The sequence below is a fragment of the Emydura macquarii genome, unplaced genomic scaffold (assembly GCF_026122565.2).
Source record: "Emydura macquarii macquarii isolate MOO-44397 ecotype Brisbane River unplaced genomic scaffold, CSIRO-AGI_Emac_v2 contig_2979, whole genome shotgun sequence".
Lineage (NCBI taxonomy): Eukaryota > Metazoa > Chordata > Testudines > Chelidae > Emydura > Emydura macquarii.
Genome location: NW_027133116.1, coordinates 1 through 112,367, shown reverse-complemented (window position 1 = coordinate 112,367; position 112,367 = coordinate 1). Strand labels below are relative to the sequence as shown.

The window sequence follows — 112,367 nt, the reverse complement described above, 5'->3', positions numbered from 1 at the left end:
ACTTATCTGTAAGGTCACTACTCTCCTCCTCCAAATCTCTCCTCACGACCCACCTCTGCCATGCTACCAGTAAGAAGTCAGTTCATATTGGCTACCTTCTGGGGCAGAAGAGGAGAGGTCACACTTCATTTAGCTATAATAAACAGGAAAAAAGTTGCACATGTAGATATTTATGTAAACACTGCAGCGCTTTGTCTTTATCCCTCTAAGGCCACCCTTTACAAGTCATAAGTCTCCTTGGACTGACTGTAACTTCCTCAGGGCAGGGACTACACCTTCATATATAATTGTATAGGGTGACACCCTCATCCCACTCAGGAGTTTTGGATGCTAATGCAATATAAATATTAAATAATAATAATAATAAAAAATAAAAACAATTAAATATAGTGAATTATAACTCTTTCTTCCATTTGTAATAATATTGACATATGATCCCATTGGGAAAGTGTTGGCCATTAGTGACACTTTCACCTTTTTTCTCCCTTTCCTGTTATTAGAGATGAGGTCCCGACAGCAGAACCCTATATTTGAGCATCCAAAAGTGTTGGAAAGGTTCTGATCCAGGGATGCACATTGCACTCAAAGTCCATCTCTACTTTTTTTTTTTTCCTTTTTATTGTTTTTTCTATGATGGGTTTTTGTAAACAGAGGAATTTGGGGTGTATTTATCGTTCAAAATATTACACATTATGGATTGTTCCTCCAAATAAAGAAAGAAAGAAGCAAATAAAAAGATAAAAGTGAAATGACAAGAAGATATTGGACCCTTTACCTGTAGATACCGGACAAGTAGCTTGGATGGATCTATTCCAGTCTGGGCTGGGCTGGTAAGACATTTGACTGCAGAAGTGAAGTTTGTTGTGTTGCAGCCACCAGGCCAATAGAACCCAATGGATCGTCTGGGTCAGGGAATAAGAAGGGGGTGATTTAGCCTGTGTGAAACCCACTACGTATTCAACCTGCTGCTAAAACAAAGAGCCCTCTGCATGGACAGGTGACGGGAGCTAGACGTGAACAGGTAGTGTCTATCTTATTTGGAATCGTAACTCTTAAGGGACTTCACAGTGAATTATCCCAGGCATAGAGAGAATTTTAACAAGTGATTCCTCAGGGATCTTGTCCTAAACTACCTTTCTCAAATAGTTTTGAGCTGAATATTAATAGGGAATCACAAAAGTTCCCAAACAGCAGAGGAATTATTGTGTATATGTATCAAAATGCAGCCTAAGCATTATAAACCTCTCTTCTCTATCCAGTGTTAACAGGAAATCTTATTACTTCAGGTCAAAGACATGATCATTTTCTTTTCTTTTCCAGGCACCAGCAGCTTCCACTGATTTATGGAAAGTCTCAGTACAGAGCGAAGGATGTTTCTTTACTCTGAGGGTTTAATTACCATCTGACTCTTGTTTACCCAGAACACTGGGGCCCTGTGCTGAACCAACTGAGAACACCTCAGTCCCTGATGGAATCCTACTGAAGTGGAGGTTGATGTTACATTCCCTACAGCTCTTCTAAGAATAAACTTCAGTCTCTGACATATCTCTCCATCTGCCAAGGCACATACGTGGGACACCAAGAAGTTTGACAAAGACCCAAAATGGGGAACACCTATTATTCGTGCAGACAATTTAAAATGCTTTAGGAATCATCTCTTTAATGTAAATTGCTCTTTTTATAACCTCAGATCATTTTTTGTTCTGTGGTAAATAATTTTCAACTGTAAAAATGAGGGGCCACCAAATTTGTGTGGAACTTAGGGAACAGCATGAATGAGAGGTATGGTCTCTGATTTGATTGTTAGTGATTTTTGTGATACGTGAGGATTCAAGGTCTGTTTCTCGTCCATCCCACCCCAGTAAGAGGTACTATAAAATTCCTCTCTTTCCCTAAACAAGGGGGGTTCTGTGCATTGTAGTATTCAAGATCACCTCATGTGTTCTTAGTTCCTGGTACTACAATACGCTGCCAAGTTAAAATGGTTAGGAAGTAAATCTGTGCTCATTCATGTAGAATATTGAATAATTACACAGGTGCCTTCAGCTAAACCACCTTGCCCTTACAGAAAAGTCCGGTGGAATGGAATATTACTGAACAGTTTTGAAACCAGCCTATAGAAATGTCTGCTCAATCTTCTACTAAATTGTTTGGTTTTCAGAATGGGTATAGTGGAGATCATTGTCTGTGGCTGTCGTGTTTCATGGTGCAGGGACAAGAAGCCTTCCCACAACTAGTGCAGTTGTTTAAGGCCCACGCACAGTAGCAGAGCACGTGCCCCCCTGCACTCTGTGAAGCATAAGAACTGCTTGCTCTTACTCCCCCCGAGGATCAAGGTGGCCAGAAGGCAAGGGGAAGGGAGAAGGCAGGCCTATGGCCCTGTCCTGCCTCTGCAGTGGCCCATGACACACCTGGAAAGCATTCTGATCACTGGCATGATGGATGGTGTGAAATGCACACCTCTCTATGCACAAGGCAGAGCATCAGGAAAGACCCCATCTGCCTAAGATCTCTGAAGCACTGCTGCTCTTGGGTCATGTGGATCTGCACTGCCAGTGACAGGGCTTGTGTCATACCTGCAACAATCTAGCCCTATAGATTTTTAGAATAATTTCTACAGAAACCAAATCACTGACCCCTATTAATATCTATGTAGCCAGGAGGGGTGGTCACCCTCTGAGAAGGACCCAGACGGGGAGCCGGAGCCAGACCCACCCTGGCTGGTAGAGCCCCAAAGGAAAAGCCCTGACTGGAAACAGGTGGGCGGGTCCAGGCCTTTAAAAGCCCCAGGGACACCACCTGACCGGAAGTGGGGGGGGGGGGGGAGGGGGAGGCGGAGCCAGGCCTTTAAAACCCAGGCCTGTGAGCCCAGTCAAGAGAGAATGGCTGAGGGAGAAGGGTGCTCCTCCTCCTCCTCCTCCTCCTCCTCCTCCTCCTCCTCCTCCTCCTGAGCTCCCAGCTAAGGCCAGGTCAGAGACCTACCCTGACAGGGAGTGGTTGGTCTTACCTACAGCCTGGGAACTGGAGGAGAGCCTCACTGGGGTCTCCATGGCCTGGGAGACAGAGGAGGGCCTGGAGGAGCTGCTCTCTGAGGATGAACCCATGGAGCTGCCAGAGCTGCCATCTGTGGATGAGGAGAGCCGCGTCGGTGACCCGAAGGAGGCAGGTACTGGGGGTTTCAGGGAGGAAGAAGCCCAGGGGCAGCCACAAGTTTGTGGCTGAGTCCGTGGCAACCCGGGCAGTGTGTTGCAGCAGGAGCCCCGCCGACCCTGGGGCAAACACCTTCTGCCACTGCAAGGGCCCTGGGCTGGGATGCAGTGGAGACGGGTGGGCCTGCGTCCTCCTCCCCTCTTCCTTAGCAGCCCCGAGAGAGCCTCACCCTCCATAGCGCTCCAGAGAGCAGGCCTGCTACTTGCCAGCCCTGCCGGAGGGCCCGGCCTGAGAGATTGCTTGCCTGGAAAAAGGGCTTGAGACTGCTCCGGGCAGGAGATAGCCGGGAAGGGTGGTCCCCCTCTGAGAAGGACCCAGAGGGAGGTTCCTGGACGCTGCCCCCTGCTTCCAGGGGCCCGTCCACAATCTACATGGTTGTTCCACATGGTTAGATCTCTGAAGCAAAGAAAAGATGACTGAGTCTGTACTTGGAAGTAAGAACATGAAGAAAATCCTAAATGGTACAGAAACTTGTATTTTGGAGGCGTTTCCTTAAGTAGGTATTGAACCATTTCACTAGGAACTGCTGGGGTTACTTTATCATAAGGCTCTGCCTCTAAGATGAAGCTTAAAGCTGAGGTTCTGAGTTATACTGTGCTTTGAAAGGCCTTAGTTGTTTCTCTGTGTGAAACTCTTTTCCCTGGGTTTGTAGTTTTCCCTATAGTCAAATCTCATTGCAAACATCAACAAAATTTGTATTTGACAGATCCAAGTCTGTCAGCACCAGCTTGCTGGAAGGGAGAATGGATCTCAGCTCTGATACAACAACATATCTCCGGTACCAAATTAAATTTCCCATTCTAAAACTTTCTCACATTCCTATGCAAACTAATCATTTGATTTTTAGCGTGAAAACAGAAAACTGCTTTCATCCAGAAATGAGTTGCTTATTTAGAGTATAGCAAAGACGCTTGTCCTTGAAAAGAGACAACACCCTTGAGAAAATGACCGCAAATGTTTCAGAGACAAGATTATTTTTGATAGGTATAAACTATTATGGAAGTTTCATTTGAAATTCATCAACATGAAGCAAACCAGTGTCGCCATTGTCAAGAAAACATGTGAAATGGTTAAGGCCAGGAGATAAAATAAAGCTTCTGAAGAAGGGCAAGCAAATGAATTAGTTTCAATGTATTGGTTTACTGTAATCAAGAGTTCCCACTATTATTAACACACAGTGTTTCTCATAGGACAGGATCTGTCATTCCATAAATATTGAAGACAAGAGTGAAAAAACTATGGCATTTGTTTTGAGGACATTGTGAAAGGCTGAGAGGAGCTATTCTCATATGCATTAGGTATTATCCTGCAGTAATTACATTTCATGAGTTCTTGTTAGGAAAAATATCTCTTCAGTCACTAGCTCTCTCTGGCCTGTTTTTGGTGTAAAATGTCCGTCCGCTCTATCCTGTTATATGTTGGATGCCCTGGACTTCTACTGGCATTGAGGCTGCTTAATCCATTGCAAAACTGGGCTCTACATTGCATGACAACTATTGACTGAGACAGTGGTTGAGAGACATTATGGGTTTTTTAACGTTTTCTTTATTTTTAATGTTACTTTTCAAATGATGTGTGTTTTTTATTTTTGTGATTCTTCTATACAATTTTCAATGGAATTTTTTAAAAATAAAAAATGGATAACAAATGAGACTTCATCCTTTTTTCTCTAGAAAAATGGAGTTGTCACTCAAATTGTTTACTATGAGATACTTGGGTAATAACACCAAAAAGCCAATATGTGAGGATGCTGGTTGAACTACATGGACATCCTGAAGAAATAATGAAAATAAACACAGTTGGCAGGAAGTTTCTTTTGGTGAATAAAATCAGAACATGATATAGATAGGCACATATACATCAAGACATATTAGAATCTGCTCCATCTTAACTGTGGGAATGAACTACTAGCCTGTGCTAACTGCTACATGGAGGTTTTACAGGAAAGAATTAAGTAAACACACATTATTAGAGCTGGGTGAAATTTTTCGGACAAAGTTTATTTACTAAAAAAGGCCATTTTGGGTGAGCCAAAACTATTCATGAATTTGACCTGATAGTTTTGGCTGGGGAAATGTTTTTCAGGGCCAGCAAACAGTGAGTGTGTGAGAGTGCCTAATATGTGGGAAACCCAGGTTTAAATCCCTACTCCAGAGCAGAGACAAACTTCCCCCTTCTCAGGTCAGCACCCCAATCACCAAGCATCATTTGTGGGGAGGAGAAGATTGCTCCCAGTCTCTTCTGTTGAAGTTGTTCCAATTTGTATAAATACTTAAATATTCATTGGGCCAAAAAAATAGCATGAGAATGACTCTATAGCTTGATAATTAAGGTACTCACCTAAGAGGTGAGAGATTCAGAGGAGGTATTTGAATCCAGATCTCTTACCTCCCAGGGGAGTACCTTAATCACCAGGCTATTGAGTCATCCTCACTTTTAGTATGGTCTCACTCCTTTTTAGCGTCTCTGGTTTTGGTTCAAGTGCTTAAGGGAGGCAAGGTCCTGCTTCTACTTCTTGGGTGTTCTGGTGCTAGTGATGGTCTGGGTCCCCTTGCTAGAGAGTGTCCCCCAATTAAAAGCAGTTTCTGACTCCTTTTCTTGCTTCTCATTCTGGCACTTTCAGTCCTCCAGCCTCCAGCTAGGATTACTGGTAGAGGGCCATTAAAGGACAATGGCTTTGCCTGTCGTAACCCCATTATCCCACTAGGGCAGAGCTGTTCAACGCTGATGACTCCTTGATGGCCCTGTTTTAGTTCCCCAGACATACCCTGCTTTCTGCCATAAAATGGAAGTTCTCTTCCAAACTGACAATTACAAGAATATATTTAACAGTGAGGATAAATAACCATTGTCACAGTCATGGAGTTTAAGGCCAGAAGGGACCACCACATCATCTAGTCTGACCTCCTGTATACCACAGGCCACCAACACCACCCAGCACCCGCAGACAAACCCAACAACTGAAATGAGACCAAAGTACTTCAGCTCACAAGAGACATCAAGGGTTGTGGTGGATTCTCCATCACTGGAAACTTTTAAATCAAGATAGACTGTAGTTCAAACAGGGATTAATTCAGGGATATGCAGGAGGTCAGACTAGATGATCACAATGGTTCCTTTTGACCTTAAAATCAAATGGAATTCATAAGTTTAAAAGACATATTCCCCAAACTGTCACAAAACCTATTCCACATTTTCAAAAGTACAGAGCATCCAGCAGTTCCCATTGACCTGAATAAGAGCAGCTGCTTAGTATATTCATGACCAGTTGTGTGTTATTGATTAAAAACTAAATGTGTATAGTATTGGCTCCTGGTAGAGTCAGGATATTTACTAAAATGCACCAGTGATCTTATTTCTCCCCTCCTTTCCCCTCTGCTGAGACCATCTCACTTTCCCCTAGTTCTTGTCCACGTGCTCATTGACTTGTTCTAACATGGAAGTGAACAAGAAATACTATTGGTGGGGCAAGGAGGGGAAAGTGAGTTCTGTACAAACGCCTTCCAGGCTCCCCTTTGAAATTCATCTTAGTTGTTATACATGGGATTAAGTTTCACATTATGTTTATTTCTCCCACTGCAGAGAAAGAGAGAACGTAGAGCAGAGATGGAAAACCAAAGTTCTGTGACAGAGAGACCCAGCAGAAGGAACTCTAATGACCCGAAGATGCAGCTCTTCCTCTTCTGGCTGTTTTCCATCATCTACACTGTCACTCTGGGGGGGAACATGCTCATATTGGCGCTAATCTGTCTGAATTCTCAACTCCACACCCCCATGTATTTCTTCCTGAGCCACCTCATTTGTGGACATCTGCTACACATCCAGCACTGTCCCCCAGATGCTGGTCAATCTCATGAGCCTGAAGAAAACCATCTCGTTTGCTGGATGTGGTGCTCAGATCTATATCTTCCTGGCCTTGGGCATTACCGAGTGTGTTCTGCTAGCAGTCATGGCATATGATCGGTATGTAGCAATATGTCACCCTCTGTCCTATATGCTCATCATGAACCGTAAGGTCTGTGTGGGGCTGGCTGCAGCTGCATGGACATGTGGTTTCCTCCTTGCCATGGTCCATACTGTTCAGACTTTGCAGATGCCCTTCTGTGGTCCAAATGAGACTAACCTCTTCTACTGTGATATCCAGGCACTGCTGAAACTGGTCTGTGCTGACATCCACTTCAACGAAGTCATGGTGTTCGTGATCGGCATCCTTATCCTCCTCTGTCCTTTCTCCTTGATCCTGACCTCTTACAGCCGCATTCTGGTGGCCATCTTGAGGATCTGCTCTGCTGAGGGACGGCACAAAGCCTTCTCCACCTGTGCCTCCCACCTGGCCGTGGTGGTGCTGTTTATGGCAGTGCCATGTTCATGTACATGAGACCTGGGTCTAGCCACTCAGCAGATCAGGACAAAATAGTTTCTCTGTTCTACAGTATCATCAGCCCCATCTTCAACCCCTTGATATACAGTTTGAGGAATAAGGACGTGAAAGGAGCCATGGCAAAAGTGCTGCAGAGGCGCAGACTTTCTTGGGGGATACAGACTCATTGTGGGTAGGAATTTGTTCCACTTCCCTAGAAGATGCCTGAGGATGAGGGGTGGGCTATTTCTGCTGTTTCATTCTGTAAACCAATAACTTTCCAAGGGCCACATATAGCACATGTTAGTCCTAAAACATGGACTATGGCCAGGCTCTCTGTTTGCCAATGTATGGTGAGGGCACGTCTGGCCCAGAGGCAGCTGATGCAGTCAGTGAACTAAAAACAACCACCACTGGGCTGCAGAGAATGATTTCTGAGGAGAGATGAAAAATACTTAATATGTTTAGCTAAACGCTGAACATAGATGTGGAGGCGATATAATAGCCACACGTAAGTATCTGAAGGGTGTCATCACCAGAGAGTGAGAAGAATGGGTCTGTGTGATGAGAGGTTGCACACATACACCTATTATGTTAGGAACAGTGGGATGAAATCAAGGGTTAAGATTTCTACCTAGTTCCTCATGTTTTGGGGAGCAAATTCTCTGGGAACGGTTACTCCAGTTTTAGTCAGTTACATGTCCCTCCCCCTGACTCTGCCTGCAGATCAGGGACCTGATCTGAGTATCTTAAACTGCAGGCACAGTATTGCGCACACTGTTATTTTCATCCACTGTGCGTAAGCAGATATAGCGTCCAGTGACCGATAATCTGAGCCCAATGGTAAATTTATATCTTACTGAGATTCTAACTAGGAGTAGTGGGCTGAAATGAAGACGGGGACTCATTTATGCTGAATAGCAGGGTTATTTGATTGACTGTAAGCTATTTTAAGCTGCTAAAGTAGATTCTCACACCAGCCTTCGTGTGAGACTTATAAAAAAACTAGACTGGACAAAGTACTAGGGAATGTAGCTGCGGTAAGCAATCCTACATCAGCTCTAAGTCTCCAGAGCGATTGACTGGATGTTCTAATTGGGCTTTTTCATCTCTTACCTCATGGTTCTGTTCATCAAGGAAGATACGTCTGATAGTTTTGTGCAGCTAATTTTTACTAAAACTGTTTTGTGAATATACATGCAATTTTTGTGGCAATCCATAGCACAAAGTCTGGATACCTTGTGTTATAGATGTCTGAACTGTAGAAAATTAGCTAAATACATCTGATAAATGTGCTATTAGTCTGTGGCTCTTGTTTTTATTAATTAATTAACCTACTTATTTGCTTCCAGTAGCACCCATAGTGTGTTAGACACGTTAGACAAATGCAAAAGAAGGTATAATCTCTTGTCCATAGAACTTACACTCAGAAAAGACAAAACAAACACAAAGGGTAGGGGAAAGGAATATGCCAGAAAAGAAATCTAGTAATTGGCCATATCTACATTAATTACACCTAAATTAACTAGAACCACTCCAGGAAAGTAGATGGGGCTGATGGAGAGAATTTTTCAATTTCCTTGTGTTGCTTGCTTTGTTTTTATTTTGTCTGGGGGAAGCAAACCTTTCCTGTCTCTCCATGTTACTTTCCAGCCTTCCATTTAACTTGTGCTGAAAGGGAACACATACAATTTTATTTTTGAGTAATCCATATTAGCTTAGCACTCACCCCAAAACATTAAATGGAAAATTTACATCTTTCCATGTGCCCAGGTGTGAATAAGTGTTGGGGATTTGTGATGGGGTCTGCAGAATGCAACCTGGACTGAGCTCTCTGTCCCAACAACCTGGGCTGCCCCTTACACTTTGATGCTGATGTCAACCTACAAAACTCTGGGAGGTATTGCACTTACACAACGATCCACAGGCAGGGGCTCTCCCAACTGAGCTACATGAATGCTTCTCTCAGCTATTTATTTATTTATTTATTTATTAATTCTCAGGATTTTTAAGGCAGCTGCAGGATTTTTGGGGTCCTGAGTCATGATTATTTAACCTGCTTGAGGTTGACAGGACTGATACTGCAGCTCCCCCTGGAGTGATGCATCCTCTCCTGCTGTCAGCATGGACCACTGCTTATGGGGACAGTCTGAAATGAGCCCCAGTACTGGAAGGGATATAGACAGACATCTCATAGGTATTTTTTCCTCTGTCCACACAAAAAACAAACTAGTCTGCAAACTGATCATGCTACCCTGTACTCAAGGGGAAATAAAAATGTTCACATTAACTAGACTGAAGGTGAAAATCAAGGGAGTAATGTGTAAATAGTTTTGTGACTTGAAATGAGTAAAAATGAAATGACCCCCTGAGGGCAGCAGAGGATTAGTAATGAAAAAGAGCTATTCTCATTTGCGGTGGGCACTTACTAACACCAGCTGATAAAGAATGAAAACAGGGTGGATGTAGTGTTATGCTACATTAGTGAGTCTGACTGTCAGACCCCCCACAATGAGCCTACATCTCCCCTGCCCTCCATTGGATGCAACGTGAGACCTACCTGGGTATGTGTAATTATGGAGATGACACACACCCTGGGATGGCTCAAGACAACAGTGGGTTTAAGGCATAATACTATACACAGACGTGGATTACTGTGGTTCTTTCCTACAGCCACTAGGTGGTAACAAAGGATAACACCGTTTTATAGTTAATAAGGGATGTCATTCCAATGTGCTTCAAAACCACACAGACACACACGACATACAGAAATAACATTAAAATACTGGTATTTATGTCACAAATTTAATCACTTGAAAGTTAGCAAATGCCATATTCGAGGTAGCCTGTGGAACCTTAATCTGCTCCCTCCTCTATATTTGTTATGGTACGGTCTTTAATTACATGATCACATATGATTTTTCCCCCACAGATTGCTGCTGTCTTCAGTGCCCAGGATGGATGGTGCTCAGGAAATGTTTCAGGGTTATATACTGAATGAGGCTGCTGACTACAGGATCCTGCCTCATTGACTACAGAAATTAGAAGAGACACATCAATAATCTTCTACTTTAAGTGGATTCGTACAATGGCAGCGCTCACGAGTTGTCTCCCTCTCAGCCTGCTCATCTTTCTGTTCCTCACAATATCCTTTTTTTTGCTTGTTCTGCAAAAATTCCAGAAGTATTTGAGGCAGTTCTGAGAGCCAGTGAAATTTTCATCCAAAACCTAGATTTCACATCAAGAACCTAAGATTAGGCTGGCATAAGTAGGGGTCCTTGCTCATTGGCAGACAGAGCACACAATTCTCAGATATTCTTTGTCTGGGTATGGATTGCCTACTGGTTTTGTAGATAACATGCACTGACTGGATCCTGTGTTCAGGCTGGCATTACTGAGTCAGGCTGAATACTCTCCTTCAAAGAAGGACCCAGGCATTTCTCGGCCTACATTGTTAAATGAGCAAGTTGTGCAGCTGGCTATAGTGGGATCTGCCATGTTATCAGTACTACTGCTGCTAAGTAGTGGGGGCAGATAAAGCACCGATTTGCCTGTGGAGTCTTGCTGCTGGATTGGGAACGCAATGGGGAAGAGACGACTTTTTTAACCAGCCCCTCCAAAGAAGCTGAATGAATTACTGGAAACTAGCCAACATCTAAAGAGCTTGGAAAGGGTGAAGAGGGCCTGGCAGCTACTGTCACAAAGACATCAGAGGTGACAGGGTAGCAGGCCACCAATTCCCTCCCTCCCCCACACACCCACCGCTAAAGGCGATGGGGAACACAGGGGCTGTTGCAGGTTGTTAGTCCCAACAGGGAAGGGCATCTGGTTTGGCCAGGCCTAAATGAAACCTGGAATTGGTAAAATGTTCCCATTTTCAGGCCATGGTATGAAATAACGTCCAAGATGGCAAACATGGGAGCAAACCCTAGATATTGACAGGAAATTGCCCTCAGCTCAGAGCGGGGGATGGGACTGACTGCTACAGCAGAACAGACTGGAGCAGTCCTAGGGAAGAAGGAGGCTGGCAGACCAGATAAGCAGGTGCAGCAAGAAATAATTCTTCACCCTGCAATGAGGCTGGCCAAGACTGACGTAGCTGGATGGACAGGCCCAGGGCTGCAGAGGCCTTCCCAGTGCATGGGGATGGGGACAGATGGTAGGAATGAATGGAAGGAAGTAGCCATGGATCCTCCTCGGTGGTGCCTCTGCCCTGCACTGAGGGCAGGAGTGACTGAGAAAGGCAGAAACAGCAAAGGCTGAGACATTTCCTGCAGCAGGGACGAGGGTGGGAACTGATCGGCTGATGGCTGATACAGGGGCAGTGAGAAAGAAGTCTGAGCTGTGCGTGGAGAGAGGAATGGCTGACGTGGAAGAACAGGCAGGGAGTGGATTTTGTGCTGGAGAGGGAATCGGTGTGGCTCAAGTGGGTAGATGGAGCAGAGTAGTGATAAAGAGGCTTTCACGCTGCAGTAAGGATAGACTCAGAATTTATACATAGGTCAAAGAAGCCTAACGCTCAGAGAACTCGAGCTGAATCATAAAGCTAAGTGCTCCTAACGTCTCTGTTCATTAGTGCTTTTAGTGTTCAGCTGTCCTCACTAACGTCTAATGGGATCTTCTCCCCAGTGCCGAGAACTGGCAGTGTGCACCTAACAAGCCACTCTGGGCGTAATTAGTGAGCCAGCACTTGAAGCTTTGCAGCCATTACTTAATAGAGCAAAGTTAGAGATAATTAGGAAATCAGTTGCAACGGGCCTTATTACAGGGAGTGGGTGGTTGTGTCTGTAGACATGACACAACTGTCCAGAGTAAAATAACTGTTGTAATTATTTCCATTGCCATCTATTATGCTTAATACAAGGTCTTTTTGTTTCCCCTTAAAAAAATCTCCATTTCACGCCTACTGAGACACCACAGATAAAAAGAAAGGTGGCTGAAATTAAGAATAGCGAATTATTTCAGTAAGTTAGAATGGAATATCAGGAGACTTGGCTCATGTTTTCATCCAAAAGGTTCTCTCTCCATGCTAGGACAACATTTTTCAGAGGGGATGGAAACCCATTGTTAAAATGCTTTCGTTTTTAAATAATAGAAGAGTATTCTTTACATATTAAGAAAGGCGTGATTGTTTCACGAATATGTTATTTTCATAGGTTTTAAGGTCCAAAAGGACTAATAGGTCATCTAGGCTATCTCCTGCACAACACCGGTCACAGAATTTAACCCAGCTGCTCCTATGTTGAGCCCAATACCTTGACTTTGACTAAAGCATATCTTCCAGAAAGACATCCAGTCTTGATTTGAAGATGTCAAGAGATAGGGAATCCGCCACTTCCTCTGGTAGTTTGTTCCAGTGGTTAGGCATGCGCGCCGTTAAACATTTGTTCCTTATTTCTAATTTGAATTTCTCTGTCTTTAACTTTCAGACATTGGCTCTTCTTCTGCCTTTCTCTACTAGATGAAAGAGCCCATCAGTAGCCAGGGTCTTTTGACACGCTAAACGGACTGAGCTCTTTATGTCTCTCAATAGAAGCCATTTGGTCCAGTTCTTGAATACTTTTTGTGACTCTTTTTTCACCTTTTCCAGTTTAGCTCTTCGACCTTTTACCGCCTTGCCGTCTTCCGACTGCCACTAGCTCTCTCATCTTCCAGATCCCGTGCAGCACCAGCTCCCCGAATCCTCCCTTCCCTCCCCTAGACCCCAGCTCTTCCAGGTCCCTGGTCCCTCAAAGCTCCAGCCCACCTAACTCTAAGGGCTTGTGTCCACATGGCATGGCAAAGTGCATTGTGGGGGAGTGATCTCTACAGCGCTCTAATGTGTTGTGCTGTGCTGCAACTGCCCGGTGTAGACTCCAAAAGGTACCTAGTTTGTGCTGCATCAGTGCAAATTACACAAAGAACAAAACATGTATTTTTAGTCTAAAGCAACTCAACAAATCAACCACAAGAAAAACTAAAAATAAGATCTCCAGGAGAGAAAGCACAATGTGGCCTGTGTGTGTTTCCATTACGCTTCAGTCTAGCAGCCACCCGGACAAAAATGGCCTGGTCCAAGCCCATTGGAGTCCATGAAAACTTCAGTGGGCTTTAGCACAAGCCTGGAATGACCGAAATGCAAAGGTGCAGCTCCCAGAAAACAAAGGCAAGGCAATTCCAATAGCTACACACTGCCACCCCTGGGACTGCCTGTCCAGAATCAGGGCCTGCAGCAGAGCCAATCTCTGCTAACCAGAGGCGTGGAGCTGGCCTGTAACAGGCTGCCTGATGGGCTACACTGCCTGATTGGCTGGAAGAGTCAGCAGAGCAGCTCTTAAGCCCAGTGGTAGTGGAATGGTAGTGTAGCTGTATTGAACAGGCACAAAGATGGGGTGTGCAGAACACGCCAAGCTAAAGAAACCTCTGGACATCTGCTGTGGCAATGCAGGGAGAGTTTTCCCAGAAGTATTGGCCTCTTACATCAGACATGGTTAGGAGACCCCTTGGGACAGGTCAGCTACATAGTAAGGACTAGAAACAGGTGAGAAAAAGCGAATGCTTCAAATCAGGGGTTCTCTAACTCTTTTTGCTGGGACCCCGTTTGGAAATATTCCAGGCTGTGATGTCCCCCCCAAAAGTAATATCCCCCCAATGCCATGCCATCCTTACCAGAATGCATGGGGGTGACAGCTTGTGACCCCCCAATAATAAACTCACGAACCCCTGAGGGGTCACGATCCCCAGTTTGAGAACCCGGCTCTACATTTTAATAGCAGGGATGGAAGATGCATAGCAGCAGCAGCAGCAGAGCGAGGCAGCGTGGGCAGGAGCCACAGAGAGAGCAGCAACCTATGCCAGGGGCTCTGGTGCAGGCCTCCCTACCCCGCAATCAAAGCTGAACTCACTCCATCTGGTCAGGTGGTAGAGCTCCAGGGGCAGCCCAGGCAGCACTGCCTGCCAGCATCCTTGGACTTCTCCGCCCCGGCCGCCCTCCCCCCACGCACCAAGCTGACTGCACGACTTGCAGCCGGTCCTCTTTCGAACCGCGCCGAGGGACCATCTTTGCACACTCGTGCTCCACAGCCTTCACTTCCTCGCCCTCGTCTCCCGCCCTGACACCAAATGGCGGGACCTGTTGCCACCTGTGGAGGGCAAGGACCCCGGTGGGCCAGTCTGTAGTCCACCCTGACCCCGCGGCCTGCCAGGGACATCAGTTGGTGGCTCCTTCACGTACTTGGAGCGGTTCACCCCTCGCCCCGACAACTGCCCCTTTTGCGGCATGAAGGAGACCCTGACGCACATTTATCTGGAGTGCACCAGGCTGCAGCCCCTCTTCCGGCTCCTCCAGAACCTCCTGCTGAGGTTCTGGCTGCACTTCTCCCAGCACCTGTTCGTCTACGCACACCCCATCCGTGGCCCCACGAAGTCGCGGGATCTCCTCATCAACCTCCTCCTGGCCCTGGCCAAAATGGCCATCTACAAGACCAGGGAGAGGAGGTTGGCCGGGGGGCGCTCTGCGACTATGGGGCCTACGTCCGCTCCTCTGTCCACTCACATATCTGGGCAGAGTTCCTCTGTGCAGCGTCCACTGGCTCCCTTGACACCTTCTGGGGGCAGTGGGTGCTGTCCGGGGCTCTCTGCTCAGTGTCCCGGTTCCCTCTGTTTGAACCTGTGACCCTCACGCCCCTTCCTGTTTTTTCATTAGTTGTCCCACGTAATCGGTTGTATCCCAGGCTCAGTGAATCCTCCCCTTTTGGCTGGGGGCAGGGCCTTTAGCAGTAGGTTGGGCTTCCCTGGACTGCAAATAGTCCTTGGACTTCTCCAACCCAGAATAGCTAACTAAGCGTGCTGGGGAGGAGGGAAGTGGCCAGAACACATCTGCCGTTCACAATGGCCAAAGGAGAACTGAGGTTGAGAATACTGTTGACACCTGGTGCGGGAGGGAGTCTGACATGGCAGAATTTGTTAATTGTTGGTTTTCCCAAATCCATTCTGTTTCCTTCCTCCTCCATACCCGGCCCTCGCCCCCGCAATCTAGTTTCTCTTTTGCTGTAACCCCTGAACTCAGCACATGCAAATGGGAAAGAATTGCCTATCAGAGCGCTCAGAGGGGTATATACAACACCCAATGTTTCTGGGCGGGGGCTCAAACCAGCATTAGTTAATTCTTTAAGGAAACGCTCAGAGAGCTGAACTTTTTGCTGTGGACCATATCTGGCAGAAGGGTTCCATGAATAAAAAAAGCAGACAGGGACATCGTACAGCTATGCATATGAACTTAATGGGACTTGGAGCTGTTTGTATCCTGCAGTGGTAGCACAGGGCCCTGTGTGTTTGGGTTTCAGCTGCTATTAACTTTTTCATTAGATGCTATCTCTTTGAGGTTTGTGGCCAACCGTATTTTACACTGAAAAGGTGGAAATAAGTGGTGGGAGAGAAACCGCTTTCTTCCTCGCTTGGGCACTTCTGGAGGGGAGTCTGTGTCTCTTGCTGATGAGCAGCCATATGCTGTGGTTTCTGCACCTGCAATCCGCACTTTCAGGGGTCTAATCGTCATATCATAAATTGAGGGGAATGTTTGGGTCTTGGGTTTTAAATGTTTGAGACAAATATCTCTGGATCTTTACAGCGCAGCTCCACAGATGTCTCCGTGCAGTGGGGTTTAGGGCTGGGGGCTGGGAAGGAGTGGGCTTAGGGTCTGTGGATCTGCAACTATTAAGAAGTAGTGGTTATTTAGTAAGTTCTATAGCTCCCTTTTGCAGGTATTAGCACACATACAAACTAGATAGATAATGGGGTCTATACCTTGCCCACCTCCAAAATGCAGTCACTTCTGGAGTAGAATATTGCAGACATCAGAATGGTTTCAGTAGCCCTGTAAACCAGCTTTACACTACAGGAAGTGTAAAAGAACACCAAACCCCATTACAGTGACAAGGCGCTTTAGGCGGAAGGTAATTATCCCATTTGGAATTCAGCCAGGACAGTGTGTCTTTAATCATCACAAATGGGCACAATTAGAGGGAGTGAGGTGAAAGTTTTCAGCCAGAACATTTTTCACCAAAAAGGCAGATTAGAGTTGACAAAAACACTTTGTAAATCTGTGTGGAATGTGCTGAATTGTTTTGGTAAGCAAGAAAAAAATAAAGAAACTTTTAAAAAACCTTTTTCTAAATGAAATGTTTTCATTTTTCAATTTGAAACCAATTTTTGTTTCAAATTTTACTCCTTTTCCAAAACTTTACAAAAAAAAAAATAGGTTTAAAAAAAAAAAAGCCCAAACATTGATTTTTTTCCACCTAGAATGGCCAGGGAATTGAAAAATCAGTTATTTGCCCAGTTCTCGTCATGCCCTCAGTTCTGCATTTCCTCTGAAAGATGGTGTGGGGCTCAGTACGGACACAGCGGAAAGAGCACCATGGTCTGAGCCTCCTACACTACTTACTGTGGAATCTATTTAAATGGTTTACCTGAAAAATAAAATTACATTGAAATTCTTTTGTTAAAAACATTGTTTCCATTGTAAAGTCAAAATATGTTAGAAGGAAGGAGCTATTAGTGTATCAGGTCACTGATGCACTGGGATGCCCTACATCCCTCTACATCATCATTGGTACCCACAAGTGTTATGCATACAGGCTCCTCTCCTGCATTTACTAGAAGTCCGTCTCATGATATCTGCCATCTTCACATGTGGCAGGCAACTTACCACAGTCACCAGCTACTCGAATGTCTATACCGCTACTGATCAAAGCCCCACAGCCTGTCTGTCACCCAGCTGTATCCCTCCCCTGCAGCAACCTTCTCGGTGTGTAAGAAATGGTTGGTCTCCACTATCTCGGATGGAAGACAGGTGCTTTCTAAGGGTGCGTGTCCAGTGGTGGGCTAATAGGAGCGGTAGGAAGACGGCGGCACCCCCAGTGGCATTCGGGGGTGTATGTGGTGAGGGTGCCTTCCACACACATTATGCAATTGACGAAAGGAGATGCACAACAGGAATTTTCACACAGGGCTGTATTGCACGCCTGCCCCACACTCACTTGGAAGCGGTGGCTCCTGTTCCGTGGGGCTGGGCCCAGCTCCCCACTCTGGGTGATGGGAGCCGCCGCTGCATGCGGAGTGTGGGGCAGGTGCACAATTCAGTCTTGCACCCTAGGACTCCCCCCGCACTGAGCTGCGATTAGGGTTGCCGTGCTGGGGTGCAGCGTGCTGATGCAGGTGGTTGGTGCCCTCAGCAGGGCCAGGGAGACGCAGCGGCAAAGGCGGAAGAGTGAATCCAGTGACTCCATAGGCAGGCTACATCCGCCACTGAGTCCACTGGATTACATGAGCTGCTTGCACTGGGACATACATCTGCCATTTGGCTGCTTGGCCAGTAGTCATACATCCTTCATCTGTGCAGTACATAGGGTAAGGCCCACCCAAACCACCCTCACTTGTCTGCTTCCTTGGTTAGACGGGGTTTAAACTCTGAGCAGAGATGGAGTCAAGCTTTTGTGGTCTAATGCTTATCCAGAGAAAAGGTTAATGACTTGTTCTACCCACTCCCCTTCTAGGCCAAATCCCCATTCCAGCCAAACTCCCCTGGTGCCTTCTCACTGAGCCTGGGGCTTGTTACTTTGTTCTCTTCCTTTCATGAATTTAATTGCATGGAGGATACAGCCATCTATTATTCCTGAATTATCTGTTGTTCATCACTCGTTTTAGGCTTTGTTTTACAGCAGATTTGAAGTTTTTCTACAGAAACAAACATGCTAGTGTGCGACATTCCCCAGTGTTACTAGTTAGTGCAGTAACAATCCTCTGACTTGTGTGACAGGGCCAGACCTGATGACTATAGGAGAGTATTGGAGGGTATCTATATTAGCTCCAGAATCAACTAATCCTTGTTCCCTGGGTGATCCAGCTGGGGTTACTCCAGGCCAATTAGGCCAGCTGAGGCCAATTAAGGAGCTTGTCCAGCAGTTAAAAGGAGTTGGGGGGGGGGGGGGGGGGTTGTGCTGCTCTTTAGTACAGCTTGGTGTGATTGCTGTGGTTATCACAACACCAAAGGTATGGGGGTTAAGGAGAAGCTTGTCTTGTCTTGGCTGGGCTGGGCTGGGCTAAGCTAAGCTAAGGGTCATGGGTACAGGGGCCTGAAGGAGGTCTCGGCTGCTCAAGACAATTGAGCTGAAGAGTTGAGGTGGGGTGACCTCACCCAAACAAGGGAGGATTATAGGGACAGAGAGACCCACAGTGAGGAAGGGGGAAAAACCCTTGCCCTGGTTCCATGAAGTAGACCATGAGTAGAGGGGCCCAGGCCAGGCAACTGAAGGAAGGTAATAGGGTCTGTGGGTTGGGGTGCAAGGTAGAGGGCGGGACTGGGCCTCCCTCCCCCCCCTCCTCCCCCAATCCTGCCTAGTCATACCACCGGCATAGCTGAAAAGAGCATAGCCCCTGTGGGGGGCAGAGCTGGCCTCCCTCGCCACACTTGTTGCTCAGTCTAACCTCCCTGGTTCTGTAGAATATTAACTAGGTTCTGTACAAACTCTATGGAACAGTGTTGCCTACTGGCTGGGGACACAGGAGTTGTGTGTTCTATTTCCTGCTTTGCCACTAGGGTGCTGTGTGACCTGGGACAAATCATGTCTTATCCCGTGCCTCAGTTTACCCATTTGTAAAGTGGGGAAATGAAACTGACCTGCTGGGAGAGCTATTAATAATACCACTCTCTTATCTCATGCTTTTATCATTTCCTATACATTTCAAATATCACCCTAGGACAAAAATGCAGCCAGTAAATGTGTGTGACACCCAAGACTTTTTGTTGGCTGTTTAATCTCCAGTATTCATCACAGATAATTGTCATTGTGTTTCTCAGCATTATCAGCTGCCTCACAGTATTGATTCAAAATTCATCCTCCTGTTAAATACCCTCTTCTCACAGAGGGGACACTTGCTCTGAGTTTTATTTAGTCTCTTGCCTGCCTGTTCCTTGGGACACGGCACAATCCATCTTAGAACAGAAGCATCAAATCCTGGTAACACTTTCAAAAAGGTTTTAATAAGAAAAAAAGCACAAATTCAAGATGAAGAAATTACATGAATTAAAAAAGCAGGGAAATTGCACAGTCTGAAAAATGGAAAATTATACAGAGGAAATTTGGCAAGCTTTTCCTAATTGCACTTGTATTTCCTGCAACTTTAGAAGCTGCTCTGAACAATATTATGTCAGCTTGCCAGAGCTGCGCGCTTCGCAGAGAAAGAAGCTGATCATACTGAGTTTGCTGCTTCATGTTGTACTTTATCTAAACTCAGTTATTCTTATATTGATGATCCAGGGATGCTGTGTTCATATTCTTCATCGTGTGGGTCATGCAGGGGTTGTCTTTCACCAGCCCAGAGCCACCACCACTTCTTAGCAAATGAAGACTCTAACCTGAAAATATTATATTAAAAATATGTAACATTTATATTGTATTATAATACTTATACAGTATCACAAGCAATTTATTCATCCTATATTTAGATGTACTCCTATAACAAGGCAGCATACTCTACAGTATGGATTATTCCCTCTTTATTTGTCTAACTGGGCCCATGACCTGTTTTGATTCATTACGTTTCTGTACATCCCAATAAACACTTGGTTTCAACACCCTACTAAGGTGTGCTGAGTGACAAAACTCACTCCACCACATCATGTATAAAACTCAAGCACTTAAAAGGAACTGAATGTTACAAATTGATCAGAACGTTAAGAGCTGAAGACGAGGAGCTGGCGCCAGGGGTGGGGGCTACTGGTGGATTGTGTAATGGAAGGACAGCACCAAGGAGAATTGGGGGACAGAACCTCACCATGTTTGGGCTGTGCATCAAGAAGCATTTCAGGGAAAGGAGGCTGAGAAAAGGGAGGCTGAGGCTCAGAGACAGTGCCTTTATCCTGCTAACACAAGCCTGTCCAAGCTTGTGATAAATTTGCAAAAACGATAAGGGCCGTTTGTCCACACACAGAGTGAGAACATCAGAACCAGGAGAATACAACACCACTGAGCAGTGAGGGCTTTGAAAATCCCAGTGGTTGGGCACCCACCCAAGTCTAGGTCTAGACAAACTGGATGCCCATAAATGAGAGCACATTTGCAAAGATCAAACACCATTCCAATTCTATTTGAAAACCAATCCTTGTCCGAGGACTTGTTTACACTATGGCTGCTAAGTGTAAACCAGGTCCAAGTTTCCAGAATTGGGGGCCTAAATCCTCAACAGAGCATCCAAAGGAGGTCCTGTGAAAATTCCCCTCTCCATCACTGTAATGGCCCTGTCTAGAGAGGAAACCCACGTAGAAGAGTGCGAAATTTCAGAGGAATCTGTCCCCATATAGTTATATAATTAATTACAGAGAGAAATCTTTTTAAAATCTGTTTTTTGTTTATCACTACCACCCCAAACTTGACATCCTTTCAAAACTTTTAATTTCAATACATTTCCCTGAAAAAACATGGCCCATAAATTACCCTCAGACAGTCTTCACCATACTAACATGAGTGGGAGGTAAGCCTACTATTCAGGCAGGATATGCCTGTGACAGTGCTTCTGGAACAGCAGCTGGATGAAACTGAATTTAACGCATGTTGTAAAAGGCTCATAAGGGGCATTATGACAGAAAAGAGGCCTGTGCTCACTGTTCTTAATATTTCTTACATTTATGAAATATTAAATCAACACACTGGACCAGATTTTTCAACAGAACTCATTTAGGCTCTGCAGTAGGTGCCAGATTTTCAAAAGTGCTCTACTTGTTAGCACTCTGCTATTCCAACTGGCTTGAGCAGAGGTTGCCATTGGTGCTGAATTGTGCGGTGAGAGCTGTGGGATGCTCAATGAGACTAAGGTGAGAAACACCAGAATTCTCATTTCCAATCCAAATATAGAGCTAAACTCTGCTTTCAGGGATTGATTGGTCAGTTATCATTCCATAGGAACAAATGCCAGAAAGACTCTCTTCTGTCACACAGAGCTTTCTGCTGGTCCCATGATTCTATCTTCTCATGTTACTACTACTTTGTTAGCACTCAACCTTATACTAAGTCCCCGTTAACCAGGCTCAATACAGCTTTTGAAGAACAAACCTGAGCAGGTAACACCGGCATCTTCACTATGCCTGCAGTTGTGCTGGCCCCATCCTCCAGAAGAACAGTTCCGAAGATTGGATTCGGATCCAGAGCATCTCACATCATCCAGCCAGATCTCTCCTGATCCTTCCCCGTAATGAGCAGAGACAGTTGCATTGATGGCGTGTCCACATCCCAATTCTTTGCAAACCACATTGGCGTCTGATGTGTCCCAGGAATCATCACAGACTGTCCCCCAGGTGCCATTGTAATAAATTTCCACTCTCCCAGAGCAGTGATCTGTCCCATTCACTAGCCTGGTCTGCCTGCTTTCTGTAGGAATAAATCTCAGTGGTTAATGTATCATAGTCCCTATTGCAAAAGAATAATATTTTGCAACATTTCAGAAATAAAATAGCTGAGCTGGCACTACTGATACCCTCAGTAATTACTGAATTTGCCAATTCAAATGTGAATATGTTACTATGTATCAGAAAAGTCCCCTCTCTTACATACTCTCCCCCCCACAGGGACTGTTCCTCATTCAGACAGAGGTGATTATAAATGAAGCTTTTTATTAGTCGTGCAGATAGAGTACTGCCAAACCCAATGCTCAAATATCACCAGTCCAACCCCAAACTCATGAGATTGGCTTAAAATCATGATATAAAAATAATAAATCACATTATCTTTTGCCTGTCTGCTGATTTAAATACAGCAGGTGGGTAAACCCAAGGGAGGGAGAAGAGCTATTTATGTTAAAGTGCAATATTGGTGCAAGAACAAATGGGTATAAAGTGTGCTACAGAGGCCCATTAATGCTTCACTATTCTGTGGCAGCAGCTCGTGTCAGGCTTGACATGCTCTGCACTTCACACCCTTCTGTCATGATATTTAGCCCGAAGGTGGCAGGTTTATATATCACTAGAAAACTAATAACTCACTGATCGTTAATATTCATGCTTGGCATATGTACAGTTAACCTACAAAGAATTACATAGATGTACTGGAATGTGTTTAAACCAGGGATGTTAGGGGAAGCTGATAAACAGATTTTTCCAAAGAAAAGGGGCAGATGATACCTGAAGCCAGAAATAGCCAAGGAAAGTGGGCTAGTATTTTGTATTGGAGCCTGAAGGAAGATCATTTGCATTGTTAAAATCACAAGTGGGAGAAATGCCAGAATGGAGTCTACACCCAGCAGGGGAAAGGAACTTTATCTGAGGATACGCTTCCGAAGCATATATTTCAAAGGTTTACTGGACTATAAGGAGAGGGGGCAAGAGCCCCTAGTTATCCGTCACCTGAAGAGTCAAAGAAACAAAGAGCTTTGGGCTCTGTTTGGATCCCGGCTAAGAACCGACAAGCCATGCTGGAAAAACAACTGAGTTGAGACTCTTGCTTTGAACAAAAGATTCTAGTTAGTTAAGTTGGGTTTTAGTCTTAGAAGCATGTTTGTACTTGTGTGTTTGTAACCATTTCTAGCTCTATTCTAGCTCTATTCTTTCTACTTTTAAAAGTTGTTCTTTGTTACGCAACTTCATTTTGTTTTAGTTCACAACCATCCCAGTGCAGTGTTTCAAAGCAAAGACCAAAATCCTCAGCCAAGCTAACAGGCTGATGCTGTGTACTGGCTCTTTAAAGGAGCAGCAAACTTGAGAAGTTTTGTGAGTGCGACAGTGAGGCAGGCTGAGCACTGCGGAAAGACATTTTGGGGGGAGAACTGGGGGATGGAAGGGTTGTTGAGATCTTCCTGCAAAGAGTTACTGGGCATTGAAAGCCAGGCTGTATCCTGCAGGCTTGTCTGCTGGCTGTTGGTTTCAGGGCTGAGCCACTGCAATGCAACATTTAAGCACCCCGAATAGCAAGGCAGGTGTTAACTGAACCTCTTATTGGTCAGGATGAACCCCAAAGCGTCACATTGGAATGAGTAATATTTAGGTGAGAAATAAGAAGGTTTCTTACCATCAGAGGTGGGAGGTTCTGGAACAGTCTCCCAATAACTGTTGTGGGGGCAAACAAACTAACTGTTGTAAGGTGATCCTGATAAGTTTATGAACAGAATGATATGATGGGGTTGCCTTCAACGTCCAGGTCTGGAATAGGTGACCCAGGAGGCCCCTTCCAGTCCTGTGGGCTTAGGTTCTTATGAGTTTTTCATCTTTGCTGGAAGCTGCACACCCTGATTTGTGGGTGACCATCTCAGGGTAAACATTGAACTTTTGATACACACAAGAAGTACAGCCTCTCTGTTCATGATCAGAGAAGAATTAATTTACCGTCTAAGTTGAATACTCCTCCGCAGTTGCCTCTCCCCTGCTGAGGCCCTAGACTCAATTGCCCCTCAGATCTACCTCCTTTTTCCACTGGGTTTCATACCCATCAAATTCTCCCTCTCTGCCATGCCATTTTCCCCTGCTCCCCACTCAGTCTGTCTCCTGCTCCCCTCCACCTCTACTTCATTCTCAGTCTGCCTCCTGTTCTCCGCTTTCCTTTGCTTCCGCAGAGTTTCCTCTCCTGTTCCCTAACGTGATCCCTCTATCTGATGCCCCAGCACTGCCAAGTTCTCCTTTGTCCTGACTGGACCTTTCATGGCGTCTAAGGGGCCCAACATCTTCCCTGAGGGGAACCTGGCTTCACTTTGTAAACAGTAAGGGTATGTCTACACTCCAAGCTAGAGGTGTAAATTTCAGCTAGAGTAGACATACCCGCTGTAGCTGGGAGGTGTGGCCTCCCTCGGAGATAGACGGCAAAGGAGAGCCAAACCCCCTTTGTGGGGAGGAGCCCGGGAGTACAGCGACACCTGACTGGAAGCAGGTGGGTGGGACAGGAAGTATGAGAGGCAGGCCTTCCCGCTCAGTCAGCTGCGTAAAAAGGACGTCTCTCCCTTGGTGCTAGGGCCTGAACTGGCACCCGACCGCTACCTGGAGGAGAAGCTGCCGGAGCTGCCCACTGTCCGGGGCCCTGAGGACCTGGAGGAGCTACCTGAGCCTGATGAACTGGAGGAGACCCTGGATCCTGTGACCTGGAGGAGCTGCTCTCTGTGGATGACCCCGATGAGTTCCTGGATCTGCTGTCAAGTGATGAGGTCGAGGGCTTCTGGAACTTCCCTTGGGCAGAGCACCCCGAGAAACTGGGGTGCAATGGAAGGGACCAGGTACTCTAGGGAGACGGTGGGAGGAAGTAGGCCAGGGTAGCTGACTACAGTCCGGCTGAGCTTGCACTCACACCTAGGCAGAGTGTTTTGGCTGGATCCCCGCTGACCCAGTGACGGGACACCCTGGGCTGGGACGCAGTGGAGACGGGTCGGCCTGCGTCCCCCTCCGCCCTTCTTACCCCGACCTAGGGATGATCGCCCGCTGAGGGCCAGAGCCTGTTCCCTGCCCCCTGCCACGCCCTGCCTAACGGCCAGTGCTTTGGGACTGCTTGCTCGACCCTCAGGGGGCTAGAGAGTGTTTTGCCTGCCTGCCTGCCCTGCCTGAGGGCTGGGCCGGGGGATATTGCCTCACTCTGCCAAGGGCTAGAGACTGCTTTCCTCACTGCCTGCCCGACCTGCGGAGGGATGAGCCTTGGACTATTGCCTCACCCTGCTGGGGCTAGAGGCTATTTCCCTGCTGCCTGCCTGCCCTTCTGAGGACTGGGCCTTAGACTATTTCCTCGCCTGGTGAGGGCTGGAGATGGTTCTCATTGACAGGCCCGCCCTGCCTAAGGGTCGGGCCTCAGAACTGCTTACTCGGCCAATGAAGGGCTCGAGACCAGTCCGATTTACTGGCCCGCCTTGCCTACGAGTCGGGACCTTGAATGGCTTGGGCATCCTACGAAAGGGCCAGAGACTACTTCCCCATTGTTTGGCTTGCCTGCCTAAGGACAGGGGCCTGAAACTGGGGCATACCCTGCTCAGGGCAAGAGACGGCCACCTTTGTTTGGGAGTCCCACAGGGCACAGGCACTGGGAGGTGTGGCCTCCCTCGGAGATCGACAGCCAAGGAGAGCCACCGGTGCTGCCCACAGCAGGAGATCCTTTACACCCAAGTGGAAGGTCTACACAGCTATTTTTAACCCCATAGCGCAAGCACAAGTCAGTTTCATTGGGCTTCGAGACTCTCTGCTGCAGATTCATTTGCAGTGTAGACATACGCTCTGGGGATTGGTTTTCACTGGATTGGTTTTCAGCATGAAATGCTTCCAATTCTTCTATGTCAAGTAGAGCTTGGCTGCTGGGAGGAATTTAAGCTATAATTTTGTACATACAAATACAACACATAATTTCTCATACACACAGTACTAGGTGTTATTCAATGTATTTTTCATCACTTCATTTCTACACTTCTCTTCTGAATGTCTCAGACTGGATATATTAAGAGTAAATTGGCAAAATTTAATGCAGAGTTTTTCTTCCTAAAAGGCTGTCTCCCTAGATATCTTGCCAACTCTCATGATTTTATTGAGATATTTGAGTTTTTGTTTTTTAAAGGCTCTCCTGAATTTCTACTTTCTGCCTTTGAAGTTTTGCTCTTATCCAAAATGGCCTCTATCCTGCGTTGTTGTCAAACGTACTGAGCCTACACTCTGCACTCTACAAGATGGTGTGGCAGGTGTTTTTTGCAGTGTAGACGAACCCTGAATCAGTCAAAACAGTCTACGGGTGAGAGACACACTAAACTCGTTTTTGCGTCTGACATGCCTTGGAACTCTGCTCTCAGGGAGCAAGACAGTTCTGTGTTGCCAACTATCACAATTTCCTCTTGCATCTTGTGATAATTGATATTTTTTTCTTAAAACCCCAGCTCCTGGAGGCAAATGATGACATTAGAGTTTCAGCCTTCATTTCAAAAAGAGAAAATGTCTAGCCCTCACGTTTACACAGAAAAGCCTGAAACTGTGAACTGACTGTACCCTAAAGGCTCAGAAAGGAGAATGCAAATATAAAGCACACATAAATCTATTTTATATTTATTAAATATATATATATCCGCTGCTCAGTGGAGAAGGTGAGTTGGTAACGAAAGACGACAGGAATGCAGAGATGCTCAATGCCTGCTTTGCTTCAGTCTTCTCACAAAAACTAACATATAACCAGACGACGAGTGAAGTTACCATAGACAATAAATGGGAAGGGATACAGATCCGGATAAGTAAAGAACACATCAGAGCTCTTCTGACGAATGTAAATGAATTCAAGTCAGCAGGTCCTGTGCTATTCCGCCAATGTTGAGGAAGGAATTAGCTGGATAAATTTTGGAGCCACTGGCAATATTATTTGCCAACTCATGGACGATAGGAGAGGTCCCGGAAGACTGGAGAAAAGCTAATGTAGTGCAAATCTTTGAAAAAGGAGAAGTCAGGGAACTATAGACCATTTAGCCTGACCTCAATACAAGGGAAGCTACTGGAGCAATGTATAAAACACTCAATTTACAAATATCTGGAAGATGAAGGGGTGATCACTGGCAGCCAGCATGGAGGTACTAGGAAAAAATCATGCAAACCAGCCTGATTTCCTTCTTCGACAGGGTTACTGGTCTGGTGGATAAGGGGAATGTGGTGGACATAATATACCCAGACATTAGCAAGGCTTTTGCCACAGTCCCACATTACATTCTGATAAGAAAGCTGGTGAAATAGGAGCTTGGTGGAACTCCCATTAAGTGGACACATAATTGGTTAAACAACTGCAAACAAAGAGTAACTATTGATGGAATGATGTCAGATTGGAAGCAGTGGGGTTTCACAGGGATCTGTTCTGGGTCCACTGTTATTTAACATCTTAATTAATGACCTGGATGTAGGAATAGAGGGCATACCGATATAATTTGCAGATGACACAATGCTAGATGGGATTACGAAGACTTCGGAGGATAGAGCTAAAATTCAAAGGGATCTTGATAAACTGGAGAACCGGGCTAGAGACAACAAAATGAAATTCAAAAAGATGGGTGCTGCACTTAGGGAAGAAAAACTAATACAGAATGGGGGATAAATGGCTAGACAGCAGCATTGCTGTGAAGGATCTGGGAGTTGTGGTGGTTCACACCTAAATATGTGTCAACAATGTGATGCTGTTGCAAAAAAACCAAATGTAATTTTAGGTTGCATTAAGAGAGGCATAGCATGCAAGTCGTGGGAGGTGATAGTACGACTCTACTCAGCGCTGGTTAGGCCTCTGCTGGAGTATTGTGTCCAGTTTTGTTTAGGCCGCCAATAAATACAAAGGATGTAGAGAAAGTGGAAAGGATCCAGAAGCAAACGACAAAGATGATCAAAGGGCTGGAATGCAAACCATATGAACAAAGCTGAAGAACTGGATATGTTTAGTTTGGAAAAGAGGAGATTAAGGGGGCACATGATAGCGATCTTCAAATACTTGAAAGACTGCCACAAAAAGATGGACAAAATTGTTCTCTCTTGCCACAGCCAGAAGGAAAAGAGTCAGTGGGTTCAAACTGCAGCATAGCAGATTTAGATTAAATTTTAGGAAAAACTTTCTAACTGTAAGAACAGTAGGACAATGGAACAGACTGCCTAGGGAGGATGGGGAAGGTCCCTTCACTGGAGGTTTTCAAAAGGAGGCTGGGTAGCCACCTGCCTTGGATGGTTAGACACAAGAAATTTGGCATCTTGGCAGGGGACTAGATTAGATGACCCTTGTCATCCCTTCTAACTCTACGATTCTAGGATTCTATGATTTTAAATATCATTGCTTTTAGCCAATTTCCTGATTTTTGGGGGCCTGACTCATGATTTTTGAACACTTGGGTATGGCAGTGCTGGAAAGGCTGGTTACCATTCCACAGGAATACATGTCAAAGGATTGTGTGACTAGCAAGGAGATTCTTCTCTTTTTATGGGTTTTCTGTTAGTTAAAACCCACCTCTTCTATTAACCCACTATTAGTTAGATTCAATAAAGCTTTCAAAGAACAGACCTGAGCAGAGAACTCCAGCATCTTCACGGTGCCCACAGTTATGCTTTCCCCATCCGCTGGAGGAACAGTTCCGAAGATTGGATTCGGATCCAGAGCAGCTCACATCATCCAGCCAGATCTCTCCTGATCCTTCCCCGTAATGAGCTGAGCCATGTGCACTGATGGCATGTCCACATCCCAATTCTTTGCAAACCACATTGGCATCTGATGTGTCCCAGGAATCATCACAGACTGTCCCCCAGGTGTCATTGTAATAAATCTCCACTCTCCCGGAACATCTATCTGCTCCATTCACCAGTCTGATCTGTTTGCTTCCTGTAGGGATAAATTCCAGATTAACTATCAAATTCCTATGACCTCTGACTAATGTGAATGAATTCAAAGCACAGAGGCCTGATGCTATTCAACCTAGGGTGCTAAAGGCATTAGCTGAAGAAATTTCAGAGCCACCGATGATAATATTTGCAAACTCATGGATGGCAGGACAGGTCCTGGAAGACTGGAGAAGGGCTAGTGTAGTGCCCATCTTTAAAAAGGGGAAAAGGGAGGATCTGGAGAACTATAGACCTATCAGCCTTACCTTGGTGCCTGGGAAGCTACCAGAGCAATGTACAAAACATTCCGTTTGCAAATACCTGGAGGATGAAGAGGTAAGACTCTTCAGACTCTCCTGACTGCCTAAGGAGGTTGGGGAAGCTCCTTTACTGGAGGTTCTCACAAGGAGTCTAGATAGCCGTCTGTCTTGGATGGTTTACACCTAACAAATCCTGCATCTTGGCAGGTGGCTAGACTAGATGACCCTTCCTAAGCCTATGGTTCTATGATTCTATGGTTTTAAATTTCATTATTTTTAGCCAATTTCCTGGTTTTTGGGGCCTGACTCATGATTTTTGAACACGGGTTTGGCAGTTGTGGAAAGGTTGGTTATCAAAGGGTTGGTTGAAAAGGCTGTAGAAAAGAAATATGATCATGTTTGCAGTAATATATCATCTCTGAGGATTGTAATAAAACCTGTACAAAATATGTCATGTAAGATATGCATGGAAAAGTTATAATTTGCTAAGTATGATTATCCTCCTTGTATGCATATATCAACATTATATCTGAAGTTATGAATATTGGCTTTGTATTTGTATCTCAAACATGTGTTGTGCTCTTGGGTGACACCCAAAGGCCTTATCTATACGAGCACTAATGCTGGCAAAAGCATTGTCGCTCAGGGGTTTTGCCGGCATAAGCGCTTGTGTAGACAGCGCTATGTCAGCGGAAGATGCTCTCCTGTTGACATAGCGACTGCCGCTCATTTAGGTGGTTTTATTATGTTGGCAGGAGAGTGCTCTCCCATCAATATAACGTGGCTACACAAGCACTTTTACAGAAGCACAGCTGTACCGATACCGTTGTGCTGCACTAAGTTTTAAGTGTAGACTAGCCCCAAGAGAGATTTACGTCAGGGCTAGCCAGCTGCGTGCTGATGGACCACAAAAGACAATCACCTCTCACAATGGGCCATTGAAGAGACTCAGCTCCCAAGGACGCCTTAGAAAGAATACGGACAATGCAGTCCCAGTGACATGTCAAAGCATGGAAAGACGTGATATAAGACTCCATCTTTTGCCAGTAACTTTCCATGCACTTGAGCTGAAAGTATAAATGGGAGACTGTGCCATCATTGCTTTGTCATTCAGCCCTGCTTCTCTTCTCTGAGCTGTGATTGCTATCAAAGAATCTTTGAACAAAGGACAAATGACTCCCTATTTGTTTGGGATCTGATCCAGAGAGACTTTTACAAGCCAACAGATTTAACATCACTGCTATGAACCGGACCTACAAACTTTGAAACCAACTTGTAAATGTCTATGACTCCTTTAACCATTTAATAACTCTCTTCTTTTCTTTGTAATTAATACATTTTTAGATTACTAAAGAAAGTGACTACAGCGTGATTTTTGGGTAAAATCCAAACTATGCATTGACCTGGGGAGGTAGCTGATCCTTTGGGATTAGAAGAACCCTCTATGTGGTTAATCTGGTTTTCAGTAACATCTCATCATAAAGTCTAGCTGTCTGGGCAGTGAGTCAGGGGTTGGATTTTCTAAGGGGACTGTGTTTTTGCCTTCCTGTTAACCAGTGTGGCAATACAGTAGCCCATCTTATCACTGGCTTGGTGAAATCTAATTATAAGAAGGCCACCAGTTTGGGGTGTGTCTGCCCTGTTTCATACAGTCTGTCCCGAATTTGGTATTTTCAGCTGTGACCCACTTCGGCACTGTTACAACCATTCCACAGGAATATATGTCAAAAGAATTGTAGGTCCAGCAAGGAGATTCTCCATTGTCATACTCAGGTTCTTTTCATTTTATGACTTCTGTTAGTTAACATCCACCTCTTCTATTAACCCCTATTAAGTAGATTCAATAAAGCTTTTAAAGAACAGACCTGAGCAAAGCACTCCAGCATCTTCACCGTGCCCACAGTCATGCTTTCCCCATCCACTGGAGGAACAGTTCCGAAGATCGGATTCGGATCCAGAGCAGCTCACATCATCCAGCCAGATTTGTCCTGATCCTTCCCCATAACGAGCTGAGCCAGGTGCATCAAGGGCGCTTCCACATCCCAATTCTCTGCAAACGACATTGGCATCTGATGTGTCCCAGGAATCATCACAGACTGTCCCCCAGGTGTCATTGTAGTAAATCTCCACTCTCCCGGAACATCTATCTAGTCCATTCACCAGTCTGATCAGTTTGCTTCCTGTAGGGATAAATTCCAGATTAACTATCACATTCCTATGACCTCTGACTAATTTGAATGAATTCGAAACACAGAGGCCTGATGCTATTCAACCTAGGGTGCTAAAGGCAGTAGCTGAAGAAATTTCAGAGTCAGTGATGATAATATTTGCAAACTCCTGGAAGACAGGAGCTAGCCCGGGAGACTGGAGAAGGGCTAACGTAGTGCCCATCTTTAAAAAGGGGAAAAGGAGGAGCCAAGGAACTCTAAAGAAGTCAGCATGACCTTGATACCTGGGAAGCTACTAGAGCAATGTATAAAACATTCAAATTGCGAATACCTGGAGGATGAAGGGGTGATCACTAGCAGCCAGCATGGATACCAAGAACAAATCATTGCAAACCAGACTGATTGTCTTCATTGACAGGATAACTGATCTGATGGAGAGGGGGAATGTGGTGGACATAATATACCTGGTGTCACGCTGGCTGGATGGGGGGGGGGGGGGGCATTTATTATATTGTTTAACATCAGTATGTCAGAATTATAATAATTCATGTGAGATATGCCGTGTCAGGTACTGCTTTAATTATGTAACATTTCTCTTATAGTTTGTTTCTTTCTTTTCAAATAAACCTTTTGTTTTAGTTACGAAAGGACTGGCTGGCAGCGTGGCATTTTGGGTAAGATCCAAATTTATATTGAACTGGTGCTGTGGCTGACTCTTTGGGGTCAGGAGAAACCTTTTTGGTAAATATCATAGAGTTTAAACAACTGGTCTCTTTACTGGACCTAGGGGCTGATTGGGAGCCTGAGGCTGAAATGCAGCAAAGGGGGTTGTGTGTATTTGTATTTCGGCTTCTTGATAACCAGTGTGGGGAATCAGAAGCCCTGTGTGTGGCTGGTTGGGACATCTGACTTTAGTGTCACCCACCAGTGTTGGGAGAATCTGCTCTCCTTTTACAGCCTGCCCTGCCCAGGGCAGGCATCAAGGAGTAAACTCTGTGCCTCCAACCAAGGGAGACTGTGATGGAGCCTCCAGTGCCTGAGGTCACAATTTGTGGCTGCTCCACGCAAAGGAGCCTGGGTCCACAGCAAGGAACAGTCCAAGACCCAGAGGGAATTATACGGGCAGCAAGCCACCTGGGAAACTGGATTAGAGGGTTTGCATGCTGCTAACTGAACAGAGTGGTAGGAAGTAGTCCAGGACAGAGAATCCTGACTTCCTGCTGGGAGGGATGCCCCTTCTCCATGGATTGACATACCCAGGGCCCTGGGCTGGGATGGGCCTTTCAGAGTGAGGCTACTCAACTAAGTAGGGGGCTGAGACCAGGTGCTGTAACCACTAGGTCACCCCTGCCCTCCAAGCCACCCATTACAGTTACATTAACAGAGGCATAGCGTGCAGATCGCGGGCGGAGATAGCACTGCTCTACTCAGCTCTGGTTACGCTCAGCTGGAGTACCGTCTCCAATTTTGGTCACCAATATATACATATAGGGTGTAGAGGAAGTGGAAAGGATCCAGAGAGGAGCGACAAAGGCATGGAATGCAAGTCATATGTGCAAAAGTTGAAGGAACTAGGTATGTTTAATTTGGAAAAAAGAGGACTGGGGGGGAATTGACAGCGGCATTCAAATACTTGAAAGGCTACCATAAAAAGACGGAGAAAAATGTTCTCTCCTGCCACAGAGGGAAGGACAAGAGGCAATGGTTTCAAACTACAGAATAGAAGATTTAGCTTGAATCTCAAGAAAAGCTTTCTAACTGTGAGAACAGTAGGACAATGGAACAGACTGCCTAGGGAGGTTGGGGAAGCTCCTTCACTGGAGGTTTTCAAAAGGGGGCTGGATTGTCATCTGCCTTGGATGGCTAAAACTAAAGAAATCCAGCATCTTGGCAGGGGGTTAGACTAGATGACCCTTGTGGTCCCTTCTAACCCTACGGTTCTATGATTCTAGGATTTTAAATATAATTGATTTTAGCCAATTTCCTAATTTTTGGGGGCCTGACTCATGATTTTTGAACACTTGGGCTTGGCAGTGCTGGAATGGCTGGTTACCATTCCACAGGAATACATGTCAAAGGATTGTGTGACCAGCAAGGAGATTCTCCAATGTCAAACTCAAGTTCTCATTTTAAGGCTTCTCTGTTAGTTAACACCCACCTCTTCTATTAATCCCTATTCATTAGATTCAATAAAGCTTTCAAAGAACAGACCTGAGCAAAGCACTCCAGCATCTTCACCGTGCCCACAGTCATGCTCTCCCCATCCTCTGGAGGAACAGTTCCAAAGATAGGTTTCATTTACAGAGCAGCTCACATCATCCAGCCAGATCTGTCCTGATCCTTGCCCATAATAAGCTGATCCAGGTGCACTGATGGCGTGTCCACATCCTAATTCTTTGCAAACGACATTGGCATCTCCTAGATCCCAGGAATCGTCACAGATTGTCCCCCAGGTGCCACGGTAATGAATTTCCACTCTCCCAGAGCAGTGGTCTGCCCCATTCACCAGTCTGACCTGTTTGCTTCCTGTAGGAAAACATTCCAGGTTTTAATATCATATGCCTAGGTCATCTAAGAAGAAGATGAATTCCTGCTTTAAGTGCAAAACTGAACTCAGCTTTAGCGATGCAGTTCTCCATGGTACCGCCGCCATAGTTCTACTTGCATAATATTCAATAGAGCATTCACAGCACATACCTGAGCAGAGAACTCCTGCATCTTCGCTGTGTCCACAGTCATTTTCACCCCAGCCCCTGGAAGGACACTCCCAGATATAGGATTCAGTCCCGGAGCACTTCACATTATCCAGCCAGATCTGCCCTGATCCTTTCCCATAATGAGCAGAGACAGTTGCTTTGACGGCATGTCCGCATCCCAGCTGTTTGCAAACAACATTTGAAGCTGTTAGGTCCCAGTCATCATCACAGACTGTGCCCCAGGTTTCATTATGATAAACCTCCAGTCTTCCAGCACAGCGGTCTGCTCCATTCACCAGCCTAATAAGTTTGTTGCCTATAAGGAAAAATAGTAGCTGTTAGTATAGCATATTCCTACTAAAGAAGATTTCAGAATGGAAACAGCTGAAGAAATGACACCCATATTCTCAAGCAAAACTAATGCTTTATAAAGGTAAAAATATAATGATGGGAAATCCGTTCTTATTCTAGTCAATAAAATATTAAGTGGAATCTAACGTAATATGATGAAGAGTTCTGATATTGGCTCTCATGACCTTTTGAACCTTGAATGGATTTGAGGCCTTTTTCTCCTTATTGAAACATTTTTTACATAACATTGAGATTGTTCTCTTGACGCCGTTTTTTTTATATTGTGGGTTTTGTTTTTTAATACATATGAATTAAAAATGACATCACATCAAATGAATAAGTAAAATAGGAGGAAATGGAGAAGAGGGAGACTTCACGTATTCTATCCCAGTGGGCTTAACTTTCGTTTCTTGACAGAGAGACTACTTGGAGACGGACGAATGCAACGCTTAGATAAATCTGGATATGGTCAAACAAGCAAGCTTATTTAATTGAAAAACCAGGATTCTCTAACTTCTTCGAATTTTTATGAAAAGTTCTGTCAGAATGATACCTAACGAAAATAAATAACCATGGTATAAGGGGAAAAAGCTTTGTAATGGATCAAACACTTGTCAAAGGCTAGGAAACAAAGAAGCATAATGAAGGGCTGTGCCTCCGAATGGTCAGAGAGTAAGGATTGTCCAGTGGTAGAGCCCTTCCTTGGGAGACCTGGGCTCAATTCTCTTTTCTGTTATATGCTTCATGTGTAACCTTGGACAAGTCCCTTATATTCTTTGGGCCTCAGTTCCTTATCTATAAAATGGACATAACAACAGTGCCCGTCCTCACAGGGGAGGGGACAGGCAGTGGAGTAAATTTTGTCTGGAGAATGCGTGCATAATGTAGGTGGGTTGCAGTGAAAGTTGGTAGAGGATGAATGCTGATTACGCTGTATGTAACCAAGGTCTGGAGAAAGTGTGATCAGGATAAACAGGCAGTGTGTTTGTAACCTAATGCATGTTTGTGCACGTTAACAAATATTGATATAATACATGCAGATTAGAACATGCTGGGTTTTCTTTGTAAATGCTGGCAGGTATGGAAGTGTTTAATAGCGAGATGCTGTGAGGTCTATGTTGAAGCCATAGTTACGTAAGACATTTAAAACGACACATTCAATGGCCAGATATTAACAGCTGAAGGTGAAGGGGATAGCAGACTGATGGGGTTTGCTGTTCACAGTAAGGACAATTTCTGCCGTTGCTGCGAGGTACCGTGTAAGGTAGGGAAGAAGTAGTTGCTCAATGGAGGGTGCCCAGTATGATGTCTCTGTAATTGATGCCCTTGCCGCACTGCTCCCAGCAAGGCAGGTAATGGAGCCAATATTTGCAACACCCACAGTTTGTACAAATAAAACTAGGTTTTCCTAGCACTGGGTAATATCCCAAGGCACTCATTGGAGCACTCTGATTAACTCTGGCTATCTGCAGTGGACAGCTATAGCACGAGTACAGCGTGGGCAGGAACTGAGCAAGCTTCTCTTCACTACACCACCTTCTCTGCCACTACACTTCATTTTGGATTTGCAGCCTGGGTTTGGTGCCACGCCTGGGTCCCCATAAAGCTCCACCAGTGCACAGCAGTTCGGACCAGAAGTTCCTTTGCTGTTTTGCCCCTCTTCAGTTCAGTTATGTGGTGAACTCGGTAGTGTGGTGAAGGCACTAAAGCAAGAGACAGACTAAGTCCATCTCACTTCTATCCGAAACATGGATTTGAACTTTCCTCACAGGAGCTGAAATGCTAGAAGGCAGTATGTATGGATGATGAGCATGAAGATTTTCCTATCTACTGTACACAGCTATCCTCTTATTGCATTGCTTCTCTGTCACTTAACACACAATTCTTAATTAATCCCCAGCTAATCAGTTTAAGTAGAGCTTCCACAACAGAGACCTGAGCAGAGAACTCCAGCATCTTCATCGTGCCCACAGTTATGCTCTCCCCATCCTCCGGAGGAACAATCCTGAAGATTAGATTCAGATCCAGAGCAGCTCACATCATCCAGCCAGATTTGCCCTGATCCTGCCCCATAATGAGCTGAGCCAGGTGCATCGAGGGCGTGTCCACATCCCAATTCTCTGCAAACGACATTGGCATCTGATGTGTCCCAGGAATCATCACAGACTGTTCCCCAGGTCTCATTGTAGTAAATCTCCACTCTCCCGGAACATCTATATGCTCCATTCACCAGTCTGATCAGTTTACTTTCTGCAGGGATAAATTCCAGACATTAATGTCATTCCTATCAAAGAAGAGGATGTTCAAAAGATTTCAGAAAACACCTGGGCAAATGACAATGACATTCACAGCAATTTACGGAAGTGAATATCTGCCATGGAGCTGCTGCAGTGGCCGACGGGTCTCGTCCCTACATTCCTTGCATTTCAGAACTGCGCAGGCCGTTCCATATTCTCCCTTGGGAATGGCTATAAACAGGGTTGCATATTTTTTCAAAAGTCATAACATTTAGTTTTTTTCACTCTCCCCACTCAGCTATTGAGCAAAAGTCTGCTATATTTGTTACACATTTGACGTTTTATTGACCCCTGGTTCAAAGCCCACTGAAGTTATTGGAAATGATGACCTTGATTTCAGTAAGTCATGCATAATTAGTATGTTGGAGTGAGTTTTTAAAATTGTCATCAGCTGTTAGTGAAAGATTATTACATGGTTCAAATCAATTTTGCATGAGTACAGATTATTTCACTTCTCATGCTTTATAATTAAAAAAACAATTAAAATTCTGTGTAGTTCTGATTTTATTTTTGAACTAAAATTATGACTAGCAATTTTTGCCATGACAAAGCCTTAGTTATCGGCTTTCTCCACATCTCTTCACCACAACTACCTGCACACTGAATTGGCATCATTATCATGCAGATTATTCAGAATTATACTCCACACCATGCAAGAAAATCTCCATGCTCCAAGGATACTGCTTTTCTCTGTTCAATAGTCTGTGCAAAACGGAATGATCTTTGCTCCATAGTCATGGGCGATTCAGTGAATAACATTAATACCTACAAACACTTGTTAAATGAACAAACGTTAGGTAAATTGCAGAGTCAAACACATGAAATTGGGAAATGCCTGGTTCATGGCTGTACGTTCAACCTTAGATCTGCTCCCTTATGCATCCAGTCCATGCACCGAACGAGGTAGGAGTCTTGTGGAAATTCAGGACTGTTTTGTAATACATACACCCAAGTGGTTGCACAAGCCAGGCTCAGCTTCCTTTCACCAATGCTGGGAGCTGGGGGAGCTCCTGCCTATGTGTCGCCCCACAGTGGGGAAGGCTGGGATGCTGGGAACCATCTACTGGGTCGAGAGGAGTAGAAAAAATGGCTGAGGGAGGAAGCTGGGCTCTTCCCACCCACTCCTGCTACAGTTACTCCGTCAGCTCACGGGTGGTCCCAGTGCAATAGCTGCTGCTGCTGCTGCCACTGCTGCTTTAGCAGAAGCCTGAGCCCAACCCTGGCACCTTCAGTGATTTTGTCAGACTGGCATTTTCCTGAAGACCCCAAGAAAGGAAACGGTGACTTGGAACCCGCCACAGCTCAGCTAAATCTGGACGAAATGTCACAGGACACAGAAAAGACACTTTTGTTACCCTGAGGGAGTTCCCCCTACTGAATATCCAAACTTGCTGCAAACAACAGAGGTGTCAGAACTTCTCAAAAAAAAAAAAAAAAAGGTTGCAAGAATCCATTAGAGTAGAAAACGTGAGGCCACCTAAATATTGGGGTTGCTACAGTTTTGTTAGAAACTCCCTCACACCCATGACGTTAAAGGTTATTACAAGGATAAGATTCATTGTATTTTAGTCCCTGTAGAGATCCCCTCACATTCTCATGCCATCGAAGGGAACTGAAATGAGTCTATAACTGGTGAAATCCTGGCCCCATTTAATTTGTTGGCAATTGATTTCAGTGGGCTGAGGATTATACTCCAAATCTCAAGAAGATTAAACTCCAAATTATACTCCAATTATACTCCAGATTATACTCCAAATTTTAGGAAGTACAGAATCTGCCATCATGCCTAAAACTTCATTGGATATAAGATTTTTTATCAATCCAAGACCTTGAAGCTAGATTTGACTGTTCTGAGTCTGTTACATATAGCCACAGTGCCAAGAAGATAACACACCTGTACAATAGGACAGATAGGATTTAAAAACTTTTGAGAAATGGAGAAATATGTCAGCACTTAAAACAAAAGAACAGAGCAATAAAATATTGGCCAGAGTCCTGTAAAAAGTAATTTGTTATATGTAGAAAGCATGAGATTTTAGAGAACTTCAGTAAAACATTGACTGTTGGGTAATGAGAGTTCCTTCTAATCTGAAGGGGAGGAATGAGAATAAATCACTGGTAAGTGTGTTAAACCCCCACTATATGCTTGATCCACAGAGGATTGAGCCTGCTACAGAATAAGCTACAGAGCTTTAGTTGAAGCCATAGCAGCTCCTGCTTTTCGTTCTGGAGGTCTGTAATTCAGTTCCTGATGTCTTAATCAAGAAGGCAGTTGCCATAAGTTACATTCATAGAATCATAGAAAAGGGGGGTTGGAAGGGACCTCAGGAAGACATCTAGTCCAACCCACTGCTCAAAGCAGGACCACACCAACTTGAAGATCTGGAGGACGGGGTAGATTGCACCCTCAGCAGGTTTGCATATGACACTAAGCTAAGGGGAGTGGTAGATACCCTGGAAGGTAGGGATAGGATACAGAGTGACCTAGACAAATTGGAGGATTGGGCCAAAAGAAATCTGATGAGGTTCAACAAGGACAAGTGCAGAGTCCTGCACTTAGGAAGGAAGAATTCCATGCACAACTACAGACTGGGGAATGACGGGCTAGGCAGCAGTTCTGCAGAAAAGGACCTGGAGGTAACAGTGGATAAGAAGCTGGATACGATTCAGCAGAGTGCCCTGGTTGCCAAGAAGGCTAAGAACATATTGGGCTGCATTAGCAGGAGCATCACCAGCAGATGGAGGGAAGTGATTATTCCCCTCTATTCGGCATTGCTGAGGTCGCATTTAGAATATTGTGTCCAGTTTTGGGTCCCCCACTACAAAAAGGATGTGGACAAGTTGGAGAGAGTCCAGCGGAGGGCAACAAAAATGATGAGGGGGCTGGAGCACAAGACTTATGAGGAGAGGCTGAGGGAACTAGACTTGTTTAGTCTGCAGAAGAGAAGAATGAGGGGGGATTTGATAGCAGCCTTTAACTACCTAAAAGGGGGTTCCTGGGAGGATGGAGTTAGGCTGTTCTCAGTGGTGGCAGATGACAGAACAAGGAGAAATGGTCTCATGTTGCAGTGGGGGAGGTCAAGGTTTGACATTAGGAAAATGTTTTTCACTAGGAGGGTGGTGAAGCACTGGAATGGGTTACCTAGGGAGGTGGTGGAATCTCCATCTTTAGAGGTTTTTAAGCTGAGGCTTGACAAAACCCTGGCTGGGATGATATAGCTGAGGTTAGTCCTGCTTTGACCTCCTGAGGTCCTTTCCAACTCTAATATTCTATGATTCTATGATTCTAAACCATACCAGCCAGGGCTTTGTCAAGCTGGGCCTTTGAAACCTCTAAACCGGGGCGTACGCTGCTAATGGCAGGAGACAGCCCCCTTTGTTCGGGAGTCCCCATAGGGCGCAGGCACCATGAGGTGTGGCCTCCCTTGCAGATCGACAGCGAGGAAGAGCCACTGGCGCTGCCCACAACAGGGGACCCTTTACACCCATACAAACTTTGACTGGACTAGCTTGCTAAAAATAGAGTGTAGCCTTGGTGGCATGAGTGGCGGGAGCAGCTAGCCACTCCAGGAATGGACCTAGTGTCTTGGACAGGTACGCGCTCGGTGTGGCTAACCTATTCTTCTGCTCTTGCCACACTGGCTACATTCTGGTTTTAGTGTGCTGGCTGAACCAAAATTAGCATGGATATGTCTCCTCAAGCTGGAATTTACACCTTCATTTTGAAGGGGGGACATACCCTAAGAGTTTGTCTACACTGCAGCTGGGAGTGAGCGTCCATGCTGGGTAGATAGACACATGCTAGCATAGCAGTGTAGCCCAGGGTAGTATGGACAGCAGCTCAGGCTCGCCATCGCAGTACAAACCCACCGGGATCAACTGGGTAATTACATAGACATTGCCACTTGGGATGGAGACTGGGCTCTGAGATCCTCTCTCATAGCTGGGTTTCAGGGTCCAGGCTCCAGTCCAAGTGGAAGGTCTACACAGCTATTTTTAACCCCATAGCGCAAGCACAAGTCAGTTTCAGTGGGCTCTGAGACTCTCTGCTGCAGATTCTTTTGAAGTGGAGACATCCCTCTGGGGATTGGTTTTCACTAGATTGGTTTTCAGCATGAAATGCTTCCAATTCTTCTTGTCAAGTAGAGCTTGGCTGCTGGAAGGAATTTAGGCTATAATTTTGTATATACAAATACAACACATAATTTCTCATATACACAGTAGTAAGTGCTTTCAATGTACTTCTCATGACTTCATTTCTACACTTCTCTTCTGAATGTCTCAGACTGGATATATTAAGAGCAAATTTGCAAAATATAATGCAGAGTTTTTCTTCCCTAAATATCTTGCCAACTCTCAAGATTTTATTGGGATATTTGAGTTTTTGTTTTTTAAAGGCTCTCATGAATTTCTGCTTTCTGCCTTTGAAGTTTTGCTCTGATCCAAAATGGCCTCTATCCTGCGTTGTTGTCAAAAGTACTGAGCCTACACTCTGCACTCTACAAGATGGTGTGGCAGGTGTTTTTTGCAGTGTAGACGAACCCTGAATCAGTCAAAACAGTCTACGGGTGAGAGACACACTAAACTCGTTTTTGCATCTGACCCAAACATGCCTTTGAATTCTGCTCTCAGGGAGCAAGACAGTTCTGTGTTGCCAACTATCACAATTTCCTCTTGCATCTTGTGATAATTGATATTTTTTTCTTAAAACCTCAGCTCCTGGAGGCAAATGATGACATTAGAGTTTCAGCCTTCATTTCAAAAAGAGAAAATGTCTAGCCCTCACGTTTACACAGAAAAGCCTGGAACTGTGAACCGACTGTACTCTAAAGGCTCAGAAAGGAGATTTCAAATATAAAGCACACAAATACCAATATTATATTTATTAAATATATATATATCCACTGCTCAGTGGAGAAGGTGAGTTGGTAACGAAAGACAATAGGAATGCAGAAATGCTCAATGCCTGCTTTGCTTCAGTCTTCTCAGAAAAAATAACATGTAACCAGATGACGAGTGAAGTTACCATAGACAATAAATGGGAAGGGATGCAGATCTGGAGAAGTAAAGAACACATCAGAGCTCTTCTGACAAATGTAAATGAATTCAAGTCAGCAGGTCCTGTGCTATTCCGCCAATGGTGCGGAAGGAATTAGCTGAAGAGATTTTGGAGACACAGGCAATGTTCTTTGCAAACTAATGGATGACAGGAGAGGTCCTGGAAGACTGGAGAAAGGCTAATGTAGTGCAAATCTTTTAAAAGGGAGAAAAAGGAGAAGCAGGGAACTATAGACCATTTAGCCTGACCTCAATACAAGGGAAGCTACTGGAGCAATGTATAAAACACTCAATTTACAAATATCTGGAGGATGAAGGGGTGATCACTGGCAGCCAGCATGAAGGTACTAAGAACAAAACATGCCAACCAGCTTGATTTCCTTCTTCGACAGGGTTACTGGTCTGGTGGATAAGGGGAATGTGGTGGACATAATATACCCAGACATTAGCAAGGCTTTTGCCACAGTCCCACATTACATTCTGATAAGAAAGCTGGTGAAATACGAGTTTGGTGGAATTCCCATGAAGTAGACACATAATTGGTTAAACAACTGCAAACAAAGAGTAACTATTGATGGAATGATGTCAGATTGGAAGCAGTGGGGTTTCACAGAGTTCTGTTTTGGGTCCACTGTTATTTAACATCTTAATTAATGACCTGGATGTAGGAATAGAGGGCATACCGATATAATTTGCAGATGACACAATGCTAGATGGGATTATGAAGACTTCGGAGGATAGAGCTAAAATTCAAAGGGATCTTGATAAACTGGAGAACCGGGTTGGAGACAAGAAAATGAAATTCAACAAAGATGGGTGCTGCACTTAGGGAAGAAAAACTAATACAGAATGGGGGATAAATGGCTAGGCAGCAGCACTGCTGCGAAGGATCTGGGAGTTGTGGTGGTTCACATCTAAATATGTATCAACAATGTGATGCTGTTGCAAAAAAACCAAATGTAATTTTAGGTTGCATTAAGAGAGGCATAGCATGCAAGTCGTGGGAAGTGATAGTATGACTCTACTCAGCGCTGGTTCTGCCTCTGCTGGTGTATTGTGTCCACAGTTTTGTTTTGGTTACCAATAAATACAAAGGATGTAGAGAAAGTGGAAAGGATCCAGAAGCAAATGACAAAGATGATCAAAGGGCTGGAATGCAAACCATATGAACAAAGCTGTAGAACTGGGTATGTTTAGTTTGGAAAAGAGGAGATTAAGGGGGCACATGATAGCGATCTTCAAATACTTGAAAGACTGCCACAAAAAGATGGACAAAATTGTTCTCTCTTGCCACAGCCGGAAGGAAAAGAGTCAGTGGGTTCAAACTGCAGCATAGCAGATTTAGATTAAATTTTAGGAAAAACTTCCTAACTGTAAGAACAGTAGGACAATGGAACAGACTGCCTAGGAAGGATGGGGAAGGTCCCTTCACTGGAGGTTTTCAAAAGGAGGCTGGGTAGCCATCTGCCTTGGATGGTTAGACACAAGAAATCTGGCATCTTGGCAGGGGGCTAGATTAGATGACCCTTGTCATCCCTTCTAACTCTAAGATTCCAGGATTCTATGATTTTAAATATCATTGCCTTTAGCCAATTTCCTGATTTTTGGGGCCTGACTCATGATTTTTGAACACTTGGGTATGGCAGTGCTGGAAAGGCTGGTTACCATTCCACAGCAATACATGTCAAAAGATTGTGTGACCAGCAAGGAGATTCTTCTCATTTTATGGCTTTTCTGTGAGTTAACACCCACCTCTTCTATTAACCCACTGTTTGTTAGATTCAATAAAGCTTTCAAAGAACAGACCTGAGCAGAGAACTCCAGGACCTTCACCGTGCTCACAGTTATGTTTTCCCCATCTGCTAGAGTAACAGTTCAGAAGATCGGATTCGGATCCAGAGCAGCTCACATCATCCAGCCAGATCTCTCCTGATCCTTCCCCATAATAAACTGAGCCAGATGCATCAAGGGCGTGTCCACATCCCAATTCTCCGCAAACGAAATTGGCATCTGATGTGTCCCAGGAATCATCACAGACTGTCCCCCAGGTGTCATTGTAGTAAATCTCCACTCTCCCGGAACATCTATCTGCTCCATTCACCAGTCTGATCGGTTTGCTTCCTGTAGGGATAAATTCCAGATTAACTATCAAATTCCTATGACCTCTGACTAATGTGAATGAATTCGAAACACAGAGGCCTGATGCTATTCAACCTAGGGTGCTAGAAGCACTAGCTGAAGAAATTTCAGGGCCAGTGATGATAATATTTGCAAACTCCTGAAAGACAGGAGCTATCCTGGGAGACTGGAGAAGGGCTAATGTAGTGTCCATCTTGAAAAAGGGGAAAAGGAGGAGCCAAGGAACGCTACGATTCTAGGATTCTAGGATTTTAAATATCATTGCTTTTAGCCAATTTCCTGATTTTGGGGGCCTGACTCATGATTTTTGAACACTTGGGCTTGGCAGTGCTGGAATGGCTGGTTACCATTCCACAGGAATACATGTCAAAGGATTGTGTGACCAGCAAGGAGATTCTCCAATGTCAAACTCAAGTTCTCATTTTAAGGCTTCTCTGTTAGTTAACACCCACCTCTTCTATTAATCCCTATTCATTAGATTCAATAAAGCTTTCAAAGAACAGACCTGAGCAAAGCACTCCAGCATCTTCACCGTGCCCACAGTCATGCTCTCCCCATCCTCTGGAGGAACAGTTCCAAAGATAGGTTTCATTTACAGAGCAGCTCACATCATCCAGCCAGATCTGTCCTGATCCTTGCCCATAATAAGCTGATCCAGGTGCACTGATGGCGTGTCCACATCCTAATTCTTTGCAAACGACATTGGCATCTCCTAGATCCCAGGAATCGTCACAGATTGTCCCCCAGGTGCCACGGTAATGAATTTCCACTCTCCCAGAGCAGTGGTCTGCCCCATTCACCAGTCTGACCTGTTTGCTTCCTGTAGGAAAACATTCCAGATTTTAATATCATATGCCTAGGTCATCTAAGAAGAAGATGAATTCCTGCTTTAAGTGCAAAACTCAACACAGCTTTAGCGATGCAGTTCTCCATGGTACCGCCGCCATAGTTCTACTTGCATAATATTCAATAGAGCATTCACAGCACATACCTGAGCAGAGAACTCCTGCATCTTTGCTGTGTCCACAGTCATTTTCACCCCAGCCCCTGGAAGGACACTCCCAGATATAAGATTCAGTCCCGGAGCACTTCACATTATCCAGCCAGATCTGCCCTGATCCTTTCCCATAATGAGCAGAGACAGTTGCTTTGACGGCATGTCCGCATCCCAGCTGTTTGCAAACAACATTTGAAGCTGTTAGGTCCCAGTCATCATCACAGACTGTGCCCCAGGTTTCATTACGATAAACCTCCAGTCTTCCAGCACAGCGGTCTGATCCATTCACCAGCCTAATATGTTTGCTGCCTATAGGAAAAAATAGTAGCTGTTAGTATAGCATATTCCTACTAAAGAAGATTTCAGAATGAAAACAGCTGAAGAAATGACACCCATATTCTCAAGCAAAACTAATGCTTTATAAAGGTAAAAATATAATGATGGGAAATCCGTTCTTATTCTAGTCAATAAAATATTAAGTGGAATCTAACGTAATATGATGAAGAGTTCTGATATTGGCTCTCATGACCTTTTGAACCTTGAATGGGTTTGAGGCCTTTTTCTCCTTATTGAAACATTTTTTACATAACATTGAGATTGTTCTCTTGACCCCTTTTTTTTTTTATATTGTGGGTTTTGTTTTTTAATACATATGAATTAAAAATGACATCACATCAAATGAATAAGTAAAATAGGAGGAAATGGAGAAGAGGGAGACTTCACGGATTCCATCCCAGTGGGCTTAACTTTCGTTTCTTGACAGAGAGTCTGCTTGGAGACAGACAAATGCAACATTAGATAAATCTGGATATGGTGAAATAAGCAAGCTTATTTAATGGAAAAACCAGGATTCTCTAACTTCTTCGAATTTTTATGAAAAGTTCTGTCAGAATGATACCTAATGAAAATAAATTACCATGGTAAAAGGGGAAAAAGCTTTGTAATGGATCAAACACTTGTCAAAGGCTAGGAAACAAAGAAGTATAATGAAGGGCTATGCCACCGAATGGTCAGAGAGTAAGGATTGTCCAGTGGTAGAGCCCTTCCTTGGGAGACCTGGGCTCAATTCTCTTTTCTCTTATATGCTTCATGTGTAACCTTGGACAAGTCCCTTATATTCTTTGGGCCTCAGTTCCTTATCTGTAAAATGGACATAACAGTTGAAGGTGATGGGGATAGCAGACTGATGGGGTTTGCTGTTCACAGTAAGGACAATTTCTGCCGTTGCTGCGAGGTACCGTGTAAGGTAGGGAAGAAGTAGTTGCTCAATGGAGGGTGCCCAATATGATGTCTCTGTAATTGATGCCCTTGCCGCACTGCTCCCAGCAAGGCAGGTAATGGAGCCAATATTTGCAACACCCACTGTTTGTACAAATAAAACTAGGTTTTCCTAGCACTGGGTAATATCCCAAGGCACTCATTGGAGCACTCTGATTAACTCTGGCTATCTGCAGTGGACAGCTATAGCACGAGTACAGCGTGGGCAGGAACTGAGCACGCTTCTCTTCACTACACCACCTTCTCTGCCACTACACTTCATTTTGGATTTGCAGCCTGGGTTTGGTGCCACGCCTGGGTCCCCATAAAGCTCCACCAGTGCACAGCAGTTCGGACCAGAAGTTCCTTTGCTGTTACAGCCTTTTGCCCCTCTTCAGTTCAGTTATGTGGTGAACTCGGTAGTGTGGTGAAGGCACTAAAGCAAGAGACAGACTAAGTCCATCTCACTTCTATCCGAAACATGGATTTGAACTTTCCTCACAGGAGCTGAAATGCTAGAAGGCAGTATGTATGGATGATGAGCATGAAGATTTTCCTATCTACTGTACACAGCTATCCTCTTATTGCATTGCTTCTCTGTCACTTAACACACAATTCTTAATTAATCCCCAGCTAATCAGTTTAAGTAGAGCTTCCACAACAGAGACCTGAGCAGAGAACTCCAGCATCTTCATCGTGCCCACAGTTATGCTCTCCCCATCCTCCGGAGGAACAATCCTGAAGATTAGATTCAGATCCAGAGCAGCTCACATCATCCAGCCAGATTTGCCCTGATCCTTCCCTATAATGAGCTGAGCCAGGTGCATCGAGGGCGTGTCCACATCCCAATTCTCTGCAAACGACATTGGCATCTGATGTGTCCCAGGAATCATCACAGACTGTTCCCCAGGTCTCATTGTAGTAAATCTCCACTCTCCCGGAACATCTATCTACTCCATTCACCAGTCTGATCAGTTTACTTTCTGCAGGGATAAATTCCAGACATTAATGTCATTCCTATCGAAGAAGAGGATGTTCAAAAGATTTCAGAAAACACCTGGGCAAATGACAATGACATTCACAGCAATTTATGGAAGTGAATATCTGCCATGGAGCTGCTGCAGTGGCCGACGGGTCTCGTCCCTACATTCCTTGCATTTCGGAACTGCACGGGCAGTTCCACATTCTCCCTTGGGAATGGCTATAAACAGGGTTGCATATTTTTTCAAAAGTCATAACATTTAGTTTTTTTCACTCTCCCCACTCAGCTATTGAGCAAAAGTCTGCTATATTTGTTACACATTTGACATTTTATTGACCCCTGGTTCAAAGCCCACTGAAGTTATTGGAAATGATGACCTTGATTTCAGTAAGTCATGCATAGTTAGTATGTTGGAGTGAGTTTTTAAAATTGTCATCAGCTGTTAGTGAAAGATTATTACATGGTTCAAATCAATTTTGCATGAGTACAGATTATTTCACTTCTCATGCTTTCTAATTAAAAAAACAAATAAAATTCTATGCAGTTCTGATTTTATTTTTGAACTAAAATTATGACTAGCAATTTTTGCCATGACAAAGCCTTAGTTATCGGCTTTCTCCACATCTCTTCACCACAACTACCTGCACACTGAATTGGCATCATTATCATGCAGATTATTCAGAATTATACCCCACACCATGCAAGAAAATCTCCATGCTCCAAGGACACTGCTTTTCTCTGTTCAATAGTCTGTGCAAAACAGAATGATCTTTGCTCCATAGTCATGGGCGATTCAGTGAATAACATTAATACCTACAAACACTTGTTAAATGAACAAACGTTGGGTAAATTACAGAGTCAAACACATGAAAGTTGCGAAATGCCTGGTTCATTTTTGGAGGTTTTTAAGCTGCGGCTTGACAAAGCCCTGGCTGGGATGATTTAGCTGAGGTTAGTTCTGCTTTGACCTCCTGAGGTCCCTTCCAACTCTAATATTCTATGATTCTAAGATTCTAAACCATCCCAGCCAGGGCTTTGTCAAGCTGGACCTTTAAAACTTCTAAGGATGGAGATTCCACCACCTAGGTAACCCATTCCCATGCTTCACCATCCTCCTAGTGAAAAACGTTTTCCTAATTTCCAACTTTGACCGCCCCCACTGCAACTTGAGACCCCTGGTCCTTGTTCTGTCATCTGCCACCACAGAGAAGAGCCTCGCTCCATCCTCTTTGGAACCCCCCCTCCTGGTAGTTGATGGCTGCTATCAAATCCTTCCCTCACTCTTCTCTTCTGAAGACTAAATAAGTCCCTTTCCCTCAGCCTCTCCTCATAAGTCATGTGCCCCAGCCCCCTAACCATTTTCGTTGCCCTATGGTTTATCATTATTAAATTCTTTAGAAGAGTTCAGTTCTTCTCTCTAGATATTGAACATTTTTACTATACCAGAAGTGTTTAATACTTAATCTTTATGACAAATTTACTTTTTTCCCTGATACTGCTGTTGTAATTTATACCTGTATTTCAACTGAAATGTGTGATGAGAGCTGATTGACAGAAAAAAGAAAACTTCTGTTTTACAGTGATTTTTTTTAAAGGAAAAATGCCTATTTTCCCAGTTATTTCTGGGGCCACACAAGTGAGATGTATTTCATAACTAAAATTCAGGGCAAAGCAAGAAACCTGTTTCCTATTTCCAGCAAAAGCTACATCTGTCTAATAATCAGAAACAATATATATTATTAATTACCATTATGGCAAAGCCTTTCTGATGTTTCAGATCAAAATCAGGGTGATTTGCAGATTGATTATGGCACTGGATCGTCTGACCTGTTGAATCTTCATTGCCTTTTTATATACCTTAATTCTTGTTTATTTTATTTTTTATGTCATCAACATTAATGGTTTTGGTATAAAAATATCAGTCATATTCAGCATGCTGAAGCTCTGTTTCATATCTTTTATCTCCTAAGGTGACTTGAGGAATTTTCCCATTAAAAAACGTTTATCTGTAGTGTTCATTTCATTATTTTTTCTCTCTGTTTTTTTTACGTTGGGGTTTTGGTTTATTAATGCTTATTACATTGATATAATATTTTAAACTGATAAATAAAATGGAAAATATTACAAACAAGGAGATAACAGAGATTACAGAGCTAGAGTGAAATCCTGACTCCTCTGAAATCAATGGCTAAATTCCCATGGACTTTGGTGGGGTCAGGATTTCACCTCGTGCTCTAACTTTGGTGGAGGGGAGCCTGATACTTGATACTTTAGTGCTGTCCATCCTGTGCATTGAAAGAGAAAGGTTCAAGAAGAAAAAGTATTATGGGATCATATACTAAAAGAGTATCAAAATGCATGTGCATAAGAAGCCAACATTAAGGTTGCACTGTCAACCTTAATTTCAGAATTTTCTAACAGGCAGCTAGATATTCCAATTTTAATTTAATAGGATAATGACCATGTTTTTGCAACATGCGAATGGTCACACACCCTAACCTCTTCTACAACTCCCAGAGCTACTGTTGGTTGCACATGCAGCCTTTTCAAATAGATCATGATCTTCACAAAGTAGAAGAGAACTAGGGGTACTCTTTTATCATTCTGATGCATTCTACCTCTGTGCTATGGAGAAATAAAGCAAAAATACCACATGCAAAGGCACAAAGGACTATATTTTAAAAAAGCAAGTAGGCACCTAAAATTCAGATAGGTGCCTTGGGGAATTTTCAAAAGCACGTAATGTAGGTTAGGTGCCTAACTCCTGTTGATTTCAAGGGGAGTTAGGTTCCTATCCTGTTTAGGCATCTATGAAAATCCCACTAGAAATCTATCTCCATCTTTAGGCTTCTAAATGCCTTTGAAAATCTGGCCCTAAGTAATTTTTCCTCTCTACATCCCAGGTCTGCCAACATGCCTCATTCCAGACCTGGACCATACCACACTATTTCAATCCTAGGTTCCCATGCATTTCTACCAGTGCTCTTCAATCCCAGTCCATAGCACCTACTGCTGTTCTAGCCCTTTGCCTCTCCTGAGCAGAGATTGCCAATTGTGAAGAATTAAGTGGTGAAATCTGTGGTTTCGGTTAACGGTGAAAGACTCACCAGACTCCTCATTTTTGAGTCAAATCTGGGCTTGAATTCTACTCTCAGGATCTGAAAGACCAGTTATCATTCCACAGGAGTAAATGCCAGAAAGAATGATGTGACCTAGAGGGAGATTCTCCTTTATCATTTATTGCTCTTCTGTTTGTTAACATTAATTTCTTATATTAATTCCCTTTTTAATCAGGTTAAACAGAGCATTCACAGAACAGACCTGAGCAGATAACTCCTGCATCTTCTTTGTGTCCACAATTGTGCTGGCCCCATCCTCTGGAACGACATTCCCAGAGATAGGATTCATTCTCAGAGCAGTCCAATTCATCCAACCAGATCTGCCCTGATCCTTCCCCATAATGAGCAGCCGTTACATTGATGGCGTGTCCACATCCCAGTTGTTTGCAAACCACATTGGCATCTAATAGGTCCCAGGAATCATCACAGACCGTCCCCCAGGTGCCTCTGTAATTAACCTCCACTCTCCCGGCACAATGGTCTGGTCCATTCACCAGTCTGACTAGCCTGCTCCCTGTAAAAATAAATTTCAGCTGTTAATATATCACATTGCTGTTGAAAATGAGGATGTTCCAGAAATTCAACAACCGAGAAAATGTCAGCAATCGCTGACTGTATTGTATCAGACTTGGACATAACGAAGAACGTTACACAGGATCTCACCTCCTACATACTTCACACTACTGCCGCACTTTGATTTGATCTCTTTGCTCACGAGCTGCAAGGTTAGTTATCATTTCACAGGAATGAATGCCAGAAAAAATCATGTCTCCCCGAGGGAGATTATCCTTTATCATGCTCAGCTACCTTCCCATTTTATTGCTTCTATATTAGTTAACTTCACCTCTAGCAATACTTGTTAAAACAGAGCATTTGCAGAACCGACCTGAGCAGATAACTCCTGCATCGTTGGTGTGTCCACAGTTATGCTGACCCCATCCCGTAGAAGGACAAGCCCAGAGACTGGATTCAGTTCCCGAGCAATTCACTTTGTCCAGCCAGATCTGCCCAGCTCCTTCCCCATAATGAGAAGAGACAGTTGCATTGATGGCATGTCCACATCCCAGTTGTTTGCAAATGACAGTGGTGTCTGATAAATCCCAGGAATCGTCACAGACTGTCCCCCAGGTGCCATTGTAATAAATCTCCACTCTCCCAGAGCAACGATCTGCTCCATTCACCAGTCGGAGCTGCCTGTGTTCTGTAGGGATGAATGCCAACCATTAATGTGTCATTATTATAGAACTGGAGGATGCCTGTAAGATTTCAGAAATAAAACACTAGAGTAAATGACGTTGACATAATCAGCGATTCCTTTCTGTGCTATCTCAGCTGTGGAGATTGTTACTCAGGGACTCATTGCCATTAGAAGTTATTCTTCTCTACCCTATTTGGGCCTGTTCATCTTTCCGACTTTGACAGGGGTGCGGTGCTGTAAGATGGAAATACGACCATTCTGCATCATTGATATTGCCACTGTGATATAGTTGCAACAAAACTTGTACAAAATATGTCACGTAAGGTGTCAATGGAAAAGTGACAATCTACTCAATATGAATATCCTGTTTATATACATGTATCATCTTTGTATCTAAAGTGCTGAGTATTGGCGTCCCAAATATATTCCTGGGTGATACCCATCGGATACGATGAAAGCTATGTCTACACAAGCACCTTTGTCAGTCGGGGTGTGAAAAAAACCACACTCTGAGCGACAAAAGCTTCACTGACAGACGCGGCGGTGTGGACAGCAGTGTGTTGGTAGCAGAGGCTATCCCGCTGACATGGCTGCTACCGCTCATTGGGGCTGGTTTAATTATGCTGACGGGAGAGCTCTCTCCCGTTGTCATAGAGCTGTTACCCAGGAGACCTTACAGCAGTGCAGGTCCACTAAGGACACTTCACTCTTAGAATGGGCCATTGAAGAAATTCATCCCTCCCAGCAAGCCATTCCTGTGGATGCTTTAGAAAGAATATGGGCAATGGTGCTCTTGTGAGTCATCAGAGCATGTAAGGACATGGGACCCTGGACTCCATCTTGTGCCTGTAACTTTCCAAAACTGAGGCTGTGAACTTCATTTGAAACAGAAAATCTCCAGACACATGGCAAAGGGTATAAAAGACATTGAAATGCCTCCATTTTGCCTCTTTCCTGTCCTGACTCTTTGTACTGTGGATTTACAACTAAAAGGAGCATTAGAACTATGGACTGAAGACCTTCCAATCTTTTGGAAGTTGCCAGAGAGACTTTACAAGACGGCAATTTACTCCATCACTGCTTTGATCATGATCTGTGAACATTCAAAGATTACTTGTATGCACATGATCTATTAACCATTATTAACTCTCTTTGTCTTTTCTTGTATTAATACACTTCTAGATTTTAGTTACTAAAAGATTGGCAGCTCCATGACTACTGGGTAAGATCTTAGTGATAGATTGACCTGGTTAGGTGGCTGGTCTCTTGAGATTGGAAGGACCCTTTGTGGGATGAAATTGGTTTCCAATAACCACTCATCATAGAGTCTAGTGTATGGGTGGTGAAATAAGGGCTGGAATGTCTAAGGAAACTGCATTATTTAATACAAAGTGGAACAGCTCCAATAGGAGAGATGGAGAAAGCCCCACCTCAGAAAAGCCAGTTACCATTTGGAAGAAAAGAAAGACAGACACAAAATTTTTAAAGTACCCATTCTTAAATACATTTTAACTCAAAAACTAATTAATGGATTTACTTGTGAATTCTCAGAAAACGAAGTCTATACTCATAGAGTAAATGCAATAAATCTGGGGGAGGATATGATGTCATTTTCTTACATAACAAGGAGGTTGAATGCCTGGTTTAACTGCAAAACAGAATTCAACCTTAACTACGAAACTGTGATTGGTGCATTCCTAATTCTCTGTTACCCAGGTTAAATGGAGCAGAAACAGAACTGACCTGAGCAGATAACTCCTGCATCTTCATGGTGCCCACAGTTGTGCTGACCCCATCCCTTGGAAGGGCATGCCCAGAGATTGGTTTCGGTTCCAGAGCAGTTCACATCATCCAGCCAGATCTCTCCTGATCTTTGCCCATAATGAGCAGAGACAGTTGCATTGATGGCATCTCCACATCCCAATTCTTTGCAAACTACGTTGGAATCTGATAAGTCCCAGGAATCAGCACAGATTGTCCCCCAAGCATCATGGTAATAAATTTCCACTCTGCCAGCACAGTGATCTTCCCCATTCACTAGTCTGATCTGTTTGCTTCCTGTAGGAGTAAATCTCAGCTGTTAATGCGTCATGCTCCTACTGAACAAGGTGATGATTGTGAGATCTCAGAAGTAAAATAGCTGAGCAAACTACACCAACATCTTCAGTAGTTTCTTACTGTGCTGTCACAGAGGTAGGGATGTTGGAGACTGATTATCAGACTGGTTCTCATCTCCTTCATGCTTCACAGCTCTAACTACCACATGGCTCATTCCTCATTCACACTTAGGAGGATTATATGTGAGGCAGTATGTTGATAATAGCCCTAACTTGACATTTAAGGTTGCTTCCCTGCTCTTCTTCATTCCAGACAGCTGGCTAATGAGCCAGGTTCTTCCATGAATTCAGAAATCTGGCTATCCCTAAGCCTGATTGAAAGCCCATGTGCAGTCAGTGTGACTCTTTCCATTTACTTCACAAGGCTTTGGATCAAAACCTACATGTCCAGTGTAGTGCAGAGTGGGTTTAATAAACTGTCTTAATCTATTAGTGCAGAATTATAACATCGCTTCAAACAATTTTTGTGCCGTGACTTTTTGGTCATATATTGAAACAATGACTTTTGCATTTTTGCTATGACAAACATGCAGGCTTAATTGTATGCTTTTTCTGTATCTCCTCATTGTAACTGCCTGCACAACACACTGGCATCATTAGCAGTCCACAAATCAGCCAGGATATAGCATTGAACACCACTGAGACAAACCTTGACTCTCCCATCACTCCGACTCTCCTCATTCAACATTCTGAGCAAATCAGACTCGTGTTCTGGAGTGATGCAAACATGCTGAATAACACCTACTACAGTATATTACAAATTTACATTTTATATGTATGAAACTATAGTTGTTAAACCAATGTCTGCAATACTGAATTTGCTAGTGATACAAGAAGCAGCCTCTGTCACTGGGTCATATTTGTATCCAGAATTTGAGAACTGAAAGAATTAATGAAACGTGGACCTAATTCTGCAAAGCACTTAAGTATGTGCTTAGTTTGCAGAATCGAGGCCCAAAATTGGAAATTATAATCTTGAGTTGAAGTTGCATATCATTATTTACTTATTTAAATGTTTAAAGCTGGTTGAAATTTTTTGACAGAAAAATTTCCCTAATAAAATAGGCGATGTTGTCAACACTGATTTTCCCTGCCCCCAGGAAAATGTCAATTTCAATGGAATTTCCCAATTTTTCAATGGGAAAATTAGACATGAAACATTTAGTTTCAAATCACCATTCAGAAATGTAAAAAATGTCAACACATTGAAACAAAATGTTTCATTTTAATCAAAAATGTCAAAAAATGTATGTCAACCTATCTAAATAGAAACTTCTTGCAACTTTTCCTTCCATGAAAATTGTTGATATTTCATCTTTTTGTCCTGTTTCTGAATGAAAATATATAAAGAAATATCTGAATTTCCCCAGGGATGGAAATTCCATTTTATGGACAGCCCTGCAGGAAATTCACTATCATGAAGTCTATTTCCAGAAAAGGGAGAGACAAATAAAGAAGAAACCCAAAAACAGTCCTTGTTGGGATGGGTCCTTGTTGGGTTGGTAGTGGGGAAAATGAATTATACTCTTGAACTCAAGTGGCATTTCGTTATTTACTTACTTAAATTCTTAAATGTCCAGATTTGAATGTACTTTTGGTTGAACAGTTCCACAAAGCTTAGCTGGCATCCATAATAGGATGGAGGGCCCATAGTTATACTTCAGACATTTGAAGAAATAAATAAGTAGTATAATTAAAACAGACATAGAACCCTAATGGGCAAATAGAGAAGATTCTGAACTGGGGATATATGGCTCACCCAGAATATTATAGAAGTAAAGTGAGTACCTCCTTGTAATAAGATTGATTTGATTTAATATTTTGACTTACAATTTCTTGATAATATGAACACCCAATTCAATATTCTGTGCCAACCACTATCACCTACATTTTCAGGCTCTCTCTTATATCCATCTTTATTTCTCTGTCTGTAATTTCTTGAGTCAATATTATAGCAAAGCAACCTTACTTTCCATAAAGTCATGGTGAACATGGTGCAGCTAATGGCTTAATAAACTCACATAACCATTGTAAGTCCTTACATAATATACTGTAGATACTAAATTTTGCAGATGAGAACTCCAACCACGTAACTTTCTCTCTACAATTCCCCAATTAATGTGAATTATGTGAATTTCCGAATGGATCATGGTTTTGCTGGGGATTAGGAGGAACTAGGGACACTCATTGTACTAGTTTGATTAATTCTAGATCTGTGCAATGAACAGACAGCATGAATACAAATGTAGTGAGATACTGATTAACATTCGTACCTCAGTAATTTCAGTGTCGCCAGTTCACATTAATTTAGACACAGATTCACATACTATTTCTATTGTGGGCCCTCTTGCAGCTCGGCCAGTGCACAGCACTTCTAACCTGCAGCAACCTCTCAGAATCAGAGAGGCAATAAATACCAAATGATTGTGTGACCAGCAGGGAGATTCTCCTCTGTCACTTTAAAATTAATTAATTAATCAGGTTACAGAGAGCATCACAAAACTGACCTGAGCAGATAACTCCAACATCTTCATGATGCCTGCAGTTGCGCTGACCCCATTCCCTGGAAGGACACACCCAGAGATTGGATTCATTCCCAGAGCAATTCACATCCTCCAGCCAGATCTGGCCAGGTCCTGGCCCGTAATGAGCAGAGACAGTTGCATTGATGGCGTGTCCACATCCCAGTTGTTTGCAAACAACATTGGCATCTGATAGATCCCAGGAATCATCACAGACTGATCCCCAGGTGCCATTATAATAAATCTCCACTCTCCCAGAGCAGTGATCTGTCCCATTCACCAGTCTGAGCTGTTTGTTTTCTGTAGGAATAAATCCCAGCTGTTAATATATTATTTTCCTCTCCTGCACAAGGAGACTTTTTGTAAGATTTTAGAAATAAAACACCTGAGCAAATGATACTGACATCCTTGGCAACTCCTGAGTGTGCTAATAGAGATGTGGAGATGTTGCAGGCTGTCACAGGGTATACATTGAGAGATGCACTGTATCTGCTATACATTCGGTAATTCTCAGTCCCTACAGAACCTGTTTCTCGGTCACATTTGACGAGGAAGAGGGTAGTATTTTGCCATGGCCATTACCTTTGTGACAAAATCGATGATGTTTAAGGGTTTAAATTTGCCCCCATAAAATGTCATCCTTTTCTTGTTCTCAGTAACTTGTCAGATGCTTCCATGAGGTTTTGCAAATTTGCTTGACTGTACGTTCCATGCAGTGGACTAATGATTATAAAACTGGGCTGGACGAATTCATCTGTATCAGTGGTTCCCAACCTGTGGCCCGGGAGCCAAAAGTGGCCCTCGGGGGCTTTCAAAGTGGCCTCTGGCTCCCCTTCCACTGGCTGCAGAAGGGAGCCACTGCCTAAAGACCCAAGCAGAGTGCGTTTCTGCGGGGCTAAATGACCGGTTCAGGCTCCTTGCTGCAGACAAGGGGGTGGGAGATCAGTGCTCCTCTCCCACTGGCTGTAGCAGGGAGCATGGCAAAGCTCTCCGCCTAGGTCCATAGACGCTGGGGTCCCTGCTGGAGCCAGAGGGAGGGGAAATCAGAGCTCTCCTCCCCAGCTCCAGCAGAGAGCAAAGCACTCTGCCTGGGTCCCTAGGTGCTGGGGTCCCTGCTTGAGCCAGAGGGAGGGGAGCACTGATGTCCCATCCACCTGGCTGCAGAAGGGAACCACTGCCTAGGGACCCAGGTGGAGCACACAGGGTTACAGGACGTGTGTGGTTTTCCTGCTGCAGCCAGGGAGATGGGAGCTCGCTGAACTCCTTCTATCTGCAGGAGGTTGGGGGCCTGCTGGCAGAGACTGGTGGCCCTTCAGGATTGTAAAAATTATATCTGTGGCCCTTGAGCCAAAATCTTTGGGAACCGCTGATCTACACACTGGTTCACTGGACAAATAGCAAGAGACTCTGTTGTACTTTTATTTCCATGTATCCAAGTGACCATTTTGTAATTCTACATTACATTCTCAGAAAGCAAATATTTCAGATAAGAAGCCTGTAAATGACTTAAATGCATAATACATTTTACCAACAAGTTTTGCCCTAGATGCTTAGTGGGTAAAAACTCTGAAACTGGTCATTTTATTTCACCACTGCTGAAAATGATAAATTCGTTACAGCCACAGGATATAATTTCTGCTAACAGGTTAATCTACTTAGGGCCCTAATTCAGGAAAAACTTTAAGTACATAATTAAATCTATTTCTCTTCAGCAAGGCTTGTAAGCACATTTCACTGTAAGCACAAGCTTAAATCCCAGGGATGTAAATGAGATTTAAGAACAGAGTTAAAGTGAAGCAATTGCTTATGTGCTTTGCTGAATAGGGATGGACCACTGATGTGGGACCTAGATGCAGTGAAGAGCGATTGTGGTGCTGACTGGCATACCAAAGAAATGAAAGAATGAGATGTGGAGTTGGTCATCTGTAGTGTTCTCCCATGACTATCTGTCTTTTGAGACATACACAGAAAACTTTTGGTCTCTACAATTGTTTTGACACCGGATAAGTTAATAAACATTTTATATAAAAATAATATATTTATAAATTCCCTATATTATCTATTTGCAGAATTCAGAAGAATCAGGATGCACTTTTGATTTAAATGGAACTTAAGCACATAAGAGAAGCTTTGGTGAACTGGAGTCTAAGGGCATGTCCACACTGCAATCTGAGGTCTGATAGCAGCACAGGTAGGCCAGACCCATGCTGGTTTTACCCACACTGCTGGCAATGTGAGTAGCTATCCAGGGTCCCCGGAGTGCTTGTACACTCAAGCTGGAGTCCATGGTACCACATGGACAATCCTATTTTTGGCTCTGCTAATGTGGGTAAAGCGATGTCTACCCATGTTGCAGTGATACCGCAGGTTGCAGTGTAGATATATCCTTAGTTCGCATTCACCCCATAGAATTCTCAGCTATGTGGGCTTAATAGACCATTCACAAAACTAACCTGAACAGAGAACTCCTGCGTCTTCATTGTGTCTGCAGTTATGCAGAGCCCATCCTCCAGATGGACACTCCCAGAGCCTGGATTCAATCCCAGAGCAGTTCACATCATCCAGCCAGATCTGCCCGGATCCTTCGCCATAATGTGCAGAAACAGTGGCACTGGTGGCACGTCCACATCCCAGTTCTTTACAAACAACGTTGGCGTCTGACAGGTCCCAGGCATCATCACAGACTGTCCCCCAGGTGCCATTGTAATAAATCTCCACTCTCCCGGCACAACGATCTGAACCATTCACCAGTCTGATCTGCCTCTTTCCTGTAGGATAAATTCCCATTGTTAATATGTCATATTCCTATTGAACAAAAGGAGGAGGTTTGTGAGAGTCCAGAAATAAAACACATGAGCAAATGTTACTGTCAGACTCAACAATTCAGGGCTGTGCAGTTTCAGATGTGGAGATGTTGACGGTTGTCAGATGGTCTCATCTCCTACATACTTACTGCTTCTTCACCCTGCCAGAGCCCATTCCTTTCTCAGACTTAAGAGGGTGAAAATGAGTGTCTGTTTGCAATGGCTATGAGTTCTGTGACAAGATCCATGACATTTAGGTGTTTTGCACCACAAAAAAGACATGCTTTTTGTCATTCTTAGCAGCTTGCTATGAAAAGTCTTATCTTCTATGCCCTGAGGGCTTACTAATATTCAACTAATAGCTTAAAACTATTCTTACATAGTGTCAAACAGTGTTTCTTGTAAAGACTAGCTGATTTTTTCATTATTTTGCATAACAAATGACTTCATATTATGTACCACGATTCCTTCTGGTTTTTTATAACTAAACTGATGACTTTTGCATTTTTTGTCTTGAGAAACATCTAGCTGTGGTTGTAAACTTTCTCTGCGTCTTGACACTTAGTGTTTCACAGATCATCCAGGCCTTTGATCTACATACCATAAAGGGAAATTTCATCGTACTCCACACACCAGTTATGTTAATTAAAAGTTTCAGCTATACAGAGTGTCCTATGCAGTGAAGTGGAAACAGTTTTGCCCTGATTTATGAAAGCCCTTTAAAACATGCTCACGTCTCCATGACTTCAATGGAATTTAAGTGTGTTCCTGAATAAGGGTCTAGAACTCTAACTACTGTAGATTAGATTTGATATAGTCTATACATATATATATATATATATATATATCCCTTATAAATTCCTAAATCAGAGGGGTTAGCACTCAATTTGCTGTAGTGGTAAAATGACCTGCCTTTGTGTCTCGAGGTTTCCATTTCTACCTACATGTGGACGATGAGAGACTCAGATGGCACACACGGATTCTCGAGGAAGTGAAATGTGAAATAGTGGAATTAATGACAACTTTACGCCCTATCCTTGAAGAGCGACCGTTCTCAAAGACTGCCAAATGGCTATTGTCGTGCCTATTTTTATAAAAGGAACAGAAAAAGGGAAAAAAAGAAATAAGGATGCTGTGTCAAAGGTGAAGATAAAGCCTCAGTTGTGTCCGTGACCTGCCTGCTGCTTTTGCTCCTTTTACAGTTTGATTTAGGATCTAGACCACTTTTGCTGTCACTGGGCCCTGAGGTTCCCTTGTGCTGCGGGGCAGTGTCACACATGAGGGGCAGGTGTCATTAATCCTGCATTTCTCCTGCAATTACCTGAGCAAAATACACTGGCATCATTGTGTGGGCACTCTGACCCCTCCAAGGTGGTAACGGGGTAGTGACCCAAATGGGGTTCTATACTGTTAAAGTGAAGAGAATCTGCCCAGATGGAGCCATTTCCTTTCCCAAAATACCCTTCTTCCGGAGCCGATACAGCGAATCCACAGTCGAGCTGATTGCAAAGGACATTGGCAACCGAGAAGTTCCAGTGTGAGTCACACAGGGCTCTCCAGGCACCACGCACCTGGATCTCCACCCTCCCTGAGCACTCTGTGCTGCCGTTCACCAGCCGGAACCCGGTGTGCCCTGGGGAGAAGGGAGAAGGGGTTTAGAGAGGGAGCCCTGGAGCTATTTCATACCAAATATTATGAGGGAATTTTATTCCTTTATATCATCAAAAATGTTTGGCTTTCTGTGTTTTAGAACAAATTTATACTAGCCCTGTGATCCAAGTTCCATTCAGAATAAGAACAATTTGTTAGTATATTTACTAATGCAGTCCACAATGCATTCCATAATTGGTTAATATGAGCTAGGATTTAGGCAGCTTCTTTGTAATGTCACTGTGCAGCACAGTTTGTGTCCCACTTTATACAATTTATTCAATCAGGTAGCCATATGGCCTGTTTTCAGTATCCTAATCAAATACACACTTTTTCATTCACTGTAGCTGAGTTCTGTCTCTTTTCTACAGCAAGGGACACAGCACACAGTAGATTAGAACACATCACTGGTATTTTAAAGTCATCCTTTTGAAGTCTTACGTGAGCATATGATGCTGACATCATTAGCAGGAGAGCATGTCTGATTCACATGTGATGTTCTGGGACAATACAGAAGGTGGGATTCATTTCCTGCACACTGGAATGTTTTGTTCCAAACTGTCCCATGTCCTTCTGCAAACTGAGCTCCTCGCAGAATGGATATGGCTGTTCCACAGTTTAGTTCATTACAGATAACACTGGCAGTTCTGAGACTGAAGTTGGAATCACAGACTGTAGCCCATGTTTCTCCATATCTTACTTCAACACGTCCTGAGCAGACGCTGTCCCCTCCAGCAAGTCGGGGTGTAATATGACCTGGAAATATTCAGTCAGAATATCATAATAATGTACAGTATGTATTATAATGTTAATTTCAGTAAGATTAGTTGTGGAGTAATATGCAATTCAGCATGAGTAAAAGAATAAAATTCTGTCCCTTACAAACTAAAGATATAGCAATGCATACATTTTAATGAGACAAGATCTATTATCATCATTAACATTACATTAAATCACAATCTGCCATTACCATTTAGAAAAGGGTGTTATCAATATTTTTAAAATAATGTGTAATTATTATTACGTATTCACTGAGCATGATAGACAGAAAAATTAGACAGTCTCTAGCCAGCATTGCTTCCAGTTTAAAATATAGGCAATGAATGGTGCTGAAAAACATGATGACGAAATACGGAGAGGGAAGAACAATGATTATCAATAGATGATCATAAGGATTTTTAAAAGTTGTTACATTCATGTCTTCCTGTTCTGCATATGTATTCACACACACACACTGTAAATAAACAAAGACAAAAATGGCTAAATAAATTATGCAGAATTTACACATATATTGCACCTGCAAGTAGTAATGCTCATAGTTAAGATTACCTGCCACTTCCCACTGTAAAACCCTATTTTCAGCTGTTTGCCAAACTTTAACTCTGTGTTGAAATTGTCCATCTCAGGTGTCTGCCTTTTTTAGGGGGGGGGAGGGGGGGGCTTGTTTTGTTTTTACAAACAGTGGAGCTGTTTCCAAGAATGAGATTAGAGAAAAGTATACTGTTCTCTCCAAGTAATGGATTGATTATAAAATTGAATGAGAAGCTCTTGTCCTTCCTTGCACTGGAGTAGGGACTTGCAGTTTGGAAGGGAGGTCACGCTGGCTTCAGGGATGTGACTTTTGCTGGTTCCATTAAAAACTGCACAAATCTGACCAAGTTAGGTGCCTCTGGAAAACTGCACTTCACACATGCTTGGTGGAGACTTGTTAGAGCTTGGTTGCTAAATTCTCTGAAGATTCCATCTGTACTGAACATACTGCAGCCCCTCACAGCTCCTATATGTGACCAGACTGTGCCCATGTGCCATCCCAGAGCTGCAGAGGGCTGAGCAAGATTTTCCCTGCACTTGCTGTTCCAAGATGAGGTGGTCCTGGGCAGGACGGGATTTAGGGGCAGATGACTGAGGCGACCGCCTGACGTGCCAGGCTTGGATCAGGCTGCTGGTTTTGTTCTTAGCGACAAAAGGGAAAATAGAATACTTGAAGAAAAGGGTTTCAGGTGAGAAAAGTGACCTTTTGAACTAAAGGACTCGGGTTAACATCCTAAGGCTGTCACCCACCGTAAGACTGTGTAACACCGATCCACCCAGTGCTGGGGCACAGTTCACATTCTTCATGTTGGTACATTTCTGTTATTCTTCAAATTGAAAAGTGTCTATAAGCTTAGAGGAAACTATTGTTTTTATTTGCTTATATATGGCAGGAATAAATATAGATTTACAGATCCTACCGTGCAAATTTATCATCTTATATGACAGGGATAAATCATGCATGCAAATAACGAGTCAAAGACGTGAAATGGGCTACAAATACAGTAAAAATAAGGTATTCAAAAGTTTAGCGAATGAGGGGGGGGCACTGAAGATGCTCCTCACATGGGGCACCATTTGGTCTAGGGCCAGCCCTGGTCCTGGGCATCAGAGCTGGGAGTAGGGAGATGTCTCTCCTGTTGCCCCCCAGCTTGCCCTCTGAGAGCAAAAAGGGGGAAAGCAGCTTAACTTAGAATGCAAAGGGTGAGGAATGTCAGGTAGACATGAAGAGAAGCAGAGGGAGAAGGTGATAGCAGCCAGAAAGGGGGGCAGCAGTGGGAGACAGGAACTAGTGGTAGTGGTGGGCATTGATTTCAATGGGACTTCGATCCCTAGACACTTTTCAAAATTCCAATAAGTGTCTGTCTTCCTCTTTAGGCACCTCAATGCCTTTAAAATCTAACCCTGTGTCTAGTACTTATAGCCCCCTGTTATGCATAGCCTCCCTCCTCCCCATGCCTGTCCCTGCCCCCTCACCTGTGTGCATTCCAGTCAGGACACCCAGGGAGAGAGGGACAAGGGTGACTTAGGAGACCGAGAGAAGAGGAGCAGGACAAGGGAACTCTGGGGTTGGTGGAATGAAAGGCAATGCTGCGGAGGTGGAAATAGAGGGACCTTAAAAGGGAAGGGGAATGTAAGGAGGGAGAGACGGGGACGCAGAAGTAGGGAGCCTATTGGAGGAATGACGAGATAGAGATGGCCAAAAGAAAGAGAGCAGCTGGGGGAAAGAAGCAGCCAGCTCTATTGTATTCTGCTTCCTATCTGCACCTCCGGAGCCTGAGTAAAGGAAGGAATGTGGTTATTCCTTCTCGAGTGTGCAGACCCCTTTTCAACCGCCAAACATTTCATGGACCACCACATGCTACGACTTCTATTTGAAATGATACATTCCTTGGTGAGGATGTTGTTATTTTTCCTTTCCGCGGACCCCCCGTAGGAATCTCGCAGACCACCAGGGATCAGAGACCACAGGTTGGGAATCTCAGCTCTAGAGAGTGAGAAGTGGGGAGTGAGAGTGCCTCCGACTGGGGGCACCCCCAGAAATTTCCCATCGTTCCCATCGTGATGCACCATCATCCCCACAGTAGTTGCTGGCCCAGGCTCCTCTCCCACTGAACACTCAGTGCCCACCTTGTAAGCCGGCCCACCCAGGCGCAGTGTCACTCCCCATCCCTGAGAAAGGAGATAGGCAGTTGGATACTGGTCGAGGCCAGGCAGGCCCGGAGGGTGGGGGAGGAGATTTAGTGCAGGAGCCGGCCCTAGAGCAGTGGCCAGGAGAAGCAGTGCTGGCTGCCCCACTGCCCAGTGTGCCCACTCAGATTTGGCCCTGCTGCCCCCCGTCATGACTGAAGGCTGGCGGGGTCAAGCGTGAGTGGGACAGCAAGCTGCTTCGCCTCACTGCTGCCGACGGTACACACAGGCTATAACATGCATACAGCTGTGGGTGCCTCCGCCACCAGTTGCCTCTTCCCTCCCTGCTGCTTTTCTAAGTGCCTGCTCCCCTCCTCCTGCCCCTCCTGCCCACAGACCTGAAGGGGAGCAGAGAACAGCAACAGGTGGCGCGGACCCTGCAGACAAGAGCAGAACCAAAGCCACCCAATGCACAGCTAACTGTCCAACAAAGAGGCCTGCGGCACCTCCACTAGAGCCCTGGCTCTCCTGGTGGGCTATGGCTCCCCTTTGCCACTGATCTGAATTCAGAAAATGAACTGTAAAATTGCCGTAAAATGGGAGGTCTATAAAAATGAAATAGGTATATAGTATTGAAACAATGCTGGAATTGTGAAAGTCCTTTACAAGTGACTGAGGATGGGAATTACACAAAGGTTTCCCCAGTGTCCAGTAGGGTTAAGCAGAATTAGAGGTTTTTATTTATTTCTCACTTGGGTCAGAGGAGTGTGACACTAGATTAATTCCCTTTTCTCTCAGGAGGATTTTGCCTTTAAGGCTGATTTCTTACCTGAACAGGTCACTGTAGCAGCCTCATGATGATCACAGCTATGCACACCCCATCCTCTGTGTTTGCACTTGTAGAGAGATGACTCAGTACCATCACAGGCAACTTCGTCCAGCCAAATGGGTCCAGAACTGGACCCAAAATGACCTTGATCATGAACACTAACAGCGGATCCACATCCCAACTGCCTACAAACAACTTCAGCATCTTCCATTTCCCAGGCACCGTCACACACAATTCCCCACTGATCCTTGTATTTAACCTCCACTTTCCCAGCACAAGGGCTTCCTCCGTCCACCAGCCTCAGCTCATCAGTGGCGCCTTCAAAAAAAGACATGATGTGGGGTTACTGGAAAGAACATTAAGGACGCAAAGTAAATTTCAGAATTAAGGTTGCCCATGTTTCTTAATTTGGTCCCCTTGTGCATATACATTATGATGCAGTCTTTAGCGACATGATCATGTACTATTATTTCCACAGGATGATTGATCCTTGCTTACCCAGCACATGATCTTGGAGACAGGAAGCTTTTGATCTCCTTGAATAACGAATATTTGAAGAAAATGAAACTGGGGTGAGAAGGGGGTTGATTCTTTTATTGTCATGGAAAATATTTTGGTATTTTTTGTTTGAAACAATTGTATACTAACTCAGTAGTCTAAGCTCTCTGCCATAAAGACATTTTACTGTTACACCAAGCAGTCCAGAACAACCATGTCTGGGAACTTAGAATCATCACTTTAATTCTTACCTGAGCACACAATGCTGACATCGTTTGCATGTGAGCATGTCTCATTCCAGTGCGATATCCTGGGACAGTAGAAGAGTTGTGACTCATTCCCTGCACACTGAAGTGTTTCATTCCAGATTGGCCCATCTCCTTCTTTAAAGTGAGCTCCTCTCAGGATGGATACCACTGCTCCACAGTTTAATTCACTACAGATAACACTGGCAGCTTTCAGATCGAAGTCGGAATCGCAGACTGTAACCCATGTTTCTCCATGTTCTATCTCAACACGTCCTGAGCAGATGCTGTCCCCTCCAACCAGCCGGGACTTAATATGACCTTGAGAGTCAATAAATCCAATGAGTGAGACATTTACATTCTGCAACCTCCAATACACCTTGATCTGGATAAATATTACTTTCAAATATTTTTCAGTGGAAGCATTTAGAAACCATAAGATGTGGCAATGAGTATATTTCAATGATGCAGTGTCTATTATGCTTAAAATGCAGCGTTAGACACCATCATTTAAAAAACAGTGTTGTTACCAGTGTTTTTAAACTAATACATTAATCCTTGTTAATTACTGTTTTACTACTGTGCATTCTTCACTCTGCATTCACACACAGATACTTTATTGCACAAACATTTTTAAAGTCAGTTTATGCTTGAAACACACAGATGAGGATTTTCAAACATAAGTGCCTAAAATTTGGCTTATAAATTTATATTTAGGTATCCAAACAAATGCTCTGACTTAGATGTATTAATATGGCTTTAGACACTTACATTTGAAAATGTTCTTACTTCTCAAATACAGGTTTCACAGGAACACACATATTGTCTCCACACATCCGTACTCATTGTGGAGCAACTCCTGCCTTCTGCGATCGCCTCTGTAGTTACAGAAGATCTGACATGCAGTGGAGTCCATTTGTTTTTTAGGAGCAAAATGCAAAGAACCTTTGAGCTTGAAGTTGTCCTTTTGCCCTAGAGATCAGAGTTTCTTTGGAGTGTGTCAGCTATAGATATACAGAGGTGCTACACCACAGGCTAAATCAGATGTGTGAGGAGGAGGGGGACAGCAACCACAGATAGAAAAGCAGCCCTGAAGCTGCAGCAGTGACTCTGGATCGGTTCTACCAGAGGGAGCTAAGCATTAAGTGTCCAGATGGAGGTGTGGGAGGAACCCAGGAGTGAATCACTGTGGCATGAGGGACTAGTTTTATGGGGCAGGAACGGAGGGGATGGTAAGGGAGGAGGCAGGGATGAGAGGAGAAGAATGGACTGAGGAGAATGGAGGATAAGTGGAGCAACTGAAGAAGGCCTGAGGCATAGTGAGATTGAACTGAGGGACTAATTAAAATAGAATTATAAAACACTTAGGTGGTCATGATAAGATAGTGACTACCCATCAAGACTTCTGCAAAGGAAAATCATGTCTCATTTATCTATTAGAATCCTTTAAAGGGCTATTGATAAGGGAGAACTAGTTGAAAATTTCTTCGGAGTTTCAAAAACCTTTGCCAAATTCATTCACAAGAGGCTATCAAGAAAACTAAGAAGTCATGGATGAAAGTTGAACGTCTGTCCTGAATCAGAAATTGGTTGAGAGGCAGAAAGCAAAGGGTAGGAATAAACGGTCAGTTTGCATTGTGGGAAAACGTTAACAGCGGGGTCTCATTAAGCCTGGCATTATTTAATATGTTTATTGCTTTCTTCGATTTTAGGTGGGGTCTCACTTTTCCTTTTGGGGCAGTGTAACTGTTTGGATGTTCCTCCCTTGGAAATCAGTAGAACCACAACAGTTCCATGAGGCTCTGAAGGGCAGGATTGTTATTCTGGTAAACCACTCTGTCAACGGATGGATGGAATATAACCCTCATTTGTCCTCAGCCGTTGATGGAGTGGCCATTAGTGTTATGTTGAATTCCTTTTAATTGCTGGTATTCAGAGAGAGATATCAGCACAGGATCACAGAGAGATGCAACACGGAGAGCATCTTTATTGAACTAACCTAAAACCAGCCAGGACTGGCTGAGCTATCCCCTAATAGTCTAACTCTATTGCTATGGCAACAGGCTAAGCTCTGTTGCTACAGCAACCTAGGCGATTAGGCAAGACACAAAATACACTATAATTAGGAACTCTGTTCCAACTTTGGCCTCACAGGTCACCTTGGCTCCAATTGGATTCCTCATGACAGATATTTTGATATCTGTTATGCCATGTCTGTGAAGGAAGCAAAGAAACGATTCTTTGCCTCCATTACAGCATCCATAAAATCTAAGGCAGCAGATTTATTTTGAGATGGACATCTTTGATTATTCCAAGCTACCACCTCTCTGTTGCTTATCTGAGTACATTTTACTATGAGGAACTGTGTGTATGTGTAAAATTACTTGGATGTGGTCAGTCATCTGAACCTGTATAAGAAGAGTATGTTCTTGAGGGGACAAACTACTTATTTTCTGCTTGTCTCTTAGCCAGTATTGCTTGAGAAACTGTAGGTGCTGGGAGCACTTCAAATGTCAACTTGTGCTCGAGAGCTATGTCCTTCCTGCCTGGGAAGATGTGTGGGGACATACGGGGTTCTCTTTTGGGGGAGTTTGTCAACACTTCCTTGAAGGAGGCCTAGTAGCCTGTTTCTCTTAAAGTAGCATATGGCGAACCTGATTAAAAAAGCCGTTACACTTCATGCTGACAATCTTAACAACTATGGTCATACACCAAATTTTCCACTCTGAGTAAAAACTTCTGAAAAGGTATGGCAAGCCAAATTGCACAATGCCTAGCTGCCTCTGATCTTTCACTTTGATCAGTCTAGTTATTGACTCGGGTATGACACAGACAGCAATGTTGGCGCTGGGGGATGACTTCTCTCTGACAGCGGCTGAAGATCAGATATTCATAGTGATAGTATAGATCTTTGATACCACTGACCATAAGAAAGTGACTCATATACACATCATAGCAGGGGTGGATGGGATTGCTCTTAAGTCATTCTGTTCCTACCTTGCAGAGGGCTCTTAGAGGGTGGTGTGGGTCAGTTGCTACTGTGCCCTCCAGGACCCATCATGACACCTTCATTGTTTAATGCGTGCATGAAACTGTTGGCCAGATTAGTGCGGAGGCATGAGCTTTGTCTCCATTTCACCTGACCCAGATGGGCCAATTGTGCTGGGGCATGGATGAGGACAAACTGGCAAGATCCAGTTCAGATAAGATTGAGGTGATAGTGGTTGGTATGGGAAATCAAGAGGAATATTGCCCCTCTTGGTCAAGGTGTGTGTTGACCACTTGTTGACTGGTTTTGCAATCTGGGGATTTGGTTAAACTCTAACTACTACTACTGAAACAGGAAGCAGCAACTGCAGGTCAGTTTTTTGAATGTTTCTTTTTGTTTGAATTTACAAACAGCTGGGAGGTTTCATTCTGATGTGGGCCTTACAACTGCCATCCATGTCTTTGTTGCCTCAAAACTAGACTGCTGTAATACACTCTACATGGGACTATATCCTAGATGTGGCTGGAATCTGAAACTGAGGCAGAATTCAGTGAACTACTTGCTAAGCAGCATTTCTTTTCATGACCCAATTCAGCCCATGGTCTGTGATCTGTACTAGGCTTCCCGGTTAACATCTAAGGTGTTGGTTTTGACCTATGATTAGTATGCACATTTCATGTACAATTATACATATTCACTTGTAGTATAGGCAATTTTCACGCATTAATTCACCATAACTCCTCCGGCTGAGATTCACAAAGGTACTTGGGCACCCTAATTCCCTTTGAAATGAATGGGTTTTAACCTTTTCCAGAATCATTCTTTTCAACAATGCAGTCCCCCCATCCTGGGTGTCCAACATTCTTTGCTCTTGGATATGTTAACACATGTTGTTCAAATAAGCCTAGTTTACACCGAGCAACCCAAATCGCTCTGTATAAATGACCTGTCCTTATCATTATTTACCACTCTACCAATTCCTGTGGCATTTAAAAACTTCTGGAATAGTGGCTCTGCCCCTCCTCTCATCCCTGTCCTGCTCCCAGCTGGCCACTCATCACCAGACTCACAAAGAGATTTAGGTGCTTAATTCCTACTTTAGGTGCCTACATCCAACATTTTTGTCTCACTGGCAGTCCCAGAATCCCTGCTCAGCAGCCATCTATTCATCTAACCACCCAACTTCCCAGCTAAGCCCCTATTTTACCTGTGAGGCCTGGCCTGGTAAGTGTGCTCAGTGCATGCTTAACTCCACACACAACAATCTGGGTGGGGTGAGCAGGCCTCTTTTATAATCTTTAGCTCAAAGATTACAGCACTCACTTGGCATGGGGAGATCCTGATTCAATTCCCCCCTCTGTGTCATGAGGAACGAGGGGGATCCCACATCTGGAGTGGGTGCGCTAACCATTCAGGTATCATGTATTCTAAGGCAGGGCTCCCTCAGTCTGTCCTTTTGAAGGTCTCCTACTGCATGTTAAATAATTAAATATGCATTGGGCCGAAGAGGGAATGAAAAATGACATTGTGATGCAGGCACTCTCCTGCAATGTCAGGCAGAGGGGGAATTGAATTGGGCTCTTCCACATTCTGCGGGAAGGCCCTAACCACTGGATTAGAGTATACAAATAAGGCATGAGCCTGTTTTGTGTAGCATTACTCATGCACTGCTGTTTTTCTTGAATGTAATGGCTTTGGCATCTGACTCCAGAAAGGGTTCACAGCTATGAATACCAAACAGAGATTGCTGCCTCCCTCCAGCCCAGACTTAGGTGCCTAACTCCCTTGGAGGGAGCGACAGTAAGGACGCACCTCTCTCCTTAGCATCTACTCTTGGCCAGCCAATGCAGCTTCTCACTCAGCATGCTGGCTTTTGTGAATCCCATTCAGAGGCAGCTAACTCTCCCCAGGCTTTGTATAGGGCACCTGGGTGCCTAACTCAGACTTCATGAATTCTACTGGGTGATGAGGATTCTAAAAGTTAAGACCTAAATCCCCTTTGTAAAATGAACCCTCAGGACCCTTTGTGGCCATGTATACCCCATATTTTAAAATGCCAAGCATACCTACGGAGGCAGATATCCTCCTCTAGCTGTCCAAGCTTCCAATTTCAGCTGTGTAAACCACTGCACATTTGTGCCATGTTGTATTAAAAAACAAAGAAAAGTGGAGATGAGAGCGACTGTAAAAACAAACAAGATACAGCTCAGGGAGATTGAAGAGGCAGAGAAAGAAACTTATCTCATGGTTAAAGAGAAGGAAAAAGAAATATACAAATATGGAAGTTTTCCCTTTAAAAAAAAAAAAAATTTACGTACAGAGACTCCAGCAGTATTTTCACATAAATGTTAGGTAAGGCAGTGGAGGGAAAGAAGAGATTTTGAAGAACTGTTGGAAGAACACTGATGGAAAAGGTGATATTAACAATACCTAAAAACTTGTTTTCCACAGGAACCAGATGAGATGCAAAAGGACTTAATGGAGGTGATTAGAAAAGAATAATAAACTTCACTCTTCATATGACAGGTTTCATTCTGGAAGTAGCTGAGGATACAGCTTTAGGGCTGGATTCACCTCCCATTGAAGGCAGTGGGAATTTTGCTACTGACTTTAATGGGCTGAGGATCGAGCTCCTGAGTGTTTAAATTCACAAAGAAAAATGCTGTACACTTCGAGAAACACCGCTGCCAACTTGTCACATTAAGGAAGGAAAACCTAGTCTACCAGTCAAGAAGACTCAAGATGACATAAGCAAACCAGAGAGCTCTGTGTATCTGCTTTGGAACCTGCCTTGAATGAAGTTGTATTTCTGCTGTCCAGCCCTGAACCATAACAATTCAGAGATGAGTGCACTGACAATCACCAATGCTGAGAGGAATGAACTACCAGACAAGGTGCTTGGCTAGAGAAGAGCCTACCTCAGAAACTCTGCCTTCTTATGACAGGCTCCTTCAAGAAAAGATTGGAATTTGGATAATTCAGAACCTTTTCAAATCACAGTCACACCAGGAGATTCTCATAATCCAGTAATATAAATAACAACAGTTACAGGAGTTAGTCTAGATTGAATTAATTTCTCATTCAGGTCACAGAGATGTGATACACATCATTGCCTTGAGGGAGTCGGATGGATGATTTCTTACCTGCACAGAGCACTGCAGCGTTATAAGGGCAGGAATTCAGTTCCCATCCTCCATGTCTGCAATCCCAGAGAGCTGACTCGTTACCATGACAAACAACTCCTGTGAGCCAAGACCGTCCAGAATATTTCCCAAAAATTAAAGATTCGGACATTGCAACAGCAGCTCCACATCCCAGCTGTTTACAAATGACTGAATGATACCGCCGCTCTGTTTCATCATCATCACACACCGTCCCCCACTGATCCTGGTGTTTAACCTCCACTCTCCCGGCGCAGGGGCTGCCTCCATCTGCCAGCCTCAGCTCGTCGGCACCTTCAGACAGACGCAGAACAGGGTTACAAGAAAGACTGCCTCCTTATCATGGTTATCAATTATCCCATCTGGCTCTGTCAAAATCATGCATCAAATCCCAGAATGGGCTTAATCTCCCCGCTCCCAGACAAGTCCCTCCCTATAATCAGACGGCAGAGGGTACTGCCTTCCAGAATCCCACTCATCACCTCCTATTGCATATTGCTGCTGTGGCATATTGAGCATAGTCACAGCTGAGAGATACACGGCAACCCTCAGAAACCCTTCAGTAGATTCAGTTTCTCCAGACCCCAGCACCCTCCCAATCACTGGAAAACATTCTCACTGGGAACCAGCAACCTTCCCCTGTACCAGAGCCCCAGCTGTTACCCACTGCACCAGCCACATCCACCGGCTGCTGAAACCGCTGCTTGGCATAGAACTCCCCAGCAGGGGATCCTTTCAGAAAGACTCAGGGGTGGGGGAGTTGTGACAGCATATAGAACTTTATATGTGATTATATTACAGCCTGCAAAATCTGGGTGGTGGTGGAAGACACGACGGAGCATATATGAAAAGATGGGGGTTGGCAATTGCCCCCTTTGCAAATGGTGCCCCTGTTCCCCAGCCTATCCGTTTCCATCACCATCCTCTCCTGATCAGTGCCCTGCATAATCCCTCCTGTCTGTTCACATCACCCATCCCTCCTGTACCCAGTCAGTGCACCCCAGCTCCTCCTCACGCCCACTGCTGCTCCTTTCCCTCCCAGTCAGTGCCCAGAGGGTAGGGACCAGACTGTCAAAATGAAAAGACAGAAAAACTTGACTCAGGCTAGGAGGCTGGGGTGTTTCATAAAGGATGGTTTGATGTGGGTCAGGGAGGGGCACACAGGAGGAATTTGGCAGCTGGAGGAGAGGGCTGGAGTGAGAAAAATCTTCCAAAGATCTCCTTCCTTTAGGGCCAGACTCTCTTCCCCCAGTCTGCTCCTTTTGAGTAGCTCAGGGGGTGGAGAGTGGTCCTAATGGCCCAGTTCAGAATTCTCCCAGAGTAGAGGAGCTCCCACCTGATGTAGAGCCATGGTAGCCAGTTCTTACACCAACCCAGCCACCCTGGTCTGGTGAGCGTGTTGGTCATGGGGGGGGAGGTCATGCTGGAATACAGCTATGCACTGCCATTTCCCAGGTGGTGTAAGTTAGAGCAGCCCCTAGGCCTTCCTCATTTCCCTGTCTTTACTGAGAAGAGAATCTGGCCCTCATTCTTTAACTTGACTGGTAATCAGTTCTGGATTCTAATAAACAGAGCCAGGCTCACAGTGCTACAGAAGTGACATATTTTGTACAATATGCATAATCTGTGAGTAAAACCAGCCCTAATTATTGAAGTATATAAACTTTCTCTCTGGCGTTCATCTACAAGAGACAGACACAACTTTAGTTTGATTTTCTTTCTATGAGAAACAATTCTTAGTTTTTGCATCATTGGAGACTGGAAGCAAAAATCACTAAATCCCATTTCTATTGGACCCCAAATTACAATCCTTTCAGGTCAGTTGTCTCTGTTCAGCGTGTGAACTAAAGCAGGTACTTACCTATGGTGGAATGAAAAGAAAGGAGAAGCCAAAGCAATTGAATGGAGAGAGGTCCCTTCATTGCCGTCCTGTCCCAACTCCTCCTGACACTGCACTGGTTGCACCTAAATACCCCGCTCTGTTTTTGAGATGTGACCATGAAGAAGTGGGAGAGAAATATGTAGATTCAGCAGCTGGCGTCAGTTGCAGGAAAAAACAAACATAAAAAAGAACTTCTCAAAAAATTCACACCCACAGAGCAGTGTGGGGTTCGCCTGTAGCCACACACACATCACAGAAAGAAGAGCTGGTTTTTTTGCCATTGGGATCAGCTATATCAGAAAAGAATAGTGGGGAGTCTGCTTATGCTGTTATAATCAGTGATTTGATACAGCTGATTTGCCTTGGTGCATTTTTTCAGTTATTTTTAAATGGTTAAAAAACTCTGTAGACAAATGCTACTAATGTATAACTGATATCGTAGCAACTGTCCCATCTCATGGACTCATAGACTATAAGGTCAGAAGGGACCATCATGATCATCTAGTCTGACCTCCTGCACAATGCAGGCCACAGAACCTCACCCACCCACTCCTGTATTAGACCCCTAACCTATGACTGAGTTATTGAAGTCCTCAAATCATGGTTTAAAGACTTCAAGGTACAGAGAATCCACCAGCAAGTGAGCTGTGCCCCATGCTGCAGAGGAAGGGGAAAAACTGCCGAACCCAAATATGGCGGTCTGCTAAACCCTGAGATGTAGGCAAGACTCACCAGCCAGACACACAGAAAGCACCACATCTAACATCCCTTCACACGCCATTGGGCATATTTACGACTAATAGTGAAACATCAGTTAATTGCCCAATTAGGTTTTCCCAAAATACCATCCCCTCCACAGACTTATCAAGCTCAGTCTTGAAGCCAGCGAGGCTTTTTGCCCCCACTGCTCCCCTTGGAAGGCTGTTCCAGAACTTCACTCCTCTGATGGTTAGAAACCTTCAACTAATTTCAAGTCTAAACTTCCTGATGGGCAGTTTATATCCATTAGTTCTTGTGTCCACATTGGCGCTGAACTGAAATAATTCCTCTCCCTCCCTGCTATTTACAGAGAGCAGTCATATCTCCCCTCAGCCTTCTTTTGGTTAGGCTAAATAGACCAAGCTCTTTGAGCCTCCTCTCAGGTTTTCCGTTCCGTGGATCATCCTAGTAGCTCTTCTGCACCGGTTCCAGTTTCAATTCATTTTTCTTAAACATGGGAGACCAGAGCTGCGCCCAGTATTCCAGCTGAGGTCTCACCAGCACCTTTTATAATGGTACTAACACTTCCCTATCTCTATTAAAAATTCCTCGCCTGATGCGGCCTAGGACTGCATTAGCTTTTTTCACAGCCACATCATTTTGGCGGCTCATAGTCACCCTGTGATCAACCAATACACCCAGGTCCTTCTCCTCTATCACTTCCAACTGATGCGTCCCCAGCTTATAGCAAAAATTCTTGTTATTAGTCCCCAAATGCATGACCTTGCACTTTCCACTATTAAATTTCATCCTATTTCTATTACTCCAGTTCACAAGGTCATCAAGATCTTTTTGTATGATATCCTGGTCCTTCTCTGTATTGGCAATACCTCCCAACTTTTTGTCATCTGACATTTTTGGAATGGAACATTTCAATTTTTTGTTTAGAAATTAATTGTATTTCATATTAAAAACTCTTAAAAAGTCAAAATTGGAGCGAAATGCTTTAATTTTATGAAAATGAAACATTTTTCTTAACCCAAAATGCTTTTTTCCCAGAATTTTGTTTTGTGGGAAATGTTGAAAGTTTTGGGTTTTGTTCCATATTGTTCAAAACCAGAATATCCTGCAAAATGGAAAAATCTGGTTCCTGCCCAGCTCTAACTTTCATTCCTGTGTCATTTGCTGTCTATGTTGTTTAACGTTGTACCCAACGTCCCTGTCCTCCCAGCCCTTATCCCAAATATGTGCCATCTTGCAGGATGCCAGTTGGTAAATGATGAAACCCAATCTGGCTGCCCATGAAATTCTGCAGCTGCCCTGCATTAATTAGTGTTTGTTTATTTCCTAGAGATTGCCTTTGTTTTTAGTTTTTATTTTTAGCAGCAGGAGCCCAGTATCCGTCTGATTTTAATAGCTAAAAAGCAAAAGTGAATGTATTAGAACTACAACAAACAAATTCATTCACATTCATAACATCTAAATCATAGAATCATAGAAGATTAGAGTTGGAAGGGACCTCAGGAGGTCATCTAGTCCAACCCCCTGCTCAAAGCAGGACTAACCTCAGCTAAATCATCCCAGCCAAGGCTTTGTCAAGCCGCAGCTTAAAAACCTCTAAGGACAGAGATTCCACCACCTCCCTAGGTAACCCATTCCAGTGCTTCACCACCTCTTAGTGAAAAACTTTTTCCTAATATCCAACCTAGACCTCCCCAACTGCAACTTGAGACCATTGCTCCTTGTTCTGTCATCTACTACCATTGAGAACAGCCTAGCCCCACCCTCCCTGGAACCCCCTTTCAGGTAGTTAAAGGCTGACATCAAATCTCCCCTCATTCTTCTCTTTTGCAGACTAAACAAGCCTAGTTCCCTCAGCCTCTCCTCATAAGTCTTGTGCTCCAGCCCCCTCATCATTTTTGTTGCCCTCCGCTGGACTCTCTCCAACTTCTCCACTTCCTTTTTGTAGTGGGGGGCCCAAAACTGGACACAGTACTCTAAATGCGGCCTCACCAATGCTGAATAGAGGGGAATAATCATTTCCCTCGATCTGCTGGCAATGCTCCTACTAATGCAGCCCAATATGCTATTAGCCTTCTTGGCAACCAGGGCACACTGCTGACTCATATCCAGCTTCTTATCCACTATAACCCCCAGGTCCTTTTCTGCAGAACTGCTGCCTAGCCCGTCGGTCCCCAGTCTGTAGCTGTGCATGGGATTCTTCCGTCCTAGGTGCAGGACTCTACACTTGTCCTTGTTGAACCTCATCAGATTTCTTTTGGCCCAATCCTCCAATTTCTCTAGGTCACTCTGTATCCTATCCCTATCTTCCAGGGTATCTACCACTTCCCCCATCTTAGTGTCATCTGCAAACTTGCTGAGGGTGCAATCTACCCCATCCTCCAGATCATTAATGAAGATGTTGAACAAAACTGACCCCAGGACCAAACCCTGGGACATGCCACTTGTGACCGGCTGCCAGCTAGACATGGAGCCATTGATCACTACCCGTGGAGCCCGCTGATCTAGCCAGATCTCTATTCCTTTTATAGTCCATTCATCCAACCCATACTTCTTTAACTTGCTGATAAGAATACTGTGGGAGACTGTATCAAAAGCTTTGCTAAAGTCAAGGTATATCACGTCCACCACTTTCCCCACATCCACAGAGCCAGGCACCTCTTCATAGAAAGCAATCAGGTTGGTCAGGCGTGACTTGCCCTTGGTGAATCCATGTTGACTGTTCCTGATCACCTTCCTCTCCTCCAAGTGCCTTAAAATGGATTCCTTGAGGACCTGCTCCATGATTTTTCCAAGGATTGAGGTGAGGCTGACCGGTCTGTAGTTCCCTGGATCCTCTTTCTTCCCTTTCTTGAGGATGGGCACTATATTTGCCTTTTTCCAATCATCAGGGACCTCCCCCAATTGCCACGAGCTTTCAAAGATAATAGCCAATGGCTCTGAAATCACATCAGCCAACTCCCTCAGCACCCTTGGATGCATTGCATCTGGCCTCCCGGACTTGTGTATGTCCAATCTTTCTAAATAATCCTGAACCTGTTCTTTCAGCACAGAGGGATGTTCACCTCCTCCCCATTCTGTGCTGCCCAGTGCAGTAGTCTGGAAGCTGCCCTTGTCTGTGAACACAGAGGCAAAAAAAAGGCACTGAGTACCTCAGCTTTCTCCACATCCTCTGTCACTAAGTTGCCTCCCCCATTCTGTAAGGGGCCCACACTTTCCCTAATCTTCCTGTTGTTGGTAACATACCTGTAGAAACCCTTCTTGTTCCCCTTCACGTCCCTTGCTAGCTGCAACTCCAATTGCCCTTTGGCCTTCCTGATTTCATTCCTGCATGTTAGAGCAGCATTTTTATAATCCTCCCTAGTCATTTGACCAAGATTCCACTTCTTGTAAGCTTCTTTTTTTGTGTTTAAGTTCACTGAAGACTTCTTTGTTAAGCCAAGCTGGGCGCCTGCCATATTTGCTATTCTTTCTGCATATCGGGATGGTTTGTTCCTGTGCCCTCAATAAGGTCTCTTTAAAATACGGCCAGCTCTCTTGGATTCCTTTCCCCCTCATATTAGCCTCCCAGGGGATCCTACCCATCAGCTCCCTGAGGGAATCCAAGTCTGCTTTTCTGAAGTCCATGGGCCATATTCTGCTCTTCTCCTTTCTTCCTTTTGTCAGGATCCTGAACTTAAAAATTCTCATCTGCTACCCACAAGATGTAACTATCACCTGTCTTTAAGGATGCAGTTATCATCTCTCTCTCTCCTTAACACCCAGTAGTATGGTGATGGGTATGCCTGGTTTTGCCATTTGTTCCATTGCAACTGTGTCTTGCCAAAACACTCTATTTATGTCCTCAGATGACAAACATGGAGAGAAATGGGTGAGTGAGCTGCTGAGATCAGCAGGCTGCTCTTTGAGCCTTCTAGCTCTCTCCATACCTGGCTGACAGTGCTGCAATATCTGCAGACAGCTACATGCCTCGCAGAAGCCAGTTGAAAGAAAGAAAAAGAAAAAGAAAGAAAAAAAGAAAGAAAATTGCTCAAGTGCACAGAATGGGGAAGAAAGAGAAGGAACCCTATGAAACTCTGGCACGAATCACTGCCCGTAAGAGGGAAAGGGAACTGGATCAGAAATAAAAGTAAAAAGGGGAAGTGAATGTGTACCAGTCATGGACATCCTCTTCATTAAGATGTCTCCTCTCAGAAAGAAAATGCAATAGAAGAAGTAGAGTTTGCTGACTGCTTGGTACTGAGATTACGAACAGCAGCTGCAGTGACCTAGGAAATGCCTGAAACTGCACTCAACTAGTCTTCCCAAGATTTCAGAGAAAAAAAGATGTTGGAATTATTATTTATGCAGGGTATTACCATGACACTAATTTAACCAAACATTCCTTTATTAAATCCAAAGGCCAAATAGTATTTATACAATTGCTTTAAAAAATGCCTAACTAGTAAGCAATTTACTACATCCAAACAGAAACAAAACATTTACAAGCATTTGATCAAGATACTTACAAACGGGCTACACCCAGGGGTGCTTCGATCCATATTGGTTGGCGCCAACATGGTCAGGCAGGCATTAGCAGTGAGCCCTTTAAGAGTTTGTGGATGTGTCCCTGGAACCGGGGAGCAGCGTCCGGGTTTTCCCCTCTCTGGGTCCTCCTCAGAGAGGGACCACCCCTCCCGGCTACCTCCCACCGGGAGCAGTCTTGTGCCCTTTTCAGGGCGAGCAGTCTAAGGCCAGGCCCTCAGGCAGGGCTGGCAAGGCAAGCAGTTTATGCACCATGCCCTCAGGCAGGGCTGGCGAGGCAGCAGTCTAAAGCCAGGCCCTCAGGCAGGGCTGGCAGGTGAGCAAGCCACTCTCGGGAACAGCACGGCGGGGAAGGCTTCCTCACGGAGGATAGGGAAGGGGGGAGGGGGACGCAGGCCTGCCGGTCTCCACTGCGTCCCAGCCCAGGGCCCTGGCAGTGGCAACGGTGTTTGCCCCTGGGTCGGCGGGACTCCGGCCGCAACACGCCGCCCGGGTTTCCCCTGACTCAGCCACTAACGTGCGGTGATCCCTGGGCTCCTTCCTCCCCGAAACCCCCGGTACCTGCCTCCTGTGGGTCGCTGAGGTGGGGTAGACCTGCTAGACCCTCCTCGTCCACGGGCGGCAGCTCGGGTAGCTCCATGGGCTCATCTTCAGAGGGCAGCTCCTCCAGGTCCTGCGGTCCCCAGGCCTCGGGCAGGGCCGGTAGATCCTTGGGGTCCCAGGCTCGGCACTGCTCTGGTAGGTCCGCTCCCGGCTCCCAAGCCCCGGGTGTCTCCAGGGGGGGTTCTCCTCCGGCTCGTAGTCCACAGGGAGCCCCGACGGGCCTTCTTCCGGCTCCCAGGCCATGGGGGTCTCTGGCGGTCCCTCCAACTCCCAGGCCCGAGGGGGCCTGGCGGAGGCCTCGGTCGATCCCCAGGCTGGGTTTAAGGCCGGCCACTCCCTCTCAGCCCGGCTCCCCGGCCCGGCCTTGGCTAGGAGCTCTGGAGGAGACGCATCCTTCCCCCTCAGCCATCTCCCACCCACTGAGCTCACCGGCCTGGCTCTTAAAGGCCTAGCTCCGCCCCCTGCTTCCGGTCAGGTGGGGCCACTGGGGCCTTTAAAGGCCTAGACCCGCCCCCTTGCTTTCAGTCAGGGGTTTCCCTGGGGCAGGCCTCTGTCAGCCAGGGTGGGTCTGGCTCCGGCTCCCTCTCTGGGTCCTCCTCAGAGGGGACCACCCCTCCCGGCTACAGAGTTTATTTTTTTATACTCTTTAAGAAGCAAGTGATGCCATTGCCAATGATCAGACCTTAGCTGAGGTCAGATAAAGGAGATTCTTATATAGCCATTTGTTTACTGCACCTGGTACCCAACAAACCATGTTTTATTTCTATTACTTCATCCCAAACCTTAAGATAACACTGGTATTTTGTAGGGTCTCTAAGTTTAACACAACAACTTTTCTTTTTCATGATCTCATTCTCTTTGGTCACATTCTTTGGGCCTGTTGCTCATGCTAATGTCCTAACTCAATTAAAGACCATAGTTCTCCTAAAATCTAATGTAGGCCTACATTCCTACAGAAGGAGATCACCTTAACATCTCATTTTGTGCCCCAAATGGAAAAAGATCCAAAACTAGATAGCCCAATATATAGGTGATCAGACTGCCAGGGACTTCTTCCACTCTTACCTCTAGCTACTCTAAACAAACTCTTTTACAACAGAGAGCATCGGACGACAATAGACCAAGGCTGTAGATTTCAGGGTGGAGGTACATATGTTAGGTTAGATAAAATCCAGGGATCCATTACACCATGGATGCAACTTTAACTCATATTCCATAATACCCTTGACATAAGGATTTACACACAGGGAAAAGGGTATTGGTGAATATTTTTATAAATAAACTTTGCTAATTCACAACTCTTTTTATTTGATAGTTTGAGAATATTCAGGTGAATTCATTTTTATTAGCAGGAACATTTATAGAAAGCAAATGGTTTTGGAGGTAATACTTTAGCAAATATCTATTCTCACAAGTATTCACATGGCCATTATTTGCACTGTCATCTGGAAAAGATTTTGATTTACAGAACATGAGAGCAGCCATAGTGTGTCAGACCTATGGTCCATCTAGCTCACTATCCTGTCTTCCGCCAGTAGCCAGTGCCAGATGCTTCAGAGGGGATGAATAGCACAGATCAAATGATCCATCATCCGCTGTTGTCAAGTCTGAGCTTCTGGAAGACAGAGGCTTAGAGATACCCAGAACATGGGGTTGCATCCCTGGCCATCTTAGCTAATAACCACTGAAGAACTTATCCTCCTCATCTAATTTTTTCTGAAGCCAGCTACACTTTTGGCCTTCACAACATCCCTTGGCAATGAGTTCCACAGGTTAACTGTGCGTTGTGTGAAAAAATACTTCTTCATGTTTGTTTTAAACCTGCTGTCTATTAATTTAATTGGATGCCCCCTCATTTTTGTATTATGTGAAGAGGTAAATAATATTTCCTTATTCACTTTTTCCACACATTCATAATTTTATAAACTTCTATCATATCTTCCCTTAGTTGTCTCTTTTCTAAACAGAAGTCCTAGTTTTTTTAATATCAGTTCTAAGTCTCTGTCTTTTTAATCTCTCCTCATATGGAAGCTGTTCAATATCCCTAACCGTTTTTTGGCCCTTCTCTGTACTTTTTCCAATTCTAATATATCTTTTTTGAGATGGGGCGACCAGATATGCATAGAGTATTCATGTGGGTGTACCTTGGATTTATACAGAGGCAATATCATATTTTCATATCTTAGAATCATAGAGGTGGAAGGGACCTCAGGAGATCATCTAGTCCAGGCCCCTGCTCAAAGCAGGACCAACCCCAGTCAAACCATCCCAGCCAGGGCTTTGTCAAGCCGCAGCTTAAAAACCTCTAAAGATGGAGATTCCACCACCTCCCTAGGTAACCCATTCCAGTGCTTCACCACCCTCCTAGTGAAAAACTTCTTCCTAATGTCCAACCTAGACCTGCCACACTGCAACTGGAGACCATTGCTCCTTGTTCTGTCATCTGCCACCACTGAGAACAGCCTAGCTCCATCCTCCCTGGAACCCCCTTTCAGGTAGTTAAAGGCTGCTATCAAATCCCCCCTCATCCTTCTCTTCTGCAGACTAAACAAGCTCAGTTCCCTCAGCCTCTCCTCATAAGTCTTGTGCTCCAGACCCCTCATCATTTTCGTTGTCCTCCGCTGGACTTCTTTCAGTTTGTCCACATCCTTCCTGTAGTGGGGGGCCCAAAACTGGATACAATACTCCAACTGAGACCTCACCAATGTCGAATAGAGGGGAATAATCACTTCCCTCAATCTGCTAGCAATGCTCCTACTAATGCAGCCCAATATGCAGTTAGTCTTCCTGGCAATAAGGGTACACTGTTGATTCATATCCAATGTCTTGTTCACTGTAACACTCAGATGCTTTTCTGTAGAACTGCTGCTTAGTCTGTCGGTCTCCGGTCTGTAGCAGTGCATGGGACTCTTTCGTCTAATGTGTAGGACTCTGCACTCTTCTTTGTTGAACCTCATCAGATTTGTTTTGGCCCAATCCTCCAATTTGTGTAGATCACTGTGGATCCTATCCCTACCCCTCAGCACATATATCACTCCCCCCAGTTTAATGTCATCTGCAAACTTGCTGAGGGTGCATTCCACCCCATGATCCAGATCATTCATGAAGATGTTGAAGAAAACTGGCCCCAGGACCACCTCTAGGGCACTGCACTTGATACCGGCTGCCACCTAGACATCGAGTCATTGATCACTACCCCTTTGGCTCGATGATCTAGCCAGCTTTTGATCTACCTTATAGTCCATTGATCCACCCATAAATCTTTAACTTGCTGGCAAGAATACTGTGGGAGACTACCAAAAGCTTTACTAAAGTCAAGATATCACTTCCACTGTTTTCCCCACATCCACAGAACCGGTCATCTCATCATAAAAGGCAATCAGGCTTATTGTAGCCATATTGTTATAATATACCAATTCTTTAGGATTCACTGTCCATCTGCGAATATCACAATTTAATGTGGTGCTCAGGGCTAGGACCTTTTAGCCTTGCAAACTGCAATTTTACCTTAATCACTACTCCTATTTTTTTGTGGTTGGTCTCTTCTGTATTACATGCATAACAAATCTGGTCCCATCTATGCTGCATGCAATTGCCTGAAACACATCATTATAAGTCAATAAATCAATTATAGTAGTTATAGGCATGCTAAGCCATTTTAAAATTTGCACAGAGTGCATATTACTAATAATTAATGCCTCGGGCTGCATGATTAAAGCACCAATCCCGCCCCCTTTTTTAATGACTTGACTAAGTCATCAGTTAGAAAGTTAACTTTAAGGTTTAATTTCTTAATGTTTGCAGAATTTTAAAGGAAGACCTGAACTCCTCTGCCACCCAATACGGTTGCCACACTGTCCCTTTGGGCTCTGCAGCTGGGTTCTATTTACATACACATCCACCAATCATTTTGGGCCTAGTAAAAATATGACTCTTTTGCCTTAGACTTGCTTCTATGCAACAACATTCTGTTACCAATTTGTTTTCTCCTTGCCTTTATATTGTTTGCTGCAATTAGTTTGTTAATTTTACATAGTATTTATTTTTATAGTATTTGATTAAACAATTTAGCAATGTCATGCACATTGTAAATGGTGTACTCTTTCTTCAGTAGTCAGGGCTTTAATACCATGAATTACAGGTTCAGAGACAGTTTCCACTGCTTGGCGGTCAAAATAGTTAATGTTTTGGGTCCACACACAATACTATATATAGTATAACAAAACATTAACATTACAAACTAATATATTTTTCATTACCCCTGTTCCAAATAGATCTCCAGATTCAGATAATCTTGAAATGTAACCATAATTCCAACTAGATTTTGGAGTCTCCTATCTACCAGACCATGGAATAGTCTTCTGCCCAGCCCTTGAGTGTTGTGCATATGTCTGATAAGATGCTAATATATCAATTAGTAGAGAAGTATACAGCAATAATACAGTTGGTTTTACACTGTAGCCAAATTCATCCATATTTCAATGACAAACATTTAAAACCATAGGCACATGAACTTACTTTGCTAATAATCTACACATCTAAACAGCACTGAGACCTGGCCCAGCTAGTGGTTTCTAGCTGATTGCACACTTAATTGTTCATATATGGTAGGCTGAGGTGGAACTGACCAATCTGTTATATCTTAATGCCCCGGGGTTTCTTAACTGGGTCTTTATATCTTCTAGTGTCTTCGGTCTGTGGGATGCACCCTTAAACAGCTTCAGCTGGCTAACATAATAAAATTGTTTATTTGTTTGACATTTCTCTTGTTTTCAGTAACCCAAATTTAATACACAGATTTAACTTAGTTTATTTACAATGTAATAGAGACCAAGTCATTTATAACACAAGCTATCCTTTTCTTCTGATTTTTCCAAATTTTTAGCACAAATATAACTACTTCAGATGCTTTTGCAGTTTTTGCACAGACTTTCAGTTTTACTTCCCTAACATTATTTAGATTAGTATAGTGCTTAATTGCTAAAATAAATGCTCACAATCTTTCATGGGAAACTGTGTTGCTTTATCCTGCTGAGCACTCTGTTTTAGCAAAAGAACTAGTAACAGAATTTTTTACCCAATCTTTTTAGAGTTCATTTGCTTGTAATACCACTTCAATTTTTGTTGACTATTTGAAAGTACAAACTGTAACAACCACTATTTCCATTTAACATAACATTAAAAAAAAGTATAAAAATTAAACCAAAATGAATTTTGATCACAGACTTATGCAAACACTTCGAAAGTTTGAACACTTTCATGACGCTTGGTTGTGTTTGGGAGACAAAGGTGGAAACCTGTTGAAAATGTTTGTTTAGCCGTAACATTTTGCAAAATAACCAGACATGGTATATATTGTTATATTTCTTGACATTTTTGCTATAACATTCTTATTATATTTAAAAATGCAAACAAGTTATTAAAACACAAACAAGATATTGACATTTTGCTACTATTTCCTTTACATTAATGTTGAGATTTCCACTTACATTTTTTCCCTTTGAATGAAAATAAACAAACCAACCTGTGATTAATAAAAGAAAATCCTTTTTGTTTTAATTGCATTATTTGTTGAGGCAGACATATACAATAAATACATTTATAACTGAGGCCTTTTTGAACTTTGCAATAATTGGTTATTAATAATAATAATTGGTTATTAATAATATTATGGTTATACCACAACCATAATATTAAAAATAGGGTGGGAGCACTTCTATTTTAAAAAACTATAAAATTGACTTTTGTTGCAACAAAATAAAAAAAAAAAAGAAGTCATGTGACACAAACAACATACAACACAGGGCAACATTAATGACATACAGGACAATCTTACAATTATAGACAAACGGCACCAAAATGATATTCATAACTATACAGAATAAGGCATTAAGAGCTTAGTTATTAAAACAATGCATTTTAGAAAACAGAAAGATAAACAAAAAAATTAAACATTTAAATAAGCAAATCATCTTTATTTAAAACATTTAATAAGAATTGATTAAAAACCCTATTAAATTATTTCTCCCCTTGTTGTAAATTTATGTAACTTAAAGCAGTTTTCATTGCTTCATATACTTTCATATACTTCATAACTTTTAAAACAAAGAAAGGACAGAAGTAAGGAGAGGCGGGATAAGAGCAACCTAGAAAGGCAGGGAGACCAGAGCGAAGAGAAGTTAACTAACTCTATCAAGTTATCTTAAAGTACATGCAGCAGCAGCAAATTTAGCAAACAGAGAGGGTATAAAGGAAAACTTAAACAGTGTGGAAAAATATTTGAGAATGAAGGTTATATTATTAGCTCTGAGTGAGGAGTGGGGCTCCGTGGCTTAAAGGCATTGGGAACCGGTACCCTTGGTTTTTATCCTGGCTGAGAGGAGAGTGGCGGCTGTTACTGCTCTTACAAAACCTGAATTTGTCCCCCAAGTGTCTGTTGCTTTTGTATGCATGCCAAATAGATTGTATGAGTGCCTTTCTCTGCTGCAGTTAGCCGTTTCTGGGCAACTCTACGCATTAATGCGCCAATCCCAGGGGTCAATCTGCTCACTATTAGTTTTTCACTTGGAAATTCTTTTTTAATCCACTCCCCTGTGATCAAGTTGCAACTCCTGTCTTTTAATTTTCTTTGTCAACTGTTCTATTTTTACCCTCATCTGATTCACCAATGTAGTGAAAGTATTGTTTGCTACTTTTTCCTCCTGTGCACTTACTTGGTCATTTCCAATGTCCCCATTTCAGCACCCATTTCAATAATCCACCGTTCCATCTTTTAATTTTGCTACGGCCACCTTTTTCCATTTCTGTCCCCATTCTCCAGCTGCTATGAATGTAAGTCTATTGTTGCTCTTCAAAATTTATATTAGGGGACAACGCTTCTCATTTTTGCAGATTTCTTTTATCCTGTTTCATTTGCTCAAGCATATCGTGCATCTGAATTGCCTGCTGCCCTGCCAGCAGAGTCTGGGCTTTCTAATGTTTGATTGCATGGGGTGCGTCTTCTAATTCTTTTCTTTTTATTTCTTGCCCTGTCAATTTTGTGGTGTGTTGTCAAGGCCACCTCACTGCCATGAGCTTTAATGGCAGTAGTCTAATCCATGTTTCCCCACTTCCTCTTTTGAACTCATATGGACCATACTTCATCAAACTCTGTGGGGTTTTGAAGGGAGGGAATGAGGGGATTCCCCAGTTCATAGTTTTCTGTCATGTTAGGTCATAACCCCTACAGCGGATAGCTTGTCACTTCCCTGATCAGTAGTCAGGGGCACCAGTGTTAAGTGCTGAAGGCAAGAATGTCATCGCCTCAGTAACACTGTTCATGCTGCTCAGTGCTTCTGTTCTTGGAGCTCTAGTGTGACCAGTACCAGCAGATAGTGCAGCATGTTAATTCAGCAGACCTCAATGTTAATCATAAAGAAAGTTCAGTGACAAAGGCAATCAGCCATGTGTATTGCCCTCAAGACACAGTTCTAGTGCCCTGGCTCTGTGGTTAGAGGTACACTAACACATGAGTGACCAGCGGCAAGGAGTAACTCAGTCAGCAGCAGGATTTTTTTGCTGTCCCCTAGTCCACAAGGACTAAGGCGAAGTATCCCAGAATGTATAGACTAAGGCAAACAATTGGGATAAACAATTTATGTACTACTTTTTGTGTTTTATGACATGTGGTTGTTACATCCTAATCCAGTAGAAGATAAGATGGGTTGACAAAATAATGAATAGGGATGTTTTGTCCAAAATATCAGGAACCAGGGGAGGTATGTGTACGACCTGGAATATATTTACGTAAATCTCTAGAGATTAGTACAGTAACAACAACTTTGCCAAGCTAATGTACTGGACAACGAACTTGTAAGCATCTGTTTGAACACATGTCCTGACTTTGGTTCACAGCCCCTGGTTCAGGCCTCAGATCTTGCACCAGGCCCAGTGTTCCAGGCTGCCTCGTTTTACGACATAAACTTTTGCAACAGTGCTTGTTTACAACAATCAATCTTTATAGTCCCCCCGTCCATAAGGGTGAAAATGTCCAAGATTTTTTCCCAGAAAGTAATGCAGCTGGATATTGTACAACGTTCTTCTACCCCATCTTATTCAACTCTCACCCCATTTTGAAAGCATGTAGAAATATATCCATGTCATCCCCTTCCTAAAGCAAAACAGTGACGTGGAATCTATGCCACCCCCGCAGTACAGGTACATATCTGGCTTCACCTACTGGATTAGTGCTGTGCTACGGCAGTTCTCCATCTGGAGCTGGTATCGATGCTCACTGTCCTCTCCGTCCTCATGCTGGTGTTGGCACTTCTCCTCTTCTCTCTCAAGCTGCCGCTGCTGCTCCTACTCTGTTCTCCCTTGCCTCTGTTCTGCAAACTGCTGGATTTCTAGACACAGTTGATCCCCCTCCAGCGGTATCCACTTGTGCGCCACCTGTGGAGCTATCCCCAATCCAGCGGCCGTGATGCAGGGGGGCTGAATGGAACATGGTTGCTGCTTATCTCAGCTTCTTTCTGGCCTCCTTCTAGGAAGCCAGCCAAATTTTCCCCAGCTGTTGGATCCTCTCCCAGTGGGCTGGAACTTCCATGTGAACTTGAACCTTCATTCCTCCTCTGGTCAGTAGACTACAGCAAGTCTACTAGCTGTACCTCTGTCTGCTCCTCAGTCTTGAGCTGCCTTTCTTTGCCTAACGTAACCATCCAATTTTAATTCAGCTGTTGATAAATCATTTTCCCAATGTCTCTTTTCACTATTTCTTTCCCAAAAAGACTGCAGTGACTTTTCTCTTTGTTTTTCTCTTTTAGGTAACTTGCTTTCACTGCTGTTGGCACTTGTGCAGTTCATGCTCTGTTATAGATCCACACACATTGCCCACAGCCCCCTTTACTGCATTTCAGCTCCAGGCTCCCAAATCAGCACTAGGTCCAGCAAAGAGACCAGTTACTTAAACTCTCTGCTCTTTGCTAAAAAGGTTCCCTCTGACCCCAAGGGGTCAGCCACAGCACCAGATCAATATAAGTTTGGATCTTACCTAAAATACCACGCTGCCAACCAATCCTTTAGTAACTAAGCTAAAGGTTTATTGTAAAAAGAAAGGAATAAACCACGAGAGAAATGTTAAAGGGTTAAAGTAAATCACAGATATACAAATGATTAAAAGTCCATATACTTCAGGTTTCTGGAAGAAATATGGACTTGCAGGCTTGTGTAATTCTCTCTGGTTCACACCCAGTACCTGGATGGGTCTAGGTCCTTCGGTTCAGTTGCAAGATGAATTGGTCCAGAGATCGGTGTATGGCTGCAGACTGGACAGGAGCAAAGACAAAATGGTTTCTCTGGCTTGATCTTATATACCCTCTGTCTTTTGGCCATGTGGCCTGTGAAATTTGCAGGAGCTAAAATGGAGTCCAGAGTCACATGGGCCAATCCTGGTGACTCATTGGTGATGCTGGCTTCTTTCTCTGGGCCCCTTGCACCTGGGAATGCCTTAATGGGCCATTACGCTGGCCATTATTCTGCAGCCATCCTATCTGGGATGTTGCCCGGCAGCACAATTTGAAACACAGATATTTCAAATACATCTATAACTTTCATTTCACATATTACACATGAACATAAGTAATATTCTCTTACTCAGCATATCATACCCTTCCTAACCACACCTGACATGGCCTATCCCACATGGATTATTATGATTCCGCCATGCTGATGTCTCACAATATACTAACTGCCCCCCCCTCAAGTCAGCCCGCATGACACAGGCCACTAGAGGATGACACCGTTCCAGCCCCAGGCTGTGCAGCCTGGGTCCGTGAAATCTGCCACAGGCTCCTGTCCTGTTGGACTTAGGTCTTTGGCCAGTTCTTCTGCAGGGGACAGAGAAGATCTTTGCTGCAGATGGTCTATGACCTCTGCAGTACTTCAGCCAGGCTGGGCTGGTCCTCGTCTACTCCATCCTGGGAGAGGCCGGCCATATGATGGGGGAAGAGGCCTGGTCGGACCCAGCTCTGATGTTCCCCCCTGCAATCTGGACTGGTGTGTAGCTGTGTCACCCCAATTCCTCACTCCTGGGCCGGGACTCACTCTGCTTTGCTGTGTGAACCATCCACTCCTAGGTCAGCCCACACACAGCCTCCTGTGAGTAATCAATCCCTGGCCAAGCGAAGGAGCGCTTCTGGCCAGCTGCTCATGAGATTGACCCTCAGCAAACACCCCCAGTCCCAGATGCAACCCCGGGAAATACCATCTTACAGGGTTCAGTGCTGTACACTGTACCCTGCAAGCTCATTTACACTTGTTCATCCATTTATCAAAGAAGTGGATGTGCAACAACTCTGTCCCTCCAAGCAAAATCTTTACACACACTCAATCCACATTCACTTTTTTAGATAAAACAAACAAGTTTATTGATTTCAGCAAGATTTTAAGTAATTATGAATCAGATTAATATAAATCAAGAGATTCATATAAATCAAGGAGTTGGTCACAATTAACTAAAAGATAATATCTCAGTAGCTTTTCAGTCTGTGATGTTAGCTTACCACACAGGCCGGCTGCTATCTCTCAGCCAGGCTCCCCCTCTGTGGGCAGATTCTCAGTGTCCTTAATGTTGCTTAGAAGATGGATTCCAAGGGAGAGCCCTGAGACTAAGATGCTTCTGCCTTTAACAAGTTTCCTCATCACCCTGGGGTCAGATGATCGGCCATGTCCAGCAAATGGGCGTGATTTCTTCCACTTGAGTCAAACGAGCGTCGCCTTATCGGGTGCTCAGGCCAGTCCATTGTTCCTGTATGCATGCCTCTGTGAGGCGTGAATTCTCAGCTTTGTGTTTGTCTACATCTATTCAAGCCGTGTGAGACACACATTTGGGGATATGACACAGCCGAGTTTCACATCTGCACATCTGTATGACATTGCAGGAAACACGCTACCATAACAACAACGTTCAGCAGGTCATGAGCATTCCAAAAACACCGCACATGGCACACTTTGCATCAGACAATACACAGCTACACTGTAAGAGTGAACACGTATGGCACACAAATCACACTATATGGGTGTACATGGGGTATAGCATGTCCCAGCTGCTGGCATATGATGGGGGAAGAGGCAAGCAGCCTGTTCGGACCCAGTTCTCTAGCAAGTGTCATCTATTACAAGCATTACCCCATCAAGACAAGCTCTCATTGGCCCATGCTAAAGGCAGGACACTTACCTGGTGATGTAGGAGGGCTGATTAACCTTTTATTGCCCTCAGGGCCTCTCCACCCAGCTCCAAGTGGACTAGTGTCCATATTGTCAGAGCCCCATCTCTGTCTGCCCCACTCCCTGGCAGCCTCGCAGACACTAAGGAGTGCCATGGAGACAGGCCAGGCTGAGGCACATGGGCTGGGGGTAGCTTGTCCTACCGCAGCCTGGGCGGGACCTGCTGGGGGAGACCAGGATTCGGATCCAGATCCAGGGGCTGCCGATCTGCCCCATTCTCTGGTGCCTCCTGGCTTCCCCATTAGTCGGTGGTGTCACTCAGAGGAAGCTGAGCTAAATCCCCCATCTCTCCCCACCACGCTCTCTGCTGCCAGACACCCTCCCCAGCCCTGAGCTGAAGCCCCTCCCTCACCCACCTGAGGGAGCAGAGGGGGATGTTTTGGTGGGGCCCAGATAAATTCAGAGGCAGAACAGTGCTGAGAAGGGAAGGAGCCAGCAGAGTCTCTGATCAGTTTTTGTTCCCTTGGAGGGGGAGGAAGATGTGAGTGCCGGGATTCAGCACCAGCCGCTCACCCTGCGAATCCACCGAGGGCTGCGAGGGTTCTGAGTGTGTGCGCTGGGATGGACCCCCGGAGATCCCAGTGCCCCATTTCCCATTCAGCACTGTTATAAGCACCTGTAGGCTGGTGGCACGGTCCAGCCGGGGCGTTACCACCTTTCCCTGGCCCAGGCTCCAAGGCACTGTGGCCTTCCTCGGTCTAGAGGAATAAGCGGTGCCGGTGACAAGTCTTTAGCCTCGGCCTTCCCTTACAGTCTGTAGCCCTCTGGCCTTATGTAGGGCAGGGCTGATAAGGAATCTATAGCCCTGGCCTTCCAATAGGCAGGTCTGTGAAGCAGCCTGGTGCCCCCGGCCCCCAGGCACGGTAGGGCAGGCAAAGCAGTCCATAGCCCCCGGCCCTCCAAGGGGCAGGGCAGGCAGAATAGTCTGGAGCCCCCGGCCTCGCAGGCAGGCGGGGCTGGTAAAGCTCAGTATTCTCAGGTAGGCAAGTTCCGAGGAAGCCAAGCACCCCCGGGGTGGTTAGGGAAGGCGGGAGGGGGACGCAGGCCCACCCAACTCCATGCGTCCTAGCCCAGGGCCTGGCAGTGCCAATGTGGTTTGCCATTGAGTCAGCGGGGCTCCAGCCGCAACACACCGAGTGGTTCAACCACAGACTCAGCCACTCTCTAGTCGGCTGTCCCTGGGCTACTTCCTCCCCCCGTCCCCAGGTACCTGCAGCCAGATGTCGCCCTCCGGGTCGCTGGGGTAGATGGCGAGTGGGAGCCCCACAAGTCCCTCACCGTTGATCGGCGGCAGGTCCAGAAACTCCTCAGGGTCATCAGTGGAGGGCAGCTCCTCCAGGTCCCAGGATCCCGGGGGTTCCTCCCGTACACCAGGCTCAGGCAGCTCTAGGGGGTCCCCAACATCAGGCAGCTCCTCAGAGGGCTTTCCCTACCCAGTTGTCTCAGGTGGCTCTTCCCAACTACTAGGGCCTGGCAACCCTCTCCAGTCACTAGGGCTCAGCAACCTGGACAGGCCTTGGAGGCTCAGGTTGGTGGGGCAGTTGCTCTGAACAGCTGCAGGGCCTGGGTCAGGCACAGACCACAGCCTCTGGGAAGAGATGTCTGCCTCCAGCAGCAACTTCCCCCTCTCTGAGCTTCTGGGCCGGCCTTTTATAGTTCCCCTTCCTGCCCTGACTCCGCCCCTCTGCTGCCGGGCTATTCGGCCTGCAGGGCCTTGTTCTGCCCAGCAGGGGCATCGCGACCCTTCCTCAGACCCAGGCTCTGAGAAAGGCGCCCTGCTATAGCACCCCAAGGTTATGCTCCAAGAACTCAGCGGCTGGTGATGTTTTGGGGAATGTCTGCAGTTCCTTTTCTGGGCCATTCCAGGCCAGTGGGATAGTGCTGCATCTAGTAATGAGAACTTGGCATTTGACGGGAGGTGCTCAGAGCCAGGTCTGGCTGGGAGAGGCAGAGGGAGTGCACCAATGGGAGTGTATGCTCCAGGAAGGCACTGGGGCTGCTTTTCCCACATCGCCTTCCAGTGGTGGCCCCTTGATCCTGCGTGTGTGGTGAGGGGACTTTTAATGATTATGTTCCCCTTTTCAACTGTACTGTGGATATTTTACGCTTTATGACTGTGATTTAGAAGGTTTCTGGACTTCTCCCCACATCTGACCCCAGATAAGAAGTGTTGCAGGGTGCAGTCCGGCACTGGCCTGCATGGTTGTGCTGCCACCCTGTCTCACTTTCGCCACTGACAGTCTCATGGAGTGTGGGCACTTTATAGGGTAGGTTAAGGTCCCCTTGTCTTGGGGCTGTAACAACACAAAAATGTATTCCCTTCTTCACTCTCACAGCAGAGCTCCCCAACCCACTCCCTTTATCCCTTCCCAGTTATGTCTGGGCTTTAGATCCCAATTCTCATGTCTCAGCCAGAGGCTTTCCTGCCCCAGCTTCTCTCTGGCAGGGAGCTCTGCTGGTCCCACTCCAGAGCTTGGCTCTGAGCTCCCTTACCTAGCGTGCCTGGTGGGGCAGGGGCAAGTGGGCAGGATCCAGCTGCGGATGCAGGGGAGCGACCAATTGGAGCATGGAGATGGCTCTTTCTGAGATGCAATGTCTGGAGCAGAAAATTTTCCTTAAAAGGAAACACCTGAAAAAAGAAGTTCATTTGGAAATGTCCAACTGAAGTGGAGTTGGGGAGCCCAGACTCTGAGGCTCCTGGCTCAACCGTGGCTCCCAGGGCTTCTAGACTCCTGGCCCCACACTGGCAGCCTGCAAGTCCTGAGAGATGTGACTCAAGTGGAAATGAAAACCGAGCCTGACACTAAACTCCAAAGGTTCAGGTGACCCTGGAAGCCCTATGGCTCCCGAATGCAAGGCAGTCCTCATGAATGGGCTGGCCTGGAACCACAGACTCTGGATGTCCAGGCTTCCCAGCCACCCAACAGACAAGCTGGTAGGAAATCAGACAGGGTTCCACTGGAAACCTGCCTGTGGTTCATCAGAAGTTCGTCAAAAACGAAAGATTTTTGTGAAACATTTTCAACCTTATGATTTGTTATTTTCTGAGCAAAAAACTGCCTCACTGGAAAATTCCCGACAGGCTCTGCTCATAATCAAACCATTAAAAATGAGGTCTAACAGCCTGAACAAGAAGCCCTGCAAACTTCTGTTGCCACTGCTGGTCATATCTGAAGAAGGAAGCTCTGACACACCCCTACCACCAATGTATCACTGCCACCGCGCTCCATCCGGGAATCCCTGAGCAGTCTGGGTTCCACAGAAGGAGGGAGGTTGTTCTCTGCATTTCTGCTACCGCTCATCCCAGGGGTAACATGCTGGGTCTATGGTTTTAATAATGTGGTGACAAGTGGACTCCAATATGCCTGAGGGGTTGAATATTACAGGTTTATTTTTCTCAAATTTTCTCAGTTGGTTTATTAAATGAGCAGCATTGGCAGCTCTGCATTTATTTGCCTAATAAGGCAGAATCTTTTTTCACACTGTTTTGCCCTGCACCAAGGAGGGCGGTTACATGATGATCCGAGACTGAAGCGAAGGTGACATCAGAAGCGGACTCGTCACTCATATATGGTCACAGCTGGAGATTGAGAGTTGTATTGGATGTTCTGGCTGTATGAAGTTCTAGATAAACCCTCTGATAATGTCTAAAAAGGTGAGTGTTGTTTCTATTGGTTCCTTCTGGTAGCTGATGCCAGCCTCTGAATCTATATATTTCCCTGCCTCTGCTTTGTTGTCACTTGTGAGACACACAGAAACCCTTGCAGTGTTTGGTGCAGCCAGTGTGGAGTCAAGAGGAGTCGGGTCAGGATGGCAATGAAGGGACATTTCTCCACTCAGCTGCTCTCGATGCTTCTCCTCTCTCTTCAGGTCACCATGGGTAAGTGTCTGCTTTAATTCCCTTAATGAACTGGGCAGACTAGAACTGGGAAGGCTTTCTCAGTTCCACTTTAAACACGGTTTTAGTCCAGGAGTCAAAGAGACAAATGGGAAGAAGGCAATTGAGTTTCAGTAAATTTGTGTCTCTGATTATCTGCCATTTGTGATCCTTAGAGAGAGAGGTTATGTATTTGCAAAAATCAAAGATGTTACCCAGTCACAGACTGTGAGAACATTATAAATGATCACATGCTTGTAGCACTGTGAGCCCCAGAGTTGGTTTTAGTGACACTAACAGCTTCAATGCTTAAAATTCCTGATTCACAAACAAGCACAAGGAAGAAAAACAAGGGAAGGGGAACTTCTGTATTGTGAACTCTAGCCTTATCCCCCTGTCCTTTTCATGGGACATGTGAATAATTCCACGTGTACGTCCATCTACAATTTAAAATAGCACTACTGTGCTGTGTGTGTCAAAGGAGCTGGGCTGGTTTCACTAGGGTTTGACTGATCCGTGTGTCAGGGTAGTGAACTGTCCAGTGGCAGCATAGGTCTGTAAAATGCTGCAGTTTGAGATGCTGCTGTTCTGCAGCTGAAGGATAAACTGGTGAAGTTGAAGATGAGAATCAGATTTTAGTAACCTCGAATGTTTTGCGAGAGACAAACCCGTGGTATCACAGCTGGTATTTACAGATCACAGATAGCTCTGCAACGTCTCTTCGCCTGGGGGGGCAGGAAGAGGGGGTAGGAGCTGGGGATTCCAGAGCAAGGACCCTTTCTGGAGCAGCTGTTGTGGGGTTTGTAGGTGAACTTCCCAAGAAATTCAGACAGAATTAGCTGGAGTTTGATCTCAGGATAAAACTGATCTTTGCCAGAGAGAAAGAGCAGAGAATTCCACTGGGATTCCTGGGTAACCAAAGTGACATAGTATGGGCGATGCTTCATGTGAAATCACAGAGCCCTATTCTCCACGCAGGGTGGAGCGACTCCCATTCGCTTCAATGGGTGTAACTTGTACCCTGCAGAGAGGGAAGGTGGCCGTGGACTCCTCCGATGAGCAGTCTGGTCAGCAAATTAAAAGAGGCTGGTTACAACTTTGCTTTTCTTGGCTTTGATTTGGCTTTGTGGAACAGGAATATTGTCATCATGCGTGTCTAGTTAAAAGTTCATAATCCAACCGATCAGGAGCGTGTGTAAGAGCTGGAATAAAATAGCAGCTAAGGATGGCTAAAGAAAACTGGAACCAGAAAAATGGACAGTGATTATTTTGTGTGGCTCAAGCAATAGGCTTACATTTTCACCCACAAAACGTACAGAAAAATGACAAAAATTAAAAAATTCAACAAATCAGAAATTCAACAAACCATTTTCATTAGGACAAAAATATCCTTGTTTGAAAAGTGTTGTCCATCTCTCTTCCAGACACTGCTGAGCCCTTAGTGACCGGAGCAGTCCCAGGAGGCCCCTGTAGTCAGTGGGACGACTCCTGCAAGTAACGGCTCATCAGTGTTGCACAATCTGGCCTGAAATAAAGATGGGATTCAAGGAGGGAGAGGACGCAAATTCTCCCGGGCCTACAGCGTGAAGGGATTTAAAAACAAGATGGCCAGTTTAAAATCAGCCCATCAGTCTATGGGAGTTAATGTAAGCTCCCTTCCAACAAAGCTCATTAACACAGGTGTAACTTTATGCACATCACGTCGTCCCCTCTGATTAAGTGCTTTGCTGGATTGGGGCCATAAAGTGCACAAGTGTGGTGTCCAGTGATCCCGTGGAGCCGGTGTCTGAGTTCTAATGGATCAGCATTGCATAACGTGAACCTCTGCACAACAGAACAATCCGTCCCAACTGGCTCATGCCAGAGTCTCTTAAAGGTACAGTTCCCCAAACCTTCTTCCCCCCGCCAAACACAACCATAACACCAAATAACAATCGACATGACCATAATACAGAATTGCAAACACTTATAACCATCCTACTGATAAAACTAACTAGCAGCGTTCACTTAGTCTCTGAGGTGCCCAGCTCTGTCGCTTCCACCTGCGGGTCTCCCCTGACATATCAGCACCACCGTGGCCAGGCAATAGTACGTCTATTAGTTGTGGTTGTGCCATGTCTAAGGACTCAGTCTGCTGTGATTGTCGCCTCTCTGAGACTTTCTTGGGCAAAGTGGCAGACACAGTTTCCCTTATCTCCCTCCCATCTGGGATTTGGTGAAAGTGTTGCCTATTCCTCTTCAATCTGTGTCTGTCTGGGGCCACAACCTTATCTGACTGTGGGGCTGTCTCTTGTAGGGTGACCAGATGTCCCGACTTTATGGGGACAGTCCTGATATTCGGGGCTTTGTTTTATAGAGGTGCCTATTATCCCCCACCCTGGACCGATTTTTCGCACTTGCTATCTGATCACCCTAATCTCTTGTGATACCATTGCTGTTTGCAACTCCTGTTTCTCATTGTAGATATGCACAGGGGAAAAGCTGGCAACTTTTCCTTGCCATACGTGGGGATCTTCACTTTTAACCTAGTAGTTCCGGAGGGCAAAGTGGTAAAAGCCTTGGTGGATTCAGGAAGTCACCAAACCCTGTTTCCAGGACATTTGTTGCAATGTAACAGCCTATAAGCTCATCATCCATTCTGTGTTTCCATGGAGACACAAGGATATGTCCTGTGGTATCAGGTAAGGTCCAAATGGTCAAGAGAGTCTTATGACAGGAGGCCTGGCTGAAACAACTCCTCAGTAGTATTGGGGGAAAATTGGTTCCATTTCAGATTTCAAGGGGAGGAAGGCAGCTTTCCCCAAGTAGGGCCAGGGCCACTTAACCCCCTGGAAGCGCTTGGATTTTTTGATGTACAATATGTAAAAACCAGTCCATTTCATGAACAGTTGTTGTGATAATTTCCTATATTTTTAATAACAATTCATATAGTTTCACTATAACAAAAATTACCAGCACAGGACGAAGTATTGGTGCCGTGTGTCTTAGACAAGTAAAGGAAAGGTTCCAGCCCCAGGAGCTTGCACTGCCCCTGTCCTATGTAGGAGGACGCCAAAGGCAGCAGGGATCGGGTTTGAATTACTGGCAATAATAAACCTTCCAGCACCAGCACTCAGTGCAATGATCTGCGTCCCACGCGAGCGGGAGTGGGAGAAGCAGGCACTGAGAAAAAGGAGACCTGAAGGGCGGGATTCGCAAAAGTACTCAGGCCCCTCACTCCCCTGCAGTCAGTGAGATACAGCTGGCAGGGCTGGCCTTTGACCCTTGTGAAGCCCTCCAGTTCTGGGGACCTCCCAACCCCACTGAACATGGGAGAACCCAGAAATGAACAATGCAATCTCAGAATTCATGTTGAAAGCCAAGCTTCTAGCCCTTGACCTGGAAAGGATGGACCGGCAGCTAGGTCTTGCTGCTTGTTCCTGATCTCTCCTCGACATCACAGGGACCATGTCCGGCAGTGCAGGGACTCAGTGTTGGGATCATGGGTTGGAGGAAGGGATTTCAGGGTCTTCCCTTTCTGACCCACATCCAGCCTTGCTCCTCTCCCTCTGTCCCATATCCCGTCCTGCTCTCCCTCTTTCTCACCCCCATCCAGTCCTGTCTCCCCACCCCCCGGTTCCCAGGGAGGAAGTTGCCATTGCAGCCGGGCATGGGCACCCCCGCCCCAGTGGCTGTGGCAGAACATATCCCCTGTCCCTTCCCCTGCACCACGGCTCCTTGCCACCCGGGCTGCCAGTGGCTCATTTCAGCACCACGAACCCTTCGAAGCTGCAGCCGTCTCAGTGCGCATCTGCTCTGTCCCAGATCAGACCATGAACCACCTCTCTGCTGACAAGGAGAGCAGCCTGGCTTGAATTGGTATGAAGCACACAGGGGGAAGGGGGAACTGCCCCCCTCCCCACCTAAATAGCGACCCTGGAAAAGATTTTCCTAATTTTGCTAACCTCTTGGGAACTTCATTACAAGATCCCGAGGTTCTGACTGTTACCACTTGAAGTAGGATCGCTTTCCCTTTTCCCCAGATAATTTCCCCAGATATTTTTGATGGGAGGAAGGGGGGGGACGATGTATTCTGCCAAGGGAAGAGGACTATGGATATGTCTACATTGCAATGTAAGCCTACGCGCCGACTCAGGCTCAAGCCCAACCCCCTTTTCTGTCTACATACAAATGTCTTGGACTTGGGCTCAGACCCAGGATCCTAGGTCCCCACAGGGCTGGAGGGTCCAAGCGTGAGTCTAGGAGGGACCCAGGGTTCAAGCTCTATCGTTTTGCAGTGTGGACGCAGCCATGCCAGACTCGGGCCCTGGGGGTCCATCAGTGCTATCCCACAGTGTCATGTGCCTTTGTCCTCTCTATCTCACGAGTCGCCAATCAACGCCCAGTCAAAGGAAGTAAACTCCCTTGTTCAAGTATAGCTTGGCTTTTAGTCCTTCCATTTTATTCTGAGCACTGAGATGGAAACTCAATAACCCTTCTCCTGTGTTTGCAATGGCTGCCAACCAGAAGAAGTCCTTTGCCAACCATGCTGCTTCGTGGTTGCAGGGAACATAGCCGATTTTGGTGCCTCTCTGGCGTGCAGTGAGCAAAACATTTGATTTTACTAAGAGTACCTGAAATGACGAGGCCTACAAGCAAACAGCAAAGAAGCTGGCAACGTTGGAAATTTACCGATCGGTGACCAGTGCAGGAAGAGGATAAAGTGGCTGAAGACTGACTACAGCAAAGTCAGAGACCAGAACCACACCCCTGGGAACTCGCTGTCCTCATGACCATTTTAGGATTAATTTGATCGAGTTCTGGGCACTGCACCTCGCAGAGAGCCAACTGTGGTGCACAGTGACCTGATTAGCCGGGATGGCAATCTGATGACCCCCGAATCCAGTATGGGAATGGATGGGAGCTAGCAGTAGGGCTGGATGAGGCCACCAAAGTGACTCTGTTGATGAAACCAGTCTCCAAGTTTGTTTTGCTATAGGAGCAGCTTCAGCACATCCTGGAGCCATACTTGGAGGAACTTTTTTGATGCCCCCTGGAGAATGGGTCCATCACAGTACCAGCAGCAGAAACTAAAGAGATAGAGGTCACCCGAGAGCAGCTCCAGGAATAACTGAGCCATCAAACAGTCCGTGGCGCTCACCAGTAGTGATAGCTCCCAAAAAGAATGAGGAAACTCATTTCAGTATAGATTTCTAAAACCTGAATGCTATTTGAAAACGTGATAATGACCTCTATGCCCTGGATAGACAATTTGTTAGAACTATTATGTAGTGCTAAATATACCAGTACAATGGATTTCAGCTAAGGTTACTGACAAATTCCCGTGGAGGAGGGGTCCAAATGTAACTCTGCCTTTGCTCCATCTCAGGGAGAATATCAGTTAAGACTATGCCTTTTGTCTTCCCTGGTGGGGCACCTGTGACATTCCAATGCCTAATGACCCAGCTGTTATGGCATCACATAAGATATGCTGCCGTGCATCTTGGCAATATCATTTAAAGTTTTGATTGGGAAATCACCTGAAGCACATCCAGTCAGTGATAGGTGAGATAGCTAAAGCTGGCTTAACTATTAAACCTGAGAAATGTCTGTTGGCAGTTCCGAGACCAGAGATTTAAAATATAATATGGTCCGTGGAGAAAATAAACCAGAAGTGTCTAAGGTTAAAGTGGTTATGGAAATGGTATCCTCTTCACAAAGAGAGAAGTGAGATTGTTCCTGTTCTTCTCACAGAGTGCTGCCCCTTTGACAGAGTTATTGAAAATATCAAAAAGAAAAGTGCTAAACTGTGCAGAAGAATGTCAGATTGTTTTGGATGCAATAAAAATGGCCCTTAGTTCCCACCAGCGCTGGTAAGTCCTGACTTCAGAAACCTTTCATCGTCAAATGAACTCATGGAAGTGGTATTGGGAGCGGTATTGAGCCAAGAGAAAAACGTCTAATATTGTATGTAAGCAGGAGCAATGATACAGTACCATAGAAAAGGAATGTCTTGTACAATAAGCCTGAGGAATGCTGAAATACTATTCATTGGGATCTACTGCTGTATTATTAACGGACCACCTTCCGCTAACCTGCTCACATATGAGGGACGAGAATATACATTACTAGATGGTGTTTAGCCCTACAACTGTATCAGGGTATGTACACACCGACAGCCGCAAATTCGCCACTCTCAGATCAATCTATCTGGATCGATTGAGTGGCAGTGAGGACCCGCTCAATCACTCCGGAAGTCGATTCAATTCAATCACCTCCTCAAAAGGTGTAGCACTGAGTCGACGAGAATGCGTTTTCTGTCGGCGCAGCATAGTGGAGACGGCACGCTAAAGGGAAGTTAGGAAGTCGACGGGAGTTACGCAAGCTACTCAGAGTAGGTTACATAACTCCTGCGACTGCTGCTGAATTTCCCGGTAAGTGTGTACTGAACCTCAGTCTGAGGTAAAAAATAAAGTAGGGAGTCATGGTATGGAGAGATGCAAATGGAAACTGTAAATTCCCATGAGGGGACGGGTATGTGGTTTGGTCCTTTACGGGGTGTATACATGATTAGAGGAGGTCCTGAAGTCTATAAAACTCACATTGAATGTAGGATGATGAAGTGAATGAATGTGATACAAATGGAGCAAGAAAGATTGTGGTGTCTTTTTTTCTTTCTCCGCTTTGCTTGACTGAAGCATTTTTCTGTTCAAGTTCCTTTCTCACTTTCTTTTGGAAATCAAACGATCACTGGGGAGTACTGACATATGGGATTTAATCAGATGGGTTGCCTTAACAACAGCTGGCCAGAAGAGACCGGGCTAATTACTCTGGATTAATCCTGAAAAACCAGGTGGGGCTTGTTGAGGAAAGCGGAGTCTGAGGCCTATCAGGATAAGAGAAGGGCCAGATAAAAACAGGTCCCCTGAGTCTGGATGGGGCAATCCAAATGCTGGAAGCTATTGACCTCCAGAACCTGAATGCTCGATCAGATGCTGGGGTTAACCTGGGAGGTCTGCAGGCTGGGGAACCTGAATTTTGGCTTTTGGTTTTGTGTTTGGAGTGTTTTGCTGCACATTCCTTCCTAGCCCAGGCGAGGACAGCTAAAACTTTTAATTTGCCTTCTGAGAAAGCACCTGTGACTTTTGTTTTGTGAAAACCAAACCCACCAATTTAGTCATAGAGTTTAAGGCCAGAAGGAGCCACCAGCTCATCTAGTCTGAACTCATGTATATCACAGCACCCACAGACTAAACCCAACAACTACAGTGAGACCGAAGTGTTGCAGTCCTGTATAGAGGCATCCCTGTGACAACTCTGTAATGAAGTCACCTCTCAATCTTTCTGACGAGCTAAACAGATGGATCTCATTTCAGTGTCTCATTATAAGGCATTTCCTGCAGCCCTCAAATAATTGTCGTGGCTCTTCTCTGCACCCTCTCCACTTTTCCAATATCCTTTAAAATATGTGGACACCAGAACTGTATTCCAGTGTCGGTCTCACCCATGCCATATACAGAGGTAGAATCAATTGCCTACTCCTACTTGCCACCCATTATTTACCACTGTGCCAATCATTGTGTCATCTCCAGATTTTCACAGCACTGATTTTAGTAACTACTTCCAGATCATTGCTGAAAATGGTGAATAGTGTCAAGTGCAGTACTGATGTGGAAACCCACTCCAAACACCCCATTCAATCAGGATTCAGCATTAATAACTACTTTTGGAGCTCTTTATCCAGTTAACATGTGCTTTATCGTTATTGCATAGGGCTAATTTTTAATCAGAAAGTTGTACAGTAAATCAAACGCCTTACAAAAGTGTAAGTATAATACATTTACACAGCTACTTTATCAACCATTCAGGATTGTTGGACAAGACGTATTTTCCATAAAACCATATTGACTGCCACTAGCTACATTCCTATCCTTTAATTCTTTGTTAACTGAATCCTGTACCCGCTTGTCTGTTATTTTAAACAGGACTGATGTCAAGCTAACTGTTTTATAGTTAACCAGGTCATCCCACTTGCCCTTTTTTAATATTAGCACAATATTAGCACTCTTCAGGCTTCTGGAATTTCCCCAGTATTCCAAGTTTTATTAAAAACGAACATCAGCAGGCTAGAAATCTTCTCAGCCTGCTCTTTTAGAACACTTTGGTGCAAGTTATCTGGCCCTGCTGATTTTAAAATGTTTATCCCCAGTAGATAGTTTAACATCCTCTTTAGTTACCAATGGACTGGAAAGTATTTCATCATCCTTGTGTGATATGACTACAACATCCTGCTTCTTTCCAATATAGAACAAAAATATTTATTGAACACTTCTGCCTTTCCTGCATCATTATTAACAATTTTACCATCTCCAGCTAGAGTCAGTGAAATATTTTAGAAGAGTGAACATAGAGTATTTTAGAAAAACAAAGGGACTTTTTTGTGGAAGATCCACAAAGCCATAAACCACTGATATTTGCCTAATATTGTACTTGTTGAACACAATTTGACCGGCTAGATTGATCATAATGATGGGGACATTGCTCGGTGTTCTTGCTGGTAACTGTGTCCTGATTGTATTTGAAGGTGGAGCGGCAGATCTGAGGCTGTTCAACGGAAGCAGCGCATGTATTGGGAGAGCGGAGATTGAACATAATGGTCAGTGGATGAAGCTCTGTTTTGCTGCCTCTCATGCTAAGGAAATTTGCCAGTATTTGAGATGTGGAGTGGCAGTTGGTGTCCATCATGGTGCCCATTTTGGAGATGATTCCAGACCATACTTGATGGTAGGAGATGTATGTCAGCATAATAAATCAACAATCTGGGACTGCAGACTGGAAAGCCTGAATGCAGAGTCAACTTGCTCTCATCCTTTCTATGCTGGATTGACCTGCACAGGTAAGAAATCAGCCATCCTGCCACTTGTATATATCCAGCCCAGAATCATTTCTTCCTGGAAGTGACAGGTTTCTTTGGTTTCTAGGCAGTGGTGGGCGTAGGTGAGAGGGGAAAGACTACAAGGTCCAGAAAACAATTGAATATGTGGGACAACAAATGCACATACAGAAAAGGCGTACGAGTGCTTGAAGTTACGGGACTGACTGAAGCAGTAAGGGATTAAACCCCAGGACCATGGGGCTGGGGTGGGGAAGAGGAGGGGTGAAGTATGTGATCCAGTGTGGGGGGGACGAGGGTTATTGGTTTTTAGAAAAGGTGGTTACATCTGTGAATTTGACTCCCTGCCTAACTCTGTCTGTCTGTTTAGTCTATCCCAGTTTAGGCTTTTCTGTAGCACTTATAACTGCAGCAACTATATACGACCTCTCCTACTCCTACACTGCTAGGCCAGGATAGATTGTCTGCAGTCTAGAGCCGTGGCCATATTAATTCATGCGTATGTATTCAAAGTTGAACACGAATATTTAAACAAATCTGCCAATAGACTTTCGAGGCACTAGGTAGGTGAGGTAACATCTTTTATTGCACCAATTTCTGTTGGGGGAAGGTACACACTTTTGTGCTTCACAGAGCTCTTCTTCAGGTCTGGGGAAGGGAACTAGAATGTCCGGTTAGATTTCTGAATATTTCTGGAGCTGGGATTGCTAAGGAATTGAAATATGATTGAATCAATATGGAAATAACCCACCAATTTCATTTCTTAGTATTTGATCAGCTGTAGATACTGCTCTGTTACTGTCCTGCTATTGTTACATGATGAGAGGGATTCCATTACATTCCTTCTCTCTCTGTTTCAAAACCCCAAAATGACAGTCACAATTGGGAAAATCAAAACCACTAAAAAGAACCCATCCGTACCCGGTTAATTTGAAATCTGAGGTTCCAGTGCAAAGGCATAGAAGGCTGCTCTGTGTGCACATTAGGGCACAGTGAACCAGACTGTGATGATCTTACTCACAGTGAGTAGAACCTTACTCTGTGAATAGTCCCACTTAAATCAATGGCGTAAGCTGCTACTCAACATGCGGCAAAGTGGTACAGTTGGTTCCTAAAAGATTTTTTTAAATCTCCTATCTTAGTCAATAAAACACTATGCCAGCTGCGTGTCTAACATCTTCTGAACCAGCAACACTCTCTGTAGGTGCTTCTTCCCTTTGGTCCACCACATTCTAACACAACCAAGCTGCAATGGATTGTGTTCAGGGACCACAAACAAAATGATGTGACGTGGGCGAATTATTTCAGTCTGACTAGCAAATCCAAATAAAACTGGAGGATTTGTATATGACTCCTAGTCAGCCATGTTTCACCGGTTATTTCCAGAGACTATTTTAGACTGAATATGGTCAAGATTCACAGGATTAGTTTGCGAATGATTTACAAAGTCATAAAGTTCTGACATTTGCTTAATAGTTATTCATCAAATACGATTTGACCAGCTCCACTAATAATAATAATTGTGCTGTGGCTCAGTGGTCTCTCCAGTAATTCTCTCCTGATTCTACTTAAAGGTGCAGTTGCTGATCTGAAGCTGGTCAATGGAAGCAACCAATGTGCCGGGAGAGCGATGCTTAAGTTTGCTGAGCACAGTCTCATGATATGTTTTACTGTCTCACCTATGAAACATGCTGCAGTAGTTTGCAGACATCTGGAATGCGGTTCTGTAGTTAGTGTCCATAGTGCTGCCCATTTTGGAGAAGATACCACACCATACTACATGATAGGAGATATTTGTGATGGCAGTGAGTCAAGAGCTTGGGACTGCAAAAGAGAAATCTGGAATATAAATTCAACATGCTCTCATCCTTTGTATGCCGGAGTGACCTGCTCAGGTAAGAAATCAGCCACCCTGCTATTTGTCATGAAAGAAAAGAAACTGAATTCAGAGTTTGTTCCATTCCCACAAACTAATGAAGAAGGTGGTAAATATGATCAAAACCTGAAATTATTACTCTCACGTGATAGTGAGCAAATCCCTGTGTAATTCCCAACTCTGACATCTTTAGACTCCCCTTTATTAACCTCACTGCAGTTGTCTCAATACCACATTTTCCTTTTATAGGTTTCAATATTTCTTATATCTAAACCAGAGAAATTATTGGTATTTAATAAGCTTGTCCATCTAGATACTTCAACTATGCCTATCACCACAGCACTGGAGTGCCTATATTGGAAATCCATAAAATCCTGGTTACACATGTGTAAGTACCCTGCTAGATTAGGGCCTTTAGAAAAAAATTAATAAAATATACTTTTCATAATTTCAGGGGAACTGCACTTGTATTTCCCCCACTTCTCCATCACCCCTAGCCCTCACTGCCTCCCCGGATTTCCCACTCACCTCCCATCGCCCCTGGCCCTGGTACCTCCCCTAACCCCTCACCCATCTCCGTATAACCCCAGCCCCTGCTGCCTCCCCACCCATCACTTCTGGCCTCCGCTGCCTCCGCAGGCTCCCCACCCATCACTTCTGGCCCCCACTGTCTCCCTGGACTCCCCACCTACCTCCCCATTGCCCCTGGCCCCCACTCCCTCCCCCAGGTCCCCACCCTATTCCAGCACCCCCATATCCTGCTGTCTCCCCCCTTATGGCACCAGGCTCCCTTCTGCAGCCTCGCACGCACCCCAGGCAGGCTCCAGACACCTACCGTCGAGCAGTGGTAACTGAGGCTACTGCAAGCCAGGTCTCGCTTCACTGCTTTGTGTACCACCTAGCGGGGCTCAGAGGGAGCACTCGGTGCTGGTGCCTATCCCGGGCATGTCCCCCTCAGCCATGCTCAGCTCAACTCACACCCTGGCAGAAATGGAGGGAAGGGAGGAAGTGAACCCAAGTGCCACCCTTCCCCCTCACACACACACACACCCAAGAAGGTGTTTCAATATCCATCCTAAAATGGAGTGACCGGAGTTCACCAAATTCCTGTTGTGGTCATGCAAGGGCTTTGTAAAGTGGCATAAACGCAGCTAGTGTGGGACAGGTCTCCTGTGCACACCCACCCTCTGCTGGGCATGGACACAGTCTTCGAACACGTCGTGAGACAGACCAGGACATCGGCACTGGTGTTGGACTGACACATGTGGCCCCTCCCCTGAACTATGACTTAAACCTCCTCCCTGGTTTCTCCCTGGCACATACCATCACCGGTATTTTGAGTGGCTTTTCCCCTCTCCTCACGTGGGTTGGCTGCCCCACTTGCCCACCTCCTGGGGCAGAACAACCAATCACAGCTGCTTCAGGAAGGGCTCTTTTCCCCTCGGCTCCCTTCAACAACCCAAAGCCATTCTCACTGGAGGGTGGGGGATCAAGGAGCCAGCGGCTCAGGGTGGCTCTTGTCTTCCCCCCACACTTACCCCATCTGCTGTGAGCAACAGGGACCCTCTCTGCAGCACTGGCCGAGGAAGGGGTGGAGCTCCCTGTAATGATATTGAGGGTTCATTAAAGAATAAACTATTGAACGAGTAAGGAATAGAACGTTAATAACACAGATGGACGTGACTCCCAGATGTGCAGCTGGGAGCAGCCATATTAGATGTGATATAGGGCACATCTCCCAATTCACACAACACTGACCCATGCTAGGGAGCATCTCTAAATCACAAAATTCTACAGGCATATCTCTACATCTTCCATCCCAAGGAAAACAAGTTAACCCTTAGATACATATAAACATTATCCAATAACACATGCATTATACTATTCCATAAACTCAGTGTGTCAACTACCTAGAGAGGAGAGGTTACTAGCACATCACTCTCAAATGTGTCTTTACCACTCACTTTCCTCACGTATCCCAGCACAGGGGTTCTCAAACTGGGGGGTCGCGAGCTCTCAGCCCCCAAGCATGCCAGTAGGGGTGGCATGGCACAGGGGAGGGTCAACACTTTTTAGGCAGGTCATCACAGCCTGAAATGTTTGCAAAGGAGGTCCCAGCAAAAAAATTTTGAGAACCCCAGTCTTAGCAAGTCTCTATAAGTCTTTCTGGATGTTTGGTCACCCCATCAGATCTTCTCACCCCATCAGATCTGGATGTTTGATCACCCCATCAGGTACCAGACCTATTTTAGTCTGAGTTGTTCTCTTGTTCCCCAACAGTTTCTTCACCGTGTGTTGATGATACCAGATCAGTCAGAGGAGACATGCTGGAATCTACCTCAACTTTCACCGTGTTAGAACTCTCTGGGATAACTCGCAGATCCCATCAATTATGTCAAAATGTGTCCCCTTGGTCTGTCTGGACCACATGAGACTGTGGATGCAGCTGTTCTTTAATGGTACCCTTCTGGCCCCATGTATTAGAGTGTAATTCCTCAGGCACACTCTATCACCCAGGTTAAAAGAGGGGAGATCACGGCCCTTCTGTCAAAATAATATTTCTGCTTCCACTTCTGATTTTTTTTCATCTTCCAAATGGTGGCATTGTTCTGAGTTCAAAGCAAGTGATCAGTAGTAGGTGAATTAGGTCTGATCCTTCTTCCCACTAACAGCTGAGCTGGAGAAAAGCCATTCTCCAGGGGGTGTACTTCAGTAGATCAGCAACGCTTTATACCTATCGCCCCCACTGTCCAAAGTCTTTTTTATTGGGTTCTTTACCGTCTGTATAGACCTTTCCACCCATCCATTTGATTGGGGTAATTTGGACTGCAGGTTTCGTGATGAAAATCTCAATCTGAGGCAAATTGCCTAAACTCTGTGCTGGAAAATTGTGGCACTAAAGACCTTACCTGGAATTCCATGTCTGAAAAAAATTCCTTCCATGCCAGCAATCACTGACATACTCTTAGTACCATGTAGTGCGCAAATTTCTGGATACAGACAGTAATAATCGGTGACTAATAAGTAAGCCTTTCATTGTCAGGTAAATAAGTCAGCGCCTACCTTCTCATAAGGCCTTTATAGAACTGGATGGGGTATCAGTGGCTCTGCCTGTTGGCATGGCTTGTAGTTCAAGCATGAAAAGCAGTTCCTTACCACATTAGTGATGTCATGATTGATCCACGGCCAATATAGCATCTCTTGTGCTCGTTCTTTGCACTTCCCAATTCCTAAATGACCATTGTGGATATTCTGTAGCACTTCTTTCAGAAGCTCAGTGGAATTATGAACTTACCACCCTTGAAAATCACCCCATCTATCATGGTCAGTTCATCTCTGCAGTTCCAAAAGTCTCTTATACTTAGACAACAACTCCTTATTTCTTCAGACCAGAGACTGGTGGTCTGTTTCAACTTCCACTGTCTGTCCATAAATATACTGATTGAATCTCACAGGCAAACAAGATTCCTAAAAGCTCCTTCTCAATCTGTGCATATTTAGTGTCTACGTCAGTCAGTGATTTGGATGCATATGCCACTGGTTGCCATCAATCCTCGTGCTTCTGTAAAATCACTGCACCCAGCCCAGACTGGATGCATCTGCTGAAATCTGAATAGGCCTTTCTGGTGCATAGAACTTCAATATTGATTCTTGCATCAGGTGTTGTTTTAAACCTTCCCATGATTCCTCTTGTTAAGCACCCCAGCACCATTCATTTTTGTCCTCTAGGACATCTTTCTTTGACTGGGGACCATTTCAATGGCTGAAATCTTCCTCTGATCAGGTTTTACATCTTCATGGGAAATAATGTTCCCTACAAAAGTCAGTCCTCTAACTCCTTCGAGACATTTGTCCCTATTTAATGTGAGGTTTGCAGCTCTAGTCGCATCCAGGACTTGCTGAAGTCAATGATCATGCTCCTTTTTCGCTGAGGCCCAGATGACAACGTCATCCATGGAAGTGTCCACACTGTTAATATGTTCATTGATCATGTGTATGGTTTTGTGGTACATCTCTTGTGCTGAAGCTATGCCGAGGGTAAGCGTAAAAATCTGTATCTTCTGAATGGAGTATTAAATGTGCATCATTTTGAGCTTTCCTTCATGAATTTTAGCTGCCAAAACACTGAGGATGCATCCAATTTACTGAAATATTGAGCATTTGACAACGGAACCATAATCTCTTCTCTAGTTGGTAGTTTGAAATGTTCTCTTTGTTTAGCCTTGTTGAGGTCTCTGGGATCTAAGAATATGTGTAGCTGGCCGGTGCTTTTTTCCACAATGACTAGGGAGCTCCCCCATTCTGTCGGCTCCTCGACTCTTTGTGTTACATGCATAGCTTCCATCCTTGCAAGGTCAGCCTTCAGTTTATCACAGAGTGGAAATGGCACCTTTCTGCATGGATGAATAACTGGAGGGACCTGCTTGTTTATCCGGATTGCATGTTCACCATGCAAGCAGCCCAGTCCCTGGAACAGGCCCTGTTATTCCTGAAAGAGTGCCTCATAGCCAGGTGCAGTGTAGCGTTGTAGTCAGAGCACACTTTTTACCAAATTGAGTTTCTCACATGCAACCAGGCCCAAAATTGGTGTCACTTCCTGTCTCTCTGGAGTTCATTCTCCTCAGTTATCAGGCCTTTTACCTTTACCCGTCCTAGGGTGGAGTCACACCATTTCTCCCTCTCTCAGACCAGGTGCTTGGATTGCAGCACCCCTGTTTACTAACTGTGTTATTAGGCCTGACTGTGTCCAGTCACATGCCAACCTTCCCTTCAGTAGCTGTGAGCAGTGTGAATGCAGTTACTCAGAACAGCTTCTTCAAAACAAAGTATTATTTAATCTCAGCAACAGGAACCAGGCAGAACAAGAAAAAGAATTTTTACACCACAAATATGCTTCTAGCTTACCTAAAGCTTAGCATCTGCCTTAAAGATTAGGCAGGTCCAGCTGCTTAAGATTTAAGACACGTCCTCTAGGGCCCGTCTCTGTGTCACTTTACTCCTCTTGAGCAGGAATCTGACCACTCTCTCCTCCTGCTCTTCAGGGACACTCCTTTTATCCATTTCAAAGGTTTTTTTGTTCCAGTTTCCCATTTGGATCTCCCCACACCCTACTCCGCCTAATGCCAAGCCAACCAACTGATGTCAGCAGGGACAGAGGGAAAAATTAAGAACATAAGAACGGCCATACTGGGCCAGACCAATGGTCCATCTAGCCCAGGATCCTGTCTTCTGACAGTGGCCAAAGCCAGGTGCTTCAGCAGGAATGAACAGAAAAGGTGATCATCAACTTCAAAGGTGTTGTCACCGGTATTGTCTCCTAGGTGCCAGTGAATGCGTTATCTAAAACCATTGTCTTGTTTTTGTGGAAACAAACCATCAGGGTCTGATTTAATCCTCAGGATAGGCATAGACTGCAAAATGTTTGTTCTTTACATGGGTTAGCTAATCCACATTAGTTAACTGGAGTTCCAATAGCAGGGAAAACATGGCAATTTGCCTTTGGACTTCGGTTAGCAGCTCAAATTCAACGTCAGGCTGCCCTGGGCTTGACATGAGCTGAGTTAAAAGCTGAATTGCTATGTCCTCGCTGATATTTTAACCCAAGTTAGTTAACCAGAGTTAAGAACACACCTTTTTATGCACAGTACACATACCCTTAGTGATCCTGTAGCAGACCACACAACACACAAAGAAGCAAATCTTCATAAAATAATACAGGCATCTCTCACATCCTTCACAATTATTAAAAAAAACTCTGACAGTAGCATTAATTTCTAAATAGTGACAGAAAGCTCCATATTTCAAGAACAGAGACTTAATTACAGATACCTTTTTTAATGTACTCATTGCTATATCCATGCTTCCTAAACATTGTTATGAAAAAGTTTGGAAAATATCTCTATCTACTGAAAGGTGTTCTGAAGAGTATGGAGTGTCACTGTAACATTCACTGACGGATTGACTGACTCTCTAGGTTACTCACAGCCCCGGCTGGTCGGAGGAGACAGTCCCTGCTCAGGGCGTGTGGAAGTAAGGCATGGCGAAACATGGGCTACAATCTGTGATGCACACTTTGATCTCAAAGCTGCCAGTGTTATCTGCAATGAATTACAGTGTGGAACAGCTTTGTCTACCCCAGGAGGAGCTCACTTTGGAGAAGGAGATGGGCTGATCTGGACTGAAGAGTTCCAGTGTGCAGGGAATGAGTCCCACCTCGCGTACTGTCCCAGGATATCACACGTGAATCAGACGTGTTCACACGCTTCTGATGCCAGCGTCATATGTGCATGTAAGACTTGGTGATTGATCCCCTGACTTCCCTGTCTTTAACTATTTGGTATGAAATAGCACCAAGGCTTCTTCTCTAAACCCCTTCTCCCTTCTCCCAGGGCACACCGGGTTCCGGCTGGTGAACGGCAGCACAGAGTGCTCAGGGAGGGTGGAGATCCAGGTGCGTGGTGCCTGGGGAACCCTCTGTGACTCACACTGGGATCTGCCTGATGCCAACGTTTTCTGCCATCAGCTCGACTGCGGATTCGCTCTGTCAGCTCCGGGAGGAGGGCATTTTGGGAAAGGGACGGGCCACGTCTGGACCGACACGTTTCATTGTAAAGGGACTGAACCCTATTTGAGAGCTTGCCCTGTGACTGCCCTGGGGACCTCTCAATGCCCACATGACAATGATGCCAGTGTGATTTGCTCAGGTAAGTGCGAGAGAAATGCTGCATTCATGACACCTGCTGCTCAGTGTGTGATACTGCTCTCCAGAGCAGGGGGAGAGGAAGAATGATCTACGTTATACAGTACAATTGTATAGGTTGTACAGTACAATAGTAGTTACTACCTGGAGAAATTCCTGTATTCCCCGATAAAAACTTCAGCAACTTTGGCTGCTCAGTGGAGACCAGTTTATTATGAAAGATATTAAGATTGAACATGAAGAAAAAGAGTATTTGCCTGTCACAGAAAGGAGCAGCTGGTACAGAGCTAGAATTCATCAGACTGATACAGAGAGTGCCCCTCATGCCTGCCCCACCTCAGGAAAACCCTGATTCATTTGGAAATGCCACATTGGCTCTGTATCGAGCAGAGG

General features: G+C 44.7%; 2 protein-coding genes and 1 pseudogene across 2 annotated transcripts; 1 reads left to right on the top strand and 2 right to left on the bottom strand.

Annotated features, from left to right (window-relative positions):
• Positions 1 to 6,876: 6,876 nt before the first annotated feature.
• LOC137167750 (olfactory receptor 2A12-like) lies at positions 6,877 to 7,767 on the top strand (annotated as a pseudogene).
• An 11,809-nt stretch (positions 7,768 to 19,576) lies between these two features.
• Positions 19,577 to 59,464, bottom strand: DMBT1 (deleted in malignant brain tumors 1). Its single transcript, XM_067570034.1, has 15 exons — positions 59,447 to 59,464; positions 58,495 to 58,846; positions 56,027 to 56,341; positions 53,146 to 53,460; positions 51,091 to 51,405; positions 44,841 to 45,155; positions 44,355 to 44,669; positions 43,517 to 43,831; positions 36,291 to 36,605; positions 34,006 to 34,320; positions 33,520 to 33,834; positions 31,006 to 31,320; positions 28,567 to 28,881; positions 21,661 to 21,975; positions 19,577 to 19,967 (listed from the first exon to the last, which is right to left on the bottom strand). The coding sequence occupies exons 1-15, from the start codon at positions 59,462 to 59,464 to the stop codon at positions 19,963 to 19,965; spliced, it is 4,155 nt and encodes a 1,384-aa protein (XP_067426135.1). The 3' UTR covers positions 19,577 to 19,962.
• Positions 59,465 to 59,781: 317 nt separating this feature from the next.
• Positions 59,782 to 66,354, bottom strand: LOC137167748 (scavenger receptor cysteine-rich type 1 protein M130-like). Its single transcript, XM_067570032.1, has 6 exons — positions 66,351 to 66,354; positions 65,515 to 65,829; positions 64,766 to 65,083; positions 60,937 to 61,251; positions 60,307 to 60,478; positions 59,782 to 59,785 (listed from the first exon to the last, which is right to left on the bottom strand). The coding sequence occupies exons 1-6, from the start codon at positions 66,352 to 66,354 to the stop codon at positions 59,782 to 59,784; spliced, it is 1,128 nt and encodes a 375-aa protein (XP_067426133.1).
• Positions 66,355 to 112,367: the final 46,013 nt, after the last annotated feature.

Coding starts and splice junctions, on each gene's coding strand:
- DMBT1 (XM_067570034.1), bottom strand. Junction 56,342..58,494: donor CGCAGGAGTTCTCTGTTCAG/GTTAGTTTTGTG, acceptor TTATTCCTACAG/AAAACAAACAGCTCAGACTG. Junction 33,835..34,005: donor TGCAGGAGTTCTCTGCTCAG/GTATGTGCTGTG, acceptor GTTTTCCTACAG/GAAGCAAACAGGTCAGACTG.
- LOC137167748 (XM_067570032.1), bottom strand. Junction 65,084..65,514: donor TGTCAGCATTGTGTGCTCAG/GTAAGAATTAAA, acceptor CTTTTTTTGAAG/GCGCCACTGATGAGCTGAGG. Junction 60,479..60,936: donor TGTCAGCATCATATGCTCAC/GTAAGACTTCAA, acceptor CCTTCTCCCCAG/GGCACACCGGGTTCCGGCTG.